Consider the following 144,179-nt stretch of genomic DNA (forward strand, 5'->3'; position numbering starts at 1 on the left):
ACAAGAACACCTTGATAACCACAGGAGGGTGCAGACATTTTGTGGAATTCAACTGTCAGTACAGAAGGAGGTGACAGTGGGAACAAAGCAAGAGGGGATAGTCAGTGATATTCAGATGGGGGGGATTTTGTCTTCCGCTCCCAAAGTTGTACCAAACCAGCTACCCTCTGCTGAGGAAAAATCCACAATGGACAGAGTTTTGCAGTTACTGGAGCATACATCTTGCTAAGGTATGTGCTGAGACGCCGAGATGAGCGGTCGCACCCTCTTTCGCTCCCGATCGGGAATCCAAACAACTGCTCGGATTATCCCACACTTCCTCCTTTTTCTACTGTGGATTACGGATTTATATTTTAAACCTCCTCGGATACTCTACCCTCTTGAAAATGAGAGTCGAGAACGCGAAATGGACATACACAGTGACTTTTATCTCCACGACAATATATCGGCGAAGCACCTTGGCTTCGGAGCTAACGTGTTAGCATCGTGCTTGTCTGCACATCGAGGCAGAAGAAACATGCCCCTGACTGGAAGGATAGACAGAAAGTCAATAATACTACTATTACTTCTACTATCAGGAGACACTGAACTCAACCCTGGACCTGCAACAACACGGTTAATGTTGTCCCGACTGGCGAAGACTAGCAATGCTACTGCTAGCGTCGCCATCGAAGCTAACTCGGCTACCGGCTCGTCTCAGCTCAAGCTCACCTGTGCTCCTGCGGTCGGCGGCTCGGCGGAGGACTTCCCCCCGTTCATCGACACGGTCGGAGGCTCGGCGGCGGCGGTGGAGGACGACCCAGTCATCAGAGAAGGCAGCGACTCAGCGGCGGTGAACGACGCGGCGGCTGCGGTGGACGGCGACCCAGACATCGGTGATTGCGGGGAACTGCACGAGATGGCGGGGGTCCACGCGACCTCTCCTCGGTCCCGGACGGCCGAGGACGCGCCATACACAGGATTTAGAGGCGCCTTTACACAAACATTTTCGTTATTCTCTTTCTCTTTGTCTTCAAAAAAGCCCGCCAAAAGGAAACCCAACCCATCCCCCAGCAACCCTACCTGGCCTCCTCCTCCCTCTCCCTCCCCTCCCCCTTTCTCTCCCTCCCCCTTCACCTGGAGGACGATCAATATGCCTCTCTCTCCTCTCTCTCCTTGCTCTTCAACTGCAACAGCAATAATAACCAACAATTTTTCTGGTCAGTACCACAACACAGCGGACTCTGATGCTCTTTTTGGTTCCAGTGGACTACACATCATCCACCTTAATGTGAACAGCCTCTCTGGAGCCAAACTCGACCAAATCAGAGAAATGTTCCTCAACACGAAGGTAAAAATCTTGTGTTTCTCTGAAACCAAATTTGATCAAAGTATTTCTGATTCAGAGATAGAAATACAAAACTTTTCGGTTATCAGAAAGGATAGGAATAAACACGGTGGGGGCGTTTGTATGTATATTCACCAAGATATTAAATACATAACTCGCACTGATCTTAACCACAATAACCTGGAATCTGTGTGGGCGGAAATCAAATTTAAAAATGCTAAGCCGGTACTAATAGGGACTGTTTATAGACCCCCTAATCAGAGTGATTTCTATGGGGCTTTGGAAGAATGCTTGGCGGGGACAGACAACATGGAGAAAATTATAACTGGGGATCTGAACACAGATATTCAACGCAAAGATGCGCCTGTCTTCAGATCCTTCAGCAAGTTTTGTAATCTCCACGGTCTTTCCCAGCTAATAGCGCTACCCACAAGGGTGTGTGATTCCACCCAATCAACCATAGATCTCATTCTCACTTCAGACCGGCCTAAAATAAAAAATAGTGGGGTCATGATCTGTGGTCTTAGTGACCACTATCTAACCTTCTGCACCCGTAAAATAGCTAAACCTAAAGCCAATGGCCACATAACAGCCCAATCCAGATCACTCAAAAAATACTCCAATGACAATTTCAATTTAAAATTAGATGAGTGGGACTGGTCCCCTGTGCTCGCGAGCAACCTGGTCGATGTCGCTTGGGATCGCTTCAAAACGGCGTTCCTAAAGATACTAAATGACATGGCTCCCGTGAAAACAGTCAGGATCAAAGCCCGCTCGGAACCATGGATGAATCCGGACCTATTAGCTGCCATAAAAGACAGAGACAGGAAATACTCTGAATACCAAAAATGTAAAACAGAAGTAGATAAACAACCCAATAATATCAACCTCAAATTACTCCTTTCAACTCTCAAAAAGCAATGCAATAAATTAAGAAATAAGTCAACCAACCTGACTAAATCCTTAAAAAAAAATTACATTAACGACAAAATAGAGGAAAACACGAATAAGCCACGTGAGCTCTGGAAAATTCTCAACAACCAGCTTCCTGGTTGCAGCCAGAAACTTAAAACAAGACTCACCAACATCAGCATCAAGGAGGGTGACTCCCTCATTACAGACAAAATGGAGGTAGCTAGCAGACTTAACGCCTTTTTCACCAGCATAGCTGCAACTCTTGTCAACAAGCTGTCCCACCACTCTGGTCGCTTTGGTGTAGAACACATTAAAGCCTTCTACAGAAAGCTAGGAGTATCCAACAATGATTTCAAATTAGAAATGGTCACAGCTGATGAGGTGTTTAAAAAATTGAGCGCGCTCCACCCTAACAAGGCCACCGGTCTTGATAATATTCCCTCCAGATTCCTCAGGGACTCTGCCTCCATCATTGCCCCGATCATCACGCACATAATAAACCTATCAATTACACAAGGCCATGTACCAAAAGATTTTAAGATAGCAAGAGTAACCCCCCTCTTTAAAAAAGGAAGCAAATTGGAACCTGGCAACTACCGACCTGTTTCTATTCTCAGCTCCATTTCGAAAGTAATGGAGAAAATAGTTTATGAACAGGTCGATAGTTACCTTGCCACTAATAAACTCATGTACAAATTCCAATCCGGCTTCAGAACTAACCACTCCACTGACACATGCCTTCTCTATCTGACCGACCACATCAAACATGAGGTGGACGCGGGCAAATACTGCGGCATGGTCATGCTGGACCTTCAGAAGGCCTTTGACACCGTTAACCACGCTATACTGTTGGATAAGCTCAGAGCAATCGGATTTAACAAAACCTCTTGGAGCTGGATGCAGTCTTACTTGGAGGGGAGGGAGCAGGTGGTAGAGGTGAACGGCACCGTGTCCCCCCCCCTCTCGGTGAACTGTGGAGTCCCCCAAGGCAGTATATTGGGACCTTTACTGTTCCTAATATACATAAACGACATGTCATCGGCATGTGACTGTGAATTGTTTTTGTTTGCGGATGACTCTGCCCTGCTGGTATCCGGCAAGGACAAGTCACAGGTGGAGAAAATCCTCAGTGCTGAGCTCTGTAGAATTTGCACCTGGCTCGCTGACAACAAGCTATCCATCCACTTGGGTAAAACAGAATCCATCCTGTTTGGGTCCCACATCAAACTTAAGAGAGTCAATCACTTCACCATAAAAGTAGGTGACAGTGTCATCACCAGGAAAGATGAGGTCACCTACCTAGGTTCCATTCTAGAGGCTAACCTTTCCTGTGATAAAATGGCAACCAAGGTAATCAAAAAGGTTAACCAACGAACGAGATTTCTCTACAGAATTTCCTCTCTGGTCAACAAAAGCACCTTGAGGATTCTGGCGGGAACTCTCGTTCAACCCTTTTTCGATTACGCATGCACCTCCTGGTACCCTAGCACCTCCAAAACCCTCAAATCTAAACTCCAAACATCTCAGAACAAGCTAGTCAGGTTACTTCTAGACCTCCACCCCAGATCCCACCTCACTCCTACCCACTTCTCTAAAGTGGGCTGGCTCAAGGTGGAGGACAGAGTTAAACAACTTGCACTGAGCCTAGTCTATAAAATCCGCTACACCTCCCTGATACCGAAGTACATGTCAAACTACTTCCTTAACGTAAATGACCGCCATAACCACAACACCAGGGGGTGCTCCACTAACCACGTTAAACCCAGATTCCGAACTAACAAAGGTCTTAACTCATTCTCTTTCTATGCCACATCAATGTGGAATGCGCTCCCAACAGGTATAAAAGAAAGGGCATCTCTATCCTCCTTCAAAACCGCTATAAAAGTTCACCTCCAGGCAGCTACAACCCTAAACTAACACCCTCCCCGGATTGCTAATAATCAAATGTAAACAATCAAATGCAGATTCTTTTTCTTATGCCTTCTGATCTCTCTCTCTCTCTCTCTCTCTCTCTCTCTCTCTCTCTCTCTCTCTCTATGTCCACTACTTGATGTCCATACCCCCCCCCCCCCACCCCACCCCCCCTCCACACTCCTGATTGTAAATAATGTAAATAATTCAATGTGATTATCTTGTGTGATGACTGTATTATGATGATAGTATATATGATAGTATATATCTGTATCATGAATCAATTTAAGTGGACCCCGACTTAAACAAGTTGAAAAACTTATTCGGGTGTTACCATTTAGTGGTCAATTGTACGGAATATGTACTTCACTGTGCAACCTACTAATAAAAGTCTCAATCAATCAATCAATCAAAAACATTGTCTAGTAATGTTCAATTAGCACACGACTCGCCTCATAATACGGTACACAATTCATTGCAGAACAGAGCACCCAGATACACTCGCGACTGTAGAGTGTGTGGCAGCTCTGACCATAGCACCAGTGTGCACCGCCGGATGAACAAGTTATGCTTCAGATGTTACTTACCAGGCCATATCGGCGCTAATTGTAGTCAAGCAGTTCCGACTCAGTCACCACACAATCGGGTCCCTCAGAGTTCGGAAAACTAGACAGCTCCTCTTTGGCGGAGGGCAACGTGGGGCTAAGTGGTTTTCCCTCTATTGATGATGATATTCAATCAGTGTTTTCTGCTGCCTGTGAATTAGCGCCATCAGACAAAACAGTGATTTTTCAGAACACAATGAGAACAGGCGAAAGTGACAGTTTGTTTTTCACCACTGTGGTAGCAGGGAACAAAGTCAAGGTTCAGGGGATGTTAGATAGTGGGTCCATGACCACTTCTCTGCGCGCAGATCTTGTACCTCAGTTGAGGGAGGCGGGAGTAGTGGGTGGCGATTTAATATCCTCTACAGACATTGTTCTCGTTGGGTGTGGTGGGAAGCAGACGGAGCCAGTGGGGATTTGTGAGATGAAACTCAGACTGTTTGACTCTGACTATCTTGTTCCAGTGCTGATTATTGACGGACAGGTAGATTAAATGATTGTGGGCACTAATCTTCTGAAACCGATCATCAAAAGATTTAAGTCTGATGAGGCTTATTGGCGTTTAGTGGGCAAATCTGATTCGCCGCAGCAGCAAGAAGCCAGTGAGTTCATTCGGTTTCTGGCTAATCTGGAAAGGTGGAGGGGGGACAAGATTCCAGACAGAGTGGGGACAGTCAAACTCAAACAGGCAGTAACATTGGAGCCTATGAGTGAACATGTTGTGTGGGGCCGCCTTCCCAAAGAGACTAAACTCTCAGTTGGCAGTACTGTTATCGTGGAGCCAAGTTCATCACGTTGTGTGTTCCGTAACATACTAGTCGGTAGAGTAGTGACTCCTTTGTGGGGAGATGGTTGGGTCCCCGTGAAAATAATCAACCCAACTACATCCACATTGATTTTGCGAAGAAAAGCAAAAGTGGCAGATGTTTCCCCGTGCATCGCATTGGAGGATTTTGATGATGGTATCGAACATACTGTTCACCAAAATGTGGTGGGAGTCAACAGTGACGACTGTCATGGCAGTTTGACAGCGCAGAGCTCAGTGAGCGGCAGTGTGATAAGAGAGGATTCTAGGCTCGAGGGTCTGGGTCTCCGGGGGTTGTCAGTGAATGAATGTGACATATCTCCAGCTTGGAAAGAGAAATTGACTGATTTGATTGTGAAGTACGAAAGCGTGTTCTCAGGACACACTTTGGATTGTGGGGAGGCTACTGGCTTTTGTCACCGTATTCGACTGACTGATGTCCGCCCCTTTAGGTTGCCTTATCGGAGGCTCTCTCCGGCACACTACCAGAAGTTGAGAGAGACTCTGGATGAGATGGAAGAACGGGATATAATCAGAAAGTCAAGTAGCGAGTACGCTTCACCTTTGGTGTTGTGTTGGAAGAAAGATGGTAACCTCAGAGTGTGCACAGATTTTCGCTGGTTAAATGCCCGCACAGTCAAAGACGCTCACCCTCTGCCTCATCAGGCGGATGTGCTGGCGGCGTTGGGGGGTAATGCCTTTTTCAGCACGCTTGATCTGACATCGGGCTATTACAATGTGCCACTCCACGAGGATGATAAGAAATATACTGCCTTTTCGTCGCCTCTGGGGTTACATGAGTACAATTGCATGCCTTAGTCCAGCCACTTTTATGAGGATGATGCTCACCATCTTTGGTGATCAGAACTTCATGTCTCTGCTTTGCTACCTTGACAACGTATTGGTCTTTGGCAGGATGGAGCAGCAGAGTCTGGAAAGGCTGGAGCTAGTTTTCAAGCGTTTGCAGCAGCACAACCTGAAGCTCTCTCCGGCTAAATGTAAATTATTGCGGAGATCGGTGAAGTTTTTGGGGCATGTGGTTTCTCAGGAGGGGATATCCACTGATTCAGACAAAGTGCGGGCCATTGTGAGCGTGAGTGAGTCCGACATGATGGACAGTGATGGTGTCACACCGTCAGTTGAAAATTTGCGCTCGTTCCTTGGCATGGTAATATATTACCAACATTTCATTGAGAACTGCTCTATGATAGCTAAGCCGCTTTTTCAACTTCTTTCAGGGGGTAAACAGCCACGTGCGGCTCGTGGTAAACTGCGTCGGAAAGCGGTACGCAGACTTACTCCTGACGATTGGAATGAAGAGTGTAAGCAGGCTTTTGAAGCTCTGAAGCAGGCTCTTGTTGACCAGGTTTTGCTAGCCCATCCTGATTTTTCTAAGCCTTTTATTCTGTCTGTCGATGCATCCACCAGCGGACTAGGGGCTGTACTTTCACAAGTTCAGGACGGATATGACATAGCTAGGCCTGTTGCCTTTGCTAGCAAGTCATTGAATCATGCTCAGTCTAAGTACCCAGCTCATAGACTTGAGTTCCTTGCAATGAAGTGGGCCATTCATGATAAGTTCAGTCATTGGCTACAGGGACAGAAATTTACTGTGTGGACGGATTACAATCCGCTCAAGTACGTACTGTCAAAACCAAAACTGGATGCATGCGAGCACAGGTGGGTGTCTAAACTGGCTCCATTTGATTTCGACATCCAGTATCTTCCTGGACCCAAGAATACCGTTGCCGATGCTCTGAGCAGAGAGCCTTTTGTGAGGTGTAAGGTAATGCATAGGTTGACGAGAACTCCTTATGCTGTTTTGTTAAGAGAGGCAAGTGGCGTTTTAGGGCCCCAAGTGCAGGATATGTTTCATCTGTCCTGTGAGCACCCAGGAAGGAGTGAGCAGCCTCCAGCTAACTCCAGTTCCTCTATAGTCTGTGGGGGCGAGGCTTGTGTTGCAGGTAAGATTACAAGACAGGAAGTGTCCGCAGTATTTGATGCGCATTGTCACTGGGAGAATGGTGTTTCGGTGAGGGCCGTCTCTCAGGTGCAGCAATTAGAACAGGTGGCAGCGATGGGTCAGACCCCGTTGCCCGTTTTCACTCATGAAGAACTGCACAAAATGCAGTTTCAGGACCCTGTGTTGAGTAGAGTACGGTTCTTTGTGGACCAAGGTCACCGTCCCTCTCGCAGGGAGAGAGTTCAGGAGTCTGAGGAGACTAACAGGACACTGAGGGAGTGGGGAAAACTCACAACCCGGCTGGGTGTGATTTATCGTGTTTCCAAGCATCTGGTGAGCAAAAAGAAAATTTTTCAATATGTCGTTCCAGTTGCTCTGAGGAGTCGAGTGTTGAAAGGCTTGCATGATGACGCTGGCCATCAGGGTCAGCAGCGCACTTTGTGGCTCGCTAGACAACGCTTCTATTGGGACACAATGGCTGCTGATGTCAAGTTGTATGTCACTCAGTGTAAGAGATGTGTGTTGAGCAAAGCTCCAGAGCCGGAAGCCAGAGCTCCACTATTGTCTATTGTGACTACTGCTCCGATGGAGTTGGTATGTGTTGATTTTTGGTCAGCAGAGGATGTTAATAACAGGTCTGTTGATGTGCTGGTAGTCACCGATCATATCACTAGGGTAGCTTGTGCCTATCCCTGTTCTAACCAGACTGCTAAAACTGTTGCTCGGGTGCTGTGGAATACATTTTTTTCTGTGTATGGTTTTCCAGCACGTCTCCATTCGGACCAAGGGGCTAATTTTGAAAGTTCGTTAATAGCTGAGCTTTTATTGTTGGCCAGTGTTGAAAAGTCGCATACCGCGCCGTACCACCCTATGGGGAACGGCCAGGCTGAGCGATTTAACCGCACCCTGGGTTCAATGATTCGAGCTCTACCGCCACGCTTAAAAGCAAAATGGCCTCAGATGCTGACTTCACTGACTTTTGCATATAATTGCACAGTTCATGAAACCACAGGGTTTCCGCCATTTTTCTTGATGTTTGGTCGCACTCCTCGATTGCCTGTCGATGTGATGTTTGAGAGTGTTCTCTTAGATGGAGAGACCGTGGATGTGGACAAGTATGTTCAGTCTCTGGGAAAAGATCTGAGGGAAGCAATGACACTAGCTCAGAAACATATCAGCAAACGACAGGCCAAGCAAGCTGAAGTGTATAACCGAAAGACAAAAGGATTCTCCGTAGAAGAAGGTGACAGAGTTTTGCTAGCAAACAAAGGAGAGAGAGGGAAAAATAAATTATCAGATCGTTGGGAAAGTGCGGTATATGTGGTTGTAAGCAAGAACGACGAACTTCACACATATAGCATTCGACACCCGGTCACTGGCCGGATCAAGACAGTTCACAGAAATTTGATCATGCCGGTTAAGTTCTTGCCGCTTCGTTCGTGGGAGGAATCTGATGAGGAAGTTGAGTTTTCTGTCCTCAGTGATAGTCAGAGTCAACGGTCTGGGGGTTCGTTGGGCCAGGAAGAGCAGAGTGATGCCAGGACTGCACAATGGGTATCTGGTCTCTCTGAGTCGCTAGTAGAGGGGGAGGCTGACCTTTCTGTTTTGTCAGATTTACCTGAGGGTCACGGTGATTTAAGAGAAGGACAGCGGGTCGATAGGGGGGATGCCAGTGGTTGTCCTGAAACAATCGAGGCTAGTTCAGGTAATGTTCAGCCGCTTGACCATTCATTTGACACTTGTGCTGTGTCTGGGGTAAGAGATTTCTCATAATCAGTTGCGACTTCGTGTGTGGATTCTGTCGCTGCGAGCGAGTCTCAGACAGTAGTTACTGTGCAGGAGGGGGGTTCTGTGAGTTCTCTGAGAAGTGGATCCCGCACAAGATTAGGTAGATTAGTTAGGCCGGTAAATAGGCTTATCCAAGTTATGTCCACACAGAAAGTTGAGGTTAGGGGTTAGAGACTTCCATCTTTAAGGATGAGGTTTTTTTTTTTTTACCCCTTTCTGTCTTTTTCGCTTCTCTTGTTTTTATATTGAGAGGAGTTTTTGTAATGCTGACAGAATTTTCATTTTTCATAAAAACATGAAAAAAGGAAAATTCCAGATGTTTATAGTAGTGGGTACATATTGCTGGCACTATGTATTTCTAAAGCCTTAAAATGTGTATATGGCACTTTTTCCTATGGTTGAGTAAGAGACGGATCACCTAGTGCTCATCCTAATCCTGAGTTGGATAGTTGTATTAACTGGATAGGCTGGTTTATGAGTTGGTAATGAGGGAATTACATAGTGGTACCTGAAGATACTATATGTACGATTTTTTTTTGCTGTATTGTGTTATTAAAGCTGTGAGTCTTGTTCATCTTATAGCGCAAAACAGTGGGGGTGAATGTAATAGTGTGATGTTGTTGCGCTATATTATGAACTAGACAGGGTGTTATATTTTATTTTGAAGTATCGCTTTTATTTTGAAGAACCGGATGTCCGGTGCAGGAAGTGTCTTTGCTGTTTTTTCGATTGTTTTACTTCCTCTTCCTTCGGACTTTTCAATGAGAAGGTAATAGTTCTTCACTGCTCCGTGTTTCTTCATATTGTAAATATTCTTCCTAAACGTTCTAGATACTTTAAAAGTTAACCCAATAATGTTGTGTGTACAAGTGATGTGTTTAAAGTAATTTTTATGCACAATTTCGTTTATTTAGAAGTAGAGCGTCGACTGTGTGAATTGTTTGGTAGTATTTACACGTGGTATTTACCTCACACAGGAGCAGATATCACTCCGCCCGAAAGTTGTAACCTGTGTGTGTTTCATGTTTCCAACGCAGGTATGTGGATTTGTGCATTATTAATATTTTGTGATAAAACGTTTGTGTTAATGTAATTTAATTTATTATTATTTTTATATGAATGAATGTTTGTTACTTTCTCTTCCTTCTGACTTTTCAATGAGAAGGAGCAGATATCACTCCGCCCGAAAGTTGTAACCTGTTTGTGTTTCATGTTTCCAACGCAGGTTACCAATAAATACTGAACCGACGGCATGGCGAAGTGTCCTTTATTTTAAAAAACTACACAACGCAGAATGAGACTCACTACATGAGGATATAGTCTCAACGGGTAAATCTGTAGGATTAAACTTGCCTTTCACCGAGAAGGTAAAGATTGCTTCATGCATGCAAATTCTCCAAAGCTTGTGTGTTCATGCTCTCAAAACCTACCTCATCATATTCTGCCAACACTTTGCTGGCTGAAGACAGGGTAATTGCTTCTTCACAAGTATCATAGAACGTTCACTTGTCAAATCTCCATCTTTGAAATATCTTGAGAGAGAATAACTCTTACTTGAATACTTAAATGTGTGTGATCAGCACCTTCCAAACAACATCTAGATGAAAAATATTACCGGCACCTACTTTTGGAAACGAGCACTTGGTAATAACATTACAGTTCCAAGCAGTAAACAGTGCTTGTATAAACACACTAAAACAATCAGACAATGTTTATTAAAACACACGATGTTATCACGCAGACCGTTTTTGTTAGTGTTAAGCTTTATTAATTGCTGTTTGTATTCATCACTATGGTTAAAAACAAAAGAAAAACCGCCTGCTGTATGGGAATTAAAAAAAGACATAAAACAAACAACAGTGGAACCTCGAGTTACAAATTGAACTGGTTCTTGAACAGGGTTCGTAAATTAAAAAAAAGATGGTATAGTGATGCAAATTTCCCCACGAGAAACAATGTAAACATGAATATTGGGTTCCAGCTTCGACAAAAGTCTATATTTTATCAAAAGCTTGTACATTTGAACACAATATAAAGGGCTATATCAGTCATAACAAGGGATTGATGGATCAATTTTCTATTTAATAATAAGGCCAACACAAAAACCACTATCTGAACTGTCCTGTTTTAATTGAAAAAAAAAAATCTTAACTTTAACAACATAAAATATAAAATGCACTTTACCTTGTTGGTTAATCGTCTTGCCGTATGGGGGAAGGAGGCAGTGTAGACAATTCATGAATGTTTAAAACCGCACATTGCTTTCTTTGGACTCACATTGAGCTAGCAAAACAACAATGATTCTGTAAAATGGCTTAAAACACTTAAAAGCACAAAAAATTGCACATTAGCTGCCAGGCACAAAATGGGTGGATGAAACGTTCGTACACAGAGACAAGGTTCGTACAGCAAAGCATATTTTAATTTGGTCTGTGGTTCATAAATTCAATTCAGAACAACCCTAAACTGCACACAAAATACTTTTTGTATTATAATTTGCCTGTTCTCCCCGTGACTGCGTGGGTTCTCTCCAAGTACTCCGGCTTCCTCCCACCTCCAAAGACATGCACCTGGGGATAGGTTGATTGGCAACACTAAATTGGCCCTAGTGTGTGAATGTGAGTGTGAATGTTGTCTGTCTATCTGTGTTGGCCCTGTGATGAGGTGGCGACTTGTCCAGGGTGTACCCCGCCTTCCGCCCGAATGCAGCTGAGATAGGCTCAAGCACCCCCCGTGACCCCGAAAGGGACAAGTGGTAGAAAATGGATGGATAATTCTAATTTGAATCAAGGGTTCAAGGCAGCACTATTCAATTAGATTGGCTGGACTTTTCCCTTTAATATTATTCTTTATTTATTATTAACAATATTATTTTAAGCATTGTCTGTTTATCTATAAGTGTTTGCTATAGTGGACGCTGGCCTTTAAGAGGTTAAAATGTCAATCCAAAGATCTGCCAATGTGTTCACTCTGCTCCAAGTTCCTCTTATACAACAGGAACACAGTGCTTTTTATTTTAGAAATTTGCTGCAAAAATGTTTGTCTTTTTATTTTGAACGGAACCCAAGGCCATGTATGGTCTCATTCCAATGCTGGATTTTGCCCCCTGGCTGCCAATTGAATACCCCTGGTCTAAAGAATTCAAAGATAAACATGCTAAAACATTTAATTCTGAAGACCAAAGTATGAGTTTCATTCCCAATTTTAAGTCTCAGAAACCATCAAATTGTGTAGAGTATATGACTTCAAAATGCTCGCCTTTGTTTAAAATCAAGCAGATAAGTGAAATTCTTGACTTTAATATTATATCAAAGTAGAATTATCATATAGGTAATATTAATAGGATTAGGCACAGTCCAGCAGATATTTACACCCCATGATGACAACATAAAAAACGTTTATTTAGTTTTTGGTTTTTTTCCAATAAATTCCATTTCATTTTCATTTTTTTATTTATATCCTTCATTGATGTGCATCTTTGATCGATAGACAATTACACCTCAGAAACTAAACACATATTTACACACCAATGCCTGAGAAGGATGAAGAAGAATCTTATATTTTCCTGCCCCCTTCAACATAATATGTAGTCTTATTTAATGGATATCATACAAACCAAACAAATATATCCAAATATAATGAAAACAAACAAAAAACACACAAAAAAACCACAACAAGTGCAAAACTTCATGAAGTACAAACCGAACAAAAAAAGTAATATACACCTCACGGGATGATGCAAAACAAATACAAAACCAGACCAAAAAACAAGTAAAATAATCAATTTAAAGCAAAATGTAAACACTTATGGCTGTCCATATGATCTTGTTGTTCTGTCTTTATATAATTTTTTCAATTGGAATATATTTTGACAGTCTTTTATCTCATTGTAAAGAGAATTCCATAGTTTAACCCCCACCACTGATATACACATTTGTTTTAAAGTTGTCCTTGAATACTGATGTTTGAAATGACCTTTTCTTCTCTTCATTCTCAGAAGTGATGACAAACATTTTTTGTAAATTTGCTGGTAATGTTTTACTTTTAGCCTTAAACATAACACATAATGTCTGTAACTTTACTAGCTCCTGTAGTTTTAATAAACCAGAATTAATAAATAATATGTTAGTGTGTTCTAAGTAATCTACTTTATGAATAACCCTTATAGATCTTTTCTGTAGTTGATACAATGCCTTTATGTTACTCTTATATGTGTTCCCCCACACTTCCACACAGTAGCTGATATATGGCAATATAAGTGCACAATACAATATATGCATTGCCCTGTAATCTAACACATATTTGACCTTGTTTGATATAAAAATACTCTTAGACATCTTTTTCCGTACATGTGCAATATGAGATTTCCATGTCAGACCGCCATCCAGTATCACTCCTAAAAATCTAAGTTCAGAAACCCTTTCAATATCAATTCCATCTATTGACAGTTTGATCGTTTCCTCCCTTTTCCTTTTACAAAAAAATCATAAACTTTGTTTTTTTCACATTTAACGATAATTTATTGCCATCAAACCATCTCTTAAGTTTAATCGTTTCCTGTTCAATAATGTTTGATAACGCTTTTAAGTCATGTCCCGAACTATAAAAGTTGGTGTCGTCCGCAAATAATACACATTTCAATAACTTTGATACCTCACATATATCTTTAATATATAAAACAAACAATGGTTACAAATGTACTACGTATCAACAGCCTTGGCTTAATACAATTTGGATGCAATTACATTACTCTTTATATTATGTTAATATTATGTGTTTGGCCAGTTGTACCTTTTTCTCAGTATCAGGTTGGATAGAAAGTGTCAGTGAACACTGCACAGTCATTTTCACATCTCTCCAGAGACAGTCAATGGGATTTAAGTCTTGGTTCTGGCTGGGCCAGCCAAGGACAGTCAGAGCACTGTCCTTAAGTCACTTCTTTGACATCTTGGCTGTGTGCTTAGGGTCGGTGTGCGGCTGAAAGATGAACCATCACCCCAGTCTGGGGTCAAGAGCACTCTTGAGCAGGTTTTCATCCAGGATGTCTCTGTACATTTCTGAATTCATCTGCCTCTATCCCGATTAGTTTAGCAGTTCCTGCCGCTGAAAAACGTCCCCATGATACGGCCACTGCCCAGCTTTACAGTAGGGATGCAAGCGTTCATGCAAAATTGTGTGGAATTGTTTCTGATGGTCTAAGACAGGGGTGTCAAACTCAAATACAGAGTGGGCCAAAATTTAAAACTGAACAAAGCCGCGGGCTAAGGTTGAACAAATTAACCTTTTAATAGGGACCCAAACACGTTTTGCATTGAATATTGATCAAGCAAGGCTTATATAACTTTATAGTGACATGCAAAATTGAGTTTCAAATAATAATAATAATAATTAAAAAATATCAATGGCATATCAAATACAATTTAAATAAAAATTGAATGCCTGTTTTCTATTTGCAGCCTTCTGAGGTAAATATCAACATTAACTTTTTCCACAGGCTAATACATTTGAAAATAGAATAACAATGACTAAACCAACCATTCAGGACTTTAAACTGCTCAGTTTGCAACACACTGATCTAATCTGATGTGCCCAAGCCAGATACCTGCCATCTTTTCTTGGATGCTAGTTCATTAATGTCAGGGCTCAGGCTTTGAGCTGAGGCAACCTTCATTATCGAACGAAGGTGTTCATCAGTCATTATATCTCGTAGTCCACCCGGACCACAGTCTTGGGGGCGTGCCTTAAAGGCACTGCCTTTAACGTCCTCTACGAGCTGACGTCACGTCCGCTTTTCATCCATTCTAACAACGTGTCGGCCCAGTCACAAGATACGTGCGGCTTTTGTACGCACACACACGTGAATGCAACGCACACTTGATCAACAGCGATACAGGTTACACTGAGGGTGGCCGTATAAACAACTTTAAAACTGCTAGAAATATATACGCCACACTGTGAATCCACACCAAGCAAGAATGACAAACACATTTCGTGAGAACATCCGCACCGTAACACAACATAAACACAACAGAACAAATACCCAGAATCCTTTACAGCACTAACTGTTCCGGGACGCTACAAAATACACACACACACACACACACACACACACACACACCTTGTAGCGTCCCGGAAGAGTTAGTGCCGCACATATTATGTGACTGGGCCAGCACTCGTTGGACTGGATGAAAAGCGGACTTGACGATTTTCGGGAGGGACACTGAAATTTGGGAGTCTCCCGCCAATTTTGGCCCGCGGGCCAGAGTTTGACACCCATGGTCTAAGACTTCTTCAAGTGCCATTTGGCAAACTCATAGCAGGCTGCCTTTTACTAAAGGAGTAGCATCAGTTTGGCCACTTTAGCTTACAGGTCTGTTGGTGGATTGCTGCGTACACACATAAAGTGAAGTATGTGCATAAAGACAATCAGGCTGTTTTTGTACAGATTTTCCCCCCCTTCCGACCAAAGACAGCAAATGCCCGATTATCGTACGTCTTATAAGATTGTCTTGTTGTCTAAAGCAGTGTTTTTCAACCTTTTTTGAGCCAAGGCACATTTTTTTCATTGAAAAAATATGGAGGCACACCACCAGCAGAAAACTTAAAAAAATTAAACTCAGCAGCTCATATTGACAATAAAAAGTTGTTCTCGCAAGTGTTGCATAAGAATTCAAACCATAACCAACCATGCATGACTATAGCTATTGTCTCAAAGTACTGTCACATCACACTGTGACTTTTTACCTGCACGCTGTCGTCTGTATTTTGTGATCACCACAAACCATGTTCCCGACATTTACTAAGCATTTAGCTACTTGCTGCCACCTACTGATATGGAAGAGTCCAACATGGTTAATTGCCGAGCTCTAGACAGCACCGACACTCAACAACGGCACATTTGCAGATTATTATTACTGGTTTGCAAAAAATACTTTGAACCCAAATAGATGAAATTACATAATCTCCCACGGCACACCAGACTCTATGGTTGAAAAACACTGATCAAAGGTGTATTAAGAGTGAATTTGTCACGATAATTGGCTCCAAAGCAGGTCATGGCTCGCAATCGGAAATATTAAACATGTTAACTATTTATGACCAAAACTCTTCATGTCTTCATCATCGCTCAGTGAATTGTGATGAATCAGGAAGCTAAAAAAAAAATATTGCAGCTATGTTTTTTAGAACATACTTAACTCTAGCTTGTTCACCAGAGTGAGTAAGTCTGTGTTCATGCCATCACCATCACTTTTTCCACAGCCCTTTCTTTTTATTTTCTTTGTTTGGTATTTGTCTTTCAAAAATAGTCTCAAGATCATTATCATTCCCTCGTCTCCTATTCCTCTACTATATCGCCCGTTTTCCTCTCGTTGCTAGAGTGGTTGGTTGCTATGAAGTAGGCCTTTGTGATAAATAAATTTTATCAGTATATGAATTATTTTTTGTTGCAGAGGATTGAGAAAATTTAAAAATTCTATGTTTTTTCTCCTCCAAGTGCGAGAACATGCTATTTTTTAAAAGGCGAACAAGACCATAACAACAACCAAACCACAGCTAAAAAGCAGCTTACTGTGATGGAATCATTTACACAAGGTCTGTATGATGATTAGGGATGGGAATTGATAACATTTTCCCGGTTTCGATTCCACTTTCGATTTTGCTTAACAATCCAGTTCTTTATCGGTTCTCTTATCGATTCTTATTTGGAAAGAAAGATTACAAAAAGGTGCATTAGTATGAATTTTACTCTAGTTTAGAGGTAACATGACCTTACAAAGCCAACAGTGAGGTCTTTAAAGGCATGTAGCATAGAAAAACTATTTTGAAAATAAATAAATACAACATTTCTGATAAATTTTACCAAATAAAACTAATGTGGATATTACACAAGAATGTAACATTTCATAACATTTTTAAAACTATTAAGAATATTTGTCATTTGCCTAGAAAATATACCGTTCAATATACAGTGCAAAGGTTTGTTTAGATTTACAAGGTGAAACAATGACATAGGCTCATAACATGCAACACAATATATTTCAAGCCTTCTTTTGATATAAAGTTGATGTGTATGGCTTTCAGGTTAAGAAAACCTTGAATTGAAAATCTCAGAAAATGTGGGGTTTTCAAAAACTTTAACTCATCCGTCCATTCGCTTGTCCCTTTCGGGGTTGCAGGAGGGCTTGAGCCTATACCAGCTGCACTGGGGCGGAAGGCGGGGTACACCCTGGACAAGTCGCCACCTCATCGCAGGGCCAACACAGATAGACAGACAACATTCACACTCACATTCACACACTAGGGCCAATTTAGTGTTGCCAATCAACCTATCCCCAGGTGCATGTCTTTGGAGGTGGGAGGAAGCCGGAGTACCCGGAGGGAACCCCCACAGTCACGGGGACAACATACAAACTCCACGCAGGAAGACCCCGAGCCCGAGAATCAAATCCAGGACCTTCTTATTGTGAGGCACGAGCACTAACCCCTCTTTCACCGTGCTGCTAGCGCTGACATTATAGATGGTTAGTACCTGTTGTAATCACGCCAAATGAATGATGCCTGGGATGAGATTGGCGCAGTTTAAAAACGTGACATTCAATTATAGTTATAGCATGCAGTATGTTCAAATAGCAACCTTGGAATTATTACATGTAGCGCTGTTGCAATCATTTCTTGTAAAATGTCGACAAACTTCAGAGCGCTTCTTCTGCCCGATTTTCGCCATGTTGTTGTCTGATGTTGTGGCTTGTGCAGCCCTTTAAGACACTCTTGATTTAAGGCTATAAGAATAATCTTTGATTGATTGATTGACGTCACCACGCATGTTGCATGATGACGCCATCCTCACCTGGAAGAACCGTTTAGGGATTTGTTTGAATAAATGGCAAGTGATTCCAAGCAATTTTATACACTGGGATACATTTTTTGATTCCAATCCCTAATGATGATACCATGTATGATGAGAAAGAAGCACAGTGGAAAACGATCACTAAAGCGGCTGATTTGTAGGTCGAAGATGTGGCGCTCAAGCAGCGAAAAAGTGTGCACTTATGCAACAATTAAAACAAGAGAGACCTCTCGATGCTACATTTTATTTATAAAGGTATCTTATTCAAGACACACTGTAAAAAAAAAAGAAAGTTGAGAAAACGCAAATTTTCAAGTTAACATGATGCAACAAGATTTTTGCGTTTTCTCAACTTTTGACCACTGCTGGCCAGACACTGTTTTGGTATATTTTGTTGGACTAATTATAGTTTTCAAGTTAGTCAGACTCAGAAATAAGGTTTCACTATGTTTAACTACCAAAACAGTGTCTGGCCAGCAGTAGTCAAAAGTTGAGAAAACGCAAAAATCTTGTTGCATCATGTTAACTTGAAAATGTGGGTTTTCTCAACTTTTTTTTTTTTACAGTGCAGAAGTTTTGCCTCCCATAGGAAGCTTTATATTCGATTCGGACAATGTATATTGATCAACATATGAGCAAAAGCATCGCAGTAAATATGCCAGTCGATCATGTCGAAATTGTACACAGTCTTGTGATCACAGCGCCGCTATAAATAGTTTGTCTGCGTTAGCGCTTGTAATAACAATATCACTAATACTTGGTTAATATTCAAGTCCCAAAATGTAAATGGAGTATTGTTGGCGCTTTTTAAATGGTTTTTGTATTGGGTTTTACGGGCGAAATAGAGGGCCTCACATTAAAGTCACTGTAAGATGACTTTTATTTATGTTTATTTACAAGTTAGAATGTTTTTTTTTTTTTTAAATCCATCCGTCATCATGTCTTTGATAATGATTGTGAATGATAGGCAAAATTCCAAAAAAAGGGCAGTTCCTCTTTAAGGTTAAGGACCATGTGCGGACAAAATACAATTTGTGATTAATCTGTGTTTGTACATCATTAATGCAATATTATTTATAATTAATCGCACGCAAGTTATTAATGCATTTCATTTGACAGCCCTAGTTTATTTAAAAATAAAAATTGTATGTCAACTTGAAATTTGCTCCTGAGTACGGGGTGAGAGAGAGTCGGTTGAAGTTTGAAGTGAATGGTACACATATCGTGGCGTCCCACTGGGGGATGCAGCCACAGTGCGTGATGGGAGGATGAGAAACATCACCAAACAGACCCTTGACATGTATGAATAATTTGACATGCATTTATCATTTGATTTATTCTCTTTGTTTTTCCGACATTTTTTTTGTTATCTGCCACAATATTGGTTAATGAATATCTAAATGATAATGTGAATGTGCTCAAACAAAGGTCAATTATTTTGTATGTAGTTCTTAATTTGATTATGCAATTGTACAAGATTAGGCTCCACAAAGCTTGACGTGAAATTGTGTCACAAAAAGGTTATTTAGTATAAATATTGATTTTGTGAATGTGGAAGACTTACTAGACCTTTTGGCTTTTCAATTTTGGTACTTAAGTGTGAAAACATATTTTCTGTGTCAAAGCAGTCCAGTATGGAATGATTTGTGGGTTTAGATTTTTTAGTGTGTGCTATTGATTACAAACTCTTTATTAATGGAGTCATCGGCGGTCACTCGAACAGGTATGACGATTCTCCTGGTAGGGGTGTATCCTTTTATGGAGGATGCCTATGCGTGACTTTGTTTTACATGGGGAGACTGGTGCACAGACAGTCACCACACGATCCTTGACAGAATCGGGTCAGGGTCCAGTGGCATGGAGTCCAAGACGACTGGGGACCCTTTTCTGCTGCAGCCTTCTCCCGCCATCGCAGCCGTTGTGGTAGTTCTTAAATCTACCGTCTTCCACCTGCTCCGCCGTTGAGGTCTTCACCGTATCCCTGGCAAGGAGGCAGTCAGGTACTAGGCTTTTGCCAAGGGCCACCTGGGGTAACAGTAGTAAAGGGGTTAACCTCCTAGTGCCCCAAGACCCCATAGAGGAGCCTCCACTGCAGGATGCATTTTAACGTCATGCCCAGGACATATTAATGGAGTACATTTGCGGCATGCAAGTACCACGGCTCTGCAGGAGAGTTGATGATTTGTGATTAAATGCGGAAAACACATCCAAATCGCAGCTTCAAATTGATAGAAAGAAAGCGTTCCTATATCTGTTTTCACAAGTACAAAGTATTATCTCCGGGCGATGATACTGGAGTGGGGCACACTGTCACAACTTACTGCATGGTGTAGACTGTGATGTACGGCAGGGATTAATATTCAGTGCACTTTAAAGGAATTTCATGGAAATTTGATGCAAATGATTTAGTCGGAACTGTGAAGAGATTTGTCATGTTTTCATATAGCTCCTGTCCATTTTAATCTGAATCCAGTATAATCAGAATTGAGTTGACATATATAAACCGTCTACTTTAAGGAACTTCACAAATCAGGGTGTGGGTAAAGCATAACATAGAATTCAATTCAGTTTAAACAACTTCATGAACAGATTTTTAGATCCAGATTTGAGTAGTAGATGTATTTCTGTAGATCATAGCTGAAGCGTCTTTGGGGTCATGAGTTGAGTGCCTCCCATCACAGATGTTCCGCTGATTTCGCATCATAATATCTCTAGAAGGCTCAAAGCTGACTTTTGGCAGTTAAACCACTGATGGAATCCAGCAAATATTACAGTCTATTGATCCTGAGCCAGGACGTTCATAGGATAGGATAGATTTGTATTTATCCCGCAATGGGGAAATTACGTTGTTGCAGGGCAGGTTTGTGCAGTAGCAGAAGTACAACATAACGGAAAGAAAATAGTAATAAAAACTACATATTGCGCACTTACATGTATAGATAAAAGATAAAATACAATTAAAAAAACCCACTAACGTCCGTATTGCACACCAAAAAACTGTCACAGTAATCACACAAGTGTGTTGTAAAGTCTTATGGCTGTGAGTAAAAAGGACCTGCTATAGAGCTCTTTCTTGCACTGTGGATGTAAAAAGTTAAAGTACCAATGATTGTCACACACACACTAGGTGTGGTGAAATTTGTCCTCTGCATTTGACCCATCCCCTTGTTCACCCCCTGGGAGGTGAGGGGAGCAGTGGGCAGCAGCGGTGCTGCGCCCGGGAATCATTTTTGGTGATTTAACCCCCAATTCCAACCCTTGATGCTGAGTGCCAAGCAGGGAGGTAATGGGTCTCATTTTTATAGTCTTTGGTATGACTCGGCCGGGGTTTGAACTCACAACCAACCAATCTCAGGGCGGACACTCTAACCACTAGGCCACTGAGTAGGTGTAGTAAACGTCTAATGCTGAATTTTTATTCCCAAAAAAGTTGGGATTGGTTTGATGTTCATTTGGATACTGTTACAATATTTTTTCAGAGTAGGTTGTTTTTTGCAATATCGTTTGAGACCAATAGAATACAGTGGTACCTCGTTGTTTTAGTAATGTGTTCCGATTTGGACGAATACCAAATACATTTTCCCCATAAGAAATAATGTAAATCAATGTGAAAATACATAGAAATTAATAACAAAATGGATAAATGAACATTAAACATCACTTTTACATTTATAGACGTGTTGGCCATGAGCGAAAAGAGAAGAGAGAGCTGCATCTTTGCACAGTGCTTCCAGTTATTTCTTGAACTCAATGCTTTCTCACCTTCTTTACCAAAGTTCTGGCCTTTGCCAATCTTCTTTGGCCCCATGGTGGGTTATTTTGCAGTTGTACCGAATAACAAAAGCACAGAGACTGTCTGAAAAGTGCACTAGTGCACTTGAATGCCTCATTATGTTAACTGAGCATGTACAGTACTTCATGGATCCTGTTCTGACAGGAAGAAAGGAGACAAACATAGGGTTGTTCATGGTTCTGTGTGTGTTCTGACCAAATAAACCACACACACACACCACACACACACACACACACACACACACACACACACACACACACACACACACACACACACACACACACACACACACACACACACACACACACACACACACACACACACACACACACACACACACACACACACACACACACATTATAAAGACGAATAAGGGATTCAATGGCCATAAACTGTCTATAGCAGGGTTACTCAACTAAATTGTTATGGGGGCCACCTTTCAGAAAGCTAAGGACTGGTGGGCCAGACTTTTCTCTTCACTATTATTCTAATTTCCTATATTCCTGAGAACCTGCATCCTCAATAGTAAACATTTGATTTTTGTCTATTCATTTTGTCAGCACTAATACATTTGGGGGAAAAATAAAAAGGAATGTTCTGCTATTTTTAAAGACCTACTGCTAAAGAGCTGGTCAAATATATTGTATTTGACAGCGATCAAATGTTTTTAAGAATCTGCTGCAAATGTGTTTGTTTTTTTGTTTCTTCAGGCCGCTAGTTGAAAAGGTCTTTAAAACAGGTGTCAAACTCAAGGCTCTGGCCACCCCATCTTTTTATATGGCCTGCAAAAGCCTAAAAAATAATGTGCCCCAATAAACCACTACATCCTTCTTACTGAATGTATTCATTCTTTCAATTTTGACAGACAAATTGCATATTTACTCGGGACAGACTTATCATTAGGCAAAGACAGGCAGTTGCCTGGGCCCAAACACTTCACATCAATGATCTCTCCTTCTGACACGGCCACCGTCAAGGGTTCTCTTTTTTCCAGCCGTCACACACTTCCAGCCTTCACAATAATAGTGCTGCATGTCACATTCGGTGCAAAATAATTGTCTGAAAACATTGTATTGAATATTGATTGAAAGTTCCTATTAATTACAGTACACTTACAGTAATACTCATTCCACGTCTGGCCAAGCTTTAATATGCAGCTCGCATGGTAAATGGCTATGTGTTGTTTTTGTCATGAGGGCCCCGATGACTGCTGACACCCACCAAATTTTAGAAGGAATACATATTTTTTACATATATTAGCCACACCAAATTATAAGCCGCATATATATACGTTGTGAAATGAAATATTTATAAATGTTTATTTACAAATATTTACCTTAATTAAGAGTGCCTGTAACACGGCAGTACAATGGATGATCACACAAAACAGAAGTCTTCGTCATAGACCCACTAGCTGCGGAACTAGCTTTCCAATCAGTTAAACAGACTCAATAACTCCACTGTGATGTTTTGGGGGATTTACGAAACTAAAACAATACAAAAAGAATGCTCATGTAAATTAATATTACTAATAACGCTAACCTACTCAGTGGCCTAGTGGTTAGAGTGTCTGCCCTGAGATCGGTAGGTCGTGAGTTCAAACCCCGGCCGAGTCATACCAAAGACTATACAAATGGGACCCATTACCTCCCTGCTTGGCACTCAGCATCAAGGGTTGGAATTGGGGGTTAAATCACCAAAAATGATTCCCGGGCGCGGCCACAGCTGCTGCCCACTGCTCCCCTCACCTCCCAGGGGGTGGTCAAGGGTGATGGGTCAAATGCAGAGAATAACTTCGCCACACCTAGTGTGTGTGTGACAATCATTGGTACTTTAACTTTAATAGAGACACTTGTAAACATGTTAGCATATTCGCTACTGCTAACGACGCTAGCTTAATTACATTACGGGATGCATGTACAAATATGCGTGAAAACACTGCTACAGACATCACACATGGGACAGTTTAGTAAGTCTGAATTGTTTTATTTATGTTATAAAACTTACAAACGTTGCTTAGAGTGATGAATGAAGAATAATTTCGAGCAGAAACGCTATGGACGGTTATACTTCTTGTTCAAGGCAGGAAACAGGAAGTGCATTTTCAATCCACAGCACCTGTAGTCAGCGGACTCGTCCAAAAGACGGTGCCACTACTCAAACAATAACACACCTTTTTCAGTGTCTGTGTCAGCGTAATATGAAAACTACAGTATTTATTGAATACAACTCATTATGGCTGTTAGCAAAGAAAAATCCTTAAATTAGCTGCCCCGTTTCCTAAGCCGCAGGGTTCCATACGTTGGAAAAAAGTAGAGGCTTATAGTCAGGAAAATACGGTAGGTTTTCTGTGAACACCTCAAAAGACTACATTTGCCGCTGTATGTACTGCATGCTTTTAACTTCATTATTACCTTACCTTGCTGCAAACATATTAAGATATATTCCACACCTTTTTTAAAAAAATGCTTACATATTTGCTCGTCACCCTGATTTAGGATTTCAAAGTAAGTTGTCCATTCACTGTATATGTACGTGAAAAATATAATAATCAAATGCGATTGAGTAATAATATGCGGGGATTATACATTAATATTCATATATTTTCACTGTGGCCCTCAATGAAAACAAGTTTGACAACCCTGGTCTATAGTGTCCCAACTCTAAAAGAAACACTACCCATTCTTCACTGAGACACGTATGATTCTTTGTGATAGTCCAACATAAACCAGGGCAACTGTTGGCGAAAGTGTACCTTAAAAACTAGATTAAAGGAAAAGTGATGCGAGCGAAAACCAAGTTGCTAATGTACTATATTTGTATGTACAGTAGCAGGACATTTTGGACATTGATAAGCATGTCTGTATTTGACCCCATTAAACACTCACTAGTAGTCTCCGTTGCAACTTCTTCAGTTTGCATCTTTTATTGTTGAATTTGCATGCCTCAATAGCAAAAAAAAAACCATGACATTACTCGCTTATTCTCTCTCAAATAGGGGAACATTCAGCTATTCCCAGAGACATCGTCAACACTCTAACTTGTGTTTAAATATGCTTTACTTGATATCCTTTGACAATTATTTGGCTCAATGAGTCCATTACGAGAAACACAGTCTCCATCTGTTCACATAAGATGAGAGTTAACGAGGAACCGATATTTGTCTCTTCTTTAATGTTTTACACCTCCAATGCAAATATTGTGACGTGCATTTGGAAGGAACCGAACCAAGCTCCGAGCATTTTGGATTGACCCCCTTTGGTTAAAAAAAAAAAAAAAAAAAAAAAAAAAAAGGCTCTCTATGTGTTTTGTTCTCAATGGAGCAACTGACATTTGTCATGAAAAATGTAGCCTCCATGGTTTAGTCTGTTACGGCGTAATCTTGACAAGGATTTCGTTGCCATAGCTCATCTATTTGCAAGGTGCACAGGATGCTGCTATCATTGGGCTTGTATGCTGTTCTGTTTATAGGCATCATCCATTTGCAGCTGTCACACATACCAGGTGGTCATACCAGGGTGCCTTTTTTTTCTAGAATGTCTTGTTCACGCTCACATCTGCAGACATATAGGATTCATGTATTTATGTGTTTGTTTATTTCCTGGAAGTGTGCACTCCTTTTTTTTTCAGTCAAAATACATTATGAGCTTTATATGAAAGTATTAATGGATGCAAGCTTTAAGCCAGCGAACATTTTTAGTCAGATTACAGCTCGAGACATAATGTCTTTACACCGAGACGGCGCATGCACGATTATAATGCGGTCTATGTGCAGTAAACAGATTAAAAAGCACAAAAAAATAGTTGACATGACCTTTAGGGAAAATTGAGGTGTGTAATTGTTGATGAAAGTGTGACCGACCTATGAAGTGTTACGATCACCCAAAATGCAACGTTTTAGTAATAATTCCTTAATCTTATGTATTGTGACATTTATATAAAAATAGATTGAGGTTTGATTATGAAAGAAAATATACAATTTGAATTTTGGAATTCGATATTTATACTGAGTTTTGAGAGAACCCTATGAACCAGCATCCTCTGCTAATGGACATTTGTATGTTGCATATAGGGCTATACAATTTCCGAAATACATAACCATGACAAAAAAAAAAAAAAAAAAAAAAGGACTGCAAATAAATGTCCACCTTGGTTTCCAGAAGGATATCTTTTTTTTTTTATCAGGAAACGATTAAATATCAAAACTGCAGATCATAGGTAAGGCCACATAAATAGAACATTTCTAATACAGATATCAGTTCAATAAGAGTTCAATTAGAATAATACATAATGTTGGATATAGAGAAAAAACAAACCCTTTTTTTATTGAATGAACAATATTCAAATGTAATGATTTGGTGCATTTGCAAACGGCTAAAATTATGTACAAAGCAAACTATAACCTGTGACCCAATGTACAACAAATGTGCAACAATTCTTCTCAACAAAAGAGGAGAAATATAACCTTAGAGGAAAATCAAATTTAAAACATTAGTATGCACATACAACACTTAAAACCTTTAGTGTACCAGTATGTGAAATTAGATTATAGAATCGATATAGGCAGCAAAGAAATCTAACAATGTTAGTGTATGATTCAGTTTAAGAGACTGTTAAAACTACAAGTGTTCACAAAATACAAAGAAAAATAATCATCATAAACATCTTGGACCTTTTGGCAGCACGGTGGGACAGGGGTTGTTAGTGCATGTGCCTCACAATACAAAGGTCCTGAGTGGTCCTGAGTTCAATCCCGGGCTCGGGATCTTTCTTTGTGGAGTTTGCATGCCCCTGACTGCGTGGGTTCCCTACGGGTTCTCCGGCTTCCTCCCACCTCCAAAGACATGCACCTGGGGATAGGTTGATTGGCAACACTAAATTGGCCCTAGTGTGTGAATGTGAGTGTGAATGTTGTCTGTCTATCTGTGTTGGGCCTGCGATGAGGTGGCGACTTGTCCAGGGTGTACCCCGCTGCGATAGGCTCCAGCACCCCCCCGACCCCAAAAGGGACAAGCGGTAGAAAATGGATGGATGGATGGATCTTGGACCTGTTTAAAAGAATAATAATAATAAATAATTTAATCTGCAAGGTGAACCATAAATTACTTAACTATTTTATTTATGAGAAGTTTAATTATTGTGTACATGTTTTTACATCTAATATTTTTTCATGTGTTTAATATTTGTTAATGTACTTATTGTATATATTTTTTTGTACTCATGAATGTATTCACTGTTCTGTTACAAACAGAGAACAAACAAATGGGATAAAACTGTTATGATATAAAAAGGGGTAGGATTAAATAAACTTCTTCCTACTCCTTTTTGGACATGCTGTAATGAAACAACTGGAACTATGTGATGTGGTAATTTTATTGTATGCATGTTCGAAACAAACTGAAACAAACCAACTAACTAACATATTGTCTAAAACAATACAATAGAATGTACTGCTAACAGCTACAGTATTTTTTAAAGTAATGTAATAATAATGTACAGCATTTACCATGAAGAGTGGACTTCAACAGTATCTCCTCCCAACTCCTTCTTTGTCAAACACACAATGAGCAGCTTTTTCATGAATAAATGTCCACCATTGATATATTATTTAAAAAGTATTGGCTGGCATTAGATGCATTCTGCTTCAGTATGGTGCAGACGAGTGTTGTAACGATACCAATATTTTGGTACCGGTACCGGTACTAGAAATTATTTTGATACTTTTTTCGGTACCTTTCTGTACTTTTCTAAATAAAGGGGACCACAAAAAGATTGCATTATTGGCTTTCTTTTAACCAAAAATCTTAGGGTACATTAGACATATGCTTCTTATTGCAGTTAAGTCCTTAAATAAAATAGTGAACATACAAGACAACTTGTCATTTAGTAGCAAGTAAACAAACAAAGGTTCCTAATTAGTCTGCTGACATAGGCAGTAAAATATTGTATCATTTATCATTCTATTATTTTATCAAAATTATTAAGGACAAGTGGTAGAAAACTAATTATTAATGTACTTGTTAATTTACTGTTAATATCTGCTTACTTTCTCTTTTAACATTGTCTATCTACACTTCTGTTAAAACGTAATCATTTATTCTTCTGTTGTTTGGATACTTTACATTGGTTTTGGATGATACCACAAATTTGGGTATCAATCCGATACCAAGTAGTTACAGGACATTACATTGGTCATATTCAAAGTCCTCATGTGTCCAGGGACATATTTCCTGAGTTTATAAACATAATATACATTTAAAAAAACGAAAGAAGATGTTGTGATGCCAAAAAATATTGACGTAATCATAGTAGTATCGACTAGATACGTGCCTATACTTGGTATCATTAAAGTGGATGTTAGATGTAGATCCACCCATGCGCGCGGTGAACTACGGTGTGTAGTGAAGCATGTTTAGCTATTCCTCGTCCTGCAGGGATGATACTTGTAAGAAACATACTTTATTTGTCGCCATGGAGGCGAGGATTAGGGATTTAGAAGTCACTAAAACACTGCTGACGGCGGATGGACATTAGCCGCTAGCTAGCTAGCCATGTCTTAAAGCACCTCTTCCTGAGGGCGTTTCAGTGTTATAATTTCACCTTAATCTTTAGTTTTTAAGACAAAATGCGTCCGTTCTCCCTTTTCTGTCTACACACTGTGTCTGCTTGTAAGTACTCCGTGATTGTGTGCTACCGAACATGCTCGTCTGCTCGTAAACCATCAATGTCACAACGTGGGTTTAGTGCGGGACCGGTATGTTTCAGAGATTGTATAGAACCGAAAATGATTAATTAGTATCGCGGTACTATACTAATACCAATATACCGTACAACCCTAGTGCAGACTAGCAGTGATACGCTCAATTACTTCGTCAAATTAACGACACGCTGGGTCATGTTTTTAATTATTATTTTTTTTTTATTCAATGAATATCACTCGCTTCTTTTTCTTAGCGCTGTCCTTCACAGTCACTGTCTTCCTTCCCGTGGATGGAAAACAAAGTTTTGTAAATCCCTAGCTTTAAGCCAATGCTAGAGATTAAGTCCAGATGGTCAGATCTTGCAGGCTTCATTGTGACATTTTCCAACTAATAGCTGGGATGCTTGTAACGCAAATGTTTTTGTGCAACTTAAAACATAACAATTAGCCAAGAGACAGCTCTTATCTCAAAGCACTCTTACATTGAGACACTCTTAAATTGATGTACCGTTTTTTGTTAAGCCCTGTTTCTTCCCCCGCAAAGTTGATTTGCTTGATGTTTTTCATGTTTTTCAACCAATCTTTCTCAAATTGAACACGTGTTTGGCAGTCCCTTACAAATGTGTAAAACATTTCATAGGGATTTGGCTAAACACCATAAAGTTACAGTGAGTGTTTTTCAGCTGAGTGAGACATTTCAAGTCAATCCAATTTATGGGGTTTGATAACAGCGCTCCCATGTGGCGTACTTATTTTCAATTAGAATAATACTACAAGCAACACGGTCAGAGTGCATGTTTTGACACATGTTTACCCTTCAGGACCTAATCTACTAAGATCCAAATACCACGCACTAAACAACTGGTATGTGGTGATCTACCAAGACTATGTGTACAATTGAGAACAAGTGCAAAAGTGGTGCAGGCCGCCTTATTTAAATTAGGATTTTGATTCTATTACTGGCATTATGTGCCCATGAATACACTCATTTACCTCCATATCCATGTTATTATGCTCTCTAACCTGTGTGCAATGTTGTTGAAGAGGCAGCAGACATCCATAATATGTACAGAAACTATTTTTCAGACCCACTCGATGTCCATTGCATCCGGTCTCCCCTAGAGGGGGGGGTCACCCTCCAAGGTTTCTCATAGTCATTCACATCGACGTCCCATTGGGGTTGTGAGGTTTTCCTTGCCCTTATGTGGGCTCTGTACCGCGGATGTCGTTGTGGCTTGTGCAGCCCTTTGAGACACTTGTAATTTAGGGCTGTATAAATAAACATTGATTGATGGATTGATTTTTAGCACGCTAACAGTGCGCTCTGCAGGGAGGCGGTGGACCATCACAACACTGCAACGGGGTGTGGGGTGTGGTCTCTCGCTGGTTTGGGAACTGGCTGTCTCATGCTTCTCCCGTGCCTTGTCCTCTGCCGGGCGCGTCTGTCTATGGCCTAGGGCTGGCATGCCAGTCGGCACGGTGGGCCCGGTTCTGGGAATCCTGTTGCTGGCCGGCCGGCCTGCCTGGAGCCAATGCTCCCTTGTTCCCTAGGCACCGTACCTGTTGTTTTGGGTTGGGCTTTCGGCGTGGCTGGGCCACAACACTGCAACGCATTCATGCGTCTGGAATGATTCAATGAAAAAACAACGCTTTTTAAAAAATGTTTTAATACACTCCTTAGTTCAGCCAGCAGCTATAAAATTATACAATGATATTGCTGAATAGACAATATGTCTAATAGTTTTCATTTCTGACTATCCAAATATGTTGACACACGAGGAGGAAGGATTTTAATTCTGTCCAGCTGTCTTTGCGGAGCGATCCCCTCTTTTTTCGTGCTAACTAAAGAAGCGAAAGAGTTTTAGTCTTGATAAGCAACAGTAAATTGGCCCTAGTGTGTGAATGTGAGTGTGAATGTTGTCTGTCTATCTGTGTTGGCCCTGCGATGAGGTGGCGACTTGTCCAGGGTATACCCCACCTTCCGCCCGATTGTAGCTGAGATTGGCTCCAGCGCCCCCAGCGACCCCGAAGGGAATAAGCGGTAGAAAATGGATGGGATGGAAATCACTTTACTTGATTCACATGATCTCCTCTCAGTATTGTGGGCATTCTGATAATCAGCATATATTCCGCATATTCATGAAGACAGACGTGCTAAATGGATTGTGCTTCTTATTCTGCTCACTTGTTAGAGACGCAATCCTCTGCACACAAGCTCAGTAGATTAGCTTTGAGTGTGCGAGCAAGTTTGCACATGTTTTAATTCTTTGCAAACCTTTAGTAGATCAGGCCCTTAGTGTGCAGTGGTTCAAGAGTAGAAAAGTTATTTTACACAAACTTCATCAAATTATAGCGACTGCAAACATTTCTTGCATGTCATTTCCACGTTCTGACTGGATGGTCCTACAAGCTATTGTTCGTGTTGGAAAAAACAGGATGCAATTTTAGGACACTGGAATGTATCACTAAGTCTTAGTGATTGTTTGGAGACATTCATCATCATCATTTTGAGCATCATCATCATGAGCAGCTTTGGCCTGACGGGGAAGAGTGAGTATGAGTAGGACATGCTAATGAGGAGAGCACACATCTGCCTGAGGACAATTACAACTGTATGTGAAGGCATTGGGTCTGCTAAGCTGCGCTTTCGGGTCAGAATGACAAGGCAGCCGATTCGTGGCAATCTGCTTACTTTATTATTAGTTTTGCAGGACGCAATCGGACCCGTTCATCACTCTACTGCTACTGCACAGTGCACAAGCTACCGCTCTCTCTCTCTTTACTCGCCCACTCACTCACAGATGTCACTCATCCAACACATTGCCATTCTCGCACACACACACACACGCTACTCTCATAACATAGTTAACTAGCTGTGCTCATGTAGATATGTAGACACACAGCTGCTTGGATTGATGCCAAATAGTAGCGGAGTTAAAACTGCCCAATTAGCATAAACTAGCGCTAGAGAAATGACTGAATTTTGTGACAAATAGCTACAATTTGTGTTTTATCTTTAACAATGTATGTTTTACCTGCTACTTGGCTTATCTGTGTACTTTTAGTCATTGTTTTGTTTTTAGTACTTACTAATATTTGTAATTTTCTTAAAGCACAGACCAAGTGTGGCAACCATAAATCATGAAACTTTTAATATATTGTCAATAAAGCTGGTTATTATATTCTAACCTAATACTTGATTATGGCAGATTATATGTAATATGGAAAATTGTAAATTGTTCTTTAAGTGCAACAAGAAAAAGACAATGTGTTTAATGCCTTTAAATTTATATTTTAACCTTCTAAAATTGTTCTTTAAGTGCAATAGGAAACATATGTTTAATGTATTGCAAGATTTTCTGTTAAAATAAAGCCAATATTGACATTTTTCGTAGTTCCCTTCATTTGGAAGAGTATCGAAAAGTATCGATATACATTTTGGTACCGGGGGGTGGTTCTCGTGGGGGCACGGTTGCTTGTGGGGCGGGGCGGTCTTCTCGTCCGGCTGCGGGGAGTCTCTGGGCCCCACCACGGGGCGGGGCATCCAGCCTTTCTGCCCGCGTCGGGTGTGGTCTCTCGCTGGTTTGGGAACTGGCTGTCTCATGCTGCTCCCGTGCCTTGTCCTCTGCCGGGCACGTTTGTCTACGGCCTATGGCTGGCATGCCAGGCGGCACGGTGGGCCCTGTTCTGGGGGTCCTGTTGCTGGCCGGCCGGCCTGCCTGGAGCCAATGGTCCCTTGTTCCCCAGGCACCGCACCTGTTGTTTTGGGTTGGGCTTTCCACGTGGCTGGGGCCGTACTTTGGCTCCCGCACAAACTGGGAGACAAATATATTGTACATACACAGCGCCCCCCGCGACCCCGAAGGGAATAAGCGGTAGAAAATGGATGGATGGATGGCATTCACGTACATACTTACATATACACAATTATACAGGGAATAAGCGGTAGAAAATGGATGGATGGATGGCATTCACGTACATACTTACATATACACAATTATACATACATATATATACACATACGTATATTCATTCATTAATACATACTTACGCGCACACATTGGTACTTACCCACATACATACATACCTACGCTCGCACATACATACACAAATACAGTACATACATCCACACACACATTCACTGTACAAACATACATGTGCATACATACACTCATGCATATAATCACGTTTCATCAAACATATATTAACGTCGTTTACCACTATAACAATCTACAAGGTTAATATAGTTTGCTTATCTTTCTTCCCCTCCATTTATCTGCTTTCTTTTGTAATTCAAGTTATTATTACATATATCCATAGTTGCATTTGAAACAATTGTATTGTTGATAACAGAGGTAAATATTGTTATTATTCATTAACAATAGTGCTATTTCAGCAACAATATGATTTGCCTGAGTAGCTGGACAGGACAAAAAAAAGTAAATCAAGATAAAAAAAAAAGTAACAAATTAATAAATACACTGTTGTTGGCCAAAAGTTAACAAGGCTAATGCTTTAACACAGACCCCTAAAACAACTAAGGCAAAATCTTTAAATTAGACAGAATAATACCACAAACGTTATTGTATTTGTAACATAACCCGAACAAAACAAAACTACATATGTGGGTTACAGCAGTGTTTTTAAACCTTTATTGAGCCAAGGCATATTTTTTTCATTGAAAAAATCCGGAGGCACACCACCAGCAGAAAACATAAATAAATGCAGCCGATATTGACAGTAAAAAGTTGTTCTCGCAATTGTTGGATATGACTTTAAACCAGTAGTTCTTAACCTGGGTTCTATCGAACCCTAGGGGTTCGGTGAGTCGGCCTCAGGGGTTCGGCGGAGCCTCTGCTGCGGAGGTCAAGACACACCCAACTCATCGTGCAAATAAAAACTTCTCCCTATCGGTATATTATGGATACCCCCAAACAATGTTCCCTCTAATTTCCATCTGATTTGCAGTTGTGTCATTTGTTGTGAGTTCATGCACTGTGTTGGTTTTGTTCTTTGAACACGGTGATGCTCATGCACGGTTCATTTTGTGCACCAGTAAAAAAAACATATAACTTTGTCTTGAATTTGAAAAAAAAAAACATTTTAATTTTCACTAAAGAAGGGTTCGGTGAATGCGCATATGAAACTGGTGGGGTTTGGTACCTCCAACAAGGTTAAGAACAACTGCTTTAAACCATAACCAAGCATGCATCACTATAACTCTTGTCTCAAAGTAGGTGTACTGTCACGACCTGTCACATCACGCCGTGACTTATTTTGAGTTTTTTGGTGTTTTCCTGTGTGTCTTGTTTTAATTCTTGTCTTGCGCTCCTATTTTTGTGGCTTTTCCTTTTTTGTTGGTATTTTCCTGTAGCAGTTTCATGTCTTCCTTTGAGCGCTATTCCCTGCACCTGCTTTGTTTTAGCAAACAAGTTGTGCGGACGCTATCCTTCTTTGTGTGGACATTGTTGATTGTCATGTCATGTTCGGATGTACTTTGTGGAGGCCGTCTCTGCTCCACAAGCTGTAAGTCTTTGCTGTTGTCCAGCATTCTGTTTTTGTTTACTTTGCAGCCAGATCAGTTTTAGTTTCGTTTTGCATTGCCATCTCAAAGCTTCAATGCCTTTTCTTAGCGGCACTCACCTTTTGTTTATTTTTGGTTTAAGCTTTCGTCTGCATATTGTGATCACGACAAACCATGTTCCCGACATCGACATCTACGACATTAGCCACTTTCTGCCACCTACTGATATGGAAGAGTATAACATGGTTACTCTGCCTAGCTCTAGACAGCACCGACACTCAACAACGGCACATTATTTGCGAATTATAACTACTGGTTTGCAAAAAATATTTCTAGCCCAAATAGGTGAAATTACATAATCTCCCACGGCACACCAGACTGTATCTCACGGCACTCTAGTGTGCCGCGGCACAGTGGTTGAAAAACACTGGGCTACAGTATGCATATTTACATAACAATTTCTCATATCCATCCCTCTATGTAGACGCAACTTGAATTGAGTCAGTCTCAGGTGTTTCTCTTTGTAAAAATCTAACTATTGCAGTATGCACAGTTGAGCGGAAGTGCCCACAATCCAATATTGTTCTTAATAAGCGAGTTCTGTTTTATGTTGAACAGCTGTGCTGCAGGGCAGCATTTGAACCACAGGGAAACTGCAATAGATGAATGTATATTGCAGTCCAGTCACTACTTGTATTAGTGTGAGAATACCATGCAGATCTATGACGTTATCAAACGACCAGACAAGTAACATTTTGCATTTGTCCCTTGTCTCATGTGCTATATGTTTTTGTTAAAGAGGGATTACAGGGACATGTTCAGGGCAACTGCAGACACAAATCATAATTATGTGTGTTTAAAATGACTAAAGTGCTCAAGTAGAGTTGTGCTGACAAAAGTTGGGCTGGGTAAGATTTTGATGACAAAAATAACCAAATAACCGCCACCGTTTGGTTTGTTTAATATTTTTCTATGCCTGCAAAACAAATTCTGGAATAGGTTTAGTAGAGAAGCAGAGAATGCAGGGAAGTTCAGGTGGGTCAACTTTTAAATCCGGCTTTAGGTGTATTGAGGTATGCAAGGGTACAAATTGAACCTGCCTGCCAATGTGTGTGTGTCTGTGTGTGAGCACACACAACTGTCTGGGGAGCACTGCCAATCTCTGTTGTGAAACTTAAGTTTGCCAGTGGAATGCATTTTGGATGATTCTGTTCTGGGTCTGCAAAGTTAGGTCAAAATGGCAAAAAGGTCCACTCCAAAAATAAACCTTTTAAACAACTTTATTATGTTTTTAATGTTTTTTTTAATGACATATTGTAAAAACAAATACCAGACATATGTCATGATTTAAGTTTGTATTATTGAAGTATGCATCACACAGTATGGCTGCCTGGTGGAATGGTTCAATTGCTGGTTTATACATTTTGTTAGTTTCCCTCACAGGATTGCTCAAAAATACATCTGTAGATATTTATTCATTCTTGCATTGTCATGGCGATCACAAGCTAGAAGTATTTTGGCATTGAAACTTAAAAAAGGTGCCATTATCGCAAAGTGCTTAGAGTGCTTTGTGAGTTCTATAAGAAATATTTGAACTTAAGTAGTCAACAGAGTCAGTAATGATAGCTGCTGCACCTCCAGTAGCGCAGCCCAGCTCAGGGAAGTTCTGCATCTCAGAAGATAAAATAAATGAAGGAAATCAAAAAATACACCAAATGAAACATAATATCCTAAATAGAAATGCAATTATCGTTATTCCTCATTTTTCACGCTTATGTGAGACCGAACATGACCTTGATAATCACATTTCCGTGAAGTAGGATTAGTATTAATAGACCTGTTTACGCATTTTTTAACATTATTCGAGCCCTCTAAACATGAAATAATATCCATATAGTCACCTTTACCCTTAAGTGTGTTCTACAGTACTCACCGGTGGCCCAGAGGATCCCCCAAGCATCATTACTATGCCCATCACCTGGCCACTAAAACACGGCCACGACATGGACATCATTTGTCACATCCTGAGTAATTCCTTAAGTTAGAACTGGGTTTCCATGTGCTGAAACCACAGGTGTAAATTGTTCTGCAAAAATGGGCTCAATCGTCGCAGCTATGAGTATTAGCTGTAATGTGACCTTTCCGTGTTAGCATTGAGTGTCCTGCGTTGTCATTCCAGCCAAAACTGTGTTAATGATGTCAAAGATTACCTGGGTCAAGAGAGTTCATCTCCACTTTGGCTGGACAGCTGCTGAGAGATGATAGCTGTCTCACTTAGCCTCAAGTGCCACGCCCAATGTCCGATGCTACGTCCTGCTGATGTCATTCAACATAGCTCCCGTTAAAGGCTTACCAATGTGTGGTGCGTTATTGATGAGGCAGGAGTTGAAGATGAAGTGCATAAAAAATGTGTTCTGCCAGAAGTTGCTCAACTTGATTTGTCGCATTGAAGATAAAGTAGCGCCAAGATTAGCCACCCGGAAAAGGAAGTCCTGCTTGGGGAATATTTAGCGATCGCCACAGCATAACACTAACAGAAAATGGGACAAATACTGCATTGTTATACATATGATACAGATGTAAAACTTAGTTTAACACTTCATTTAAGCCAAAAACATGTATAATATGCTTAAAAAATCTGGAATATAGCTACGGACAACTGTACCAGAAACAGATGAAAATCCTGAACCAGGTTGACACTAAAGTCAATAATTGTGTAGTGGTCCACTTGGCTGACTTCTGTGTAGCCAGTATGGGTTTAGTTCCAACTCAGTGACAGTGTGAATATATAGTTGTCTATCTGGCGTTATGCTTTAAGTTGCAAGCAGAAATTTAAGTTACAAGCATTCCCGCTATCAATTGGCGTAGCAAATGTCACAGTGAACCCCTTAAGATTCGCCCAAAACATCTAGTCTTACTCGCTAGCATTAGCGTATAGCTTGAGATGGACATAACGAAGGAAGAAATGGATATTAAAAAAACGAAATCATTTAAAACATCACAGTCTGTCGCCAACTTGGCAAATCAATTAATATATGCCTGCCTAGAACTGGCTCTGACTAGTATACATTAATAAATGTGCTGAAACTACCACTGTTGTGATTAATTGTCTTCCTTAATTGCAAATATTACAAAATAGGGAAATACATTCAAATAATATTCCACATTTATTTTTGAAAATACAATCATTTACCACAGAATTATTTAAAAAAAAACAACCACTAATTGCTATATTGTAGAGCTGAAGAATGATTTAAAATTAATACAACAAATAAGTCGGATTTTTAGAGAAGACATTTCTGTTAACAATTACATTAAAATATATTTAAAAAATAATATCTGAGTAGTGCTTTTTGATGTTGCTGCATTTAATTCAACAAGAAAGTCAAAGAAGACTTCTTCCTTTTTAGGACCTTATCTGGATTTTTTGAGGGGGCATCCAACTACAGTACATCATAATCAAGTGAGCAAAGCTGATGTTTGACTGCCATATTACATCTTATTTAAAAAGTGAACTAATAAAGCAATTATACAATACAGCCTTCATAAACTGTATCATTACTGTTGGAATATTAGCTTTAAAATCCTTTTTCTCGATTTATAAAATAAATCATGTTAAGAATAACATAATGCATAATAATACATTACAAATTTAAGGAATAGGATAAAGATGTCCTAACAACCTCTTAGTGCTGAAATCTACTGCATATATAAAACCAATTTTGAAGGTAACAAAGTTGACCAGAGTGCTTTACGATTTAGGTAAGTAGTCAAAAAGTAATAAAAGTATATCAATATAACATGTTTAAAAATACAAAATGTTTCTCTGATCAGAAGATAAATCTGCTGACAACAACACACAAAGGCCTATTCAGGATAAATGTAAAAAACTACTTTTGCTTCATAATTTTAAATTTTGAAGCTTTTTTAAACTAGATTTATGCGTTCTGGGTCCTCCCGTCTTTTTTCTACAGTGTTTTACAATGTTTTAAAAACCCGTGAATCACACAAAAACATTAAAAGTGTACAAAAATATGATTATTGACATCAAAAACATGTCATTATACAAAAAAATATCCTCCAAAAATATTACATTTTTTCCAATGTTTGTATTTATTTGTTGCTAAAACTTGTTTCGGTGCCAATATAACTTTTTCTACAATGTCAATTCTTTTTTCGATACCAAATTTTACTGGCAGTGTTGTGGCTCCATATTAGGTTGGCAGCCACTGCAACCACAGGGCAGGGGATTTTTTAGCCAAAACTGTTTGCTTTAATCCACAAACTCCGACCTCTCAATTCCCGTGGAGGACAGCCAAATCCTTGTTTACCCCGAACACTCATCTGTTGCCACATTAGGCGTGTCTCTCAACAGAGGCGCTGACTCCAGCTGCAATTAAACTAATATGATACCTTTTGCGCTCACCATGCAGAAATAGCTCAACAGATGCCATTCGTTCCCGTGTCCTGATGTTTTTGAGTGTACAGATGTGCTCTCCTGCACATGCATGCAGGCAGAGGGTATTTTTCTTTCATTTTAAGCGTGTTGCAAAATATGAGTTTGACTTTGACTTCCATCTGTCGTGTGTCAAACCATCCTAAATATATTCCTATATTACATATTTTTTTCTCGCAGGGATTGAAAACGGGGATTGAAACATGACTGACCGAAGATACAAAACAGTGTTGTTTTTTTGCAGCAGTTTGCAACGGTTACATGGCTACCAAAAGGTGCGCAACATTACGTGCATGATGTAAGCTACCCTCGTTATTGTCAGCTAAGGATAGCAATTTGGAAAACTTAGTCTGTTGCACACGTAGCTTCATTACATTACAATAGTACGTACAAATATGCATGAAAACACTCCTACAGACATCCCACATGAAACAGTTTAGTAAGTATGAATAGTTTTAGATATATTGTAAAACCTACAAACTTTGCTTGGAGTGACGAAAGAAGAATCCATACGAGTAGAACACTATGGTATGGCTCGAAGACGGAACGGCACTTGTACTTTTGGTTGAAGGGGCTAAACAGAAAGGCACTGCAGCAGCTGCAGTGAGTGAACTCATTCAAAAGATGGCACCATAGCACAAAACAATAACATACCTTTTCAATGTCTTTGTTTGTTTTTATTTTTTAAACTATTTGCATTATGGCCGTCAGCAAAGACAAATCCATAAATTAGCCGCACGGTTTTATAAGCCGCAGTGTTCAAAGCGTAGGGAAAATGTAATGGCTTATAGTCCGTAATTTACGGTATATTTATATAGCGCTTTTTCTCTGGAGACTCACCCACTATTATCTACCTTTAAACCAGTGTGGGTGGCACTGGGAGAAAGGTGCACAAGGACACAACGGCCGTAACTAGGATGGAAGGATTCGAACCACGAATCCTCAAGTTTCTGGCCTCTACCATCTGAGCCTTGCCAGCCCATACAGTATGTGTTTGTATATTGTTTGCTCCTACAAATGAATTTGGCAGACGTATCCCAAATTTAAAATGTGTTTTTCAGTAATGGGTGGATATCTAAATGTACTTGGAACTTGGTGTGATGTCATTCAAACAACCGGGGCTCAATTCCCCACATAGACAGTGTGGATAAAGGCATATAAAACTATTATCCCGATCACTCAATTGCATGTATTTGTCAGCCTGGTCCATGAATATTTCAAAACCGACATCAGCAAGTAATGTATATATAAATATGATAATATATAGACACAATAGCCTGTGTTTCCTTATCGGCCGTGTCTGCCTGTCATGGGTATTTTTTTGAAGCTTTTATTCCAGTTTTTATATTTTTTTATTCTTTTTGGTAAATATTGCATGCGCCTGTGTATTCCTATTTTTGTATAGCTGCTAGAAATGTGAATTTCTCTTATCTATCTATCTATGTTCTTTCAGCATTTTCTCATGCTCAATTCAACCAAACTCAAGGTACAATTCCAGTAAGTAAACATCAGTAGAAGAGGGTGCAAAATAGAATAGCAGTTAAAGGCCTACTGAAATGAATTTTTTTTATTCAAACGGGGATAGCAGATCCATTCTATGTGTCATACTTGATCATTTCGCGATATTGCCATATTTTTGCTGAAAGGATTTAGTAGAGAACATCGACGATAAAGTTTTGGTCGCTGATAAAAAAAAAGCCTTGCCTGTACCGGAAGTAGCGTGACGTCACAGGTTGAAAGGCTCCTCACATTTCCCCATTGTTTAGACCAGCAGCGAGAGCATCTCTTCCTTCCTCTCTCATTCCCAAAAGTTAGTTATTTCTCTCTCTCTCACTCTCTCTTTCTCTCCTTCTTTCTTTCTGTAGCAGCGTGAAACCGTTCTCCTTTGTAATCTGATGTTGCTTGAGTACTAAAATAATAAGTACTTTAAATACCTTAGTTCCCTTTTGACATTTATTTATTGAATAGTAAACATTTCAAAATAGCTTCCATGCTGCATAGCTTTCCTTCAGGTCTCTGTGCACTTCTGAGCTGCACTGGAGATTTTTACCCATACTTTGTGTCCTGTCTCTGCATCTTGGGGTCACAATTGCCGCAGCGATGCATAATTGTAAAATGTATTTTACTAACTTCCCCGTCAAAAAAAGATTAGAAAGAGCAACTCCATCCCCTCTAACTGTGCTTTTATCTGCTGGTGTGTCAGACCGCATGGAAATGTGTAGAAGATGCCGAGTGATTTGCATTAATGCGAATGTTTTCCTGAACATGTCACTTACAGTGCCTTCCTTTTGTGTTCTACGAGCTTTGTCTTCTCTGCATGAACCTGAGTCTATTTATTTCCCTGCTTTCCATGCCGTCTTTGTCGTCACTTTGCTTCTGCTCCCTCTATTCACGATTTGTGTTTTGTTGTTGCCAGACCTTATTGTGGTTCCTGCCTCCTACGTTTCTCTACTTTTGGGATTAAAGTTTCCCGCCTGCACTCCTTAAAGTCTATCTGAATATTGGTACACATTTTAGCACATTTTATTCTCCCCAATTAATCTGTTTTATGTAACACCACTCTTTTGTCCGTTTTCAATTAAAAAATAAGTATCTGCTCTGTGTATTTTTACATCTCTTATTATTTAATACAGTTGTAGCGTGTGTTCCACATCTTCATAGGCTTCAAATGATTGGATTTAACTGGTTAATAGTGAGCGGAGAAAATTAATAGAACGATCAATTGAACAAATTAATTCCCATAGTAACAGAAATGGATAGAAGCTTTCCTCCTCAGTGAATCTTGTAAAACTGAAGTACAGCCATGAAACATCAGCGTGGGACATGTTAATGATATAGGTAGAATTGATCAAAGGTGTTGTTTGTTTGTATTTGTTTATTTGAAGGACAATGTGCAGTTTCATTAAAAATATAGCTGCACCAGATTTAGCACCATGCTAATTTCCATCTGTAATTTAAAATACAAGTGCAATACATAGAGAAAGTGTGAGTTACAGTAGTTTAGCAGCATCATTTAAAGTTCAAAAGTACAGTACAGGCCAAAGGTTTGGACACACCTTCTCATTCAATGCATTTTCTTTATTTCCATTTCCATTGTAGATTGTCACTGACAGGCCTACTGAAACCCACTACTACCGACCACGCAGTCTGGTAGTTTATATATCAATGATGAAATCTTAACATTGCAACACATGCCAATACGGCCGGGTTAACTTATAAAGTGCAATTTTAAATTTCCCGGGAAACTTCCGGCTGAAAACGTCTCGGTATGATGACGTTTGCGCGTGACGTCACGGGTTGAAGCAGACATTTTGGAATAGCACGGTGGCCAGCTTAAGTCGTCTGTTTTCACCACATAATTTCACAGTATTCTGGACATCTGTGTTGGTGAATCTTTTGCAATTTGTTCAATTAACAATGGAGACTGCAAAGAAGAAAGCTGTAGGTGGGATCGGTGTATTAGCGGCTGGCTGCAGCAACACAACCAGGAGGACTTTGAGTTGGATAGCAGACGCGCTACCGTGAGTACAGCTTTGGCTTCCAAACATTTGATCGCTTGCCCGTATGTGCGTGGCGCTATGTGCATGTCACGTACGTAACTTTGGGGAAATATATGTTTCTTGCCGACTCTGATGGCGGCCGGGGTGTCGTCGAAAGCTACAACGCCGTCCGCCGCCGCGCCGCTGTCCTCACCTGTCTGGGTTGACTTCCTCCGTCTCCGGGCCGCCAACCGCACAGATCATTGTGGTGAAGTCCTTCGTCGCGCCGTCGATCGCTGGAACGTAGGTGAGCATGGGTGTTGATGAGCAGATGAGGGCTGGCGTAGGTGGAGAGCTAATGTTTTTAGCATAGCTCTGTCGAGGTCCCGTAGCTAAGCTAGCTTCAATGGCGTTGTTAGCAACAGCATTGCTAGGCTTCGACAGGCGGCACAGCATTAACCGTGTGGTTACAGCTCCAGGGTTTGGTAGTATTGTTGATCTTCTGTCTATCCTTCCAGTAAGGGGCTTATTTCTTCTGTTTCTATCTGCATTTAAGCACGATGCTATCACGTTAGCTCCGTAGCTAAAGTGCTTCGCCGATGTATTGTTGTGGAGATAAAGGTCACTCTGAATGTCCATTTCGCGTTCTCGACTCTCATTTTCAAGAGGATATAGTATCCGAGGTGGTTTATAATACAAATCTGTGATCCACAATAGAAAAAGGAGAGAATGTGGAATCCAATGAGCCATTGTACCTAAGTTACGGTCAGAGCGAAAAAAGATACGTCCTGCACTGCACTCTATTGCTTCACTCTCACTTTCTTCATCCACAAATCTTTCATCCTGGCTCAAATGAATGTGGTAATAGTCGCTTTCTCGGTCCGAATCACTCTCGCTGCTGGTGTAAACAATGTGCAAATGTGAGGAGCCCTTCAACCTGTGACGTCACGCTACTTCCGGTACAGCGACCAAAAGTTGCAAACTTTATCGTCGATGTTCTCTACTAAATCCTTTCAGCAAAAATATGGCAATATCGCGAAATGATCAAGTATGACACATAGAATGGATCTGCTATCCCCGTTTAAATAAGAACATTTCATTTCAGTAGGCCTTGAAGGCATCAAAACTATGAATGAACAGATGTTCATTCGATGAGCGTCACCTGAAAACCATTTCAGGTGACTACCTTTTGAAGCTCATCGAGAGAATGCCAAGAGTGTGCAAAGCAGTAATCAGAGCAAAGGGTGGCTATTATGAATAAACTAGAATGTAAAACATGTTTTAAGTTTTTTCACCTTTTTTTGTAAAGTACATAACTCCAGATGTATTCATTCATAGTTTTGATGCCTTCAGTGACAATCTACAATGTAAACAGTCATGAAAATAAAGAAAACACAATGAATGAGAAGGTGTGTCCAAACTTTTGGCCTGTGCTGTATATAAAGTGCAACAGTTTTTTTTAATCAAAATCCACTTAACACAACATACAGTGCAGTAGCCATCAGATGGTACCCACAAGGGTATCATCTAATACCTATATATATATATATATATATATATATATATATATTATATATATATATATATATATATATATATATATATATATATATATATATATATATATATATATATATATATATATATATATATATATATATATATATATATACTGTATATATATGTGTGTGTGTGTATATATATATATATATATATATATATATATATATATATATATATATATATATATATATATATATATATATATATATATATATATATATATATATATACATATATGGTACTGCATACGTAAACAAGATGGCGATATTACACAATTAGACCGGTACTCTAATGGCAGACTGCACCCTCTAGGGCAGGGGTCACCAACCTTTTTGAAACCAAGGGCTACTTCTTGGGTACTGATTAATGCGAAGGGCTACCAGTTAGATACACACTTAAATTAATTGCCAGAAGTAGCCAATTTGCTCAATTTACCTTTAACTCTGTTATTATTAATAATTAATGATATTTATCTTTGTGGAAACACTGATCATCTTAATGATTTCTCACAATAAATATATATAGAAACAGATAAATATAAATTTGCAACACTTTATTTTTATATTTTCTCTATAAGTGCACATTTTTCAAATTTAACATTTTCAAATGATCACTTCTAAGACAGTCTTGTGAAATCACAATATCCCATTTTAACTAGCTAGCCACTAACATTTTTTAAGAAATCATGAATTACTTTGCACCATGTTTGTACAAATAATAACTCGTGTAAAATACAAAAGTAAACTCTCAAATTTTTAAATCATGTCACACTTTGAACTGGACACCAAATCTGTTATCTGTTTCTTTGTCAGTTAGTGGGAAGCCTGGCATTGCATGCTGTTAACTAGTGTGTTGTACTCTGGTGTGTAACTTGACACTGCAACTCTGAGTGAGTCTTGCAGATGTGCATCAGTGAGGCGTGTTCTGTGTTTGTTCTTGATGAAGTTCATGTCAGAAAAGGCTGATTCACAAAGATAAGATTTTTCCTCATTGTTTGCGGAACCTTCTTAATCTTTTGGACATATTTTCACAGCAATCTGGCCTTAAGCTTAATTATGATAAATGTAAAATGTTAAGGATCGAAAATCTAAAGGGAACGTCCTTTCGAATGGAATGCAAAGTGTTTTGTTTATAAATTATATGCAATCTGTTGTGTTCCCTAATTTTTTTTCTGTGTAGATGAATGAAGGTGTGTGTTGCTGAGTCCGACTTGGACATTATCTGGACTGGGCCTGGTTTGAAAAACCCTTTAAAAAAATCTAATTTCATTGACAACCTGGTCTGTTGAAGATAAGGCCCTTTTTTTTAAAAATAAAATAAAATAAGATAAATAAATAAAAAACATTTTCTTGGATAAAAAAGAAAGTAAAACAATATAAAAATAATTACATAAAAAATAGTAATTAATGAAAATGTTAGTGGACCAGCAGCCTATACAATCATGTGTGCTTCAGGGACTGTGTCCCTTGCAGATGTGTTGTCTATGTTGTGGGAACCAGAATATTGGTAGCAGAAAGAAATAACCCCTTTTGTGTGGATGAGTGTGCATGGGGGAGGTTGTTTGGGTTGATGCACTGATTGAAAGTGTATCTTGTGTTTTTTCTATGTAGATTTAATTTAAAAAAAAAAAAAAAAATTTAAATTTTTTAAATTTTTTTTTTTTTTTTTTTTTTACATTTTTTTTTTTTTTTTTTTTTTTTAGAACAGGCCCGCGGGCGACTCATCTGGTCCTTACGGGCGACCTGGTGCCCGCGGGCACCGCGTTGGTGACCCCTGCTCTAGGGCAGGGGTGGGCAATTAATTTTTACCGGGGGCCGCATGAGCAACCCGAGCACTGCTGGAGGGCCACACCGACAATATTTCAATTAAATTTTGCTCAAATTATTTTTGATATACCGTAAGATAGATAATAATAATAATATTTTCATTTAACCTAACTTATCTTTATACAAAAGCAGATGGCTTTTGATGGTTTTATTTTTAACACTTTCTTACACAACACTTCCTGATGTATATTACAATACAAAAATTTCAATTTCTGTCACTTTATCCTGCATCCTCTTTGTTGTGAACGTAGCACGCCTGTAAGGTGATTGGCGAAGAAGGAGGAAGCGTTGCTGTTGCGGAAATGAGGAGTGAGGATTGGTTTTCCTTTTGGAAAGAACGAGATAAGTTGAGCTGTGTTAGTATAGCATGCTCAATAAAAGTTTAAAAAGTGCATCAGTCTTGGTGTGCACTTCTTCTGGACGCTACAATTGATGTCAGAAGTGGGATGAAATGCCTCCCAGTTCGCCTTGCCATCAAACCTGGGAGTCTCTCTCTCTCTCTCTCTCTCTCTCTCTCTCTCTCTCTCTCTCTCTCTTTGCGGCGAGCTCCTCACGTGGCACGTACCTCCCGATGACGTGGCACACAAGCAGCGCAGTATGCGCAAAGTTTTACTTCTGCCACCAATTGTAGCGTCCAGAAGAAGTGCACATCAAGTCTGACACTCTTTTTAAACTTTTATTGAGCAAGCTATACTAACACAGCTCAGCATATCTCGTTCCTTCCACACGCACGTCTCCTCACTTCTCATTTACGCAACTCAAGAAGACAACATCTACTTCAGCAGGTCGTTACACTATATTCTTTAAACACAGCAACGTGTGTACCACAAATAAGCACACAGCTTTACCTTTACTTGGCAGTCCATGTCTTGTTGAAAACACGCCATTCGTCATCAACTTTTCTCTTTTTAGCGTCTCGGGGATAACCGGTAGGGATGTGCGTATCGATCCTATGGTATTGATATATCGATACTCACACGCTACTCATTTGGCATCACTTTTCTGAAAAAAGTATCGATATAAACCAAAAAACGGCGTGTGGGGGGTGCAAGCATCACTTTCAGATGTTTTTGATGACTTACTTAACTTACTATGTGCTGGGACACCCCTGTACCTGGCAGAGTATAGAGCTGGCCCAGTCACGTCACAGGAGACAGCGAATGAGCGTCGTCAACGTGCAACACACACACCGCCAGCCGACAGCGTTGTTACTTTTCCTGAACAGCAATCTGAGACTTCAGTAAAGTGTGACGTGTGACGACATATCTCGAGTACACTAAAGGTGTCAGACATTTTTGTAGATAATTTTTCCAAGTTCATTTTCTCAGGGAACTGTCTTTCGTATGCAGGTTTATAGGACAAGGAAATCCTAGTTTATTGTGATAAGGAAATTATTGACTTTGCTTCAGAGAAGTGTTATAAGTTTACTTCCACAAAGAGGTTTGAAACATAACATTGTTATGAATAAATGTTTTTTTAAGCTTTTCCTCCCAATACTTTTTTTTGAGGAATAAGAAAAGTGAAAATGTGTATATTTTTGTTTATATTTAATTTATTTTTCATATTATATTTCCTATTTATATTTATGTTATGTATTTTAATTTTACTTTTATTATATATTGATCATAATGAATGTGGTATAAATGGTCTGTATTTGTCTTGTGATTTGTCTTAAATAATAACAATAGTAATAATATTTTTGACTGACAAAAATTGCCAATAAGAAATTAATGGTATCGGTATCTATATCGATGAAAATGCAAGAAAAAGTATCGGTATCGTATCGAATCCTAAAAGTGTGGTATCGCCCATCCCTAATAACCGGGCATCACTTGTCGCTGTGCGCCTTCCCTCACAGGACATACGCACATATAACACTTTTCAAAATAAAAGCAGCACAGTTGTATTGCACGCACGACAAAGATGTTTTTTTTAATTTATTTTGTAATTTGAGATTGCCGCTGCACGCACGAGCATACGTCCACACGGAAGTAATACAAATAACGCTTTTCAAAACAAAAGCAGCACCGTTGTATTGCACACTCGAAATAGATGCTTTTTTAAATTTATTTTGTAATTTATAATTTGCCTCACGCGGGCCGGACAGGGACGTACAAAGGGCCGGATGCGGCCCGCGGGCCGCACAATGCCCAGGTCTGCTCTAGAGTATCGTCTGATGTCCAAATACCTGCCTGGTATTGTTAATGTGAGCAGGACTGGTGGTCTAAAAGCCAGTTTTTGACTGCCTGTAAGAAGCTGTGAAAACTAGAATTGTTCTTTAGATTGTCTGGAAGATTGATGGCTTTGTAGGAAAAGGCTGATTGGGAGAAGGCAGACTTTCTTTTTGGAACATTACAGTCACTTCTGGATACAGACCTTAACATTCTGCTTGTTAGTTGAGAGCTGTACGTATATTTTTAAGAGAGGACGAACAGCATAATTTAGGATCTTGTGTACTACGCGGATATTGGGGTACCCGATTAATTTTTCAAAGCTAAGTATACTGTATTTTTCAAGGATGTTACAATGGTGATAACGCCTAGGCTTTGTATCGACGATTTTTGGTGCTTGATTATGTAATGAACTGAGAGAATTTGAAACGGTTTGTTTGGCTTGAGACCATGATGACGTACAGTACAAGACATGTGATACGATCCTTGCATTGAAAAATTATGTTGCTGCTTCCAATGATCAAAAGCTCCTGATGTGCTGGAAGTTGGCAATTTTATATTTCAGAGCATGACATACCTTTTTAACGTGATTTTTAAATTTTAGTGTAAGATTCAGTATCACGCCTAGGTATTTAGCAACTATTAACATGTTTGGGGAAAACCCTTTGATTTGGTTTGTTTGAAAAATACATTGAGACAATTGTATCTGTGTTCAGCGTAAGGCAGGACTCGTACAGCCACTTTGTTTTCTTTGGTCATTGTCTCGGATAGCCTAGCTGCAACCAGATTTGCATCAGAACCGTGAGTAAAGAAAACTCTGTCATCAGCATACAGTAAGATCTCCACATCCTCACAGATGGAAGGTAGGTCATTAATGTAAAACTAAAGATCAGTGGCCTCAGAATAGACCCTTGAGCTACCCTTGGGGTACAGGAACTGTGCGGCGAAGTTTTGTCATTTATTCTTACGCACTGGGAGCTATCTGCGAGGTAAGATTGAAACCAACGGATAATGTTTGTGGAGAGATTGAAATTCAGTAATTTTGGCAGCAGCATTGACTGATTAACTGTGTCAAACGCCTTACATAGTTCCAGGAAAACGGTCCCAACCACCCCTACCCTGTCCTGGCTGGACTTGATCACCTCAAGGAACTAACAGCATGCTGTGTCGGTGGAGTGTTTGGATTGGAAGCCAAACTGCTTGGAATGTAACATAATTCCATTATCAATGTGCTCGATCAAACTCTTTATATTTCTTTGGTACAAAACCCAAAACCAGTAAAGTTGGTGTGTTGTGTAAATCGTAAATAAAAACAGAATACTATGATTTGCAAATCCGTTCCAACCTATATTCAAATGAATACACTGCAAAGACAAGATACTTTACGTTCAAACTAGTAAACTTTGTTATTTTTTGCAAATATTAGCTCATTTGGAATTTGATGCCTGCAAAATGGTTAAAAAAAAGCTGGCACAAGTGGCAAAAAAAAACTGAGAAAGTTGAGGAATGCTCATCAAACACTTATTTGGAACATCCCACAGGTGGACAGGCTAATTGGGAACAGGTGGGTGCCATGATTGGGTATAAAAGCAGCTTCCATGAAATGCTCAGTCATTCACAAACAAGAGTCACCACTTTGTAAACAAATGCGTGAGCAAATTGTTCAACAGATTAAGAACAACATTTATCAACGAGTTATTGCAATCTAAGGTCCGTAATATCATCAAAAGGTTCAGAGAGTCTGGAGAAATCACTGGACGTAAGCGACTAGACCGAAAACCAACATTGAATGCCTGTGACTTTCGATCCATCAGGCAATACTACATCAAAAAGCTACATCAGTGTGTAAAGGATATCACCATATGGGCTCAGGGAAACTTCAGAAAACCACTGTCAGTAACTACAGTTTGTCGCTATATCTGTAAGTGCAAGTTAAAACTCTACTATGCAAAGGAAAAGCCATTAATCAACAACACCCAGAAACGCCGCTCATCTAAGATGGACTGATGCAAAGTGGAAAAGTGTTCTGATGTCTGACAAGTCAACATTTCAAATTGTTTTTGGAAACTGTGGACGACGTGTCCTCCGGACCAAAGACGAAACAAACCATCCGGAATGTTGTAGGCGCAAAGTTCAAAAGCCAGAATCTGTGATGGTATGGGGGTGTATTAGTGCCCAAAGCATGGGTAACTTACACATCTGTGAAGGCACCATTAATGCTGAAAGGTACACACAGGTTTTGGAGCAACATATGTTGCTATCCAAGCAATGTCTTTTTCATGGACGCCCCTGCTTATTTCAGCAAGACAATGCCAAGTCACACCTGTTACAACAGCGTGGCTTTGTATTAAAAGAGTGCGGGTACTAGACTGGCCTGCCTGTAGTCCAGACCTGTCTCCCATTGAAAATGTGTGGCAGATTATGAAGCATCAAATATCACAATGAAGACCTCGGACTGTTGAACAACTTACTGTACATCAAGCAAGAATGGCAAAGATTTCCACCTGAAAAGCTTCAAAAATTGGTCTCAGTTCCCAAACGTTTACTGAGTGTTGTTAAAGGCCCACTGAAATGAATTGTTTTTATTTAAACGGGGATAACAGATCCATTCTATGTGTCATACTTGATCATTTCGCGATATTGCCATATATTTGCTGAAAGGATTTAGTAGAGAACATCGACGATAAAGTTCGCAACTTTTGGTCGCTGATAAAAAAAAGCCTTGCCTGTACCTGAAGTAGCGTGACGTCACAGGTTGAAAGGCTCCTCACATTTCCCCATTGTTTACACCAGCAGCGAGAGCGATTCGGACCGAGAAAGCGACGATTACCCCATTAATTTGAGCCAGGATGAAAGATTCGTGGATGAGGAACGTGAGAGTGAAGGACTAGAGTGCAGTGCAGGACGCATCTTTTTTCACTCTGACCGTAACTTAGGTACAAGCTGGCTCATTGGATTCCACACTCTCTCCTTTTTCTATTGTGGATCACGGATTTGTATTTTAAACCACCTCGGATACTATATCCTCTTGAAAATGAGAGTCGAGAACGCGAAATGGACATTCACAGTGACTTTTATCTCCACGACAATATATCGGCGAAGCACTTTAGCTACAGAGCTAACGTGATAGCATCGTGTTTAAATGCAGATAGAAACAAAATAAATAAACCCCTGACTGGAAGGATAGACAGAAAATCAACAATACCATTAAACCATGGACCTGTAACTACACGGTTAATGCTTTCCAGCCTGGCGAAGCTTAACAATGCTGTTGCTAATGACGCCATTGAAGCTAACTTAGCAACGGGACCTCACAGAGCTATGCTAAAAACATTAGCTCTCCACGTATGCCAGCCAGCCCTCATCTGCTCATCAACACCCGTGCTCACCTGCGTTCCAGCGATCGACGGAGCGACGAAGGACTTCACCCGATCCTCAATGCGGTCAGCGGCTAGCGTCGGATAGCGCGTCTGCTATCCAAGAAGTCAAAGTCCTCCTGGTTGTGTTGCTGCAGCCAGCCGCTAATACACCGATTCCACCTACAGCTTTCTTCTTTGCAGTCTTCATTGTTCATTAGAGAAATTGCAAAAGATTCACCAACACAGATGTCCAGAATACTGTGGAATTTTGCGATGAAAACCGAGCTTTTTGTATTGGATACAATGTGTCCCAATACTTCCGGTTCAACGATTGACGTCACGCGCATACGTCATCATACATAGACGTTTTCAACCGGAAGTTTAGCGGGAACATTAAAATTGCACTTTATAAGTTATCCCGGCCGTATTGGCATGTGTTGCAATGTTAATATTTCATCATTGATATATAAACTATCAGACTGCGTGGTCGGTAGTAGTGGGTTTCAGTAGGCCTTTAAAAGGAAAGGCCATGTAACACAGTGGTAAAAATGCCCCTGTGCCAACTTTTTTGCAATGTGTTGCTGCCATTAAATTCTAAGTTAAGGAGTATTTGCAAAAAAAAAAAAGGTTTCTCAGTTCGAACATGAACTATCTTGTCTTTGCAGTCTATTCAATTGAATATACAGTAAGTTGAAAAGGATTTGCAAATCATTGTATTCTGTTTTTATTTACCATTTACACAACGTGCCAACTTCACTAGTTTTGGGTTTTGTAAAAGTGAATCAAGTCCCCATGAGTCTTTAGCTTTTGAATTTGAGAGTGTGGAGATCATTTTATTGACCTTGCCTTCACTCACACATTCCATATTCATCAGAGTGGCTGTAAGTCCTCCTGTGAGGCCACAGGCCATAGTCCCAGCAGAGTCAGCAGAAGATGTTGATGCTGTGTTCGAGGGTTTACTCTGTTCCAAGATTGAAGTTGAAAAAAAAGTTAGCAACCATTAGGCTATCCTTTACAGTGGCTTGTGTACAAGGTGTGAGTGGTCCGTTGTTGCAGGAGTTTATGTCAAGTCCGTTGGGTCCATTTCTTGTCCGCTCTCTCCCAGTTAGATTGTCAATACACTTCCACATTATCTTACTATTCCCTCTAGCCTGTTTTAATATTTCTAAGAAACAGTCTGCTTTTGCTTTTCTGAGCTGTCCTGTAACTTTGTTTTTGAGGGGAACTGCAATTTTTGGCTATCATCTACAATCGTTATGTGAGACAAAAATAGTTGTAAATTGTGGAAAAACTGCTAGTAAAAGAAGGCTAGCAATGCAGTTAACGAGGTTAAGGTCTAATCCATCTAAATAATACCCTCTAAAACCGCCAACAAAGTTTTATACGTACTAGAAGTATGTCTGTAATGTAGTAACAGACACATTCTCTGTACTATTTACAGTATTTTGCTCATTTTAAGCATTACCATAACTTATTTTCAGGGCGCATTGATTTTGGCAACGAATGCAACAACAACATAAAGAGCACTTTCTGTTTGCTACCACTGACGTCAGACATTGTAAGATATTTGGAGCGTTATCACGTAGCACTCTTGCTAAAAGTTTCAAATGTGAACACAAAACAGTGACTTAAAATGACCGCTCTCATTGGGATGCCGACTGATGGGATGGTTGTATCTTTCAGCACTTGTGCTCTACTTGAGCTGCTATATTCAGAAAAATCCTCACTCCTTAGATAAAAATATGGTTCCTTGCGAGGTTGCGATGGTCTTATGCTGCGTTCCATTGGTTGAGAGCCATATAGTATTAGTTGGCAGTGTGTTGATTTTTAAGGTGCCACAACCTTTTATTACACAGGCGAGATGCATGTTTTATAGCTTAGCATTAATTGTACTAATTAACTTTTACTAACTCAAAGGCAATACAGAAGCAGCTCAAGCTTCTTTTATATTTTATGGCGGGTCACAACCAAAATTATTAGCAGCTAGAGATGGGAATTAAAAAAATAAATACTCAGATACAGCATGTGATAATGTTGAATGAATGGCACGTTTTCATTCCACTCCAGAAGTGAATCCCCACCACCAGTGGCGACAACGTCAACACATCGTCTGCTGTTAATCCTCCTTCCTGTCATGTTAAAACATGCTATAATTAGCTGTAAACGAGAAATTTATATTTTTCATGCATCACATCGTCTAGTCAGTTTGCACGCCACCTTCCTTAGAGGTGTTCTCCACAGCAGGAGACGCCGCGATTTGTCAGAAATATCTTGTATGCTTCCTAAAAAAGCAGATATGCTTAATTTTCTGCTAAATAATAGTTCATTTTCATAGTGGATGGTTGAAAAATTGCACAGTGTACACAGAAAAGGTAAAGACGTGTGTTCTTGTCTCACGTAGGGTTTGTTGATGGGCAAAATTCGAAAAACATGTAAATATGCTCCTCGCCTCATATGCTGACATGGTGCTGAAATCACAAGCGGCTGGACACAAAATACATACACAAATACAATGTGTGAACTGCAACAAAACTACATAACTTTTATGTACAAGGAGCTTTTCATTGATGCAACTGACTTTTTCACTTCACTAAATGTTCCCTAGTCTGGCTGGAGAAAGCTTCCTTGTCTAATTACTGCCCTTGTTTTCAGACTCCATCTAGTGCCCCATGGCTTAAAGGATCATTTGTCACACCCTGCTAGGAGTCTGTTTTCCTCTGTTCAGCCCACTCTCTGTCTTTGCATGCATCATCAACTCCATTTTGACCACTTTCTGCTGCATACTTTGTGTTGTTTCCAACAATATGCCAGCAAGTTGGCTTCATCTCTCAATTCCTAAATGCATGGCGTTACCAGATGTGGAATATCTGAAAGAAAATTGGGAGTTTTTAAAATTTTCTAGAAATTTACGAATATGCTCTGGCTGCATAATATATAGTTTGAGCATTGTCATCGCTACATAGGAGACATATTCACTCAACATGACTTATCAGGGGTCCTTAACCTTTTTCACCTTGGGGCCCAACTTTTCAACTACAAACATTAACACAGCATTAGGAATCTTATTTTTGATTTACATGGTATAAATTATATACAGTTTCTTTCCTTGTCAAATGATATGAAACCATGTGTTAATCAGACTTGGAGAACATACGCATGACAGCTGGTGAATGTTATTGCTGTTGAAAGTTATAATTATTGTTTCTAAATACATTTCATATCTATTAGGTGTGTTAAAATGTTGTCAGTGAATTTATGAATGTATTTATTGAGTCCTGATAATACGCTCTATTACAATAAATATGACCTGTTATTAATACAGACAATTAAGAGGTAATTAAGGGCAAGGGTAAAGAAGCAGGACATTGCAAGCTCTGGTCATGCAAGGCAAGAAAAAAAAGAATAATACTTATTACCCCCTTGACTCACAATCCAGTTTACACTAGTGCTTGTCACCGAAACAATTTTACTTCAAAGCTTTGAACTGGGGCCAATTATGTTGCATCCACGAGTTCCTTTCCAAACTGAAACAAAAAGTTGTCACAGAGAATATTAGTTCATTTTCAAATTGGACCCTCAAAATAGATGTTTTATAGATGCCCATATCTGCTGTATAGATTAACTTTTCAAAAGAGAAGTGTCGGATACTTCTCTTGTTGCCCTATTTGTATTTGACTTTATTAAATGTTTGAATATATTTAGTGTTTGGCGCAGCCGCACTGGAGCAGGAGGAGATAGAAAGAAGAAAGAAACACATAAGCATAGGGGGAAATTGTGGGGAAAAGACAACAAAAAACTACAGGAAAAAAATACACATATACATATACATATACATAAACATATACATATACATACACACACAAATAGATAGCCCGGCCCCTGGCCGAAATCCTTAAACCCAATGTGGCCTCCCGAGTCGAAAAGTTTGGGGACCCCTGACTTAGGTGATTCACTCACTCACTCATGTATGAAGCTGACAGGATAACATGTTATTGTGCAATATTAAAATATTCAAATAATAACAGTATACTGCCGCTAATATTTAGCTGGCAACTGGAGCAGTAATTGCTAGCTGGTAATTAGCGAGGCAATTGCTCGTGTTTAGCTACTTTGTTCATATTGTCATTTTTTATATTACCATCTACAAAATATTAAGGAGTAATCTTTTTTTGCACCATTTTTAATAATATGTTGCTCTCATGTTATTTTATATATTCTATGATATTATTTTTTTACATGTTCGTTGTATGTTAATGAGTTTATTCTTATATTTGTTGTACTTATTTTCTGCCTCTATAAATATTTGTATTATAAATATTCTATGTAATGTGTTTGTTTTTTTATACAAGTATTTTTCAATTCCTCTGTCATTCACAGTTGATTGTTCTTCATTTGTTTCTTACTAAGCTGTGTCCATGAGCAATGTTTGTCATAAATAATCACAAACAATTTGAGAAATGTTCCATATGTTTCATCTACATCATTTTCACTGTACACAATGTCCCAACCTTGGTCTCCTAGTTCATTCTTCAGTGCAATCATGTCTCTCTCTGTGCTCAGTCTCTTAAATGTCTGTTTGTCATCATTTTCTCTCATCCTGTAGTATTCGTCATAGACCATAAAAACTGGCAAATGATCACTGATGTCTGTAATGAGCAGACCTCTTGTGGTGTTATCCAAATCATCAGCAAAAATATTATTGATGAGTGTGGGACTGTGTCCTGTGATCCTACTTGGGTTGGTGATTTTTGAATACAGACTCATACTGTAACTATAAAATCATCAATGATTTTCTGCTTATTTGGATTCAAAAGGTCGATGTTAAAGTCTCCACATAATGGGCATTCAATCGATCACAACTGGACTGTTTATTTTGTCTGAGAAGATGTTTTGCCGCTCATCCGAGTAGGCTTCATCAGTTCATGCTCATAGACTTAGATTGGTCACATCAGGACTTGGTCAGATCTAGTCCTTGGACTAGGACTGACCAATCTAAGTTTATGAGCACAAACTGATGAAGCCTACTTGGATGAGAGACAAAACATCTTCGAAGACAAACCAAACAGTCGATCGATCGAATGCCCTGAGACTACAATGACCTGGATGAATGAGAACATTCATAGACATATACCCACATAATGAAAATCACTTTTAGGGACAGTTGTCTTAATCCAGTCTTCAAACACCTCAACACTTGATTTAGGTGCTATATATATATATATATATATATATATATATATATATATATATATATATATATATATATATATATATATATATATGTATATATATATATATATATATAGCACCTAAATCAAGTGTTGAGGTGAGGTATATATATATATATATATATATTGAGAACATTCATAGACATATACCCACATAATGAAAATCACTTTTAGTGACAGTTGTCTTAATCCAGTCTTCAAACACCTCAACACTTGATTTAGGTGCTATATATATATATATATATATATATATATATATATATATATATATAAGACAATATTAAGACAACTGTCACTAAAAGTGATTTTCATTATGTGGGTATATGTCTATGAATGTTCTCATATATATATATATATATATATATATATATATATATATATATATATATATATATATATATATATATATATATATATATATATATATATATAGTACACATGTGATCGTTATATTTGTGCCTTTTTCATTGCATATTTCAATAGTTATACATACTAAGACATTGTCAACAATATTTTACCACCCTGTAATGCAAGTCCTTCATCACGTACACTGCCACTCCACCTCCGCTCTTATTATTACTACCAACGTAATTTAGTTCATATCCTTCCAGTACGAAATCTGTTCCTTTCTTGTCATCCATCCACGTTTCTGATACTGCAATTACTCTGAAGGGTGCCTTAAATTGTTCCAAAAAAAGCTTCATATATGTTGTAATTTGTCTTCAAACTTCTGCAGTTAAGATGAATGATTGACAGTTCGTTGTCAGATTTGATGTTGGTTATGTACTGTTCATGTGTAAAATGCAAGCAGTTGTTCTTACTATGGGAGAAGAAATTAATTTCCGGATCTCTGTCATTTTCCACCTCTTTATTTTTGTGGTCTTGCAAAAGGCGTTTAACTCCATGTGTGATTGAGTGCTGTTTGTGTACGTCATAGTTGTGTTTTGTCTGCTGTTACTGGTATTTATCCATCTCTTCCATTTTCTTTATGACTACTACTACTACTTTAGCCTCCTTCGATGTTTCATTTAGTTTGATGAATATTTTGCAGTTTGTGGACTATGATTGTTGTATTTTACCTTTTTTTCTTAAGATGCGTGTTTTTCTCGCTATTTCAGCTTTGGTTTTCGTTAAGTGTTCATTTATATAAATATCTAAACAGCTAGAATTCGTCCCATGTTGTCCACCACAGACGCTGAGATCATTATTCATGCGTTCGTTGCATCTCATCTCGATTACTCTAACGATTACAGTTGGTACAAAATGTGGCTGCTAGACTTTTGACAAGAACAAGAAAGTTTGATCATATTACGCCTATACTGGCTCACCTGCACTGGCTTCCTGTGCACTTAAGATGTGACTTTAAGGTTTGACTATTTATGTATAAAATACTAAACGGTCTAGCTCCATCCTATCTTGCTGATTGTATTGTACCATATATCCCAGCCAGAAATATGTGTTCTAAGAACTCCGGTCTATTAGTGAATCCCAGCGGGCTTTAGAGCGTTTTCTTTCCGGTCTCCAGTACTCTGGAATGCCCTACCGGTAACAGTTAGAGATGCTAACTCAATAGAAACATTTAAATCCCATCTTAGACTCATTTGTATACGCTAGCCTATAAATAGACCCCTTATTAGACCAGTCTATCAGTCGTCTCTCTTTCTGCTCTGTCACCCTCTCCTGCGTGGAGAGGTTATCAGGTGACCACGGATCAGCCTACACTGGAGGATGCTATAGCTGTTCCAAGTCAGGACCCAGTATGGACCACTCCTCTTTGCATCAGTTGGTGGTGTCTCTGCGCTGCTGACTTGTCTCTCTCTATTCAAGATGATCTCCTGCTGGCCCCACTACGGACTGGACTTTCACATGAAGTCGGGACCCGGGGTGACCACTCCTAATGCATCAGTTGGTGACGTCTCGGCACCCCGACGTGTCTCCATGCAATAGGATCCCCTGCTGGCCCCACTATGGAGTGGACTCTCACATTATTAACCGTATCCACTCGCATCCTTTGCACCGGTCACCCAGGGCGTTAGGGTCCCCACATTGTGGTCCCTTCCAAGGTTTCACGTTGTTCCCATTTGGTTGAGTTTTTTCTTGCCCTGATGTGGGATCTGAGCCGAGGATGTGGCTTGTGCAGGGCTATATAAGTAAACATTGATTGATTGATTAATTGACTGTTCCTTTTAGCTTCCTTACTTATTTTAGCAAAGCAGATGCATGTTTCCTGTTGACAAACCTTCTTTTGCTCTGCGGAGTGGATGGCAAGCTTCGATGTTGTTAATGTCCAGATGCACTTCTTTCGACTGCATGAATGCGGCCATCTGCTGCTCCGTGGGGTTGTGATCTTGATCCCAGGGATACCCTCCACTCTCGGCAGCCGTGGCCCGTGCAAACAAGCGTGGCCTAATTTGTAGCCCGATCACATTGACGTCGTTGCAGCGTACTGCTCAAGTTCCTCCATTCTGTCTGTTAGTTTACGCACTTTTTTTGTCATTCTGGACACATAGATATTTCACCTCTTCCACCAGCTGCCTTTTTGTTTCCTGCAGCTTCTTGACACTTGTCATCTCTTCCGTGAGGGTCTCAAGAGCTCTTCTTAGGTCCTCGCTCTCCTCGGCCGAGAGCGCCTTCTTTGGCCCTATACGTAGCCACAGCTGCTACCCGCTGGGCCTGCCGCGGCCCCCAAATCCTTGCGCTCTCCTCACTGCCGTTGCTGCCAGTCCAGGGGTGTCACTAGCTTTTAAGGACAGGGGGGGCTTAGCCCCCAGGAGATGCACAGGATGCGAGCAAACGTAGCGCACGAGCACAACATTTCACAAACGGCTAACAAAGACTTAGGAATTATTAATTGTTATTATTATTATTATTTCAGTGGGTTTATTTTCAATCCGTGTTCAGTACAACAACAAACATGGGTTTGCACAGTGACATTTTGTTTACAGCATCAACAAGAAACAATTACTTGCATGATCCTTCAAGATACACTGAAACACAATGAAAGTCATGGCATTAGCCTCTATGTTATTAATTCACAACATAGAGGCTAATGCCACCACTTTTGCTCACAATACAATAATTGTTTGTTCCCAAATATTTTGAAGTTGCACAGATTACATTTTGGGCACATATGTGACTAAAATGGTTGTAAATTCAAGCCCTGGAAATATTACTTAATTACTTGAATTAAAGGCCTACTGAAACACACTATTATCGACCATGCAGCCTGATAGTTTATATATCAATGATGAAATCTTAACATTGCAACACATTGCAATTGCCAATACAGCCGGATTAACTTACAAAGTGCAATTTTAAATTTCCCGCTAAACTTCCGGTTGAAAACGTCTATGTATGATGACGATTGAATCCAATACAAAAAGCTCTGTTTTCATCTCAAAATTCCACAGTATTCTGAACATCTGTGTTGGTGAATGTTTCAGCAAAAATATGGCAATATCGCGAAATGATCAAGTATGACACATAGAATGGATCTGTTATCCCCGTTTAAATAAAAAAAAATCATTTCAGTAGGCCTTTAAAGTAATATCTGGATCGGGATTATCTGGCTTATATATAATATATAATATATTTATATATATATTATGGCAAGCCGTTAAGTAAATTATATGGAAGTCTGAATAGAAATGAGAAACGTTTATATATACTGTAAAAAAGAAAGACAGAGCCAAAGATGTCAAAGAGCTGAGGGACCATCGTTAAAGTGCAATGCTATTAAAGAAAAAAAAATTGACTTAAAAAAAAAAAAAAAAAAAAAAAAAAAGTGCAACGCTGAAACAAATAATGCAAACAATAAAATGTAACTTCCAGGGCTTGAGATTAACGTAGTCCTGTCATCCCGGGGACGGTAACAAAAATGCACTGGATGAAATGAAATGTTCCCCGGGACGATGGCTTTTAACCATTTTTTTTCTTTTTTTTTAATGTATTTATTCATTTTACATTTTAGATTAAATGTCTTGGTTTTTCCTCCCTCTGAAAATCCTATGAAATGTTTAACAAGCCATCCTATAATAATACAACAGCTATTAATGTAACAATACAATAAAACAAATATATTTAATGATGTTTTTTTCATTATTTTAACAATAGGCTAATGCATATTACTTTATATAGATTCTAAATTATTTACAATTGGAGACACAAGGTTTCGTGCAGCTTCACTCATTGTAAAGGAAGACGGAAGTCCACGCAGGAGAAAAATGACTACAAAGATGGTGTCTGGGTTTTTCTTATATATATATATATATACATATATATATATATATATATATATATATATATATATATATATATATATATATATATATATATATATATATATATATATATATATATATATATATATAAATATATATATATATATATATATATATATATATATATATATATATATATATATATATATATATATATATAAAGTATTTCATACATATATATATATATATATATATATATATATATATATATATATATATATATATATATATATATGTATATATATATATATATAAAGTATTTCATACATATATATATATATATATATATATATATATATATATATATATATATATATGTATATATATATATATATATGTATATATATATATATATATATATATATATATATATATATATATATATATATATATATATATATATATATATGTATATATATGTATATATATATATATATATATATATATATATATATATATATATATGTATATATACTGTATATATATATATATGTATATATACTGTATATATATATATATATGAAAGACTCAAAGGTGTACTAGAGGATGTAGTGGATCATGTTGACTATTGGTCCTCCTAATTGTCAATCATTCTGGTGATGTTACGTAAGGATATATACATATATATATATATATATATATATATATATATATATATATATATATATATATATATATATATATATATATATATATATATATATATATATATATATATTAAATAAAACAAATGGCTTATCGATAAGCCATTTTTTATTTATTTATTTATTTATTTATTACAACGCCAAAATAGGCCTAACAACGCCAATGGTTGTAATTCTGTAGCACTTTGAGATTTGGAATCAAATGTAAAGTAGATTACAAATACAATCTAGTATATAAATAAATAAATTATATATATATATATATATGTCCTTACGTAACATCACCAGAATGTTTGACAATTAGGAGGAACAATAGTCAACATGATCCACCCAGAAACAAATAAAACAAATGGCTTATCGATAAGCCATTTAAAAAAAAATGTTTTAATATTTATTTATATGTATCATTATTCTCTTACTCACCTTTCCAGTAGAGGCCTCTCCCCTCTCACTTTCTGTGCTCCTCTGCCCTGACTCCTACAGCTCAATAGGGGTTGTGGAGTGATTATTATTATTATCTACTGATGATAGTCATACGTGAATAACCTCAGCTCCTGTTCTCCTCCATGTGTAAAGTGAGAAACACAGCTGATGCTCCAGAGGGAAGTAACCCCAAAGATAGCAAATGGTAAAAAAGAGTGCACATTTTAACTTTATAAATAACCAGGACCTTCATGATGCATTTCAGGCTAACTAGCTAACTAAGTAGCAGGATTGTTTTAGAGCGTGAATGTAACTTTTTGTCAAACACAGACCTGGTGTAAAGTGGAGCTAATACATTTTACTACAAGCAGTGATGAATACTTACTTTCTTGAAAAAGTTTCTTATTTCCATTTTGCATCTGTTCACGTTCTTGTTCTGCAGTGCTGTGTGCTAATGTGCTTTGTACACCTGCAGGACTGCAAGCAAGGTCGCAGAGAAAATGCGGGCTGGATTTTGAGTGATGTGGGCATTTTCTATATGAACAAGTCCAAGGACAGCAAGCAAGGTCGCAGAGAAAATGCGGACTGGATTTTGAGTGATGTGGGCATTTTCTATATGAACAAGTGGAATGGATTGGATACCAGCGTACTAAAGGGGCTCTCTACCTTACGCTATGAAGTGTGGGGAAACTGAGTGAATAATGACAGGTTATATGATTATTTATTTTAACTCATATTCGGGCCATTTTATAATGAATATGTCGGCATGTACGTTTGTATTTGTAAAAAAATAAAAAATAAATATATATATATATATATATATATATATATATATATATATATATATATATATATATATATATATATATATATATATATATATATATATATATATATATATATATATATATGTAACACCAAATTATTTAGGGGGGCTTAAGAATATTTTATCTAATATAGGCCTAACAATGCCAATGGCTGCCACTGTCGCTTACCGGACACGGCTGCCTTCGCTCGCTGGGCCTCGTCGTCCACGGTCTGGCCAAACCACATAGCTGCAGATGTAGAGCTGTGCAGGCATCGTGGCCCCGGGCCTTGCTGGTAGTGCTCAGATGCTGCTGTTCAATGTTGTATTCTAATTCTCTTGCACTACTATATAAGCTATTCGTTTTGTACAGATCAATAATAAAACATTAAAAAATCACAGCATGTGACGTCACAGAAGCTTTTTCTAGGAAGTGAGAAAAACAAGAGCACTATTTGATATTGACAGTAATAACTAGTGTGCTAACCAACAGCTGGCAACTAGAGTGCTAATCGCTATCGCCAGTATAAAACAAGTATGCAAACCACGAGCTGGTGGTAACTAGCGCAATAATCACTACCTAACAACTACTGTACAATTCGCTTGCTAGCAACTGGAGCACTAATGGGGTAGGCATGGCTCAGATGGTAGAGTGGCCGTGCAGAAACTTGAGGGTTCCTGGTACGAATCTAGCTCGTACCATCCGAGTTGCTGCCGTTGTGTCAAATTGTGCCGTTCTCGCTGGTATATGAAAGTAAATGAAAGGTTGGAGGCGCAAAATGGCTGCCATGTTTTCGCCAGTATACCCTAGGGCAGAGGTAGCTTACCAACATGTGTGGATGTGGAGTGGATAAATGATGGGCTCTGAGTTCTCAATGTAAAGCACTTTGAGTGTCTATAAAAGTGCTGAATAAATCTAATCTATTATTATTACTATTATTATTACTATCATTATTATTTATTGCTAGCTGGCATCAAGAGCAATAATGGTTATTTGGAAACTAGAGTGCTAATCGCCAGTTTAAAACTAGTGTGCTAACTACTAGGGCAATAATCGCTAAATGGCAATTAGTGCATGATTAACTAGCTAACACCTATAGCACTAGTGCGCCAACAAAAAGTATCCCACGCATTAGTAACTCAGTCTGTGCTTTTTTTTGTGATTGATTATGGCTGCAAAATCAGCCACTAAAGCCAAAGAAAGTTGCCAGTGCCAGTACTTTGAAAGAAGGTGACAAACATTGAGTGAATTCAAGACAGAACTAGGAAAATACAAGGTAGCTCTACCCTCCGCATAATTGTGTCTTCTTACTTTGGGTGTCTCGAACAGAATACCGTAATTTCCGGGCATTAAAGTGCACATAAATATAAGATACACAGATAATTTTCGGCCCAAATTTATTTTGTATGTATCGACGCAGGTTTACACATCGAAACATGAAATATTTGCACAGGTGCATATCTTCATTCATAAATTTTACAAAATATACGCTATACAATAGGATCCCTTTTCAATGGCCAGTTTAATCCTCTTTGGCTTTGAGGCTGCGTCTTGTGCATTTCGTCATTTACTCTCCATGATGAGGGCGAGTGCTTAATGCAGTAAATGTCTGACTTAATGATTGCGTGAGTGTGTTTGAATTAATGTGAACAATTTAATTGGTTACCCTTCATTTATTTGGTCTGACCTGACAAGGCTAAATTTATTGGCGGTTTGTGAACCCGGAAAAAAATCATAAATTAGCTGCAGTTTCGTATGAAGCGCAGTGTTCAAAGCAGGGGCAAATTAACGGAATTCGATCTGCTGTATTTTAAAAGGGGGAAAAAATAGTTTAGTTCTTGTACGATTTGGTCTTCCTTTGAGGATTACGAATAAAAACCGAGTCAGTAGTGTATTATGTATAATTACAATTCATTCTGTGTGAAATCAAAAAAGACATATAATGAAACTGCGGGGGGTACTGGGTAGTGTTCATTGAGCTCCATCATAAAATGCGGATAAAAGCACCACAAAAGAATACAACATGGACCGTATCGAAATGCAACATGCATCCTTAACCGCATCAATTTGCAGCATACAAATGTTCAAACTGTGATGCTAATTTGCTGCACAGCAACGTATGGCAAATTATGCTTGAGCGATGGCAAAGGTGTGTGTAGAGTAGGTTGCATCAGGGTCTTAAGGTTATGTAACTATGGAGCACTCGACCATCTGAGCCTGTCCACATCCACACTGCAGCCTCGGAAGCTACTGTCAGGATATGGTGTGTTTGTAGGGGTTGGGTTGGTTGAGGCGGAGAGGACATAAGAGAACATTCCAGGAAACCCAGTGGCATAATCTTCTTATTCATGCTTGATTGGTTAGACATGTGATGTGCTCATGTGTGTGACATTACAGCGGGCTTGACATGGCCACTCTTTTTGCACTCACCCCTCCTCACCTTCTCTCCGTGTCTCTTCACCCCATATTACACTTTATCGGCATTTTATCCTCATTAGTGCATCTTTCGTCTTTGTTCCCGTCCGATCCCGAAGATGAAAGTGACCTCATGTGAAAGACAGGACCAAGGGAGGTTTCCCACTGAGACTGCTGAGGTTTCTCTACCCCTGGCCAGAGGAGGGTATTTGTGGGTGGGTGGTAGAAAGGGCTGGAGGGGAGGTGCTCTCAACCACGTTGTGCTGATTGTGGGAAATGATACCCTTTAATTTTCATCTGGTAGAGATACAGGCTTTAGTGAAGGAGGAAGACAAAGGATGATGAGAGAGACACTGGCAGGACCTTGGTTGAAGACAAACCGCCGTTGAGACAAACAGTGCTAGAATATGCTACTACTGTACTTAATGTCCTTATGCACACAAACGCACACATAAACACACACACACACACGCACACACGCACACACACACACACACACACACACACACACACACACACACACACACACACACACACATGCATGCACACACACTTATTCTCCAACTCTCGTGACTAGGGATCCCCATTTGCCTAGTTCGTCCACATTTATCCTCTCGTCTCCCCCTTCAATCCTGGTTTCCCCCTCTCCTCCTTGATAGTCTTAGCCGCACACCGTGACTATCTCCCACTGACAGAGCCACGGCAGGATTAGATGAGGCAAACCTGAACGCAGTCAGATAGCGCCACCTGCAGGCCAAAGCACGCAAGGGCCTCACAAAGCCGCTGCATCCTTGAAAAAATGACAGCAAGGACATTGCTTTGCTCATTTGTCAGACATGGGGAAAATATGGCAGAGGGAGTAAATAAACCCTAAAGGCTGCCACTTCATGATCAATTACCATCAACAAACTATGCATACTCATAACATTTGCATGATGTTGAACCGTGTGGGTTAGCAGGAGATAAGTACAGCATCTTTGAAATAAAACATGTCCTTGATATATTTACCTACTATATCCTCCTGAGAGCCAGTGTCCTCTGCAGTGGACATGTTTTTTTTTGGAATAACTGAAATATGTAACTCTGGAAAAAGAAATAGACTCAAAACAATGTCCACTGCAGAGGATGCTGGTTCTCAAGAGACTCCAAGCATATTCCATCTAAGGCCACATACTGAGAATTCACAAGGGTGCTAGGCACACCGCTGAAGCTTAAACTATTTATACCATAACAATGTAAAAGGTTAATAGTTTGCTGCTCCCCATCTGCTTTCCTGTGTTATTGAAGTATTCATTACATTTATATATTGTTGCATTTGAAGCGATTGTAACGTTGAAAATAGATTTTTATTTGTATTTTTTCCATTCGTAGTGCAATAAATTATTACCATTTATGTTTCACTACTACCTACTTCACTAATTGTTTTTTTCTTTATATATATATATATATATATATATATATATATATATATATATATATATATATATATATATATATATATATATATATATATATATATATATATATATATATATATATATATATATATATATATATATATATATATATATATATATATATATATATATATATATATATATTTATATATATATATAAATACAGTATATATGTGTGTATATATACATATATACAGTATATATGTATATACATACAGAATATATATTTATATATATATATATAAATACAGTATATATGTGTGTATATATATATATATATATATACAGTATATATGTATATACCAGAGGTGGGACCAAGTCATTGCTTTGCAAGTCACAAGTAGGTCTCAAGTCTTTGCCCTCAAGTCTCGAGTCAAGTCCCGAGTCAAGACAGGCAAGTCCAGAGTCAAGTCCAAAGTCAAGACTGGAAAGTCTCAAGTCAAGTCCCAAGTCCTGCATTTTGAATTTCGAGTTCTTTCAAGTCCTTTTAACCACAGACTAATATATTTACACAGATTGTGTGTGCTTTTAAAACGCTGTATTTATTTATTAAAACAAGTGCATTTGAAATTGCAGGGGAAAAAAAGTGCTGACATTGCACTTCATAATAGCACTATTATCCAGTAATTTTAAACATTTAACTCATTCTTTTACAGAATAAACACATTTGAAAAAACAAGTGCAACTGTACTTATTTGCACAAAAGTGTTAACATTGTATTTCCATGGCATATTGCATTGTAACTAGTTCCACAGCACTTTCTATCCTGTTCTTACCTCATCTCATTGATCTCATCTCGTACTGTATGTGTGTTTATGTGTGCGTACATATGAAAAACATAACAAAAACATGAACAAAACAATGAACAGAGTTGTACTTTTTAGATGTCAGGGCCCTATGCAATATGTACACATATTGTTAATATAGTATACATTTTAACTGACCTTTATTTGACTATGTTTGTGTTTTTGTAGGTGGCTAAAATACACAGTGCTGCTGACCGCCGTCTAACGTTACGTTACTGTGTGTGATACATTGACTAACGTAACGTTAAGTGTAGGTACCTCATGCAACCCTGCTTAAAAAAATCACTTGGCAAAAAGTATGAATAAGGTAGCGAACTGCAGTGGACGCAACAGATTGCCGTGTTTGCAATGACGTTATAACCATAGACATCTTATAAGTAGAAGCAGCATTGGTTGCTGTGACGTGAGCAATTTGGCCGCCATCTTGAAGTAGTGATGAGGAGCCGGCGAGCAGCCTAAACTGACAGTTGACAGGTAGAAAATAAAGATGGTGTTCAGCGTTTTCCTACTCAAATGAGCGGACTGTTGAAAATAGGAATCGGGGGATTACTTTTCACAAGTAAGATTTAACATTAATGTACTATTGGTTGTATTTTATGAAAATAATATTACCACAGAGTTGAGAAGGAGCAAAGATCTTCAATATTTGTATGTGAAAATCACAAAGAAATCTTCTGGGGGAGGATGACACCCCTACAGGGGTTTGCTTTACAAACTTTCAGCCCCACCTAAAACAAAATTCACCTGCCGCCACTGATTATGATGCATTCTCATTTTAGGCAAAATATAAGACAATACTTTCTTAACAGTATAATTGTAACCAGGAATAAGTCTTCAAGTAACAATATTCAAATACTAACATTGTTGGGTAAGACAGAATTTGGTTTTATTCTGAATCCAGTGAAACAGATTGGTGGTTTTAGCTGATATAAAGACTTTCAGGTGTTTATATATGTTTATGTTGAAGTATTTGGCAGACGCTTTTATCCAAAGCGACATACATAAAAAATACATATAAAACAATGACTGTAAACATGATCATTTAAGGGAAGAATGTAATACAAAATATCAATACAAAGTGCCAAGACAGAATAAACTCTCTGCTGCTGCAGCAACAGAGATACAGTCTATAAGATATATATATATATATATATATATATATATATATATATATATATATATATATATATATATATATATATATATATATATATAATGTATTCATACATTGTTTATGTAGGATATACGCATGTATACATAACCTAATCATATTGTTTCTTCAATTTAAAAATAGCTGACCGTTTTTTTCCCCTTTCTCTGGGATTATATTCCCAGTTTTGATCTCGGACGTCTGGTCACTTATAGCGTATAAGAATATTATATTACTGTTAAGCAAACTATGAATAATAAAACACGCCAAAACATGTTTCCTTTATCATAGCTACACGTATGACAAAAAAGCGCGTGAAAATCAGTGGTATTCAGTGAGGTAAGATTAATTAAATGCGCTGACAGTTCATTGCTCCTGCCAAATGAATTGCGCTGAGTGGAGCGGATCACCACTCCAAGATGGCGGCCCCGCGTCTCGTCTGCGCCTGTAGGCAGTAGCGCTCGATGCTGCGTACCCTTATAAGACGTCTAAGGTTATAACGTTAGCAGTGAGTTTACAGCCTCACTGATTTAACTACACAGCAAATAAAAGTTACGTTACTTAGCCAATAAACGTTATCTTACATTCAAAACTTACCCTTCTTTGTGCATCTTCAAATGTCGAACGAAGTTGGAAGTTGTTGCGTCTCCGTCTGTAATATTCGAACTGCGTGATTTGCATACGGCAATTCGTTTTTTGTTGACCAAGTCGTAGTTTTTATACCCGAACGAAATTAACTTTGGCATAATTGTTTCTCACTGCCGCATTGTTTGACAACTCTTGTTCAGTGGTTGTCCTGCAATTTGATTGGATGAGAGCTGTGTGATGAAAACAATGTACATCTAATCTGATTGGCTGTTGTAATGAGAGCACACCAGCTGACAGGAACAACACGCTGATAGACACAGACGAAGAAAATGAAAAATACGGAGCGGCGCGCTCCCAAATAACTTTTTAATCTTTGGGTTTTGGTGAAAGTAGCAAGTCATGTCAAGTCAAAAGGCTCAAGTCCAAGTGAAGTCACAAGTCATTGATGTTAAAGTCTAAGTCGAGCTGCAAGTCTCTTTACATTTTGTCAAGTCGAGTCCAAAGTCATCAAATTCATGACTCGAGTCCAAGTCATGTGACTCGAGTCCACACCTCTGGTATATACATACAGAATATATATATATATATATATATATATATATATATATATATATATATATATATATATATATATATATATATATATATATATAAATACAGTATATATGTGTATATATATATATATATATATATATATATATATATATATATATATATATATATATATATATATATACAGTATATATGTATATACATACAGTATATATATTTATATATACGGTATATGTATATATATATATATATATATATATATATATATATATATATATATATATATATATATATATATATATATATATATATATATATATCAGTGACGTGCAGTCACTAGAGGCAGGGCCTCACCTGCCATCATGGAAAGAAAAAAAATGTAAAAAGAAAAAAATGAATTCAATTGTTATATGTATCCAGTGATTATACTATAATGTTATTTTCCATTTAACTTCACCAGTTTTAGGATATTTTTATTCAAAATCGCTGAATTTTCACATTTGCCGTTCAAATACTGAGAAGAGACGGTGCGGTGATCAGCAGCCAGTTGAGGCACGTCACTGCTTTGTGCCTCAACATGGATTGCGCAATGACTCGGCTAACTGCTGGCTTGCTGTGCAGTGAGACTGTATTGCTATATGAATTATATTATACATTTCCATAGTTTAGTTAGCTGAGGTATATAATGTACAGTGTATTTTGTCAACAACTGTATGTGTGTAACGTATTTCTTGTGCTGAGCGATCATAAAACTGCTGCAAAGACACACTGGCTGAGGCTCGCCTCGCAGTAATCCCGCCTCCTTGTGCCGGTGCACCCCCGCCGTAGAAAACAGGGGGGAGGGGGGGTGCATGTCAGTGACGTGCAGTCACTAGAGGCAGGGGAGGCACGGCCTCACCTGCCATCATGGAAAGAAAAAAAATGTAAAAAGAAAAAAAATGGTATTAAATTGTTATATGTATCCAGTGATTATACTAAATGTATTTTTCATTTAACTTCACCAGTTTTAGATTATTTTTATTTCTATTTTCACATTTGCCGTTCAAATACTGAGAAGAGACGGTGCGGTGATCAGCAGCCAGTTGAAGCACGTCACTCAGTTGTGCCTCAACATGGATTGTGCACAATGACTCGGCTAACTGCTGGCCTGCTGTGCAGTGAGACCGTATTGCTATATGAATTATATTATACATTTCCATAGTTTAGTTAGCTGAGGTATATAATGTACAGTGTATTTTGTCAACAACTGTATGTGTGTAAAGTATTTCTTGTGCTGAGCGATCATAAAACTGCTGCGAAGACGCACTGTGAGAGGCTCGCCTCATAACCCCACCTCCTGGTGCCAAGCACCTCCGCCGCAGAATGCACCGCCCGACGGGAGCGCCACACCAACCAAAGCCCACACCCAAACCCTCCACGTGTAAGACCGAATCCACCCAAAAAAAGTCATTTAACAAGAAGCCAAAAAGTGCAAAAACAACAATGCTCGCACTGGGGGAGCCGCGAACGACCGCAGGGACACAAAATTAGGTACACCTGCGGACTGCAGCACGGATTTCATATTTCATTCATTTACAACTCCTCCAACACAAACACCACTGTTCCCGCACTTATAAGTAAAGGTAAGACCATAATAATGTTTTTTTTTATTAAATGTGCTTTTTTGTGTGCTACAGTTTGAATGTGTAAAGTTAAAGTTAAGTTAAAGTACCAACGATTGTCACACACACACTAGGTGTGGTGAAATTTGTCCTCTGCATTTGACCCATCCCCTTGTTCACCCCCTGGGAGGTGAGGGGAGCAGTGGGCAGCAGCGGTGCCGTGCCTGGGAATCATTTTTGGTGATTTAACCCCCAATTCCAACCCTTGATGCTGAGTGCCAAGCAGGGAAGAATGCTGGTATGAGCTTTTAAACATAACCCATTAACTGCTGCCAATCAAATGGTGAATAAGATACTCTTTAGGGTTCATATGTTTGGAAATCTGACTGTGATGAAGTCCGTGCCTCACCAGTCATGAACCTCACCGCACGTCACTAATATATATATATATATATATATATATATATATATATATATATATATATATATATATATATATATATATATATATATATATATATATATATATATATATATATATATATATATATATATACATATATATATACACAGTATATATACATATATATATGTATATATATTTACTGTATATATATACATATATATATATATATATATATATATATATATATATATATATATATATATATATATATATATATATATATATATATATATATATATATATATATATATATATATATATATATATATATATATATATATATATATACACCACAGTTCAAAAGTTTGGGGTCACCCAAACAATTTTGTGGAATAGCCTTCATTTCTAAGAACAAGAATAGACTGTCGAGTTTCAGATGAAAGTTCTCTTTTTCTGGCCATTTTGAGCGTTTAATTGACCCCACAAATGTGATGCTCCAGAAACTCAATCTGTTCAAAGGAAGGTCAGTTTTGTAGCTTCTGTAACGGGCTAAACTGTTTTCAGATGTGTGAACATGATTGCACAAGGGTTTTCTAATCATCAATTAGCCTTCTGAGCCAATGAGCAAACACATTGTACCATTAGAACACTGGAGTGATAGTTGCTGGAAATGGGCCTCTATACACCTATGTAGATATTGCACCAAAAACCAGACATTTGCAGCTAGAATAGTCATTTACCACATTAGCAATGTATAGAGTGTATTTCTTTAAAGTTAAGACTAGTTTAAAGTTATCTTCATTGAAAAGTACAGTGCTTTTCCTTCAAAAATAAGGGTATTTCACTGTGACCCCAAACTTTTGAACGGTAGTGTATATATATATTATATATATATATATATATATATATATATATATATATATATATATATATATATATATATATATATATATATATATATATATATATATATATATATATATATATATATATATATATATATATATATATATATATACAGCATATACAAACCCTGTTTCCATATGAGTTGGGAAATTGTGTTAGATGTAAATATAAACGGAATACAATGATTTGCAAATCATTTTCAACCCATATTCAGTTGAATATGCTAAAAAAACAACATCTTTTTTTGTTGTTGCAAATAATCATTAACTTTAGTATTTGATGCCAGCAACACGTGACAAAGAAGTTGGGAAAGGTGGCAATAAATACTGATAAAGTTGAGGAATGCTCATCAAACACTTATTTGGAACATCCCACAGGTGAACAAGCAAATTGGGAACAGGTGGGTGCCATGATTGGGTATAAAAGTAGATTCCATGAAATGCTCAGTCATTCACAAACAAGGATGGGGTGATGGTCACCACTTTGTCAACAAATGCGTGAGCAAATTGTTGAACAGTTTAAGAAAAACCTTTCTCAACCAGCTATTGCAAGGAATTTAGGGATTTCACCATCTACGGTCCGTAATATCATCAAAGGTTTCAGAGAATCTGGAGAAATCACTGCACGTAAGCAGCTAAGCCCGTGACCTTCGATCCCTCATCTTGTACTGCATCAACAAGCGACATCAGTGTGTAAAGGATATCACCACATTGGCTCAGGAACACTTCAGAAACCCACTGTCAGTAACTACAGTTGGTCGCTACATCTGTAAGTGCAAGTTAAAATTCTCCTATGCAAGGCGAAAACTGTTTATCAACAACACCCAGAAACGCCGTCGGCTTCGCTGGGCCTGAGCTCATCTAAGATGGACTGATACAAAGTGGAAAAGTGTTCTGTGGTCTGACGAGTCCACATTTAAAATTGTTTTTGGAAACTGTGGACGTCGTGTCCTCCAGACCAAAGAGGAAAAGAACCATCCGGATTGTTATAGGTGCAAAGTTGAAAAGCCAGCATCTGTGATGGTATGGGGGTGTATTAGTGCCCAAGACATGGGTAACTTACACATCTGTGAAGGCGCCATTAATGCTGAAAGGTACATACAGGTTTTGGAGCAACATATGTTGCCATCCGAGCAACGTTACCATGGACGCCCCTGCTTATTTCAGCAAGACAATGCCAAGCCACGTGTTACATCAAGGTGGCTTCATAGTAAAAGAGTGCGGGTACTAGACTGGCCTGCCTGTAGTCCAGACCTGTCTCCCATTGAAAATGTGTGGCGCATTATGAAGCCTAAAATACCACAACGGAGACCCCCGGACTGTTGAACATCTTAAGCTGTACATCAAGCAAGAATGGGAAAGAATTCCACCTGAGAAGCTTAAAAAATGTGTCTTCTCAGTTCCCAAACGTTTAGATAGATAGATAAATAGATAGTATTTTATTGATTCCTGAGTGTTGTTAAAAGGAAAGGCCATGTATATTAATCACAAACGTACATTAATCACGCAATTTATGTTGACCGTACATGCTCCTTTATAACCATGGATGGTTACCTGAAAAAGGGCCGTCTGTTGTTGTTCAGTCTGTGATCAGATCAATGCATACGTCAGTGCAAAGATGAGTGAGGAGACTGGTATGCTCGCTGGAAAACTTCACTTCGAAATACACTCTGACTGGACTTTGTTAAAATTATTACCCAGTTTTGAGAAAATAAACATAATGCATTCAAGTTACACGTTTAAAAATAATGCTGGTGGGCATTCTGACAATAGAATTGTATTTGTGTCCATATATTGGGGTCTTTTTTTTAGGTTAATTTAGACTATGTAAGCAAGTGATAACCTGCAATTATTCTACAGTCAAAAGTGTGATAAAGATTTTAATAAAATAAAAAAATGTATCGGTTTATTTTTGTCAAAGTATCTTTTATTGTAACATTTTTAAATGTTGCACTATTTACATTTCGTAGACTAAACTGTGAAGAAGGGAAGAACGTAAGAAGTGTAACACTTGCAGAAATGTGCAAAATTAAAATCAATGTATCATTAATAGGACTGTTTTAGATATAGCACATTAATCCTCTCAAAGTACCATACAGTCTTGTGATTTCAGAATCCATATTTTATTCAATCCAATTGCATCCCAGCCTTTGGCAAATTTGGTTACAATAGGGAAAGTAGGACACAGCAGCACATTCAGTCTGTGTTCCATATTTGGGATTCTATCATCAGCCTCAAGTCTTGCTCCTTGTTGGCCTACAGATTTTACAACATAGTTGGATTTTAGTACTGTAAATCTCTTGCGTCTAAGCTTTATTTGCCTAGCAACCACTTATTTTTTCCATTTAATGAAGCAAGCAAACATCCTGACACAAATACTCACGCCGACATTTAAGACTGCACCTTCTTTTTCATCCATTAATGAGCCAGGGCCTGTGGGTGTGAGCATGTGTGTACTTAACCAGCGCTAAGTAACTCCAAAAAAAGGAGAGCGTTTGAGCACACACAAAGAATGAGAATCTGAACGACACACAGAGCAGGCTTGGCAGGTCTACAACGTTTCACTGCAGAGGTTTTTAAAGCCTTTAACATGATTTCTCTCATCCTATTAAACACATAGCTATGGGTAGCCAGACTGTTAAGGGTTGGGATGAGCGGTGTGTGAAAGAAAATGAGAGTAAGAGATTAAATACATGTTGAATGTAGGGAACAAATCGGCTCATATTTCTATCAGCAGTCGATTCTCTCCACCATCTCTTGCAGATTGCACCATGTGACCTTTCATTGTTTGCCTGACTCCAAATCCTCATACACACATATAAGAGCAAACCTTTGTCTTTTGCAGGAAATGAGGTTCAAGCTCTATACAAACAGGATAGTGACTGGAAGGGAGGCACGTGGGAATTATTAACCATTGAATGTTAATGATACACTGAAAAAGTCACTGCATGAACCTAACTAAGCAAACAAGCTTCAATTTGATTATCACTGCAGTTCGCTGAGCTCCACACAAGGATCTGGGACTTCTCAATAGGAGATGTATTTCAGAAAGCGGGGCCTTGTAAAAAACTCATTGTATGTGATTGGATAAACCAGTTGTCTGTTATCTTGAATGACGTGCTACCTCAACCACTCACATCCAAATCAACCCATGACGATGATGAAAGAGACGCTGGGAAATCCAAAACAGAACAGCCGACATATTGGATAACGACAGAGCGAAAAGTTAGAGAACTTTTGCTGAAACAACGCAGCAATGTCATTAGACGATCGATGTCGCAAAACAGTTGCAATAGCAGAATCAATGTCAGCACACGACTCCTCGCTGCATGCCGCCATTGTTGTTTGAATCAAACGGTCACTTCAGCGCTACGTCACATCTATGAAATCCCACCCGGCGATCCTGATTGGTTCATTATTTTTTACTATCTAAAAGGAGTTTGCAGTGCCCTCGAGCCCAGATCCTTGTGTGGAGCTCAGAGAACTACAAGGGTCTGGCGAGAGTCAGGTTAGTGGTTAATAGTGTGTCAAACTAATTTTTATTGATGGCCACATCGCACTTATGTCTGCCCTGGGAAGGCCACTTGTAACAGTGTATATTGTGTATATATAATTTATTCTATTTTTTTTACTGATGGATTGAAATTATATGTCAAGTGGACAAGCAGATATTTAGGTTAGTGGTGTCACGATCCGATATTGATCATGATAAAACAAGTCGGGCCTATCACACCGGTGTAAAACTCAAGGCCCAGGGGCCAGATCTGGCTCGCCACATTATTTTATGTGGCCCGTGAAAGCCTGGAAATAATTTGCATCAATAAATCACTTCAACTTTATTGGTAAATGTGTTTGTTCGTTCAATTTAGATTTTTTTTACTTGCCTATCTTCTAAACTGTACAATTATCCAATATGTACTAATGTTCGAGTCTAGATTATTTTCCGATATTTGAATTAGTCTGATACGATAATAGTACAAATTTTACTTACTTTTGTTATTTTGTAGTGTGTTAGTTATTTCCTAATAGGACTTATATTTATCCAGCACAACCAAAACAAACTACTTTCGTCACATATTGCCTTCCAGTGTGCCATTGTAACTGGGACTTAATTCTACTATGATACCAATGCACACAACCAAGCAGAAGAGCCACCATCCCCCCGCTAAGCAGGCGCCTGAGTTGGCGACATACAGAGGGAAGCAAGGGAGCCAGGCTAAAGGCTGGGGTAAAGGCTAACCCAAACAAGTCAGCGCTACCAAGCATATTTTTAGCGAATACACTCTCTGCAAAACAAACTGGATGAGCTGAGACTTCAAGCGGCAACACACAGTTTGAACTACTGTGTGCTGATGTTTACGGAGATCTGGCTGCATCACAACACCCCTGAAGCTGCTATCGAGCTGGCGGGAATCACGGTTTTCAGAAAGGACAACAATGCTAATCCTTGTAAGAGCAGAGGAGGCGGGCTGTGCATTTATATCAACACTCTGTGGTGTACAAACTCCTCCCTCAAAGACACTTACAGCTCTCCAGACAGTGAATACATAATGATCCAATGCAGACTGTTCTACCTGCTCTGTGTGTTCACATCTATACTGTAGCTACAATAACAGTCTACGTTCCACCGCAAGCTTATGCTAGGCTAGCTCTAACAGGCCATCAGCCAGACAGTATTGCTACAGCAGCAGGCGAATTTAACCACATCAAACTTGAATCCTGTCCTGCCAAGATTCCACCAGTTTGTATTCTTCCCAACAAGAGAAAAATATTTCAGACAAAGTCTACTGTAACATCCCCCAGGCCTACAAAACTAGTCCTCTGCCACACAAGGATTCCTAGACCATCTGTTTCTGGCCCTGATACCAGCATATAATCTTCACAGCTGTAAAGAACTGTCATCACCTAAAACAGTTACTGTGATGATTAGAGAAGCCACTTCAGCCCTCAAAGACTGCTTTGAGGCCACAGCCTGGAGAGTTTTTACTGAGCTTGGAGGGTTAGACATCAAATGTCCTTCCATTTATCAAGTTTTGCCAGAAAATAGTCTCTGCAAGGAAAACATGTCCAATTGTTCCCCAACCAAAAGCCATGGTTCAACAACCAAAAGATCCTGCTGAGGAAACGAGATGCTGCCTTCAAATCTGGAGACCAGCATCCCTGCAAGTTGGCCTAACACAACCTGCGATGGGGCATCAAAACAGCCAAACTGAGGTGCAAGCAGCAATTAGGGAAACACTTCAACAACTCCCGACCGGAGTGGTAGGGAATAAAGACCCTTACTGGCTTCAAACGCAACGCCAAGCAGACCAACATCACAGACAGGACATTCCTGGAAACCCTGAACAACTTTGTTGCCCGACTTCCAGCCAACCCTGACGGCGAAGAACTACCACATCCAGCTGCTTCTCACCAGGTCTGAGCCACTCTCCGCAGAATCAACGTGCGTAAAACAGCTGGTCCGGACGGTGTCACCGGGAGGACGCTGAGAGACTGCACTGACCAGCTGGCAGAGGTGCTAACATGTATTGGCAATCTTTCACTGTTTGTGTCAACTATCCCTTCCTGCTTGAAGGCTGCTAATATAGTTCCGGTTTCCAAGAATAATGTAGTGAAAATCCCCAATGACCATCAACCTAATGCTCTAACACCAACATATTTGCCAACCCTCCCGCATTTTCCGTGAGACTCCCGAATTTCAGTGCCTCTCCCGAAAATCTCCCGGGACAACCATTCTCCCGAAAATCTCCCGATTACCAGCCGGACAACTATATTGGTGGCGTGCCTTAAAGGCACTGGCTTTAGCATCATCTCTCACCTGAAAAGGAGAATAGTATATATGTCTCTGTTATCCATAGGTTTATCTATAACCCATAAATTAGGCAGGCACGGAGCTATTTCTCAGCGTGTGTTTATTCCAGCCTGCACGTTAATACTGTAGCGGCTGGCTACGGGGTGTTAGCCAATGACTTTGGCTGGGGAGCGGGACTTCCGGGAGAGATAGGGAAGTGACGTTGTTAATAGGAAGTGGGTGTTCGAGTTTTTCCGGGAAAAGGGATAGACACACATTGGAGCTGTTGTGTGGTTGAATTACATCTTGTGCAATAAAGACAAGACAAACAAAGAAGTCGTATGAGCCTACATTCCTGGGATTACGCCAGTACTCAAATGGCAGAACAAAAGCTACTCAAATAGTAAAAGGTAAGTAGCAAGTACAGTACAGTTAGTAGAACAACTGTGTTTTCATTACTGTTTACTGTACTATATATATGTATATATATATACTGGATATGTATATACATATACATATATATATATATATATATATATATATATATATATATATATATATATATATATATATATATATATATATATATATATATATAAATATATATATATATATATATATATATATATATATATATATATATATATATATATATATATATATATATATATATAACAAATACTTTAATTTCAGTGAATTCTAGCTATAAATATACTCCTCCCCCTTAACCCCGCCCCCTGGACCCACCCCCTCAAAATCCCCCACGCCCAACCCCACCTTCCCAATCTCCCGAATTCGGAGGTCTCAAGGTTGGCAAGTATGAACTCCAATAATGGCAGAAGTTTTTGTAATACTCATTCTAACATTAAATGTATTCTAGCTGCTAACCATGTCTCTCCCCAATTTGCATTTAGAGCAAACATGTCAGCCGAGGATGACAAAGTAACAGCCTTGCACCCTGTGCTGACACACCTGGACATATATATCAGAGAATGCTCTTTGTCAACGTTTGCTTAGCCTTCAACAAAGTAATTCCACATACATTTATTGCGGAAGATAAATGACCTCTGTTTGGACAGTTCACTGTGTGGATATTCGACTTTCTCAAAAAACATCCACAAACCGTCTGGATGGGGAAATACACTGCCTCAACCATTACCCTCAGCACAGGCCCACCACAGGGTTTTGAATAGAATAGAATAGAAAGTACTTTATTGATCCCTGGGGGAAATTCAGCCATGACTGTTCCCCCTCACACACCACTAATGCCATTGTTCAGTTTGCCAATGATACCACTGTTGTAGGACTGATTTTAGAGAACAACAAGAGAGGATACTGCCATGTCTGTGATCATGTTTTGTTTAGTCATGTTCTGCTTGGTTTTTGGACACTTTTTAGTTCCTGTTTTTACTCCCTTGCCTTGTCACCATGACGACCATTAGTTTCACCTGTTTCACGTTTTGCACTCGCGCACCTGTTGTCAATCATGTCTGTATTATTTAAGCCGATAGTTGCCAGGACGTCAGCCTGGCAACACTACCCCTGTTTATCTGATGATACCCATGCTATTCATGTTACCTAATATCATAGTTCATGTCGTTCTTTCTGGTCACAGTAAGTGTTTATTTGTTTTATGTGTAGTAGAATTTCTGACCTTTGACCTATATTGCATGTCTAATGGGAATGTACGCTCATTTGATTTCTCTCCTATTCTGTGCCAGTGGGACAAAAGTGAATGTTAAGTCGTGCCAACCTGTCTACAGAATGTGTTGACTGTCTAAAGGATTCGAGTTGTTATGGAACAGATAGGGATAACAGACAGACATTGACGCATTTAGATAACAAACAATGACGCACATGAGACATATAAAAAAAATGGCAGAAGACTGGAACTCGAGAGTGATTTTGGCTTGTGTGTGTCTTGTTTGCTCCGGAGTGACATGTGGTCTGTCTGCACGGCCAACTCAATTCAACCTGCACTTCTGATAATGGGTAAATACATTTGTTGTACTAAACTACTTTTGTTGCCTGTTTAAGCTTCGGACAATCCACTACACAAATTGGCGTCACGAACAGGATGGTTTAGAAGCTACAGGTCGACAGCCGCTCTCGCTCTCTCAGTCAGGCAGACAGTGTGCTGCACGCGCGCATAACAAGGTAAGCGTTTTGCTTAAAGTGTAAACATTTTCTGCCTGGAGAGAGCCGGATCGATAAGACTAATTGCTGAATCTATTTTTGATAAAAGATAGGTTTAGTCAGGTTCTCCAAAAACAACCTGGAATGTGGTAAATTATGGTTGGATTGAGTTGTTTTATATGTGATCATTTGTCTGTGTGTTTGTTGAAAACTTGTGATTTCTTGTTTTTAACATAAGGGGATTGTTGATAGAATTTTGGTGGTTTGGAGTGTAGAAGCATAGACGATGTGAGACGAAAAATTTCTTTTAACCTCTTCATCCTCTGTCGTTGTTGGTAGAGGATGCTTTTTTCTGCAAGTGCATTAGGTTAGCCGGAGTTGGACACAGCGAAATTTAAGGCAAGGTTGGCTAAACTGGTGTGACATTTGACCCACACAAATTTATGACGTCTATGAAGGTCCTACGTATCTGTCTATGTGGAAGCTGCAGCCGGGTAAAAAGCCTGATATAAGGTGATCGTTCAGTGACTCCGGTAAAGATCTGAGATCTGTTGTGTAGGACTAGATGTTACAATCCCCTAATGCATACTTGAGACACCTATGCGACTTAGTGGGATGGTCAAGTGAGTGAAGGCATCCTCTGGGTTATCAAGTGGGCGCCCCCCATCCTCAGTGTTTCGCTGATAGGCCCACGACACCTCCAGAGGGTTCAGTAGTGAGTCCCAGCGTCCCAGGATCACTCCCTAGATGGCATCACTCACTTGAAAGCCCAGGTGGAGTCCCTTCGCTTGACTCACAGCCACTGACTCCCCTTTTCAGCGGCTTTTGAGAGGTCTTTCACTGCCTGTCGATGGGCCTTCCCTCGCACTCCCATTTCCCTGAGGAGCCTGGATGTTGAGGTGGCCACGAATCCTCTGCAGCCTACTTCCACTGGACGTACCCTCGCTTTCCAGCCTTGTTGTTGCGCATCGGCTGCAAGCTCAGTGTACCGCAACTTCTTGCGCTCGTAGGCCTCCTCCATTGCACTCTCCCAGGGCACCGTGAGCTCTATGATGTACACGAGCCTGAGCGAAGCTGACCACAGAACAAGATCTGGCCGCAGGTTGGTGGACGCAATCTCACCTGGGAAGCAGAGTCTCTGGCCCAGGTCTGCCAGCAGTCTCCAGTCCCGTGCCCCGCCTAGCTGTCCAGTGTCTGGTCTTGTGGGGGTGAGGTTGGCTTGACCCTCGCCCTCCCGGACAAATGTTGTTGCTTGCCAACGGGATGACGAAGGAGGAAGGGCATTGACACTTGTCCGTCGACTTTCCAGCACTGCTGCAAGACACTTTAGCACCTGGTTGTGCCGCCAGGTGTAACGGCCTTGGGTGAGGCTGGTCTTGCAGCCCACCAGGATGTGCTTCAGTGTTGCTGGACTCGGACACAGAGGGCATGTGGGGTCTTCACCATACCACTGGCTGAGGTTTTTTGGAGAAGGCAGGACATCGTAGGCAGCCCTGATGGTAAAGCTTGCCCTGAATGCCTCCATCTCCCACAGCTCTTTCCAGGAGATCTTCCTCTTCTCTACTCCTTCCCATGTCATCCACTGCCCTTGTTTTGCCTGCGCCACAGCTTGTGCGCACCTTCTTGCTTCCTCTTCCCGACGTATCTCCTGGACCACCAGCTTGCGTCTCTGAGATGGAGTGGCCTTGCTCCAGGCTGGTGTACGACCTAGGGACTTCACAGGCTTCTCGGAGACTGTTGGAATAGGTTCCTCACCAATGTGAAAGCGGTGGTGTGACAGTTTCTCCTTGTCAATAGAGATGCTTCTGGACTTGCTTGGCTTGATCTTCATGCGAGCCAGCTCGATGTTTTCTTGGAGCTTTCTCAGAAGCCGTACAGTGCAAGCCTTGGTTGTGGTGAGTGTTGTGAGGTCATCCATGTAGGCTCTGACAGGCGGCAGCCTCAGGCCAGGTCTTATTAGCTGTCCCCAACCACCCATCGCGATGCCCGGATGATCACCTCCATGGCCATGGTGAAGGCCAGCGGGGAGATGGTGCAGCCGGCCATGATTCCCACCTCCAGGTGTTGCCATGCTGTGGTGTACTCGGCAGTTGTCACGCATAGCTGGACGTCCTGGAAGTAGGCCTTGACAAGGGTTGTGAGAGCTGCTGGGACCCTGAAGTAGTCGAAAGCTGTCCACAGGAGGTTGTGAGGGACTGAGCCAAAGGCATTGGCGAGATCCAGGAAAACCACATAAATGTCTGTTCTCTCCTTCTTGGCAACCTGGATCTGATGCCAGATGACACTAGTATGTTCCATGCAACCGGGGAAGCCTGAGATGCCTGCTTTTTGGATTGATGTGTCAATCAGGTTGTTTCTTTGCAGATATCCTGCCAGCCTATGAGCAACCACGCTGAAGAATATTTTTCCCTCGACATTTAGAAGGCTGATCTGGTGGAATTGGCCGATTTCTGATGAGTCCTTTTCCTTGGGGATAAGGATTCCACCGGCTCTTTGCCAGGAAGTTGGTATCTCCTTCTTTTGCCACACGACTCTCATCAGCTTCCAGAGGAAGCGCAGGACATCTGGTGCGTTTTTGTAGAGCCTGTATGGAACTCCGTTGGGACCTGGAGCTGATGCGGCCCTTGCTCTACGCACGGTTTTGTCTACTTCACTCCATCTGGGTAGGCTGATGTCTAGATCGTGCTCTGGTGGATTGACTGGTGGCATGTCAGGTGGGAGTGTAACCTCTTCATGGTGTCGGTCGTCTGTGCTGGATTTTTTTCAGATGTTCTTCCAGGTTGGCCTTTGACACTGAGAGACTTCCAGACTTCTCCTTTGTGAACAGACTCTTCACAAATTTGAAGGGGTCTTTGTAGAAGCGTGTTCTTGTTTGCTCCTTCCTTCTGCGCTTCCTCAGAAGGTTTTCCGCTCTCCTCAGTGTTGCAAGTCTACTCTGGATCTCTCCCTGCAGCAGGTTTATGCCCTCCTTCTCCTCCTCTGTGGCCTTCCTCCATTGCTTCTTCAGCTGTCTCCTCTCCTTGACTAGGCGGTCTATTTCTGTCTGTCTTCTGGACTTAGTGGGGATTGATGGAGCAGATCGTTTTCCTTCGACCACTCCAAACCGTTCCACTCCATAGGCATAGATTAGATCCCCCATTCTCTCCAACTTCTTCATGGCGGTGCCTCTGATCCCTTCTATGATGTTGCAGAGATCAGTGTTGACCTCCTTCCACAGTGTCCCGTCGCAGGATTTTGGCCACTTGACAAATGGCCTTCGCCCCCGGATCTTCTTTTCCGTTGCAGGTCGTAGTGGGTTGGGTTCAGGTTGTTCTCCCGTGCCTAGTTCTGCCTCCTCAGGGACAGGGGTGTTGATGTCCTGCAGACTGTGGGGTTTGTCCTGCTGCTGAACTTCAGTCGACTGACTCGACCTGCTTCTCAGAAAGTAGCTGTCGATGCGAGTTCCCTGTTGACCCTTCTTTAGGCACCCTTTCTTGCCTTGGTGTATTTTCAGGCCTTGGGTGGAAGTAACCTTTGTCCAACCACATACGCAGCTCTGAAGCTTGTGTCCTGCTGTGGCTGTTGGAGCCTCAGGTATGCTGATCATCAAACTCGTAGTCTGTTCCGTTCCTGTGTTCGTTACCGGGTGTTCTGCCGATGAGCCATCTTCCGCCCCCGCTCTCGCTGACTCAGGGGGTATTTTCTTCTTAGAACTTTTCGTAGCCATGTTTGGGTGGAACCCATACACCGTTCGTGCTGGATCCTGCCACCACGGGTAGCTAGCCCATGGCAGCCCCGTTGGGGTCTATTCCCTCCTGCCAGCTGTCTTTCCATGCCGTCGCAAGGTCTTACCCTTGTTGTCAGCTGCCCTTTCACAGCAGTCACTGGTTCACCAGATGATCAGATCTGTTGTGTAGGACTAGATGTTACAATCCCCTAATGCATACTTGAGACACCTATGCGACTTAGTGGGATGGTCAAGTGAGTGAAGGCATCCTCTGGGTTATCAAGTGGGCGCCCCCCATCCTCAGTGTTTCGCTGATAGGCCCACGACACCTCCAGAGGGTTCAGCAGTGAGTCCCAGCGTCCCAGGATCACTCCCTAGATGGCATCACTCACTTGAAAGCCCAGGTGGAGTCCCTTCGCTTGACCCACAGCCACTGACTCCCCTTTTCAGCGGCTTTTGAGAGGTCTTTCACTGCCTGTTGATGGGCCTTCCCTCGCACTCCCATTTCCCTGAGGAGCCTGGATGTTGAGGTGGCCACGAATCCTCTGCAGCCTACTTCCACTGGACGTACCCTCGCTTTCCAGCCTTGTTGTTGCGCATCGGCTGCAAGCTCAGTGTACCTCAACTTCTTGCGCTCGTAGGCCTCCTCCATTGCACTCTCCCAGGGCACCGTGAGCTCTATGATGTACACGAGCCTGAGCGAAGCTGACCACAGAAGGAGATCAACTGAGCCAAGTTGTCACGAATTTGGAAATTTGCTGCAGTATAGATGGATAGAGTTAAGGGCTCCATATGGTAGAGCCTTGGTGAAACTATATGGACTGACCAGACACGATGTACTGTAGGATTGGGGGGTGATTCTACAGCGCCTTAGGCTGTTATCCGTGTTGGTCAGGAAGGAAAAACCGGGTTTGCTCCGCTGAATGGGTTAATCGCCGTTGTATGAGTAATGATGGGACTTGTGTTTGTTAATGAGACGGCCGATTCCACAAAAGCACGCGTGCATTAGTTGTTTGTATTGGTCCGGACCAGGGGGGCGTGGTTTGTGGGATAAAAATGTGTGTTTTTTAAATTTATATATATATATATATCTGCGTATTGTAATAACATTTGTGTAGCACCTGGTTTCTTATCTGTTTTAATTCCCCTCTGAAAAAATCAACATCTCCCCTCACGCTTTTTTCGCACCCACGCTGATCTGCAAGAGCTGGGAAATTGTCGGTTATGTGTGTGCGTGTGAGAAAATAGACAAAGTTATGTACAGAAAACACATGAGTGAATGATCCATCCATATAATTATTTTCTTCCGCTTATCAAGAGGTTGGATCGCGGAGGCAGCAGCCTAAGCAGGGAGGCTCCCCCTCTTGGGCGCTGCGAGCGAATTCCAGTCATTTGAATTTGTTTTTAACTATACTGGTGATTGTGATTGTGCGATATTACAGTTGTTTTCCACACTGAGATTTTGAGTACGGGAAAAAAGGCTCTTGCTCGCTGGTAAATTATCTGTGTGTGAGTGACTGTGTGACGCATATAAAGAAAAGAAAAAAAAAAGGAGTCTCAGCTGGGAGACATTTTGAGATAAGAGTGTGTGCGTGTGACGAGGCTGTGTGAGTGGCAGCTGCGTGAGGCGTGGGACGAAGAGGTGTGACAATGTTAGGATAGCATTGAGCTAGGATAGCATTGAGCTAGGTTAGCATTGTGTTAGCATAGCATTGGGCTAGGTTAGCAAAAGTTTGCTTACTGAGGCATAGTAAGGCTAAGTTAGCATCTAGCTTGGCATTACTAAGTGTGGTTGAACAGTTATTCTCGGTCTGTAGAGTGTGCTAGTAGTAGGTGCTTGCTAAGTCCAGTAAAATAATAGATATATGGAAAATTACACGTTTAAATATCAATAAATAAATACGGATTGTGGGACATTGAAACATTGTTTAATTCATCATTCATTTATATGTCTAGTATACTTTTTTTGGTACAGCCTTGTTGCTTATCTGATCCATCCATTTCTGTGTGGAAGTTGAGACAAACACACGCACGAACATCATAGATTAGGACACATTGTAACTTTGAATTAATAGTTATACAACAAATAAATGAATAATATTGAATTTAAATTTGATAAAGATAAATTGATCATACATTGACATTTTAATTTTTTTTTAGGAATAAACACACAATAAAATAAAAGTTAAATTTATATTCTAATACATCTAAGGGCATCTGTGAAACATAGAGTCTGAAGAAGTACAGATAAGAGCCACTCAGCGCCATTGTCAAAACAAAACGTAAAAAAGCGTTAAACAAATTCTAATCAGAAGGAAGACAGACCAAAATATGAGAACTTAAGTAAACAGACAGCAAGTAAACCAGAAATAATAATGTAAATAAATAACAAAGAAAGCAAATTTCTATGTGACATTGGTGCATGTAGAATTACAAATAGAGAATAAAACTAAATGGAAATAACTGTCTGCAAGATGAGCATGACGTCATGAATTGTGCTCGGGTTAGTAATAGATAGATAGATAGACAGATAAAACGTTATTGATTCCTTCAGGAGAGTTCCCTCAGGAAGAAGAACTAAAAAGTAAACAGTAACTAATAAGGGTATAAATGGAAACAAAACAGAAAAATATTACAAGGAGAATAAAAATAGAACAGTAAAATAAGAGAAACTAGGCATTAACGACCATGATATAAAAAAAGTATTGCACTGTCATTGTTTTGCATTCCCTGTCATCCTAGCCCCCCCAAAGAGGAGTTGTACAGTGTAATGAAGTATGAGACAAAGGATTTTTTATAGGCTAAACCAGTAGTTCTCAAAGGAGGGTATGGTGTTTCCGCCCGGACAAAAAAGGGGGGTACTTGAAGGTATGCCAAGGGGTACCTGAGATTTTAAATATCTTAAAATAGCGACAATTCAAAATCCTTTATAAATATAATTATAGAAGAATAATTCTTCAACAAAATAAATATTTAGAATTAAGTTCACGAGCCCAGATGGATCTTTATTACAATATCCAAAGAAGGTTGATGATTGATATGTATAGAAATCTTTTTATAATTTAATCACTTGTTTAATTTTTAAAACGTTTTAGTTATCCTTATTTTTTTGTCCAAATAAGTCAAGTAAGACCACAACAAATGAGCAATATGGTGCACTGTTATACAATTTAATAAATCAGAAAATAATGACATTATGCGGTATTTTATTTCTTTATTTTACTGGGAAAAAAGGTAGAAAACCCCGGTCGATCCATTGGATCTATATTTCTTCTATAAACATTTCCCCAAACTTCAAAACAATATTACATATGGAAAAATAAATGAATAATATAACATGTGCAGACATTTCTTATTCAGCATGTGTTTTACTTTATACCGAATAGCAATGGATTTGGATATTTTTCTTTAATATGTTCAATATGCGGCTTCCAACATATTAATGATCAATTACTATTCTCAAGAATGTAGTTCAAATACTCTGTCAATTTCCACTTGATTCAACTTTAATTTGTGTTTCACAATTTAACTTTGCACCCTGGACAGGTCGCCACCTCATCACAGGGCCAACACAGATAGATAGACAGACAACATTCACACACTAGGGCAAATTTAGTCTTATTAATTTGTACATATTGAGATCTATTACTTAAAATAACTACTTAACCACTGTTGTGAAACACTTTTACTTTATGTGAGTATTGGGATAGGATTGAGGAAGATGTCTGCTGTGGTGGTGGTTAGTTTGGAAATTAATCTAATAAAAGTAACTTTAATGTGCAGTCTGGCATTTTAGTTTGGAGTAATTTGTGGTTTTATTTAGACATTGCAGTACACCATACCATGCGCCCGGGAATCATTTTTGGTGATTTGGCTCCCAAAATTTTTTGTGGTCTTTGGTGTGACTCGGCCGGGGTTTTGGGCTTGTGACATGCCGATCTCAGGGCGGACACTCTAACCACTAGGCCACTGAGATGAAGTAGGCAAACCAAATCTCAACAGCTTTCAGTTAGCTATAGATTTTGAGAGTATAATGCGAATAACTATAACTTTACAACCGTTTGCTGTGAATAGTGTTGAATAATAATTACAAATAACAGCCTACATTAATAATTAGAATAAGAGCCGATATGTAAAGTTAAAAAAAAAAAAAAAAAAAAGAGGAGAAGTGTGATTAGGCATGGCGCTTAGAGCATGGCCTTGTGTGTTTGTTATGACTAAGTTGAATAACCAGTCGGAGACAGGCAAGGCAAGGCGGGGCAGCTTTGTTTGTGTGGCGTTTTTCATGCAACAAAGTGAAATGAAAGAAAATAAAAGCAAAATTAAAATGCAGACAATAAAAATAAACACGGTGCGGACGTTAAAAGTTAAAAGATTAAAAGATTTAGCTGAAAGATAAGGAGAAACGTGAATAAATACATTCTTTTGTTTTGGAGAATATCACGCACAGCGGGAGGTCAGAGTGCAAGCATGACAGCTTGCTCGCGCCTACTGATAGACAAATGATAGTTTAAATTAACTTATACATAATCTTTAAGTGAATTAAAAGGGTACTTAAATACACATGAAGTAGTACGTATAATCTTTGAATTAAGGTTATTGATTAGCAATTAATGGGATAGTTAAGACTGTAATTTTAAAACGTGATATGCAAATTGAACTAACCGAGAGGATATGAAAACGATGGGTGTACATGTTTTGATTTCCAAATTCTGGAGGAAAAAACCTCAACAAAACGTAAAACCATACAGACGGACTTGGGTGGTAGCCACGGTTGTGCTAGGTCAAGCGAGGGTGGAAAGGATGTGCAGCCGGGGGACTGCCAGCTTCCCTGAACAAGACAAGCTCCAAAGTTGTAGCCAGAACATGCTCACAAAAAATACAGGTGTGACAGCAGGACGAACAGCAGGATACAAACAGACCCCTGCTGGACATAAGTGTCAACGGACAATGTTCAACACAATCTTTGAAGCATTCCTTTGTGGTCAACCTGCACACACCTTATAATGACCTGCTTACGAACTGTGCCCTGACAATTCAATACTGCACAGAAGGAACTTCCTGATGTTGCCTGACAGCACGACATCAGCTGATAACTACTGGGGACGCCTCCCAGGAACGAGTGGAAGACGGGGACTGCTCCAACTGTCCTAGCACTTGCTGACTGAGGTGCGTCCGTGTGTCCTGCCACCCAAACCGCCAAAGTGTATGATCACCAATTAGACGACTCATAATAGGAGCCTTTTGACTCTTATATATGGTGGGACTCAAGGTATGGCCGCTCATGTGAACTATCCTTACAACAATTAGCATGGTATAAGATGGACAACTAATGACCCACATTGTTCCTTTGCTCTCTGTCCTGCCTACGAAACCAAAAATTTAGGTCAAATGACAAAACAGGGCGTAGCTGCCGCTGATTGAACCGATACGCAAATCAATTATTTCGGTTGTCTGTTAAAAACATAGCTATTGGTTGCAATTTGGACATTCCTGCTGTAGGCTACAAAGAGCTAGCAGCTACACAACAGCTGAGCTAAAATAAAATTTAAGCATATCAAAAAATTATAGTTGCTTATTACATACACAAAGTCGCATGAAAGACAGAAGTCTGTAGAAAGTATTCAGTAACAAACGTGTCCGCATTATTAAACTTTCTACCACAGGAAACATACTGAACAAATACAGCAGTTACTGTCAGACTCTAATCCGGATTACCTTGTCTAGCAGAGACATGGTTAAAACCCACAACAACTTTCGTTCTAATTAATGTCCCGGGGGACAAGATTACAGAAAATACAGATCAAGTGACAAAGGGGGGAGGAATTATGATTTATGAAAGGGAAAACATTAAAAGTAGATCAATTTGAGTATGTTGAAATTAAAATCACATTTTTCTCAGAAATGTATTACAAGGTAATTGTAGTATACCGACCGACCACAGCTAAAGACATTTTTCTTGATTCATTTTCAGACATCCTCAAACAGCATAGTATGAAAGAAGTAAAGTCATGGAGGACGTTAATCTGGACTGGTTAAATAAAACACGTAGAAAGAAACTTAAGGATATTATAAACGGCTTCTACATGATACAAATGATAAGCAGCCCTACTAGAATTACAATTGGATGACAAAAATTAAAGAGAACATCTGTAAATACACGAATACAAAACCAGAAAGAAGAGTGCTAAAATAAAAATACCATTGGATTAATAAAACAATTTGGATTCTAATAAAGACATCGGAACTCAGCTCTCATAAGAGCAATTATAACAGGTCTAAATACAGATCGTATGATTTAAAAGTTTGGAGGAACAAAGTTACAATGTTTATGCGGAAGTCTAAGGCTGACCTTCACTTAGAAGTAATCAAAGTTGCAAAAGGGAACATTAGAAAGTTATGGAAAACCAGATACAAACTTACGGAAAGAGAGCAAACAAGAAACAACACTATAACATTAAATATCAATGGCGCTACTATCGCAGACAGTCTGGACATAAGTAATAATTTTAATGAACATTTCATCCAGTCTGTACAAACCCTGAATAAAAAATCCCTCAAAATCAATGCAAATAATTGTCATTTATTCAGGCTGGACTAATTTTAGAATTAACAAATGAAACAAAGTTAAACAAAATCTTCACTGCATTATCAGACTCACGATCTAGAGATATATATATGGGTTGGACACTATCTTCCTAAAAACATATAAGGATTGTATTATTGCACGTATAACAACGATTGATAAATAAATCAATAACGGAAAACACTTTCCCTACCACGTCGAGAAACTGCTACTATAATTAAATCCATAAAGCAGGAAATAAAGAATACCAGAACATGTACAGACCAATTAGCCTTCTCCATGTTATAACAAAAGGAATAGAACATTTGAAATTAAAAAGTGGCTTTGGAGCATATAAGGCTGCTCAGACGGTCACTAAGAGGGGCATTATGTTGACACATCAATTTAATGAGTATTATATTTATCCATGAGAGCATTTTGTTGTAAATTGTGAGGTATGGCTGTTAAAATCTTGGTTGTTTTTACGAATGATGACAGATGTGAACAAGAGCATGTATTGTCTTTGTGTGATGATGTAAATAAGGTGTGGTTGTATTGTATGTTAAGTATGTGTCCATGAAGGGGCATTTGGTGACTTTTCTTAAAATTGATTACATGCTACAGTATGATTATTTTTTGATTAATTATTGATTATTATGAATGTATATATTTATTATGATTAACTAGTGTCATAATTTTATTGCTTGATTTTTGGATCCCTTTAATTTAGGTAGCCAAGGACTACAGATGGAAAGTAGCTATTTAGATATAATCTGGTACAGAACATATCTGTTTCTGAACTTAATGTTTCTGTGCATTGTCCCATCATAGATAGACTAAATTAAATACAACTATTTAGTGAATTATTGAGGCCACAATAATTCACTAGGTGTTGTAAAATATCAAAGTACTATTGCAAAAAAGAACAGTGACCTCAAACATGACCTGTCCTCCGCCTCTGTTCTTGCTGCACTTGACTATCAGCTGCCTTTTCTTTTTCTTGGATGTTTCTGAAACTACTAATACTACTACTACTATTACTATTACTATTACTATTACTACGACTAACACTGTCCCTGTGAGAGGGACAGAGGGGGGAGGTGAGTTTGGATTGGGTCAAGTTTGAGCGTGTTGAGGTTTTATTTAATCAATATGATCAATCCGGTACAAGGATAAAGGAACGTAATGATTTAGATTGACAATTGCAGTGGTTGGCAGAAGCAACCCCAACCTCAAAGGAGGGTGCCAATTCAGTAATTAAATGTTTTGTGAATTATCTAATATCCCGACATGGTTTCCCCAAAAAGATTAGGTCAAACAACGGCACCTATTTTAAGAAAACAGGTTAATCTTCAGCACTTCTTAGGACCAGCAGCTTCATAGGAAGGTGGAAAGGCCATGAGACCAAAATGGTAAGTTTGCAAAATGTAGAATTTGTGTGCCAGTTCCTCTGTGCAGATTTGAGGATGAAAGCAGCCACTCCAGATTCCCTTGCACTCGCTAAGAGGGGCACGGTCAAAGCCAATCCAGGACCAACACCCGATACCTGACTGGAAGGAACCGAGAGGAGAGACAACACCTTGCCAGCGATGACGAGAACGACTAAGGTTGCCAGCCAATATGTGTCCGTCGGGACTCCAGCAGCTGTGGAAGGAAGCCCTGAAGCAAGCCGAGGGCCTGGACCAAAGCCCCCACGCCCCATACTCTGCCCCAGCCTTCCCCAAAGCCCCCACAGCTCCAACTCTACCTGAGTTTTCCCCAATTTCGGCCAGCACGCACATGCCATTGCGCAGTCTGCCCAATGGACTGAACCACATTTCTGACCTTTGACCTATATTGCATGTCTAATGGGAATGTACGCTCATTTGATTTCTCTCCTATTCTGTGCCAGTGGGACAAAAGTGAATGTTAAGTCGTGCCAACCTGTCTACAGAATGTGTTGACTGTCTATAGGATTCGAGTTGTTATGGAACAGATAGGGATAACAGACAGACATTGACGCATTTAGATAACAAACAATGACGTACATGAGACATATAAAAAAATGGCAGAAGACCGGAACTCGAGAGTGATTTTGGCTTGTGTGTGTCTTGTTTGCTCCGGAGTGACATGTGGTCTGTCTGCACGGCCAACTCAATTCAACCTGCACTTCTGATAATGGGTAAATACATTTGTTGTACTAAACTACTTTTGTTGCCTGTTTAAGCTTCGGACAATCCACTACAATGTCCATAGTTCTGCCTTTGTGCTAGTTTTGTTTTCATAGTCAAGTTGTATTTTCCGCCTTGTGCGCGCCTTTTGTTTGTACCTTTTTAGTGTTAAAATATATCATGTACATACCTTCACGCCATGTCCACTCCAACTATTCTTGCATCTAGGGAAAACAAACACCCTAAAGTCCACGTCATGACAGATACAGAGAGGAGATCCAGCGTCTGACAGACTGCTGTATTGACATTAACTTGGAGCTCAACATCTCCAAAACAAAAGGGATGATAGTTGACTTAAGGGATTTCAAACAAACTGGACACTGTGCCCTCTGCATTCGGCGGCCGGAGGTCAAGAGAGTGGACAATATCAGGCTCCTGGGCGTGCACATCTTGACTGACCTTTCCTGGAACACTCACAGGGAACATCAGATAGGGTAGGCCCAGCAGAGACTGTATTTTCCCTGAAAAGACAGAAATATATGTCTCCCTCCATTCCTACTCACAAACATCTACAGGTCAGTGAGAGAAAGCATTTTGATGTACTGCTGCACTGTGTGGTTTGCCAGCTGAGCTGGAGAGAACAGGAATGATCTGCAGAAGGTGGTGAGAACAGCAGAACGCACCGATGGCTTCCCACTGCACTCACTGACATTTAAACTAGCCGTCTGACGAAGAAGGCACGCAGCATCACACTGGATCAAAATCACCAGGGCCACTTCATGTTTGCCCCTCTCCCTTCAGGGAAAAGGTTCCGGTACCTCAAAAGCAAAACAAACCGTTTAAAAAACAGCCTCTAACCACTATCACCCCCATCATAATAAAACTTTTACAGTGTATATGTATCCAACTTTTATATTTTTACTTTGTGCTCTCTAGTTTTACATTTATTAATAATATTATTAAATGATGGATGCTCCGGTGCTGCTAAACTGTATTTCAATGTCTTTCTGAAAACATTGACAATAAAGAACTTCATTCATTCATTTATGACACAGTAAGTTGAATGATGCGAACACATTTAATACCGGGTACTTTCTAATAAGCTTCTGCCTTGGAGGCTTTGTATCTGTAAGTAATATGCACCTATATTTATTTGATACTTGTTTATATTGACAAATGTGACATTTTAGACTGTAATATTATTCAGTTAAGGACACTGATTACGTGTGTCTAGATTGTGTGCTACTGTGTGCTTGGCCTGTTGCTCCTAGTAGCATATACTGTAGCCTACCATGTTTACCTTTTGTAAATGACTTGACTAAAATTTAAGAAAAGGTCAAATGTATGTGCTTATTAGAGGACTTTTAGATTTTGACTGGCTATCCAGCTTTGTGCTGCAGGACTGCTTTTATCGGAGAATATATCTGAGATTTTACATGCAAGCCCACATCATCCGATAGGCCCTACTTGTTTTATTGGGATGATACCAATATTGGATCAGGCCACCTCTAACCTAAAAACTGCTTGAGAACTTGACTTATGATTTCAAATCATGCTATTCCTCAGTAAAAAAAATGAATTCATATAAGGCAATTATACATTTACAATCATGTAGTATGTTCATTGTTACAAATGACCCCCTGAGGGCAGCCATAACTGTGAAGTGAGATTGACATCCCCGGTCTATCAGATGATGTGGGCTTGCATCTAAAATATCTTGAACACGCGTTTATTGTGCAAAGCTGGAAAGTTAACATCGAAATGTCAAAGTTAAGTTAAAGTTAAAGTTTAAGTACCAATGATTGTCACACACACACTAAGTGTGGTGAAATGTGTCCTCTGCATTTGACCCATCCCCTTGTTCACCCCCTGGGAGGTGAGGGGAGCAGTGGGCAGCAGTGGGGAGCAGTGGGGAGCAGCGGTGGCCACGCCCAAGAATAATTTTTGGTGATTTAACCCCCCAATTCCAACCCTTGATGCTGAGTGCCAAGCAGGGAGGTAATGGGTCCCATTTTTATGGTCTTTGGTATGACTCCTCCAATAAGCACACAATGTCGGTCTTTCCTTGTACTTTGAAGAAGTGCTTGGCAGCTACACAGCAGCCAGGCACACTATAGCACACAAACTAGACATACTGTATGTAATAATCGCCCTTAATTCAACAATATTGAAACACCAAATTTGCTAATATAAACTAGTATCAAGGCAGCAGCTTATTAGAAATTATCCAGTAACCAACATGTCTGCATCGATCAACTTAGTTATTATTGTTCTCATACCTACCACTGTTTCCTGTTTGAATCATTTCACTTGATAACATGTTTTCTAACATTCTACTCTACAAAATATTAATAGTGCCGATAAAGTATCAAATTATTTTTGATGTTGATATTGGCCAATACTCAAGACTCCAACTGTATCGTATCAGAAGTGAAAAGGTTGTATTGGGACACCCATAAATCAGATATTGATTTTTCATAACAAAAACAGTTTGGAACACTGTTGCATTGTCTTGTTGCCTTATCAGATACATTTAAAGTGTAAAATCTATGCAATTGCATGCAAAAAAAAAGTACAAATTGACAGAACAATATATTAACCAATATTGATGAAGTTAAAAACGTTATTGATTGATGAATAAAGTGGCATGCCAGATCTGGTCCGTGGGCCTTGAGTTGGACACAAGAAGTCTATATGATAAACATCTATCTGCGAAAACGTAACCCTTGCATGTGAACATGGTTTACTTTTTATACAATGGGTCATTTTAAAAACCATACATCAAAAATACGCATGGTGCAAGTATTGTGGTTGAAAACAAATACACTTGTATTGGACCTTTTAGATTAAGCAGGTGTACTTAATATCTTGGTTGGTGAGTGTTGTACCCTTTTTCCTATGTAGAACTTCCTACAGCATGCTAGAGGGTGGCCATCTTGCATCTCGCTCCTTTCCATTTTCACAGTGTTTCCTCCTGCTGCTGTTGTAGTGTCAGCATGGTAAATATTCCCGCATTTGGACTGTGAGGGATTTTTTGTTCCTCTGGTGATACTTCAATGAGCAGTACCCAAATCAAGTGGCCTTGACTCACAGTGATGAAGACTGTCCTCTCATTTTGAACCGAGGAGATTGTTTCTCAATTACTGGAGCCATCTTCTCTGATGGGTTCATCTGATAGTGCCTCTGCCGCAGCGCCCCTAATTTATTTAACTCTCACTCTTGCAGGCAGCTGCAAATCAGTTCATTTACTTGATCGACCGATGAAAGCCTGCTGATGTCTGTGCTTCACAATCAACACAGGACTCAACAGCTTGCAGTCTAGGTACAAATAAACTGACATGTAGAATAACCTCAAGCAACTACAGCAGGACTATTCAACTGGCGTCCAAAGTACCAAATCCAGACCGGGAATGACACCAAACCAGCCCGTGAGTTCAGTTCAAACTAGAGAGACCAACAAGAAAATCAGGAGGTTTCAAAATTTGCGATTAGTTTAACGGCGACATTGCTATTTCTACGGCAAAATTCTGACAATTTAGCTGCTAGTTAGTTGTTTTTTTTTTGTTAAATCACCAAATTTACGATTGTTTTGACAGTGTTTTATTGTACATTAAAAATGGTGCCACTGTTATTTTTACAATCATTTTCTGGCGACTGTGCTGGCATTTTTTTGCGGGAAAATTTACGATTTTTACAGTGCATTACTCCGAATAGAAAAACGGTACCAATGCTATTTGTACGTTAATTTCTGAACACTAAACTGACAGTTTTTTATTTTTATTTTTGTTATTTTTTTTAACCATAAAATCTACAATTGCTGTTTTGACAGTTTGTTATTGTAATGGAAAAACAGAACCCCTGTTATTTTTGAGGAAAAGTTCTGGAAATTGAGCTGCCAGTAAACTACTGTACATATATTTTTTACAGTGTAGGAAGGGCATTCATATAGCCCCATTCATCATGGTTTACCTGACACAGGAAACGTGACAAATTGGGGGGAGGAGGGGGGTGCACTATCCGCTTTAACCGTGTGTGTGTTTTAGACTTAGACTTAGATTTAGACTAACTTTAATGATCCACAAGGGAAATTGTTCAACACAGTAGCTCAGTTACAATGATGGAAAGTGTAAGGATGGAAAGGACAATGCAGGTATAAATAGACTAATATAGCGATAAAAAATCTAACATATATACGAATATATACATAATATGTGTACAGAATAATATATATACAGATATATTATATTATGTCCATAACATATATACAATATATACCAATGACCATGTACAATATTACAGTATATACAGAATATGTGACAGCAGCAGCATAAAATAGAGAGTAGATCCAGCAGGAAATAGAAAATAGGAAATTGTTGCAATTCCAAATTTGACCACAGCATCAGTTGCAATGGGGAGTGGCGCTTTCCATCATTTTCAGCAGACTGCATTGCAAACTGATTAACCCCCCTTACCCCTGTTCCCCACCCAGGAATGGGGCCATATAATCCCTTCCATGCTGTAGTAGATGATTTTGACTCCTTTTTTTTTTAGTAAGTCCTTAAAGACAGCAGAGAGTCCTGTAACCCAAACCAAAATCCAATATCCACTGTGGAGGATGCTGGTTCTCAGGAAGAGACACAATAAGAATAACAGTTTTTAGCTTTCTGGAAATCTGGCCCCCAAAACAATGTAGCTGAATAGCCCTGAGCTACAGTAAATCAAGTTTAATGGTGGGTTTCGAGTCTGCAGCAAGCACAAATGCATTTTGCAAACTGAGCTAATGTACAATACATGAGCTTGATTAAAGTGCTTTTGGACTTGTAAAAAAATGTTAATGATGCAGCCCGAGGTTATGAAGACAGACAGTTTTAGGCTGCAGGACAGACTACACGTTCTGTGCTGTGAAATGAGTTAATTGAGGTCAAACGCTGCTATTCGTTTGTATCAGTATGTAAGATTCAAACTTCAGGGAATTGTGTGTAATTCTAATGATGTTTGATGATGTCCTCTCTAGCTATAATGCATTCTTCATATATTTCTTACATATATTTTCTACCCTAAATACATTGAGGGTCACACTTCACAAAACGTCCACATAATGAATAATGAACCAACACTATTGGTGCTTGAATGCTTGCTGATGCAGTAGCAACTTTGTGCAGCAGAGTGAGCTGTTTGCTTGCAACTGGTCAGAGGAAGCTATCATCTCCTCATGAGTGCATCTTTGAAGTGGGTCTCAGTTTAGTCGCCTGTGTGCGGCCATGTTGCATAAATGTGCTCCTTCCAGTTGCAGCAGCGCCCTTGTCCTCTGGCCAAATGTTCTTTCATAGTCGTCTTACTCATCATTGTCTGAAGGAAGATAGTTTGCAGTGTGCACAAATGATTGCATGAGTTTTCTGCACAGTGTTGGGAAAGCATACACTGTAGGAACTGTGGTGCACCCATGGTTAGCACATCTATGACGTTGGAAATATGATGTGCAGTGGAGGCGCTGCTTTTGGATTTCTAGATCATAGACTTGTTACATAGGACACTAATCCCTGAAGTTAAAATGTGAGATAATAGGTTTGCTGCCACAGTACAACAGGAATACTTTATTCAAGGTTTGGTAGTATATATATGTGGTATTTTTTGTCATTATTTCTCATGCAGCTTAACACTTGTAAGGTCAGTATACTTACAGATGTTGGAGGAGAGGTCCGAGCTGATTAATAATCAGGGGAAATCCGAGAGTCTTGTCCAGTGCCTGATGTATAAATTGTTCATTTGAAAAGTGTGTCTTTGCACTTTGGCTCCCATGGCGAGAATTATTTTCAGCTTTAATATTTCATATGCATTGAGGAGCTCACTTCCCCTTATTTGTATTCCTATCAGTGAAAACTGTATGGTAAGACTTGTTAACGCTGGAATATTGAGTTGTGATATCAGTTTTGTGGGACACTATCTGAGTTGCATCTTACTTTTATTGGAATGCAGCTGAGATAGGCTCCAGCGCCTCCCGCCACCCTGAAAGGACAAGCGGTAGAAAATGGATGGATGGATAGTTTACTCAAAACATGCATACAGTTGCATAAAGGTACATGACATATTGACAGTTTCTCATTAAAACATGTCTGAAAAATGTGGTCCTATGTCTTTTATTGTTTTATTCCATTTTATTGATGTGTTTTTACTTCTTTCTGTGTTTTTTTGTGGTTTTTTATTGGTTTTATTATGTCATCTATAATTGTTATTTTAAATGATTTTAACTACTTTTTATTTTTTTATGTTCAGCACTCTGGAAATAGTTTGTTTATTAATAGTGTTATGTAAATAAAGTGTATTTGGATTTGGATTTGATAAGGAGTAGAAAGAAGCACAGCTCATTTAATCATACCATCATATATCATTGCACTTTTGTTCGTTCACTTCCTGTGCTCAAACTGTAACACGAACAAATCAATCAATAAGGCGGTCATGAATAAATATTTGGGATTCACATGATCAGATGAATAAGGTGGTCTAATTTTTTTAATAAAGTCTAAAATGTTTATTGAGATTTTTCTTCCGTGTACTTTGTAAACAATTTGAGCTTTAATAGTTTCTTAAACTGGATCACATTGTTTGACTTCTTGGCTTAATGCAATTCCACTGCAAAATCTACATAAAGCTGAATGGAGGTCCACAAGCAAGACTCCTAGTTGTCAAAGACATCTAGGATCTGGACGAATATCAGAACTCCCAGCAACTACAACAACAACAAAGATAATGGAGTGTAACGGAAAACAAACATTGACATTGGACTACAAAACACTCCAAGGGATTACTAAACAAGAAGATCTTCACTTAGGTGCACATTCATTTACACCTATAGACATCACATAGAGCAACACAAATGATTGGTGATCAGGAAAGTATGGAACTGAAAACCTTCAGCAGCATAGATCACGATAGTCCGGAATTAGAGAAGGATATAGATCCAGATACAAATATTTTCTTTCACACCAGGAATAATTGTTTTTATTATACAATATAACAATATAACAATATAACGGAAAACATTAAAATAGACAACAAACAGCAGAAGTTTGTATACTAACTACAATAACGTGAAGCTTTTTTTGGAACAATTCAACAAACCCTTTAAAGTTATCGCTATTTCAGAAACATGGATGGATGCTAAATAGAAATGGATTTTGACCTAGAAGGACATACTTGCCAACCCTCCCGAATTTTCCGGGAGACTCCCGAAATTCAGCGCCTCTCCCGAAAACCTCCCGGGACAAATATTCTCCCGAAGATCTCCCGATTTTCAGCCCGAGCTGGAGGCCACGCCCCCTCCAGCTCCATGCGGACCTGAGTGAGGACAGCCTTTTTTCACGTCCGCTTTCCCACGATATAAACAGCGTGCCTGCCCAATCACGTTATTCCATACGAGGCGTCCAGCATACCGCCGATGAGCATGGTGCAGATGGAGAAGATCTTCTCGGCGTCCGTGTTGGCGCACACGTTGCCAAAGCTGATGCTGGTCAGGCTGCTGAGGGTGAAGTTGAGGGCGGCAATGTACGAACTGCGCACCGACGGGCCGCCGACCGTGTTGTTGACGTAGGGCATCTCCAGGCGTTTGCCCAGCTCATGGAGCCATCCTTGGGGGAGAGACGGGAGGACAACAGGGTGACAAGAACTAAATCATCCAGACTAGAGATAAATTGTATTATTTATAAATATATTTATATATTATATATATTTATATATATTTATTAATAAATACATATTTACTATATTTTGTTAAAAACATCAACATTAATTGTATTTTTATTTGTATTTTTTCTGACTCCTTATTACATCCAGCCATAGAATTATACATTAAAATGAACATATTTGAAATAATTAATTTTAAATGATCATAATAATTCATTTAAAATGACCATATTTAATTATTAAAATAATTGCTTGTTTATCAACAACTTTAGCATTTTATTCATTACATTTTGAAGCTCTCAGAAGCCAAGTTATGTTATATTCCTTAAGATTTATTTATGCAAGTTTGAAGTATCAATTATCTAAACACAGTTTTGTTTTCATATTTTCAGGATATATATATATATATATATATATATATATATATATATATATATATATATATATATATATATATATATATATATATATATATATATATATATATATATATATATATATATATATATATTTATGAAATACTTGACTTGGTGAATTCTTGCTGTAAATATACTCCTCCCCTCTTAACTACGCCCCCAAACACGCCCCGGCCCCACCCCCAACCACGATTTATAACACAAAGATCTACAGAGGCAGAAAACAAGTACAAAACATATAAGAACAAGCTAACCTGCGTACTACGTACATGGAGGAAATAATATTACTGTTAATTATTAAACAGGAACAAAAACAATACGAGTAAAACTGGGAGCCAGCGTGCTGCCTCCCAGTTAAAATGAAAATAGCAAAAGCCAATTTATAAGACTGTTGACAAACTCCAGTTTACAAACTACAGACCTGTTTGTCTACTTCCACAATTTTCTAAAATTATAGAACAATTGTTTAACAACAGATTGGACAAATTCATAAATAAAAATTAAACACTCACAGAGCCAACATTTCAACATCAATGGTATTAATCGAAATAACGGAAAATATTACCAATGCAATATATAGCAAAACATGTGCTGCTGCAGTGTTTATGGATTTAACAAAAGCATTTGACACAATTAATCATAATATCTTAATAAATACATTAGAACGGTATTGAATCAGAGGGTTGGTCTTGAACTGGATACGAAGCTACTTAACCAACAGGAAGCAATACGTGAAGATAGGCGACCACACTTCCAAAGAGCTGAAAATATTTTGTGGCGTACCTCAGGGATCAATACTTGGACCAAAATTGTTACATTTTTATACAAACGGCATTTGTAAAGTTACAAAGGACTTAAAGGTAGTTATTATTTGCAGATGACACAACTGTGTTTTGTTCAGGAGAGAACACACACAAGCTAATGCAAATAATAACAGAAGAAATGAACAAATTAAAAAGATTGTTTCACAAAATCAGACTATCTTTGAATCTCAGTAAAACTAAAATATTGCTATTTGGTAACAGTAAAAGGGAAAGGGAAAAACAAATACAAATAGACGTAGTAGACATTGAAAGGGTAAAATAAAACACATTTTGGGGTTTAATATTAGATGATAAAATTAACTGGAAAACTCATGTAAAAAATATACAACATCAAAATTATGGTATGTCCGACCGGATGAGGTAAAGGGCAGACGTGCGAGCGGAGGGCTCCGGCCAAACTTTTCATTTACTCTTTAAAGTCTAACTACTTTACGGTGTTTTTTTCCTGGCTGACGCACCCTTTTTTGTGCGAGATAGTGTGGTTATTGCGACGTGATGAGCAGCTCGAAGACAAAACCGACAACAGCAATAACTCGAGCAGCGAGCGTCTCGGCTAAGCTAGCTAACATGGCGGCCGCAGCAGCAGCTTCAGGGTCGGAAGACAAGAGAGCCGAACTCGAGGGTCAATCTGACGCAGTCACCAAGAACGACATCAAGGCTCTCCTCAATAAACAGTGCGATAGCTTCAAGGCTGATATGGCTTTTTTGATTCAACAGTCGACTTAGTCCCTGAAGCAGTCAGTCGATTTTTTAGGACAACAGGTGACGTCATTTAACAGCCGGCTGACTAGAACCGAAGTTACAGTGGGTGAAAACTTTGAAAAACTCACCGAGATGGAAGCCGCTGTGAAGTCTCTGCAGTCCCAAACTACGGTGCTCCTGGAACGAGTGGACGACCTCGAAAACCGGTCCCGCCGCTCTAATTTGAGGATTATCAACATCCCAGAGGGAAGCGAGAAGGAGCTGGATCCGACCAAATTTGCGTCTGACTTGCTAATGGCGATAGCGGGTCCTGATGTTTTCAGCAGCCCACCGGAGATAGAGAGAGCTCACCGCTCCCTCGGTCCCAGACCACTGGATGCTGGCGCCGGAAAACCGCAGACTTTCATCGTTAAATTCCTCCGTTTCCAGGAGAAAGAAAAAGTTCTCAGATGGGCCAGACAACATAAATTGGATTACCGCGGCACAGAGCTGAGAGTTTACCCAGGAATCAGCCCTCCTTTGGCTGCTTTCAACCCCGTCAAAAATGCGCTCTACCTGAAAGGAATGAAATTCCGCTTGCTGCACCCCGCCCGTCTCCAGGTATCCTTCAGAAATGAAAACTTGTACTTTGATTCTCCACAAAAAGCCCAGGACTTCTACGACGAGCGCATCGCTCCCACACGTTAGTGGAAGATGACTTTGTATGGAAGACGTTTCAGGCCAAAAGTACGTTGAAGAAGACATTAATGGGTGCGTCAGAAAAACAATGGACATTGTTTATCCAGGCTTGCAGGCAACTAATCATCCTGTTGTGCAACATATTTGAGGTATGGTTATATTTGTTGGTCAATTTCTGCACGGCAACTTTTTTTGCTTATTCCTATTTAAGTGGCACCTACTGTACATTATAAACACATTAGCATAAACAGGAGCCCTATCTGCTCGGTGATATTAGTTCACAGATTAATGTCATACAGAAGTAACAGAGTTTATGGAGTCCCGCTGCTAGTTCTAGTTCTCAGGACAAGCTTAGGGTGGTTTAGGAGTGTATATTTGTTCCTTGTTTCTATGGGTTTTTTTTTTGGGGGGGTGGGGGGGGTTTCGTGAGTTAGGTCCTACAAATTAGTTTTTTCTTTTAGTCCTGTCTGTATGTTAATACAACTTCCTTCTACAAGGCATTGTGTCATCTCACCATATTTAAAAAAAATGTGATTATGGCTAATACAAACAAAAAAGGGTTATCTTGCTTAAGATTTGTTTCTTGGAACATTAAAGGGATCAATGGCCCAGTCAAAAGAGGTAGAGTATTTTCCCATTTAAAACACCTTAAAACTGAAATTGCTTTCCCACAAGAGACTCATCTGACCACTAAGGATCACCATAGATTAAAGGCCTCATGGGTTGGACAATCTTTTCACTCAAATTTTAGCAGTAAAGCAAGGGGCACAGCTATTTTAATACACAAAAGAACCCAATTTAGCCCAACAAATGTCATAACTGACCATCAAGGTCGTTTTGTAATAGTCTCGGGTTCTCTTAATAATATGTCTGTTGTCCTTGCCAACCTTTATGCACCCAATTGGGATGATGAAGCATTTATTAGGAAAGTGTTTTCTATTGCACCTGAACAGTGCAATAGACCCGTTGCTAGACAAATCTAGTCCAAGGCAGGACCCCCCATTAAAAATGGCCAAAACCATTTCAAAACTCATGGGTCAAATAGGAGGTGTGGACCCGTGGCGCTTTCTTTACCCAGATAAAAAACTATTCTCTTTTTATTCCCAGGTCCATAAAACTTTTTCAAGGATTGACTACTTTTTCATAGATGATAATCTCCTTCCGGCTGTCGATAATGTAGAATATTCAACAATAGTGATATCTGACCATGCTCCATTGTTACTTGATCTTTCGTTTACACTCTTTAAAAAAAACGCAGACTCCATGGAGGTTTAATTGCACACTACTCAATGATGACGGATTCTGCAAAACAATTTCCAAAGTGATAGATGATTTTCTTGTCACCAACAACTCTACTCCCATATCCCCGTCTTTACTCTGGGAGACATTGAAGGTGGTAGTCCGGGGAGAGATTATTTCTTATTCAGCAAGACAAAACAAATTGAGAAGACAAAAACAGGAGCAGCTCATGGAAAGTATTACAGAATTGGACAGACAGCTATCAGTATCTCCATACCCTGAACTGGTTAAAGATAGACAAAATCTGCAAATGAACTACAATTTATTGTCAACACAAGAAACTGAAAAATTACTCTTAGGAGCACGGTGAGAAGGCAGGGCGCCATCTATCACGCCAAATTAAAAGCCAGTCAGCATCTTGGCAAATTCGACAAATCAGAACCCTCACAGATGAACTTACAGTCATTCCTTCAGTCATTAATGACACCTTCAAATCATTCTACTCTGAACTATATACTTCACAATGCGCTGCTGATAAAACAATCATGTTGAGTTTCCTGGATAACTTGAAATTTCCATCCATAACTACTACTCAAGAGAGCGCTTTGGATCAACCTTTAGTAATTCGGGAAATTGTAGATTCAATTAAACTAATGCAGAGCGGCAAGGCCCCTGGCCCAGATGGCTATCCTATAGAGTTTTATAAAAAATTCTCAGATAAACTGACTCCTCTCCTTTTAAATATGTACAATGACTCTCTGGACCGGGGTACCTTGCCTCGAACTCTCACAGAAGTGTCAATAACTTTATTACTAAAACCGGGCAAAGTAGATTCTGATTGTAGTTCTTACCGTCCCATCTCTCTCTTAAACGCTTATTATAAGATTTTAGCTAAAGCACAGGCCCTTCGCCTTGAATCAATTTTACCAAACATCATATCACCTGACCAAACTGGGTTTATGAAAAACCGGCACTCTTTTTACAACATTCGTAGCCTTCTTAACATTATTTTTTCTCCAGCATCCGAGGAGACGCCAGAAGTGGTGGTCTCTTTGGATGCTTTCGACAGGGTGGAGTGGGGATATTTATTGGAGGTCTTAAAGAGGTTTAACATTGGGTCTAAATATATATCTTGGATAGCACTTCTATACTCTTCTCCTAGGGCTGCCGTCAGCACAAATGGGATGTTATCCCAATTTTTCACACTTGGCAGAGGTACACGCCAGGGGTGCCCTCTAAGCCCATTGTTATTTGTTACTGCAATCGAACCCTTGTCCATTGCTCTTAAATCGGCTGGTATCAGTAAAGGAATCCATAGATGCGGTCTAGAACACACACATTCTCTATACGTGGATGATGATTTACTATTGTTTATATCTGATCCAATCTCTACCATTTCAAAGATTATTGAATTGCTAAATAATTTTGGATCATTCTCTGGCTATAAATTGAATTTCGCTAAGAGTGAATGCTTCCCTGTGAATAATTTGGCCCTTGAGATCCCTGATGGGTATTTCCCATTTAAGATGTCCAGGAATAGCTTCAAGTACTTAGGTGTACATATTTGTCGCAAGCTACCAGCTCTCTACAAGGACAATTTTCCACCTTTAATCGACAAACTTAAATTAGATTTGGAAAGGTGGAATGATTTACACATAACTGTAGCTGGCAGGGTAAACTGTGTCAAAATGAATGTGCTTCCTCGATTTTTGTATCTGTTTCAATGTTGCCTATCTTTTTACCCAATTCCTTTTTTTTTGCATAATAAACAAACTAATTTCATCCTTTATATGGAAAGGCAAGACTCCCAGGATTAGAAGAGAGTTCCTGCAAAGGCACAGGTCCGTAGGTGGTTTATCACCCCCTAATCTAAAATACTACTATTGGGCAGCTAACATACACAAAGTGACTCTCTGGATCCAAGAACCTGAATTAATCTGGTGCAAGTCTGAAGCTAGTTCCTGTTCTACCTCTCTCTTGGATCTGCTTACATCAAAATTACCTTATCGACCATCCCAATTTACTTGTAGTCCAATCTTCATTTCTACCCTTAGAATCTGGTCTCAATTTAGAAATACTTTCGGCCTGCAGGGCTTATCCAACCACAGCCCCATTCATAATAACCACCTCTTCCTCCCTCCTAGCACAGATGTAGCGTTTTCTCTATGGAAGCAGTCAAGCCTTAGCAGGCTAAAGGACTTATATATTGGTGATGTCTTCGCTAGGTTCAGAGAACTGTGTAAAAAATTTGACCTACCAAAATCTCACCTATATCGATACTTTCAGGTTCGTAATTTTGTCAAATCAAATAGTCTCTTTTTCCCTAATACTCCACCTAATTCGCTAATTGACTCAATTTTAGATATTCCCACAAATCAGAGAGGCCTAATCTCCAAAATCTACATCTTAATATCACAGTTTAGTAAAACGTCTCTTGATAAAATCAGAGGGAATTGGGAAGAAGAGCTTGGCAGATCTATAGATGATGGAGATTGGGATTCTGCTTTAACCCGAATTAACAACAGTACATCCTGTTCAAGGCTTAATTTAATACAATTTAAGGTTGTCCACCATATTTATTTCACTAATTCCGAACTCTCCAAAATATACCCCAATATCTCGGATACTTGTAACAGATGTCACATGTCACCTGCAAACATGACGCACATGTTTTGGTCTTGTCCCCATTTGCTGGACTATTGGACAACTATTTTCAAACACCTTGCTAAGGCATTGGATTTAAATCTGACACCATGTGCAGAAATGGCTATTTTTGGAACGGTATCAGATCCCCAAATAAGGAGAAAATTTAAGGATAGTATCGCCTTTGCATCCTTATTAGCACGTAGGAGAATTTTGCTGGAGTGGAAGTCACCAGTCTGCCCCAAAGCCTCCTTATGGCTTAAAGACCTTATGATGTATTTACATCTGGAGAAAATAAAGTTCAATCTTAGGGGGGCACCTGGGAAGTTTTATTCTGTTTGGGGCGGTGTGGTTGACTACATAGCTAAATTAAAGACGCTATACGACACATGAAAAGTTCACCTTTCATAAACCAGCTTCCTTTTTTTTATTTTTATTTTTTTTATTTATATTTATTCTGGGTGTATATTTACTATCTGCCTATGTTGAGAAGAAAGTGATGTATTAATTATTTTCCATTTGTGACTGTACCTTTCCCTTATGTAGGGGGGGGAGGTTGGGTTGCTGTTCTTGGAAGTGGGGTGGGAAAAAAGGGAAAAATGTGATTACTGTTCAATTGTATGTTGTAATGCCTGTCAAGTTCAATAAAAACATTTATTAATATATATATATATATATATATATATATATATATATATATATATATATATATATATATATATATATATATATATATATATATACAACATAAAGTAGCAAGAAACACGTCAAAAATGAATAAAGCAAAATATGTTCTGGACCAAAAATCTCTTCATATTCTCTACTGCTCACTAGTGTTACCATATCTGAGTTATTGTGTAGTAATATATCAACCCTTTATTTTTTGCATCACAAATATTGAAATGCAATGACTTTGTTCATTTACAAACAGCTAACATATCCAAGCATGACTGGAAGCCAATAATTGAATAATGTTATGTCCTGTTTCACTAAACTCCCTTTGAAAATATGTTAAAATTTGGATTTAAAAAAGTCACTCACACTATGAGACAAACTCCAAAGAGTACAGATTACACAGATACAGTTTTATGACAACAGTTTTTAACCAGAAGATAATCTCCACCACATATCCGAAAGGGCAGATGTCTCCAACCCCTGGGCCACAGCTCAGTTCTGGTGTCTTGGCAGAGCCTAACCAGACCGTAAAAAAGATTTAGACCTTTTTGATTTTGATTTTATCATTCTGTATTATTGTATATTGTATATGTATGAAACAAACCCAGTGGCGGACCGTGCGTTTCCCACCTAGGCCTTCAGTAATGTCCTGTGTCCAATGATTACCTCTCAAAATACCATAATTGATGTCACCACATGACCATTGCTGGAGAAATTTACGCACCACTTAGCATTGAATCACATCAACAATGTACAAAACGGGTTATTTTCTAGCGCATTTGAAAATCAATAAACCCGCATCAGCAATTAAAACATATCTTATGTGGTACTGTCAAAATAAAAATTGCAAAAAACACATTAAACCTGAAAAAAATCAAATAAAATCTGAACTCACATTTCATCGCCGCGACAGCTGAGCTAGCTTCTGGGGTTGGCCGACATGGTCTCACGAGATGTAGTTTTTCTTTAAATATCCCTCTGGAAAATGGCCTTGCAAATATATGTGTTGTCTTGTCTAATCATAAAAGATGCAGATGAGGCGTGTTGGCTGACTTCTTAAAGTTTACTCCACAGCATGCTCATCAAAAACATCCTGCTACTTTGAACAACCTAAGCGGGGCTCCTGGCATGCTCTTCACTACTGTGGCATGCTGGCTAATGGAGTTCTTATGTTACCTAGCTCATAACATCACAATATATATCTGCCTTAGGCCATCTGGAAGGTCTTCCTGACAACAACTCGTGATCTGATTGGCTATCGCAACTGTCTGTCAAATGTATGTCCCCCGTTCACTTACAGTGCACAGACGCCTGCATTATTGATTCTGAAGGCTTCAGGTAGATTTGGTACAGCATGGCAACATAACCTCGCTGAATTCTGATTGGATAAAAACTCTATAACCTAAAAACAACAGCCCTGGAAGAAGCCTAATATGAAATGAAGAGAATATGAATAATTTTAGATATTTAGGGAAAGTAAATACAAAATTAGTTTTATCTTAAATTATGATCATGATTTCTGATTATGTTAGGCCAGCAGAGAAGGCCTTGCTGACCCTGACGGCACACCACTGAACAAATTTCCAGCCCTGCACAATGGTCAGTCAGTGTTTTTTTTTTCCTTTTTTACTGTATTTTAATATAATGTTTTGCTGTTCTTTGTTTTTATACATCAGTAAATTACAATAAATACATTGGAGCATGCAGCGGACCTCGCTCGATCTCATGCAAACGAGCCAGTTATTGGGAGTATAAAAGTTGGAAATTGTTGCAAATTCAAACAAATGGTTGGCTGCATATCGAATAGGGGAAAAAAATAATAATTCATTCTGACTTGCAGTTTCTTCTCAAACCATCTGTCATTAATAGTAATATGTTAATCGCCACTGTTTTCAATTTAACTTTTAAAATACCAGTTGGGAAATTAACTGTCTTTCTGCATGATTGATTTTTTTGTGTGTTAAGTGCTTAAAGTATTGCTTTTTGAATAAGTAATCTGTTTAAATTTTGGAAGAATGATTTGTGCCTATTAATTCCCATGAGTGAGGTTATGCATAACTACAACAATAAGTGTAAGAATGACAACTATTTTAGGCAAAAGGAATATCTATTAGATGACACTTATTCAAAGTGAGGGAATGTTTTCAAAAGTGCTGCTGGAGGACTAAAACTATTTGCATATGAAGTATGTAATCGTGCTCATTTCATTCACCTGATTATATTTTTACTTGTAAAACAAAGTTTGTAGTTGTAGAGCTAGCTTTTTTTATACTGAATACTGTATGGACCTTTAAAATGCTTCAGGTAATATTTTTAAGAAATTGACAGTTTCAGAAGAGGAACACATTTTACCCTATACACGCCAATACTTTTTAAATCATTTCTGCTCTTCACATTAGAAAAAAAAAAACACACATAAAAAGGATGGTAACCTTGACTGAAACTCAATTACATTCTGATGTTAGTCACTCTTTAGAAAAAATAGCTGAATGATGGCTGACACCAAGTGAAAATGTGGACTCAAATGTAAGACCAAATGCACGAAGAACATTTGAAATATTGGCTGTGTTGACAGGAGGCTTCGAGCACTGGAATCTTTCCACACAGATATGCCTTCTTCAATAACTTACATTATTCTGTGCCGTTCCCAGGCTAAAAGGGGTTACATCACCTCTCTTTTCTGGGTTTCAGCTCAAAGTACCCAGGAGACCTCCAACTCTTCAGAAAAGGTAAAGCCAACACACTGCAACACCCTGCAAACTCAGACTGTTTTGGTTAGCTTTCATTCTCGAGATTGGTGCAGTGCCCCTTTTCCCCATTCCTCCTGAACCCACCCTTGTGCGCAGGATTCTTCCCCAGTTCCCTAGGTACGAGATCCCAAGATGAGGTGATGTAGAGAACTGAGAGAGAATCCTTAGGTCATCCAGACAAATTATCTCCTTCAAATTAACAAATCTCTTTAGTGAAACATGAACAACAAAGTGTGCCCAACTCTGACAAGTTGTGCAAGTGGAACTTCTGGTGCAAGAGTATGGGTAAGAGCAGCTGGTGACAACGATAAGAAAACTTCCACAGATGGGCATTTCATCAGTGTCCCATCCAACCTTCACGGTTTGGAAGGGGCTACAAATGCTGGGAAGACCATGAAGTCCTAATGGACCACTACCCCCAAAGACTACGGCTATCTCAGAGTGCAGTCATTAGATTCAGAAGGATCTTAAAGGGCCCTTCTAATGCTGACAACATTGGCACTTATTTAAAAGTTAAAGCACCAACGATTGTCACACACACACTCGGTGTGGCGAAATTATTCTCTGCATTTGACCCATCACCCTTGATCACCCCCTGGGAGGTGAGGAGAGCAGTGGACAGCAGCGGTGGCCACGCCCGGGAATCATTTTTGGTGATTTAACCCCCAATTCCAACCCTTGATGCTGAGTGCCAAGCAGGGAGGTAAAGGGTCCCATTTTTATAGTCTTTGGTATGACTCGGCCGGGGTTTGAACTCACAACCTACCGATCTATGCGGACACTCTAACCAATAGGCCACTGAGTTCATAGTTCTGGACCTAAAAATGCTGTGTACAGATAACTCCCCCTCCCCAAATAGACAATGTAGTTGCTTGTTTTGTTGGTGAGTTTCAACACATTTCGGAAACCCACTTTTATCTCCAAATTGTGGGCGGGTCCTCCATCAGCCTGTTGATGTCATCTACAGAAGACTGGAGACAATTTCATATTGCGTTCTAAGGGCCTGATTTACTTAGAGTTTGCGTGTACTAAATCACGTGCAAACTTCATAGCACACGCAAAGCTGATCTACTAACATGTGCAAAGTGGATTGCATCTGAGCAAAATAAGGCGTGAAATCCGTTTTCCGTCTCTGTCTTCATTAATATGATGATTTATCAACACTCATCACCGTTTTTATAGCACTATTTAGCATCTAGTTTAGCACAGGGGTTTTAAACCTTATTGACCAAACTTTTCCACTACTTTTTCCAGCTCAAATATTAACCCTGAATTAGTGATCTTACTCTTAATTTCAATAATATTAAATCATTATATCTAACCTACTTATAGTTTACAACCTTGTCATATGATATAAAAGCATGTTTTGATTTTACAAAAATTATTATTTATTTAACACATAAACCTTATGTCAGGCTCATTAGAAAAATAAGTACTAACCAAATGTACTGAATAAAAAGGGACTCATAAATAACTGACGAAAAATATTTTTACATACAATTACGTGCTAAAATTAATAAACTAACAATAAACATGTTTCTTAACTTAACCGTCAATAAAATTAAAGTGCAAATAAAAAATTCAGCTTCCACACTTAAGTCGTATTTTTGGGGCTAAAGAAACTTCTACAGACTTCTTCTGTTCGCTAAAGATTGTGATTACTGCCACAAGTGGTGGAAAAGTATGTTACAACTGAGTACTGCTGCGGCCGACACGGATCAAAGCTGAGAAACAGATACTATTTTGCGGCCCTCTAGGCTTGCCTGGCAAGCACCCTATGGTTTAGAAACACTGATTTAGCATGTCTGAAAAGTATGTGAAAACTGACACACACTCAAGACAGACGATTGCAAAAACATATTTGCATGGTCCGTCAAAAATACAAATATTCAACATATTGTCTATTCAGCAACATCCTTTTATAACTTGATAGCTGCATGCTGGGTGGCTTGGTGTCTGCTGGAATTTTAGTTTTCATGTTGTTAGTTTTTTCATTTAGAATATATTTGATTAACATATGTCCTAAATGGAGAAAAAACGTCCTGAAGTATGCATTTCTTTGTGTCGTGAGCACAGTAAGTGCAGCCTCGCTCCCTTGAGTGCACTTTGATTAGCTCTGGGGGAAAAAGTGGGTTCTGTTGATGCAGTTTGGAATGTCTAAAATGCCCATAAAATGTAGGGATATCAATCTCTTTGTGATACCATAGAAAATGTTATTCACATTCTGATACATGGGTTATGATGCCATTCAAAAACCATAAAACAAAACGATTTGATTTAGTGTGTAAACAATTCAATACACGATGTTCATCATACTTGTTCTTCTTTGTACTTAGTGAAAACTTGTTGTTTGAACAGTCTCTTAAACTGAATCATTTTGGTGCGTTGTTTGATTTATTTGGTTTATCCATTCAATAATTTAATTCCACATACTGATATGCTAAATGTTTTAAGTGTTGTGCGTGGATACAAATGTTTTAAATTAGATTTTCCCTTAGGTTATATTTCTCCTCTTTTTAAAAAAAAAATTGCCGTACATTCTTTGGTAGCAGGTTATAGTTTGCTTTGTACATAATTTTAGCTGTTTGTGAATGCACCAAATCATTGAATTTCAATATTTTTGATTGAATAAATAAAGGGTTTGTATGTTCTCTATATCCAACATTATGTATTATTCTAATTTATCTTTTTTGTAGCACAGATAGTGAATGAAGCGCACATTTGTAGTTGTTTCCCCATATTTCTCCACAATAACTCAGATATGGTAACACTAGTGAACAGTAAAAGAATATGAAGTGATTTTGCTTTATTAAAGTCAATTGGGACAAATGTGAAATATTACCACTTAATAAACACGGCAAGAAATCACAAGTTCAGAACTCCAAAATTAAATGGAAAGAGGCAGAAATCATATATCTAGGACTACATATTACACCAAACCTTTATGCAAGTAGAGATCTAAATCTTAAACATTTAAAAAATAAGATAGAATCCAAAATGGAACGCTGGTCACGTCTCCAAATATCACTTTGGGGTCGGGTGAACATAGTAAAAATGAGTATACTGCCAGCAGTTAATTATATACTGAAAATGATGCCTGTCCTAATTAATAAAAGTTGGTTTAAGAAAATACATACAATGATATCACATTTTATATGGTGTGGAAAGAAGGCCAGATGTTCATACTTAAGGTTGTCTTGTACACAAGATAAAGGAGGACTACAATTACCAAACTTCTTACATTATTATATCTCCTTCGGTTGTGAACAAGCAAGCCACTTATTCCATTCTTCTGCAGATAAGGACTGGATCAACATAGAAACAAATATGTTAATGAATTTGGACATTGATGTGGGGAGCTTATATTATATTAATAAAATACCTAATGAATTGAGGCAGAGCCCAATAGAAGCCACCTTTAACATTCTAAAACTGTGCCAGAAAATACTAGGAATCAACCCAATGACATCTGTAAATCAACCGCTTTAGTACAATCCTAATATTATCATTAATAAAAATGTGGTTAAATGGACATCATGGAAAGACAGAGGTATTACTAAACCTCATCATATTATTAATAAAAACTCTTTTAAACCGTTCAGTGATTTAGTTGATCAATATAATGTACCCAGAAATCATTTTTTACATTTTATCTCTTTAAAACACGCTGTAAATAAATGCATATCCTCTGAAAGTATGTCCTTAAATAGCCATGAACTGGAAGATGCACTTTTTAATCAAGATACAATTAAGAAATTAATTAAACTATTTTATGGAATAATAAATGAACACCACACTAGAAATGCAAATGATGCATGTGTTGGGAAATGGATGATGGACTTAAACATTGTAGATGAAAGAGACATATCATGGAATGATATTTGGAAGAATGCCAATAAGCCCTTTAGAAGCATTTAGGATAAGCTGACTCAATTTAAGATATTGAATAGATTGTATTTTACATCTTCTCAGCTGTTTAAAATTGGTGTAGTAGATAGCAAGTTATGTATGAAGTGTCGGGCAGCCGAGGCAACTCATGTTCATTTATTGTGGGAATGTCAAAGAATAAAAGAGTTATGGTTGAAAACAACAAAAGAAGCAATCACATTCCTTAATATAAACATCCCAATGACACTGCAAACTTGTATTCTTGGGGATCTCCATCAATTTAGTAACGTGTCATCAAAGAGTAAAAATGCTTTTCTTTCAATATGCATAATAACAAAAAGGGTAATAATAAAACAATGGATAGATGTTGATAGTCCAACTCATACTGACTGGTACACACAAGCTATGGAGATGATATCAGTAGAACAAACTGCATTTAGTTCAGATAATAATGAGTCATATATTGGAATATGGGATCCATTATTTAATTTTGTTTCAACTATTAAATGAACCAAAATATGACTTATTATATCTTTGTGGGAAATATTGGACACAGTGTGTTGTAGGGCTTATGAAATGTGATGCACGTGTAAGCCACTGTGACACTGTTGTTCATTTCTAATTGTTATTATTTTTTATTAATGTTTTTAATGATAATATCAATGAGGGATTTTTAATTTTTAATCACTTCTATTTTGAGGTTGTTATTAATGTTGATGCTGTTGTTGATAATGTTCATTTTTGTTTCACTACATTTGGATTGTTCCGTGTCATGTGTGTGTGTCCTAAATTGCTCTCAATTGCTCTGTTTATTGTAGTTCTTGGTGTTGCTGGGACGGGTTTGGTTTTGGAATTGTATTGCATTGTTGTGGTATTGTTGTGTATTGTTTTGTTGATTGATTAATAAAAAAAATAACATAAAAATAAATACATTTTTTAAAAAAATAATTTAAAAAAAATAACTATTGACATATTTCTTGCTACTTGATGTTGTATATTTTTACAATGAGGTTTCCAGTTCATTTTATAATCAAATTTTACACCCAGAAATGTGTTTTCTTTTACTCCGTCTATTTGTATTTGTGTTTGACTTTCTCTTCTACTGTTACCAAATATAATTATTTTAGTTTTACTGAGATTCAAAGATAGTCTATTTTTGTCAAACCATCTTTTTAATTTGTTAATTTTTCCTGTTATTATTTGTATTCGCTTTTGTGTGTTCTCTCCTGAACAAAACACAGTTGTATCATCTGCAAATTATACTAACTTTAAGTCCTTTTTAACTTTACAAATGTCGTTTACATAAAGATTGAACAATTTTGGTCTCAATATTGATCCCTGAGGTACGCCACAAGATATTTTCAGCTCTGTAGACGTGTTTGCCTGTCTTCACGTATTGCTTCCTGTTGGTTAAGTTGCTTCTTACCCAGTTCAAGACCAACCCTCTAATTCCATACCTTTCTAATTTGTTTTTTAAGATGCTGTGATTAATGTTGTCAAATGCTTTTGTTAATTTAAAAAAGACTACAGCAGCAAATTTTTTGCTATCTATTGCATTGGTAATCTTTTCCATTATTTCGATTATTCCATTGATGTTGAGATGTTGGCTCTGTATCCGTATTGGTTGTCTGTGAGTGTTTCATTTTTATTCATGAATTTGTCTAATCTGTTTGTGGAGGGGGCGTGGCCTGCGAGCCTGCAGCGGAACGGGGAGGGCCAGGACCGGCCTCAAAGTCAGCGACAGGTGCGTAGATGGCCCAGGTGGGTCTTATTATCTAATCACCTGTCGCTCTGTATAAGCAGCAGCCGGAAGGGGAGAGGTCGTTGGAGATGGAGGGGAGCTGGCGAGTGCGAGAGCGAGAGCAAGAGCAAGAGCAAGACTGAGACAGACAATAAGACAGTTGCTGGAAAGCAACCTGCTGCAAGATGGACAAAATAAAGACTCTGTTGTAACCCTGATCCGGGCTCTCATGGCAATGCTTGGTGGTCTGGAGGACCCACGGGAGGGCAACTTCCACACTGTTGTTAAAAAGTTTTTTACAAATTTTAGAAAATTGTGGAAATAGAGAAACAGATCTGTAATTTGTAAACTGGCGTTTGTCACCAGTCTTATAAATTGGGAATGTTACAATATTGGCTGTAACCGATGAATCCGAACCGGCCACTTCTCAAAGGAGATAATTGTTCACAGAAGCATAAGCGAACTAAGTGCTTACTTAGGGCCCCACGTCCACTATGGGCCCCCAAGAGCAGTTAACAAAAAAAATACTTTCTAGCTTTTTGCATGTATGAGTCCGAATAATGATTTGTACATGATCAAATATATATTATTGTATAAAAACACAATTTTAGGTCAACAGAATGCTAATGTAAGCATCGTAATTCTTCCTCCCTCTCTTTAAATGTCAAAACTCTGCCTCTGCTGCACCCAGCCCTGGCGTCATGGGCAGGCCTGGGCGGGCAAGTCAGCCGACTTGCTCCTGCCATGGGCTGGAGGCTGTTTATTTTTTTGTTTTTTGGTTGTTTTTTTTCCATCGAAGCAGGAAACACAATAGGACAATATTTAATCAAAACAAAGGCACATTGACAATGACGATAACACAATTAACTGACAATTTAGTTAAGTATAAAAAATGTGTCGAAAATGTTGACAAAAACTAAATCCAACCATATTTAATTTTGTCTTGTTGATGGGAGGGACAAATTTGAAGTTTATCCAATCACAGCTCGATAACAGCATACACTGAAAGAGGGGTTGGGATTAACGACAGCCAATCAAATGCTTTTCCTCTTCAGATGAGGAAGTCAGTAGTCCCCGCCAAAAACAAAACTAAAATGCGTGGCTTTAACATTTTACTAGGGCTGCGAATCTTTGGGTGTCCCACGATTCGATTCAATATCGATTCTTGGGGTCACGATTCGATTATAAATCGATTTTTTCCGATTCAACGCGATTCTCGATTCAAAAACTATATTTTTCCTATTCAAAACAATTCTTTATTCATTCAATACATAGGATTTCAGCAGGATCTACTCCAGTCTGCTGACATGCAAGCAGAGTAGTAGATTTTTGTAAAAAGCTTCTATAATTGTAAAGGACAATGTTTTATCGACTGATTGCAATAATGTACATTTGTTTTAACTATTAAATGAACCAAAAATATGACTTATTTTATCTTTGTGAAAATATCGGACACAGTGTGTTGTCAAGCTTATGAGATGCGATGCAAGTGTAAGCCACTGTAACACTACTGTTCTTTTTTAAAATTTTTTGTAAATGTCTAATGATAATGTCAATGAGGGATTTTTAATCACTGCTATGTTGAAATTGTAACTAATATTGATACTGTTGCTGAAAATATTAATTTTTGTTTCACTACTTTTGGTTTGTTCTGTGTCGTGTTTGTGTCTCCTCTCAATTGCTCTGTTAATTGCAGTTCTGAATTTTGCTCAGTCGGGTTTGGCTTTGGAATTGGATTGCATTGTTATGGTATTGCTGTGTATTGTTTTGTTGAATAAATTAATTTAAAAAATAAAAATAAAATAAAAAAAGAGAATCGATTCTGAATCGCACAACGTGAGAATCGCGATTCGAATTTGAATCTATTTTTTCCCACACCCCTACATTTTACACATCGTAATTTGTGTACAACTGGGATAAAGTGAAGGGACACATTTGATTTTTACTCCTATGATGCCATCAGCAGGCCTGTGACATCACAACTGTAAGTTACATCTATTTTTCCTGCCGCTTCGTGAGCGCGCATTGCTTGCTAAACGTTCACTGCTGGGGCTTTGTCTGTCTACAACTGATTACTAAGATCTGACAAACAATTATATTCGTAGTTATTGTAAGGATAGGCGTTTAAAATTGTACAACCCTTTATTGTGTCCAACAAAATGAAAGAGTTGGCCATTTTTATGGTATTAATGAGAACGTTAAGGACTGTTATTGATTCGATGTTTATGTGCTAAAACCTTCTTCTTGTTGAGAAGCTGCATACAATATTAACTGTTATTTGTTAATGTCCACAGTAAATATTAATAAAGTGTTTGGATGTATTCATTAAATCAATGTATTCTTGGTTGCCAAAAAGTGAAATATACCCCAAACGAAAACTTATGATTGCCAGTGATTCAAAGTAATATTTTGATATTGACACATCTCATCTGTACATATCATAAGGATATTCTTGTAATTTATGCACTGATGAGAAGTGTCAATATCAAAATATTACTTTTGGCAGGCAAGAATACATTGATTTAATGAATACATCCAAAGACTTTATTAATATTTATTATGTGCATGAACAAATAACAGTTAATATTGTATGTAGCTTTTAAACAATACAGATGTTTTAGCACATTAACATTAACTAATGGTGCTTTACAATCTCATTGATAACATAAAAATGGCCAACTCTTTCATTTTAGGACACAATAAATGCTTAAATAATTTCAAACACATTGTTACAATAACCATAAATATAAGGGCTTGTCCTATACGTAGTAATCAGTTATGGACAGACAAAGTCCCAGCAGTGCATCTTTAGCAAGCGTGCGCTCATGCGGCAGGAATCAATTTATGGTAGGGGCCCCCCTGAAAAAATTGAATGCCCCCCCCCTTAAATATTTTTCTGCAGCCGGGTCTGGCTGCACCTGTGATGATAGCACTACTGCCGTGGCCGTGCAGTGCACAATGTAACTGTGCATCCAAAGCACAGGTAGAGGCAAAATGTCACAAAAAAAGGACGTGCAGAAAAAAAGAAAGAGGAAGAAAGTGGAAGAGGAGAAAAAATGCCAAGATAGTTATGTATGTTTAAGGAATTTAACTTCGGACTGTGCTCTGTTTGTACAATGTAAACATGAAATAATAACAATTAGCTAAAAATAAAAACAGGTAATTTAAGACTAATATGTACATGACTGATTAGACAAGATGACACTTTTATTTTAAATTCAAAGCTTTATCACTTGGAACGGTCAACCTCAGCCCACTCTTGTAGCTAGGTGTTCTACATTTTGAAATTAGAACCATATGTGTCATCCAGGATATCATTCATTCATCGGTATTATTTGTGTTATTATTGCATTGGTATTATTGATGTTCTTAACTGGGCCACCACCATGTATTTATAAATCCATCCATCCATTCATCCATCCATCTTCTTCCGCTTATCCGAGGTCGGGTCGCGGGGGCAGCAGCCTAAGCAGGGAAGCCCAGACTTCCCTCTCCCCAGCTACTTCGTCCAGCTCCTCCCGGGGGATCCCGAGGCGTTCCCAGGCCAGCCGGGAGACATAGTCTTCCCAACGTGTCCTGGGTCTTCCCCGTGGCCTCCTACCGGTCGGACGTGCCCTAAACACCTCCGTAGGGAGGCGTTCGGGTGGCATCCTGACCAGATGCCCGAACCACCTCATCTGGCTCCTCTCGATGTGGATGTATTTATAATTGACATGTGATATGTAAAGACATGCCAGGCTAGCAATAGGATAATGTAAACAACACTGTGTTATGAGTTTATGTGAAAGATCAACAATCAATAGTATTGGCATAAATAGAAGGCCCCTGAATCTAATTTTGCTTAAGGCCCCATTGAGGTTCACATTGGTTTATCGTTCACAACCCTAATCAAAAGTGGTAGATTTCATGTATAAAAGCATAACAAAACCTCACAAATGGGAGCATGATAACATAAATGTGCAGTAAATGATCTCGTGTCTCTGTGTTGATGCCCAGTATAGTACACGCAAAATCCTTATTTAAATAAAGTAGTCTGCACCACTTTTGAATTGTACACACAGTCTTAGTAAATCACATGCAACATGCCCACTAATAGTACACACTATTTTATTGATTGCACACGCTGTTTAGCGTGTGGTGTTAAATTTTTAGTAAATCAGGCCCTATGTGTTTTGGTAGCGTTTCCATCCTGAATCATGATTTGTTCATACATGATTTTAGGTAATGATTAAAATACTGGTGGAAAAATGATTCTGTACATTACATGTGATACGAGTTTTTGCCACTTTTTTCTGCTGACTTTGCGGTTCCTTCTTGGAGCGGACACACTAGTGGCGTGCGTAATGGATTTTTTTTACTTCCGTGGATGCAGTGGTTTGCCGAGACTTTGCATCTTCTTTTTGGCTTGGAGCAGACACACCAGTGGCGACATAATAGAGCTTAATTTTATTCATATCGTAAACAAGGAAGTCTGCTTCACACTCGCAGCAGAGGGCACAAGCTCCACCACGGTACGCCTCTGGTATTACATTTTGCGTCCGTTTTACTGATGCTGGAGTTGTACCTTGCGTTTGAATTGAAGTGTACTTGAGAAAATACTGAAAGAACATAAATATATATGTTATTATTCTTCAAGAGAAATTCACATTTCCAGCAGGTTTAAAAAAAAATAGAACATATTAAACATTTTATAATGAGTCTAAGAAAATACCTTTATGCTCATAATGGAACCTATTAGTTTTAAAGTAATTGTGGACCAGGGCGACAAAAACATGCAATTAAGTGAAGAAAATGATAGTTTTACATGTCTTTATCCACACTGTCTATGCGGGAAAATGGGCTCTAGTTCTGTAGATGTCGTCACACCAAGAAGGAGCAGCTTATCAAGTCTGGTGATGGAATGAGTTATCTACCGATTATTCAAAAACAAATTGATATTATGAGAAATAACTGCCAGATAATTTTTCTGGAACATAAAGCTAAGTTGTTAGTGACATTTCGGTAAATTGAGGCTATAGTTAAGGCTGTACAAAGTTATTATAATCAATCAACCAAAGTTTATTTATATAGCCCTTAATCACACGTGTCTCAAAGGGCTGCACAAACCACAATGACATCCTCGGCTCAGATTCCACATCAGAGCAAAAAAAATCTCAACCCAGTGGGCACAATGAGAAACCTTGGAGGGGACCACAGATGTGGGGACCCAGCCTAAATAGCATGTTAGCATTGATTAGCTTGTAGTCATGCACTGGCCAAATATGCCTGATTAGGACTCCACACAAGTCAATAACATCAACAAAGCTCACATTTGTGCATTCACACACAGCATGAACAGTTTGGTGGAAAATATGAGACAAAGAAGAAGTGGCATAAAACATGTCTTTCTGTGGCAATGTTGGAGAAAGTTATACATGTAAACCAGGGTTGCCCACACTTTTTCAGCAGGCATGCTACTTATCAAATTACCAAGTCGAGGTGATCAACCCTCATATATATATATATATATATATATATATATATATATATATATATATATATATATATATATATATATATATATATATATATATATATATATATATATATATATATATATATATATATCAGTGGCGTGCGGTGAGGTTAATGTCTGGTGAGGCACGACTGCATCATCACAGTCAGATTTACAAACATATGAACCTGCAGTGCAGGTGTACCTAATGTTGTGTCCCTGCGGTCGTTCGCAGCTCCTGCAGCGCGAGCATTGTTGTTTTTGCACTTTTTGGCTTCTTGTTAAGTGACTTTTTTTGGGTGGATTCAGTCTTGCACGTGGAGGGTTTGGGTGTGGGCTTTGGTTGGTGTGGCGCTCCCGTCGGGCGGTGCATTCTTGGCACCAGGAGGCGGGGTTATGAGACGAGCCTCACACAGTGTGTCTTTGCAACAGTTTTATGAATGCTCAGCACTAAAAATACGTTACACACATACAGTTGTTGACAAAATACAATGTACATTATATACCTCAGCTAACTAAACTATGGAAATGTATAATATAATTCATATACAGTGTTGGGTTAGTTACTGAAAACCAGTAACTAGTTACAATTACTAGTTACTTAATTTCAAAAGTAACTCAGTTACTAACTCAGTTACTTACATCAAAAAGTAATGCGTTACTGTGAAAAGTAACTATTTAGTTACTTCTTTTTTTCTTCTTTTTTTTTAAAGCTCCCATTAATGCCCTTTTAGCCTTCATTACAATACTGTTATTGCACTGGAGAATAATACAATCTGTTGATCAACTTGACATGCATTTTTATTTTCATTTTAACATAATTAATGAAAAACAGTGCAACATAAAAAGGCATTTCTCCTTTCTTTAAACTTGAACCAATGACCATTAATAAAAAACAACTGAAAGTGCAACATAAGAAGGCACATCATCTTCCTTGAAACATAGGTAGTGAAATAAAGCCTGACATCGGGAGTGATGCCGCTGTCTTCCACACTTGGAGTCATGGATTGTAGAATCCTTGTTTTAGGTGGCAGGATCATTGACACAGATGGTGAAGTTTCAGTGCTCAGTAGAGATGTAACACTTTTGAGGGGTTGAAGCACCTGGAGGACCTCCTGTGCCACTCTCACATAATCATCAGACAGGGTGATGATGTCTTTGACATTTTTCTTCAGGGTGTTGTGGGTCAATGCAGAGTATATAGCTGCCTGCTGCTGCAACATATCATAAATGGAGTTCCACTTTGTCGGGACATCATGTATGAGCTTTATGAGTAGGCAGCTTTAGCATTTCTTGCTTTGTCTTAAGTACATGAGCATCTGTTGTGCTAGGAAACCTCCTTCCTGATCCATCCTATTGACTGAGATGTGATGCCAAATTCACTACATGTGCAAAGCACCTATCCGTGGTCCCAGTCCTGCCTCATTCACTGCATTTATGTGATTTTTGGCATTATCACTTGTGACTGGGATATCTTTATCTTCCATTCCTCCAATGCTTGTGTCAGTACCTGTGCAAGGTGACTCTCGTAGAGGAGGCGTGTCTTCTCATCTCCCAGTCTGCTGTGATGAAGTGAGCGCTTATCGTCACATTGTTCCCCTGGACGTGCACCAGTCTGTCGTGAGCGCAACAGATGATGCTCTGGATAGTTCATCCACAACTTTTTTCTTCTCCTGCTCATAAAGATCTGGCACAATCTTATCGCTGAAGTGGGTGCGCGACGGGATGTCGTAACGTGGCTCAAGCACGTTCAGCATGTGTTTAAAACCCTCGTCTGGCACAACTGAGTCTGCACCTATAAACACACCGATTAAATTGTGCGGGGCGTTCAAGCTCGTCCGTTACTCCGCTCGCCATGACCACGCTGTGTGTGGACTGAACGTGCATGCGAACAACCTTTTTGTTTTGTTTTATATATCAAACCGCGGATCACGTGTGTCCCTCCCCCCCACACCCACACCCAGACACACGGCTCTTTTCTTCTCTCCGGCTTGTGACAGAGGAAGATTCAGAAGAACGACACCGCAGCGCATCAGTTTCTAGCCGATAATACATAAAAAATAACGTAAAATAACGCAGTAACGCATCATGTAGTAACGGTAACTGAGTTACTGAATATAAAAAAATAACACGTTAGATTACTAGTTACCGCCGAAACTAACGGCGTTACAGTAACGTGTTACTTTGTAACTCGTTAGTCCCAACAGTGTTCATATAGCAATACAGTCTCACTGCACAGCAGGTCAGCAGTTAGCCGAGTTATTGCGCACAATCCATGTTGAGGCACAACGCAGTGACGTGCCTCAACTGGCTGCTGATCACCGCACCGTCTCTTCTCAGTATTTGAACGGCCAATGTGAAAATAAAAATACAAATAATCTAAAACTGGTGAATTAAATGGAAAATAACTTTAGTATAATCACTGGGTACATATAACAATTTAATTATTATTTTTTTTCTTTTTACTTTTTTTTTCTTTCCGTGACTGCATGCCACTGATATATATATATATATATATATATATATATATATATATATATATATATATATATATATATATATATATATATATATATATATATATATATATATATATATATATATATATATATATATATATATATATATATATATATATGTCTATAGATATATATATCTATATATATATATATATATATATATATATATATAGATATATATATATCTATAGATATATATATATATATATATATATATATATATATATATATATATATATATATATATATATATATATCTATAGATATATATATATCTATATATATATATATATATATATATATATATAGATATATATATATATCTATAGACATATATATATATATATATATATATATATATATATATATATATATATATATATATATATATATATATATATATATATATATATATATATACATATATATATATAGATATAGATATACAGTGGGGCAAAAAAGTATTTAGTCAGCCACCCATTGATTGTCAATGGGTGGCTGACTAAATACTTTATATATGAGGGTGGATCACCTCGACTTGGTAATTTGATAAGTAGCACGCCTACTGAAAAAGTGTGGGCAACCCTGGTTTACAAGTAAACAAACTGCTTGGTCACAGACCACACAACTACGGTGCGTTCAAGGACCGCCAAAATTAGTAGGACAAAACGGTGCTCGCCACATACTCTCAGCAGTGAAGCATAAATATACATATTAAACAGTGGGTTTTTTAACAATTAAGAAGGTTTGTGTTTGTGTTTGTTTGTGTTTCATGTTTGTTCTCTTACCGAAATCATATTAAAACAAAACATTTATTATTTTCTCCCATCTTTTTCCATTTTCATTCATTTTTAAAAAGCTCCTGGAGCCACTGGGGCAGCGCTAAAAAGCCGCATGCGGTTGCCGACCCCCGGTTTAGACTAATAGTGTATTCTATGTATACACTGCCTGGCCTAAAATAGGTCACATACTTTAATATTCCATTGGACTGCCTTTAGCTTTGATTACCAGACACATTCACTATGATACTTTTTCCCCAAGCTTCCATCCATCCATCCATCCATCCATTTCTTACCGCTTGTCCCTTTCGGGGTTGCTGGGGGTGCTGGAGTCAATTTTTTTCTGTCCAGAGTTGCAGTCATTTTTGGAATAGATCTTGTATTAATGGCAAGTGTTATATTGATCAAGCACATCCTAAAGATTCTCAATAGGGTTTAGGTTTGGGCTCTGGGATGTCAATGTGTAAAAAAGTATGTACTAATAATCTAAATTGAGCCGTGTTAATTTGTATGTCATTTTGAAATACGCCTGTACCATTCAGAAAGAAAAAAAATCCATGAATGGAATAACCTTAAAGGCCTACTGAAACCCACTACTACCGACCACGCCGTCTGATAGTTTATATATCAATGATGAAGTCTTAACATTGCAACACATGCCAATACGGCCGGGTTAACTTATAAAGTGCAATTTTAAATTTCCCGCCACACTTCCGCTTGAAAACGTCTCGGTATGATGACGTATGCGCGTGACGTAGCCAGTTTAACAGAGGTATGGCTTCCCCATTGAAGCCAATACGAAATAGCTCTGTTTTCATCTCATTATTCCACAGTATTCTGGACATCTGTGTTGGTGAATCTGTTGCAATTTGTTTATTGCATTATGGAGAAAAAAGCTGAGCAAGCAAAGAAGTTGTCGGTGCGAAGCTGATATTTTGCGAGGGAAGTCAGCAACACAACACAGCCGGTGTTTGTTTACATTCCCGAAAGATGCAGTCAAGATCGAAGAACTCGGACAACAGAGACTCTAACCAGGAGCACTTTGATTTGGATACACAGACGCGATACCGTGAGTACGTAGCTGTGCTTCCAAACATTTGATCGCTTGCTATAACTAGCTCGAGCTAGGAGCTAAGAGCTAGCATAACAAACACCTAGGTGTTTGTTATGCGGGATTTATTTGTGGCATATTAAATATAAGCCTGGTTGTGTTGTGGCTAATAGAGTATATATGTCTTGTGTTTATTTACTGTTGTAGTCATCCCCAGCTGAATATCAGGTCCCACCCGCGCGCTTCCAAACATTTGATTGCTTGCCCGTACGTGCGTGTCATGTACGTAACTTTGGTTAAATATATAAGCTTTATGAACCTTGGGTTAGGTGAACGGTTCTTTGGGCTGAGTGAGTGTGTGTGTTGTGAGGTCTTCGAAGTATTCCCTCCACCGATCCACAACATCCGCAGTCGAGGTCAGCAGAACACCATCCTCACCATACACGGTGTTGATAGTGCACTGCTTCCCCTTCCCGAGGCGGCGGATGGTGGTCCAGAATCGCTTCGAAGCCGTCCGGAAGTCGTTTTCCATGGCTTCCCCGAACTCCTCCCATGTCCGAGTATTTGCCTCTGCGACCGCTGAAGCCGCACACCGCTTTGCCTGTCGGTACCTGTCCGCTGCCTCAGGAGTCCTATGAGCCAAAAGAACCCGATAGGACTCCTTCTTCAGCTTGACGGCATCCCTCACCGCCGGTGTCCACCAACGGGTTCTAGGATTACCGCCACGACAGGCACCAACTACCTTGCGGCCACAGCTCCAATCAGCCGCCTCGACAATAGAGGCGCGGAACATGGTCCATTCGGACTCAATGTCCAGCACCTCCCTCGTGACATGTTCAAAGTTCTTCCGGAGGTGAGAATTGAAACTCTCTCTGACAGGAGACTCTGCCAGACGTTCCCAGCAAACCCTCACAATGCGTTTGGGCCTGCCAAGTCTGTCCGGCATCCTCCCCCACCATCGCAGGCAACTCACCACCAGGTGGTGATCGGTAGAAAGCTCCGCCCCTCTCTTCACCCGAGTGTCCAAAACATGAGGCCGCAAATCCGACGACACAACTACAAAGTCGATCATGGAACTGCGGCCTAGGGTGTCCTGGTGCCAAGTGCACATATGGACACCCTTATGTTTGAACATGGTGTTCGTTATGGACAATCTGTGACGGGCACAAAAGTCCAATAACAAAACACCGCTCGGGTTCAGATCCGGGCGGCCATTCTTCCCAATCACGCCTCTCCAGGTTTCACTGTCGTTGCCAACATGAGCGTTGAAGTCCCCCAGTAGAGCGAGGGAATCACCCGGGGGAGCACTCTCAAGAGAACTGGTTCCAGAGCCCTTGCTGTGCGTCGAAGTGAGTCCGACTATGTCTAGCCGGAACTTCTCCACCTCGCGCACTAGCTCAGGCTCCTTCCCCCCCAGCGAGGTGACGTTCCACGTCCCAAGAGCTAGCTTCTGTAGCCGAGGATCGGACCGGCGAGTGCCCTGCCTTCGGCCGCCGCCCAGCTCACTTCGCACCCGACCTCTATGACCCCTGCTATGGGTGGTGAGCCCATTGGAGGGGGACCCATGTTGCCTCTTCGGGCTGTGCCCGGCCGGGCCCCATGGGGATAGGCCCGGCCACCAGGCGCTCGCCATCGTGCCCCACCTCCGGGCCTGGCTCCAGAGGGGGGCCCAGGTGACCCGCGTCCGGGCGAGGGAAATCTGGGTTCCTTGTTTTTATCTTTCATTGAGGTCTTCGAGCTGCTCTTTGTCTGATCCCTCACCTAGGACCAGTTTGCCTTGGGATACCCTACCAGGGGGCATAAAGCCCCCGGACAACATAGCTCCTAGGATCATTGGGACACGCAAACTCCTCTACCACGGTAAGGTGGCAGCTCAGAGAGGAGCGATCTTTATCGTCGTTGTTTTATACTAAATCCTTTCAGCAAAAATATGGCAATATCGCAAAATGATCAAGTATGACACAGAATAGATCTGCTATCCCCGTTTAAATAAAAAAAAAATCATTTCAGTAGGCCTTTAATCAGCATGTTCAGTTAGGTGCTGTCCACGTAGGAACATTTTTAGGTCAGAATGGCAAAGTGGGGTGTTGTTTTGACCTTGTATCCACACGACAACAGTGTTCTGGGTACCCTATATATTTGGAGAAAGGGCTCCAGAGTAGGAAAATATGACAATGTCGCCATATGGACAAGCAGACCACCACTTTTTGAGAATAGTGACGTTGCTGTCATGTCTGGGATCATGTCTTGTTTAAGTTATGTTCTGCTTGGTTTTTGGACTCTTTTTATTCCTGCTTTTTCACTCCCTTCTCTTGTTTCCATGGTTACCCATTAGTTTCACCTGTTCCATGTTTGGACTCATTGTGCACTCTTGTTTGTTTTGTCACCATAGCAACCCATTAGTTTTCACCTGTCCTCACGACTCACGCACCTGTCTTTAATCATGTCTTCACTATTTAAGCCCGTAGTTGCCATGCAATCAGCCTGGCGACATCACACTCTCGATATACCCCTGACACTCTTGATACCATGGTTCATGCTGCTCTTTGCTTCCGCGAGTAAGTTGTGTTTATTTATGCCACAGTTAGTGTCTTTTGTTTTGCCATGTTCATAGTTATGCATAGTCCAAGTTTTTGTTCCCTGCGTTAAGTTTTGTGCCTCCACTGTGAGCGCCTTTTGTTTGTTCTTTTTTTGAGTGTTAAAATTAAATATGTATTTACCTTCTCGCCATGTCCGGTCCAAATCCTGTGCACCATGGGAAAACAAACCACGCCAAAGTCCACGCCATGACAGTTGCCGCCCCACTTCCGTCACAAAACCAGACGCACAAGAGAGACTCCCAGTTGATATTTTGTTGTCTTTTAATCCAAGTACTTTTTAACCTACTTCTTCTTCAGTCCAGACAAGAGGACCAGGTTTCTTGTATCTGTTCACAATCATTTCCCTTAGGTTTGTTTGGTGTGAAGTAGAAGATGACAGACTCCACATGTGCTCCTTTTTCTTTTATATACAGTAGTTTTGGTGTATCCAGTGGCTTTTCTGTTGACTTTGCTTCATGTCGGTGTGGCACATGTATTACATCGTTTTCACATCGTGATCCATTTCTGACTTGACATGACTATTCATTAATCCGACATGTGTGGATGTGTTTTTTTTTCCAACCCACCAAAAATAAAAAGAGGATTTGTCCTGTGTGGACAGGCCCTTAGTTAACTGCAGCGTTAGGCATAATTAAGTTAAAAATAACGCTGCTATCCTTTTCCAGGAACAGGTAATAACTATTGTTGAAATATTAGTAACGCTGTTACCATTACCAACAGTGGTATGTGGCACGTCATTTTTTTATAGTTTCCTGACTAGGACGAGATAAAATAATTGATCTCATCGACTATGGATCAATATCTTTTACATATTGCAATATTGATTCACTAGGCATAATATCACACACAGGACGCCGAGATGAGCGGTCGCACTCTCTTTCGCTCCCGATCGGGAATTCAAACAACTGCTCGGATTATCCCACACTTCCTCCTTTATGTACTGTGGATCACGGATTTATATTTTAAACCTCCTCGGATACTTTACTCTCTTGAAAATGAGAGTCAAGAAAGCGAAATGGACATACACAGTGACTTTTATCTCCACGACAATACATCGACGAAGCACATTGGCTTTGGAGCTAACGTGTTAGCATCGTGCTTAACTGCCCATCGAGGCAAAGGGAACATGCCCCTGACTGGAAGGATAGACAGAAAGTCAATAATACTACTTTTACTTCTACTATCAGGAGACACTGAACTCAACCCTGGACCTGTAACAACACGGTTAATGTTGTCCCGACTGGCGGAGACTAGCAATGCTACTGCTAGCGTCGCCATCGAAGCTAACTCGGCTACCGGCTCATCTCAGCTCAAGCTCACCTGTGCTCCAGCGATCGGCGGCTCGGCGGAGGACTTCGCCCCGTTCATCGACACAGTCGGAGGCTCGGCGGCGGCGGTGGAGGACGATCCAGTCATCGGAGAAGGCAACGACTCAGCGGCGGTGAACGACGCGGCGGCTGCGGTGGACGGCGACCCAGACATCGGTGATGGCGGGGAACTGCACGAGATGGCGGGGGTCCACGCGGCCTTTCCCCGGTCCCTGACGGTCGAGGACGCGGCATACACTGGATTTAGAGGCGCCTTTACACAAAAATTTTCGTTGTTCTCTTTGTCTTCAAAAAAGCCCGCCAAAAGGAAATCCACCCCCACCAACCCTACCTGGCCTCCCCCTCTCCTCCTCTCCAACTCCGCCCCTCCCCCTCCCTCCCCCTTCACCTGGAGGAAGATCAATAAGCCTCTCTCTCTCTCTCCTCTCTCTCCCTTCTGTTCTTCAACTTCAACAGCAATAATAGCCAACAACTTTTATAATTATAAATGATAAATGGGTTATACTTGTATAGCGCTTTTCTACCTTCAAGGTACTCAAAGCGCTTTGACACTATTTCCACATTCACCCATTCACACACACATTCACACACTGATGGCGGGAGCTGCCATGAAAGGCGCTAACCAGCAGCCATCAGGAGCAAGGGTGAAGTGTCTTGCCCAAGGACACAACGGACATGACTAGGATGGCAGAAGGTGGGGATTCAACCCCAGTAACCAGCAACACTCCGATTGCTGGCACAGCCACTCTACCAACTTCGCCACGCCGTCCCTTAGACCTACTACACTACTGTATTTAATGTTGTCATTATGTACTTGGTGAAAAAAGTTTGAGAACCACTGCCTTACAAGAAATAACAGGAATATAGGAAACATCACCTGCAGTATCCAGTGTTTATTACACAGTCATACTGGCAGGATTTTGGGCTAGAAGTTACTGAATCAAATCAATTTAAATTTACTGAATCGTTTCGGATCGTATCGTTCTAATTAAACTGATACCGTCCCTGAATCGTACCGGCTTTTCTGGTCAGTACCACAACACAGCGGACTCTGATGCTCTTTTTGGCTCCAGTGGACTACACATCATCCACCTTAATGTGAACAGCCTCTCTGGAGCCAAACTCGACCAAATCAGAGAAATGTTCCTCAACAAGAAGGTAAAAATCTTGTGTTTCTCTGAAACCAAATTTGATCAAAGTATTTCTGACTCAGAGATAGAAATAGAAAACCTTTCGGTTATCAGAAAGGATAGGAATAAACACGGTGGGGGCGTTTATATGTATATTCACCAAGATATTAAATACATAACTTGCACTGATCTTAACCACAATGACCTGGAATCTGTGTGGGCGGAAATCAAATTTAAAAACGCTAAGCCGGTACTAATAGGGACTGTTTATAGACCCTCTAATCAGAGTGATTTCTATGGGGCTTTGGAAGAATGCTTGGCAGGGACAGACAACGTGGAGAAAATTATAACTGGGGATCTGAACACAGATATTCAACGCAAAGATGCGCCTGTCTTCAGATCCTTCAGCAAGTTTTGTAATCTGCACAGTCTTTCCCAGCTAATAGCGCTACCTACAAGGGTGTGTGATTCCATCCAATCAACCATAGATCTCATTCTCACTTCAGACCGGCCTAAAATAAAAAATAGTGGGGTCAAGATCTGTGGTCTTAGCGATCACTATCTAACCTTCTGCACCCGCAAAATAGCTAAACCCAAAGCCAATGGCCACATAACAGCCCAATCCAGATCCCTCAAAAAATACTCCAATGACAATTTAAATATAAAATTAGATGAGTGGGACTGGTCCCCTGTGCTCGCGAGCAACCTGGTCGATGTTGCTTCGGATCGCTTCAAAATGACGTTCCTAAAGATACTAAATGACATGGCTCCCGTGAAAACAGTCAGGATCAAAGCCCACTCGGAACCATGGATGAATCCGGACCTATTAGCTGCCATAAAAGACAGAGACAGAAAATACTCTGAATACCAAAAATGTATAACAGAACTAGATAAACAACCCAATAATATCAACCTCAGATTACTCCTTTCAAATCTCAAAAAGCAACGCAATAAATTAAGAAATAAGTCAACCAACCTGACTAAATCCTTAAAGAAAAATTACATTAATGACAAAATAGAGGAAAACACAAATAAGCCACGTGAGCTCTGGAAAATTCTCAACAACCAGCTTCCTGGTTGCAGCCAGAAACTTAAAACAAGGCTCACCAACATCAGCATCAAGGAGGGTGACTCCCTCATTGGTGACTCCCTCATTACAGACAAAATGGAGGTAGCTAGCAGACTTAACATCTTTTTCACCAGCATAGCCGCAACTCTTGTCAACAAGCTGTCCCACTGTCAGGTGTATTTATAACGACATGGCTTCCCACACTTGAAAAGGAAGGACTCGATGAGGCTCAGGATTTCACTCGTATTTCAGTTTATTAACTGGAATCTTGGAAGGTGAAAAACCTTTAAACACACAAGAATAAAAGCTTTTAAATAAAATACAGCATTTTGCAACAAACAAAGTAAGTACATTAACTCAGGTATTTTATAAAGGTAAGTACATTTTTAACATTAATTAATACACATTAACCAGCATTTCACTTAACTTAATTAACTTAGATTAATAAGGTAAATTAGGCATTAAATAAACAGAAATATAGTTCACATGTTAGAACCATCTACTTTTAAAGCAACGTGTTTTACCTTAAGTTTTAGCCTAAATTATTTTATACAGACTTTAGACATGAATTTCTACAACAAGTTCAACTTGACACTTCTCTATTAATTCATATGAAATAAAGCATTTTAAACCAATATTACTGTAGTTTTTAACATAAACACTTTTAACAGAAATACTATTTTTATACATGAATTAAATGTTTTACTTTGCCTTTTAATAAAGCAAAATCCACTCTCTATATTAATATACTTCAAATTACATTTACAAGGCTTTAAGCGCCCTAATTGCCCATTTCTTGTCTCTACAAGTAAAACAAATATTTGTGGTGAATAAGATAAAGAAAAGAAACAAAATAAGCACCAATTGTACCTTATTTAACAGTTCAATTATCTAAATAAACATTCTTCTGAAGTTGAGCTCTGCCATCAATCACAGCGCATAAACTTCAACAGTCGGATCATGATTAAACAGTCCAGTGGAAAGAGGTGAGCTCACCGGTAGTCCGTTTGGTTTGAGTCCTTTTTCCCATGCGTTTGTGAAGTGCTTTCGTGGTTTTAGTGATCGTCTCTGTCTCTGCTGCTCTCAGCTCCGTCCTGCACACTGAATGAAACGGGTGCATTTGTTTGCTTTGTCCTGTCTGCGCTGCTCATCAGTCTGATTGCGCTCACCTGCTGGAGAGCGCACCTGGTGAGGCGCGCCGCGGAGCAGCGCTTCTGCTGTGACGCGCATGCAGCGCTTCTGCTGTGACACGCATGCAGCGCTTCTGCTGTGACGCGCATGCAGCAGCACAGCCGCTGTCACACACACACCTTCAGCCGCACCTCCAGGCAGATCGCCGCAACACCTCCCACTCGATCTTTGCAGTGTAACCTGGAAAGATCGCACCTCTCAGGCGAGCTGGTCTCCCCTGACCTGATCCTCCGCCGGGATGAGGACGACAAGGCGTCGGACGTCTCGATGCAGTATGGTGCCCTGGAAGTCCTTCTCCTTAGACCTGGACTCTTTAACGACAGGGTTTGGAGTCTTCACCTGAACGCACCCACTTGGAGAGACTTTCACGTGGACATCTCGGACAATGCCTTTGGGATCTGCGTTCACACTGACAAGTCTTGCTAGCTTGAACTGACCCCTCAGTGCATTTTGGTCGCAGAGCCACACTATGTCTCCAATGGCAGCATTTCTTTCAGCAGTATGCCATTTACTGCGGATGAACAGGTTTGGACCTGCGAGTTGGCTGCAGGACTTCCAAAAGTAGCTGACTTGCATTTGAATCTCTTGCAGCCTTTTGAAGGGGTAAGTTGTGTAGTCGAATGTTTTGAAATCTCCACTTTGTGTGGCTCGACCAAGCAACAGGGTGTTTGGAGTGATGTATTGGATGCCGTCCTCACGGCACTGGACTCTAGCGTCGATAGGCCTTTCGTTGGCAAGGTTGGCGGCCAGCTTGAGTACAGTCAGGAATTCACTGAAGGCAAGGCCTTCTCCTCTACCAAGGCTTTGTAGAGCTCTTTTGGTGATCTTGACAGCAGCTTCGGCGGCACCGTTTCGGTGAGGTGAATCGGCTGGAAGGATTCTCCACATCCAGTCGGTCCCATTCCTGGCAGCATATTCTTCTAGTGATCCTTTGTTTTGTCGTCTCAGGTAACTGTACATCTCTTCAAGGACAGGTTTTGCTCCAATAAAGTTCGTACCTGGATCGGACCAGATCTTCTGAGGATGGCCTCGGACAGAAGTGAACCTCTGGTAAGCAAGTAGAAAGCTCTCCGTTGTTAGCGTGTTTGCCAGTTCGACATGGATGGCTCGGCTGGACATGCAGCAGAAGAGCACGCCCCATACTTTCATGCTCACCCTCCTCTTGACATCATCCTTCACTTGGTACGGTCCGAACAGGTCGACAGATGTGAATTGAAATGGTGCAGCCGGATTCGATCTCTCCTCAGGCAAGTTTCCCATTATTTGCTGGCAGGTCTTTGCTTTTGCTTTCTTGCACACGACACACTTGTCAACAACTTTTTGGGCAATAATTCTTCCTTTGATGACCCATGCTTTCTTTCGCATCCGCAGTGTAGTTCCTGCCACTCCTTCATGTCCCTCACTGTGTGCTTCCCGGGCTAGGAGGGTGGAGATCCAGGCCTGGAACGGTAGCAGGGGAACAGCTCTGTGGTCTTCTCTGAAGGTCTGGATCCTGCCACCACACATCAGGAGTCCGCTTGTTTGGTCCTTGTAAACAACCAGTCTGTCTGTTGTTGTGTTTGGAAAGTGTACGCCCTCCTGTGCTGCCAAGCATAGGTCTCTGAACACATCTTCTCTTTCGTTCACAGTGATGACACCAGATGAAGGTACTGCCTCCCACTTTTCTTTATCGCCGGGGCACAGGAATTTCTTTACTGCTCTCCAAGTCCATACTATTGTCCCGACCAGCCGTCTTAGATTGCTGAAGCGCCTTTCGTCCAGTAGCTTTTGGACTGCTGCTGCTGCAGGTGGTCTTCTGAATCTGGACTCTGTTTCTTGGACTCTTTTTGGGTCCTGTGCTTTCTGTTGACTTCGGGTGAGTACGGCGACAAATGTTTTCTTCTGTATTTTTGTGATATTGTCTCTTGCTTGTGCGGCGACGTCTTTGGCTGATTTCTTCGGCCACTCACTTTCAGGAAGTCGAAGGAACTTTGGACCTGACTGCCACTCGGATTCCTCAGTTAAGTCATTTGGACTGGCCCCTCTGGTTATGATATCTGCAATGTTCTCGGGCCCTGGAATCCACCACCAGTCTTGGACATTTGTGCTGCTTTGGATCTCGCCGACTCGGTTGGCAAAGAAGGTCTGGTAACCATAACTCTCCCGCTGGATTGCGCCTAGGACGGTCTGACTGTCGACGAGATGGTACCACTTCTCAACATCGATTCGGCAGTGTCTCTGGAAGTAGTTCTTCAACCGGGCGGCAAAGACTGCTCCACACATCTCCGCCTTCACAGGGTCACCCTTGTGGTCGAGAGGGGTCAGCTTGGCCTTAGATTCAACTAGCCTCACAACAACACCATGGCTGCAGCTCCAGCGTAGGTACAGCACAGCGCCATATGCGTGCTCACTGCCATCAGAGAAGGTGATGCCACTTGGTTTTGCACGTGGATTTGGTGGTGTCAGGGGTCTGGTGAATCTGAGTTGGCTCAGCTCTGCATAGTCTTCTAGGAGCTTTATGGCATCTTCTCTGAGTCCTTTGGACAAGGCGGCATCCCAGGTGTCTTCTATGCAGTACATGACTTTTGCTTCTTGAAAAGCTCTTCGGATGAGGATGGCTCCCTTCTGCTTTGCAGGAGCCACGAGGCCGAGTGGATCATAGAGACCAGAGACTTGGCTCAACAGTTCTCTTCTGGTGAATGGATCTGGGGTTTGTCTTCTTACTTCATCTCTCAGTAAGTCCTGACCAAGGCGCATTTTCCTCTTCTTCTTGGAGAAGTTCACTGCAACCATGACATGTAGTGTGTCATCCTCAATGGTGTAACCAAGGCCGAGGGCTTTGTTATCCTCTTCAGTGAGCTGGTTTGGCAGGATCATGGTCTTTGACTCCATCTTCTCACCTCTCGGCCCTTTCCTCCCACTTTGATCGGAGTAGACCCAGGGCTTCATGATGAATCCTCCAGCTTTAAGGATCTGTTCGATGTTGGATGTGAGGAGTTTGAGGTGCTGGAGGTTGTTGTGAGAGGTCAGGATATCATCCACATATGCATCTTCCTCTATCACACGTTTCTCTTCTTTGAAGTGTTTGAATGAAGGCAAGTTGGCGGTCTCTCTCATGGCGACTTGGGCTATGCAACCAGCAGGTTTGTCTCCCATGTTGACCCTTGTTATGGCGAAGTCTTCTATTTCAGCCTTTTCAGTGTCACGCCACAGGAACCTGTGCAGGTGGACCTCTCTCTCTTCCAACCAGACAGAGTTGTACATCTTGCGGATGTCACCGAGGGCAGCAAAGACACCAGCTCGGAACCTCAGTAGGACAGCTCTGATTGGGTTCAGGACGTCAGGACCTTTGATTAGTATGTCGTTCAAACTCAGGCCTCTGTACTTCTGGCTGCTGTTCCATACTAGCCTCACTGGGGTGGAGACTGAATGTGGATTTGGTGCAATCAGGTGACTTATGTACCACACTGGCCCAGTCCAACTCTGCAGAACCTCTTTGGATAGCTTCACTGCAGCTTTGCGATGAAGCATTTCATGGACTTGTGACATGTAGGCTGTCTTCAACTCCGGTTCCTTTGCCAGCTGCTTCTCTGTCCTGAGGAATGTGGCTTCAACCGCTCTCCTGTTGTTGGGTAGAGATGCTGGATCTTCTGTCCAGGGATACTTGGCATGCCAGTGGGGATCAGGGCTGTGATGGTCTCCATTCACATACATCAACCCGTTCTTCACTATCTCCATCTCTCTTTCTTCAGCCAGTGTCATTTCTTTTCCCCCGGGTTGGCAATTCCCACAGCGACATCCTCCACATCTTGGCTCACAAGCAGCTCCAATACTTTCCCACTTCCACCACTTCAGAAAGTCTCTGCTGCTAGTGGCTGTATTGGACTGGGTGTGGGGCTTGTCGGGAGACTGGCAGGAGATTGGATCTCTACAGATGAGTTCACTGTATTTGACTGCTGCAGTTCTCATGGATCTTGCGAAGTGTGTCTTTGATGTGTGGGCCATTAAGGTGACTTCTTCAAAGAGGTCCGGGTGTGTGCCTCCGATCGTCTTGCCGAGGGGGCCGTCCCAGAGCACAAGGTTGCCAACAGAACGAACCTTCTGGGGTACTAGCTGGCCTTCCTTGTGGCTGATCAGGAGTTGCACCTCTTTGGGTCTAGCAAGGTCTCTTAGGGGAACATCTGGGAAGATTTTCTGTAGCTTAATAGCTGGAACATGTCTGTGAAACTCTGCAATCTTATCAAGGCCATAGCAGATTAGTTGATGTGACCTGAGGGTCCCTCTCGGAGTGTTGACCCGAATCTTGAGGAGGTAGCGCTTAGTTGCAACAGACACCTTCATCCCTCCAACGCCGTAAACCACCAGTGTCACATCTTCACCTCTCAGGTTCAACTTGCTGGCAGCTCTATGTGTTATATAGTTCGTGTCTGATGCCAGGTCGATGAGGGTCCCAATTCTCTGTCCATCGTTGGCAGTGACATCAAAGAGCATCAGGATCACTGGATACTCATGCAAGCCATTTTCCTCTAGAAGACCTCTTTCAACTGCTGTGGTGTTGTATGCTCTGGATGTGACGTTGCAGAAGGTGTCTCGACACTGCTGCGCCAGCTCAGGGGTAAGCCTGGATAGGAAGTCTTTTTGAGCTTCGGTGTATCTTTTCCCCTCAGCTCTCACTGGACTGGATTTAGGTGTTCTTTGGGACTGGGGTCTGGCAACTGGACAGAGAAGGTAATGGTGTTGGTCTTTGCACTCTGGGTTCCCGCACAGATACGTGGTGTTTCTGCAGGGGTCGCTGCTGTGGACCTCGAGACATCTCTTGCAGGCACCGAGCTGTTGTGCTGCATCCCTCTTCTCCGATGGCTTTAGGTTGATCCTAAACCTTCTGCAGAAATAGAGTCTTCTTCTGTGCTTTGGGTCACCACAAATGATGCAGCCTGCTGTTTCACTGCTGGACTTGGCTGACTTTGTTCTGGCATACTTGATGAGCTTAGTCTGCTCCTTGGCGGGTTCAAAGACGTTGCTCAGTTGATCTAGTTGCTCATATATAGATTCTTGGGACTTTAGGAATGTGATGAGCTTGTCGAAGCGGTTCTGGGGGTTAACAGTGTTTCCTCTGTCAGCAGCATAGGTGAGCCAGTCTTTCTTCAGAGTTTCTGGGAGTTTGCTCTCGATGGATCTAATCACCAGTGGGTTCTTTAAGGCGTCTGCATTATCCAGTTCGTTTAGATCATAAAGGGCCTTTTCCACAGTTTGGATGAGCTCTACGATTTTCCTTGGATGGCCGCTCCTGGCTGATGGTCTTGCTTGTAGCTCTTCTATGATCTCAAGAGCAATGCTGGCTTGGTTCCCAAACCGGTTTTCCAGGACTCTGAAGATCTCATCTGCTGAGCTGTACGTTGACAGACGTAGTTCCCTGGCCACCTTTTCATCAAGGCTATCCAGTAGTTGGAATTTCTTAACCTCTGAAGATCCGGTTGGTTCACCTTGCTTCTGCAGAGCCTCCCATTCCTTCCTCCATCTGTAGTAGTTTCGCTGGTTGCCGGCAAACTTTGGTAAGGCTGTGGCCTTTAGCTTTATCGCTGCCACTGGAGCTGAGCTGCGGGCTGAGATGGGCTGGGGTCCAGCGTCTTTCTTTATACTTGCTGCTTGGATGAGGGGGGCCTTCTGTGACACCAGCTTGGGAAGGACCACCTCGAGCTCTCTTAAACGGTAATCAAAGTCCTTTTTCTCGGCAAGCGGAGCCCAGTGGTTCCAGTTCTGGTGCGCTTCCTTTGCCTTGTCCACCAACTTCTGTAGGTGGGTCAGCATAAACTCACAAGCCTCCAGAGTTGTGTCTGGCTGGAAGGAGACGTTCCTGAATTCGGCCTCTGCAACTTGTAGAGCCAGGGAAAGTTCCTTTTCTCCATATGTGGTCCAGAGCGTCTCTCGGATTAGGAGTTTGACTTCTTTCGTCTTCTGCTCACATTCTTTCTCCGTCTTTGCTATGTCGGCTTTCTGGGGGTCGCTCAGCTCCTCAGCGTCTGCCATGTAAGCGGCTTCCACTTCTTCGTTTGCCTCGAAGACACGAGAGCTCTCTAGCATCAGCTTCTTGAAGTTCTCCTGTAACTCCTCCTTAGACATCTCTATGTAGGTTCTCGTAATGTTGTTGGCAAGGCGGGAGAACTGTCTCTTAGCTGTGGCCCTCTCCACTTTCAGTTCATCTGTTGGCTTTGGATCAGCCATCTTGCTCTCTTTGGCTGACAGACAGCAGTCTTTGTCCTCCAGGCCCCAGGTGGAGTGTCCTCCCTCTCGGTGGTGGCCGCAAGTGGAGTCTTTTGCTGGTCACAGACGGTTTTTCACTGTCAGGTGTATTTATAACGACATGGCTTCCCACACTTGAAAAGGAAGGACTCGATGAGGCTCAGGATTTCACTCGTATTTCAGTTTATTAACTGGAATCTTGGAAGGTGAAAAACCTTTAAACACACAAGAATAAAAGCTTTTAAATAAAATACAGCATTTTGCAACAAACAAAGTAAGTACATTAACTCAGGTATTTTATAAAGGTAAGTACATTTTTAACATTAATTAATACACATTAACCAGCATTTCACTTAACTTAATTAACTTAGATTAATAAGGTAAATTAGGCATTAAATAAACAGAAATATAGTTCACATGTTAGAACCATCTACTTTTAAAGCAACGTGTTTTACCTTAAGTTTTAGCCTAAATTATTTTATACAGACTTTAGACATGAATTTCTACAACAAGTTTAACTTGACACTTCTCTATTAATTCATATGAAATAAAGCATTTTAAACCAATATTACTGTAGTTTTTAACATAAACACTTTTAACAGAAATACTATTTTTATACATGAATTAAATGTTTTACTTTGCCTTTTAATAAAGCAAAATCCACTCTCTATATTAATATACTTCAAATTACATTTACAAGGCTTTAAGCGCCCTAATTGCCCATTTCTTGTCTCTACAAGTAAAACAAATATTTGTGGTGAATAAGATAAAGAAAAGAAACAAAATAAGCACCAATTGTACCTTATTTAACAGTTCAATTATCTAAATAAACATTCTTCTGAAGTTGAGCTCTGCCATCAATCACAGCGCATAAACTTCAACAGTCGGATCATGATTAAACAGTCCAGTGGAAAGAGGTGAGCTCACCGGCAGTCCGTTTGGTTTGAGTCCTTTTTCCCATGCGTTTGTGAAGTGCTTTCGTGGTTTTAGTGATCGTCTCTGTCTCTGCTGCTCTCAGCTCCGTCCTGCACACTGAATGAAACGGGTGCATTTGTTTGCTTTGTCCTGTCTGCGCTGCTCATCAGTCTGATTGCGCTCACCTGCTGGAGAGCGCACCTGGTGAGGCGCGCCGCGGAGCAGCGCTTCTGCTGTGACGCGCATGCAGCGCTTCTGCTGTGACACGCATGCAGCGCTTCTGCTGTGACGCGCATGCAGCAGCACAGCCGCTGTCACACACACACCTTCAGCCGCACCTCCAGGCAGATCGCCGCAACACCCACCACTCTGGTCGCTTTGGTGTAGAACACATTAAAGCCTTCTACAGAAAGCTAGGAGTATCCAACGATGGTTTCAAATTAGAAATGGTCACAGCTGATGAGGTGTTTAAAAAATTGAGCGTGCTCCACCCTAACAAGGCCACCGGCCTTGATAATATTCCCTCCAGATTCCTCAGGGACTCTGCCTCCATCATTGCCCCGATCATCACGCACATAATAAACCTATCAATTACACAAGGCCAAGTACCAAAAGATTTTAAGATAGCAAGAGTATAACTCCCCTCTTTAAAAAAGGAAGCAAATTGGAACCTGGCAACTACCGACCTGTTTCTATTCTCAGTTCCATTTCCAAAGTAATGGAGAAAATAGTTTATGAACAGGTCGATAGTTACCTTGCCACTAATAAACTCATGCACAAATTCCAATCCGGCTTCAGAACTAACCACTCCACTGACACAAGCCTTCTCTATCTGACCGACCACATCAAACATGAGGTGGACGCGGGCAAATACTGCGGCATGGTCATGCTGGACCTTCAGAAGGCCTTTGACACCGTTAACCACGCTATACTGCTGGATAAGCTCAGAGCAATCGGATTTAACAAAACCTCATTGAGCTGGATGCAATCTTACTTGGAGGGGAGGGACCAGGTGGTAGAGGTGAACGGCACCGTACCCCCCCCCCCCCCCCCCCTCTCGGTGAGCTGTGGAGTCCCCCAAGGCAGTATATTGGGACCTTTACTGTTCCTAATATACATAAACGACATGTCATCGGCATGCGACTGTGAATTGTTTTTGTTTGCGGAAGACTCTGCCCTGCTGGTATCCGGCAAGGACAAGTCACAGGTGGAGAAAATCCTCAGTGCTGAGCTCTGTAGAACTTGCACCTGGCTCGCTGACAACAAGCTATCCATACACCTGGGTAAAACAGAATCCATCCTGTTTGGGTCCCACATCAACCTTAAGAAAGTCAATGACTTCACCATAAAAGTGGGTGACATTGTTATCACCAGGAAAGATGAGGTCACCTAGGTTCCATTCTAAAGGCTAAACTTTCCTGTGATAAAATGGCAACCAAGGTAATCAGAAAGGTTAACCAACGAGCGAGATTTCTCTATAGAATCTCCTCTCTGGTCAACAAAAGCACCTTGAGGATTCTGGCGGGAACTCTCGTTCAACCCTTTTTCGATTACGCATGCACCTCCTGGTACCCTAGCACCTCCAAAACCCTCAAATCTAAACTCCAAACATCTCAGAACAAGCTAGTCAGGTTACTTCTAGACCTCCACCCCAGATCCCACCTCACTCCTACCCACTTCTCTAAAGTGGGCTGGCTCAAGGTGGAGGACAGAGTTAAACAACTTGCACTGAGCCTAGTCTATAAAATCCACTACACCTCCCTGATACCGAAGTATATGTCAAACTACTTCCTTAACGTAAATGACCGCCATAACCACAACACCAGGGGGAGCTCCACTAACCACGTTAAACCCAAATTCCGAACTAACAAAGGTCTTAACTCATTCTCTTTCTATGCCACATCAATGTGGAATGCGCTCCCAACAGGTATAAAAGAAAGGGCATCTCTATCCTCCTTCAAAACCGCAATAAAAGTTCACCTCCAGGCAGCTATAACCCTAAACTAAAACCCTCCCCTGATTGCTAATAATCAAATGTAAACAATCAAATGCAGATACTTTTTCTTATGCCTTCTGATCTCTCTCTCTCTCTCTCTCTCTCTCTCTCTCTCTCTCTCTATGTCCACTACTTGCTGTCCATATCCTACCCCCCCCCCTCCACACCCCTGATTGTAAATAATGTAAATAATTCAATGTGATTATCTTGTGTGATGACTGTATTATGATGATAGTATATATGATAGTATATATCTGTATCATGAATCAATTTAAGTGGACCCCGACTTAAACAATTTGAAAAACTTATTCGGGTGTTACCATTTAGTGGTCAATTGTACGGAATATGTACTTCACTGTGCAACCTACTAATAAAAGTCTCAATCAATCAATCAATCAAATCGATTCTGCCGTGGTAGCTGCAGCAGTGTCACAGTGGCTATGCTAACATTAGCTGCCAACAACAAGCTGTGCGAGGCAAAACAAAAAAAAAGGTAGGTACTTGCTAGCATAACATTATCACCCGATTCTCTGTGGACCATAAATATATTCAGCAACAGAAGCCACCGCAACTTTTGTTGGAAAAGTTTTACGACCGTTGTCGCCGGCTTGATGCGGCTCATTCTCGAAGTGAACCACAGTACGTTATAAATATGCAAGGTAAACATCTGACTCAAACTGTTCACTCTAATTGATTACATTGTAACCGAGAGTCTTGTAAGATCACCACTGAAGAAAGGTCAGCAGCAACTCAGGAAGTATTTTTGTTTACATATGCATCTCCCTGCACACAGCACTGTGGTAAAAAAAAACACTGTCTGACTGCGCTAACAAAAGTAAGAGTGCCAGGAAAAAAGCTTTGATATTAACTGTTATTATTTTGCACTGGAAGAAGCAATAGCCTAATCTAATTTGTAATAATTCTCAAAGCATTTAATCGATTGCAAATGGACAGTTCAGTTTGTCCAAGAAAACGCTTTTAATTTGGTGTGGTTGCTTGTTTCAATGAAGAGATTGTTGATCAACCACCTCGTCATCCTTTAAACAACCGGGCAAAAGCTACAATGTTTTCTATACACACAGAAACGTCACAATCCGTGAGACTTTAGTAGAGATGTTGGTAGACATGGCAATTCTTCTGTATAGTCCTGAAGAGTTGTCTGGGGAGGAGGCATTTCCCATCATGCTTTGTCGTAGTTACAATTATCACGTTTGACTGTCATCATGCATCTTTGATGTGGTATTTTGTACAGACAAGGTTTAATAGTTAAAGTTGTGTCATTTTTAGTCGTGCACAGTTAAATTATTGCTGCTCTTGGCGGTAATGTGACACACTTAGAAAGATTGGTTAGTGCAAGGCAGCCTATTAATACCACTGACGCCTCCATCTTCTGCTAAAATGTAAGTTAGAGTTGTAAATGAGGAATGTAGATGATTCCCTGGTTAACTAGTTCAATTTATTTGTAAAAATGCGCCAAACATCATAGGGTCCCGTGGGTTGGATTAAATATATCCCCGGCCCAGATGTGGCCCGCAGGCTGAAAGTTTGACACATCTGGCCGAGAGTGAATGATGAGTACAATAGTAGGTCTAAAGTTAGCGAGGCATTGGTCCTCATGAAAAATAAGGAGTAATTGTGTGTCCCACACGGCCTAGATGTGTGTATCACTTTAATCACTTGAGTCTGCCTTTCCATATTTGACAAATCAGTTAAATATACAGGTTGGAAGGCTGAAATTTGGCCACATAGTTTTGAACCATTTTTTCTTTAAAATGGCACCATGGCACTTTTTGTAAAATTATTTAAAATAGGAGATAATGATTTACTATACACTTTCCCACTTTCCCCATTTTGGTCGCCATTGACTCTAATTGTAACACATTTTTTTAAATATACTGAAAACCTGACATGGTATAATGGTTTCACCACAAGTACTGAATGGATCCAAGTATATCCCTTCCAAATACTAGGAAAACTAGTTTTGGGAGTAATTACACTTCTTAGCCACTA

This window comes from Entelurus aequoreus, linkage group LG05, assembly GCF_033978785.1.
Source record: "Entelurus aequoreus isolate RoL-2023_Sb linkage group LG05, RoL_Eaeq_v1.1, whole genome shotgun sequence".
NCBI classification, from domain to species: Eukaryota; Metazoa; Chordata; class Actinopteri; order Syngnathiformes; family Syngnathidae; genus Entelurus; species Entelurus aequoreus.